This window comes from Mugil cephalus, chromosome 21, assembly GCF_022458985.1.
Source record: "Mugil cephalus isolate CIBA_MC_2020 chromosome 21, CIBA_Mcephalus_1.1, whole genome shotgun sequence".
NCBI classification, from domain to species: domain Eukaryota; kingdom Metazoa; phylum Chordata; class Actinopteri; order Mugiliformes; family Mugilidae; genus Mugil; species Mugil cephalus.
The window spans coordinates 12,635,348-12,752,404 of record NC_061790.1 but is presented as its reverse complement, the minus strand read 5'-3'; the positions used below and the strand labels follow the sequence as shown (position 1 = coordinate 12,752,404).

The window sequence follows — 117,057 nt, the reverse complement described above, 5'->3', positions numbered from 1 at the left end:
TTAGAGCAGTAATGGCCTGATGGAAGAAACAGTTTCTAAATCTGGACGTTTGAGACATGATAGACTGATCTGAGTGTCTGCCTGAGGGCAGCGGCTGAAACAGTTCATATCCAGGGTGTGTGGAGTCTTTTGAGATGGTGCAAATGATCTGCTGAAGATATTTCCTATCTGCAGATGCGCTGCCTATCTACCAAACTGTGATGTTATATGTTACGATGTTTTCAATGGCTGAGCAGCAAAAGGTCTTAGGCAGTTTCTCCTCCAGGTTGTTCCTTCCTGACAGCCTGAGGAAATGTAGATGCCCTTTTCATGATTTCTTTGGTGTTTATGGATCAGGAAATGTTATCTGATATGTGAAGCCCCAGGTACTTGAATGAATGAACCTGCTCCACACTTGCTCCATTAATCCAAAGCGGTGTTGGATTGCTCCTGTGAAAACCATGTGGTTCAATGGACCCTCACTGATAGAAAGATAAGATCGTTTCAGTACATGGACCTCAGTACCATCCAAATACTCAGAGACAGAGCTTAATATAATGTGCAACACAAACACTAATTAACTTAAGAAACAGACTTTGTTAATCAATCAACTGAAAAGTTATTAGCAAAATCCCATGAACTGTTGAAGACTGAGATTTCAGTTCAGTGGTTAAATACAACACATGATCAAACCCTCACGCTGCAATTGAAAACTCAAGACAGTGCAGCCACAACTAACTCACATTTGTCTATATTCTCTGTGAGTTTCATAATTACATGTTGTAGTTACATAACAAAAAGTCTTCGATCTAGGATAAGTTGATATGGTCCAGTCCTTTGAGGGTCTACATGAGCTGAGTGAGTTGAGGAGTTCTTTTGTCTTTGTTGCGTTTAATTTCATGTTATTTGTGCTGCAAATTATCGCACCACAAATATTGGACACATGTACATACAGACACCACAAAATATATATCATATATGATATATATTTTGTCTGTAGTGGTCACCCATCAAAAGTAATCCAAGGAATGAAAAGTGATGAACGGACAACAGTGGCCAAGGTTGAAAAGAGTCTGCATAGCCACAGACAAGTCAGGGTTGCCCTATCCACTGAACTTTTGCACAAATGTACATATTTAAATTGTTCTTTTAGGGGTATTTGGATAATGCAATATCATAATGTAGTTGTTTCATATTGAATCCTATGGGTATTGTTTTGTATCATAGTTGCATCGTATCGCATCGCATCGTATCTTATTGTGTCGTACTTACTATATTGTATTTTAATGATACTGTTTCGTAACATACTTGTTTCCTATGCATTGCAGTAGTACTGTTTCGTAACATATTGTATTGTAACGTATCGTTGTTGTATCACTTACTTTCTATGTCACTGGCCAACATTAAACTTACAAAGCAAATATTCTTAGAGGATAACTAATTTAACCTCTTTAGATGAAGGACATGTTCTGTACATTACTGTTTGAACCTGGACCTGGTTAGTCACTCTTCTAGTCATAACTCAGCCGTTAACGACTTGGTAGTGTCCACCAATCACCTCGTCCTCAGGGCGGCCGACATCATGTGACGGGGGAGTGGCAGAAAGTCAGGAAGCACATCGCCGCTGGTTCGAGTCACAAGACAGGTAAAGTCAAAACTTTTGCACAACTGAGATGAAATATTTTGCAGTGTTGACAGTACAGACTAATTATGACGCGAAGCGCGATGTTGCAGTGAAGGTTTGTCCATTGAAACTAGCGCCGCGACAGAATCTCTCTGAAAGCAAGCGAGACAGAAACATCCTGAAAACTGTGCTGCGGCTTTGGCTGTAACTTAATGACTTTTGTACCCGCTTCATGTTCGAGTCAGCAATGCTGTAAAGTTGACATGAAAACCGACTGAAACCACTCAGACACGAGTGGTTTGTGAGCTGATGTAGACCTTTCATGCGGTCATCTTGTTGCCACTACAAACTGTGATTTCCGCATTTTTCTCGCTGGCGAAGTGACAAATGCTCAAAGCACACAGGGGCGTTTAAAGCGAGAGGAACTAGGCTCTCTGCTACAGTGTAAAAAGTAGAAAACAATCCCTCAGTGTGAGGGTGTCTTAGCAGGTGGTTATTTGCATACCGGTCGTGGTTTCGGTCTTCCTGAATTAGGTACAGGAAGTCTGCACGACCGCCTTATAGTAACGATTACCGCTGACCCAACCCTTTTAGTCTGTGCCCTCCACTGAATGACAGCACCTCTAGGAAACGTGTAACACACTGAAAACCCGTGGACATGTGTGCTTCAAGTCTGCGTGGGGATGTTGTTAAGGGTTTGGGTTGGCATGCAGTCCTACTTTAGATCTAGTTTCAGATGAGCTGTTGGGAAGTTCCTCTTAACTGACCTCAAGTTTCATATGTCTTAACTTGTGAGGAGCTGGAACTTTTGAACTTTTGTCAATTAGCTACTTTTTATTCTAACAGTAGCCACATTTCCAGCAGTAACTGTTCCCAGTGACTGGGAACTTTGGGAGGTACTCGGTGTGTTTCCACGGCAAGGACAAGGGTCTAAATTAATCTCCAGGTAACCTTTGTAGTTCCCAAAAAGTTCCTCTTCGGGAAAAGCGCTTTCCAAAAGCACAAATTATTTGGGAATGAATGAATGTTTCTGATGGGTTCAGTACTTGTTTTATTTAACAGTATTCACAATAACTCAGAAGATTTGAGAACTTTAGGGCAAGCATTTTGAATCTGCCTTACCACTACTTCCTCTCTCTATGATTAGTGACCCTGTTTACGGAGCAGCATTCTTAAGTCATAATAACAGTAGCTTTAAATATTGTTATTGTTGCATAATCTTTCACATTACTGCCACCTACTGGACCACAGCAGGTCTCTATGTAGTCACGCATCAGTGGTATTAATTTACTTAAACTCCATGGACCTTTAGACTGCGGAGGAAGCCCAGTCAAAAAAAAAAAACAGTTTGAAGGATTATTTTAATCCCTTGAAAAAGTTCATAGCCCTGCCTTATTTATGACATTAAATGATTGTCTTATCTCAAATATCCACTTACTGGCTAACTACTTGCCCGTCGTTCACCTTACAAGTTGATGTGAGAATACATTTACCCAAAAATCTAGTGTTTGCAGCTTCTTTATATAAATCCTAATTTATATACATGTATATATTTCCACTAAGTGGACTTCCTTGTATTTTCACATGAGCTCCTGACACCTGCAGAAGTTCCTGGGTTCCCTTTCTTGGGATTCTGAATACTGGTAATCTGACAATGTCCCCGTATACAAAGGGCAGTCTAAAAATAAACCCTTTTTTTGTGTTTGTTGTAGCTCGACTAACCTCTGCTGCCATGAACTCAACTCCATGAGCTTCATTCAGCTTGTGGCTGAAGTGAAGCACAATTGTGTGTCAGACTTTTAATTCTCAGTGCATATTCTCTTAGAATAAAACACCTGGCAGCCATCAGATCATGAGTGTTTCAGGGGATCCAGTCTTATCTCAAATTTGCAGACAAGAAATGCAAAACATTGTAACACAGCTTATATTTAATGTTATAGAGTTTATTAAAGCCGCCACAAAAATCAGCGTACTGTACGGGCAATGTGCTTAATGAAAGAGTTTTAGCCTGTATGACAAAAGGTATTTTCATATCAGTCAGTCATGAGAACAGTGAGATAACCTCTGTAACTGTGGCAATTAGATCTCAGTGTGACTGATGAGTGTTGGAGATGACGGACTGTGTTGTTGTTGCGTGTCCTCACAGCTCTCACCATGGCCTACCATCCTGGGACTCAAGAGGAGCCCAGTGTTTTGGTTAACAACATCAGCTCCAATATCCAGAAGATCACGCTACTGAGTAATACACACACACACACACACACACACACATACATTAAGATAACACCCACTTTCATGATAGACAGGTGGGGATATTCACAACAAATAAATCATGTTTTTCTCACTCCATCTTCCTTTCCAGCCTCTGATCTGCAAAGGGGAGTGTCTCTGCTGGGTACTGAGCAAGACACCAACCAGCTACGACAGAACCTGTGAGTTATAGGAGATTGGTTTGTGTGTGTATATATGATATAAGTATTTAAGTAAAAATGCAAGGGAAGAACATATATTAAACCTTATGCCTTATGTTCTCCTCCCTTCTTAGTGTTGTCCTGTTTGTAATATCTATCTAATTTAACTAAATAAAAGTATGTTTCTCTCGTGCCGCCAGTCAACAGAAACGTCAGGAAGGCAGCCAGTTAGCGAAGGACACAGATCGACTGGTGAAGGCGTTCAGTGCGCTCCCCGTTGGTCCCGATCAGGTACTGAGTTCTACAGTTCTTCCTCAGATGTAGTTCAAGGGTTGTTTTTCTCGTTCCTCACCAGAATGATTAAATGACACGGACCGTACTTGTGCGCTGTACGTCCGTGGACTCTCCGGTAATACTATTTTTCTGTGTGCGTTTCAGCGGCAAAGAAAGCTACAGAAGGAGCGTCTGCTGAATGAGTTCTCCGCCGCTTTAAACAGTTTCCAGAAGACACAACGGGAGGCAGCCAACAAAGAGAGGGAGTTTGTGGCCAGAGTCAGAGCGGGATCCAGGTTGTCGGTGAGTAACTGGCTGCTTCACCTCTCGGCGAGCTGCTAATGAGGTCACCAGGTCAGCTGTTGGAGCACTAAAATGATAAGACAGTTATAAAATGAGATGCCTCTGAGTACTGAGTGTGATAGCGAGGTGATAAACCAATGGCCGAACAAGACATGTGTGAGTGTCATAAAAGTGAGTACATACAGTGAATTGAAGGATGTTTTCAAAACACCTTGCCTGAAGTCATTACGTAGGTTAAGGGAATCCAAGCCTTTAAAGATCTGAGAATGTGCTTGTGTTGAGTTCCACAGTCCAAAGTTAGATCATCAGTTTCTGGACAGATGAGACACTGATAAATGTAATAGAATACATTTAAAACAGACATAAAAAAAGTGTTATTCATTTGCATTTCACTATGCACTGTAAGAAGCTCTTTGCTTTGGTCGCATACTATAGCCAGAAGTAATGTAAGTGATCTTGTGAAGAAGTGGTTGAAAGTCCTGGTCAACACGAAGGGAACCCGAAGCAAAACCTGAGGAAATTTACCATGATCAGAAACATGATAGTGGGGGCAAAGTGTTAAATGAGTACAAGAGTGTGTACTTGACAGTCCAGCAAAACAAGTATGTGCTGTAAATCAAGGCTCACTCACTTTCTCCTTGGAGCGATATTTTGCGCAGCACGGTACATTTGTTTTTCTCTCTGTCATGTCTGTGCCTTCCTCTTGTGTGTGTCTTATTGTGATTTGTACTGTAATGCTGCTTTTTTGGCCAGGCCTTGCATGTAAACGATATATATTTCCACGAGAGGAAATCTGCCTTTTAGACTAAAGGTAAAATAAAAAAATAACAAACAGAGAACTGTGACTTAATCACAGCTTGATCAACATCTGGATTCTTACTGTCAAACGGGAAAAGGAAGTGCTGCGATTTTTTTTCTTATAAGAATTTTAAACTAACTTTAGTTGTTTTCAAAAATAAATATCTAGTTTGTCTCCTCTTGGATTTAAGATCAGTCTTAAATCTGCGGTAGATTTTGACTGTTGATTCTTCAAAAATGTGAAAAAATACTGTACTTTGCTGTGCTTCTGCGTTTATTATAGAAATGCACTTGTTTCAGTTTCGCTCCTCGTTTATATTTATAACAACAGATGTGAGTTTACAAGTTCCACAAAACACTGCGGCATTAGTTTGCCGCTCACACGGTACCTTTCAAATGTGACCGTTTTAGACACAGATTCCCATGGGAGAGCCTGCCTGCTTGGCAACTCTGTTTCCTCACAGCTTATCTCACAGCAGAGAAAAGCATCTGTATCTCCTGTGCTCTCAGTGATCAGCAGGAACACGTACTGCTTTAAAATCATCAGTGAGGAACAAATCTTGCCTGGCAAAAAGCTATAGGCGTTATTTGTTCTTTGTGATCATGCAGTTTTTATTAGGAATTGTTCTTCATATGCTTAATTAAATTGTATTTAACGAGAAGCTATCTTCTTGTAGCCTGGTATAGCCAGACTCAATACTTAATTCATACTACCTGCTATGTTTTTTACAGGGAGGTCAGCCTGAAGACGGCTTTGACAATGTGCTCTATGGGTAGGTCCACTTTCTGTTCTCAGTTTTATAATAATTATTCTTTGAGTTCATCTTATTACATCTACCTATGTTTCCACAGGGATTCCCATTTCCAGGACCAGGCTCAGGCTGAGGTTATTACTGAAGATGACCTGAGGCTGATCCAGGAGAGGGAGTCGGCCATCAGAGAGTTGGAGGTATGAATAAGAATCAAACGTTCACCTCTAGAACCGGTCCACAACAGATCCACTGTCACAAACATGACTGACCATCTCTCTTTGCGTTCGCCGATCTAGTCTGACATCACAGACATCAATGACATCTTCAAAGACCTGGGAATGATGGTCCATGAGCAGGGAGACATGATAGGTGAGTCTCCTACACGTAGTGAACATTATCCGTCTGTTTCTCCATCAGTGTCCTTCAGCCGTTGATGAAAATGAAGCGTCTTCTGACAAGAACAGTCAGCTCCTCCTTTATTCAATATATTTGTGACCTAATACCCCTCCAGAGAAAAGTGCTGATTATAGCTTGGCATTGTCTCTTCAGTATGATGGACGCACTTTTGGGAAAGTCAGTATTTTTCAGTCCAAGTACATTTTGCAGTTTTTGCCGCGGGGTATTCTCCCAGTAGTGATGCACTACAGTTAACTCATGGTCAAGTTCATAAAAATGCTATTATTAAAATATCATTCTTGTGGCCGGTGGGTGAAATAAGGACCCGCAACCTTAATGAGGACAATGTTAGCTTATTACACTCTCTCTTTCTTCAGGCAGGAATTAGCAGACCTATTTTTTATGATGAAGGGGCTGCAATTTTTATTTTACCAAAGAACAAGAACAGAACATATATATGTGTGTGTGTGTGTGTGTGTGTGTGTGTGTGTATATATATATATATATATAAATATATAAGCCCACACACATACACACACACTACAGGTCAAAAGTTTGGAAGCAGGATCAAATTTGTGCATAAAAGATCATAATTTCATTGGTATACATTGCATCAAAAAAATAAACATGATTAAGAAGAGTAACTTATCAGGAGACATTTGTTACTATAATTATCAGGTATTTGAGTTTTTCTTTCTTCAAAGTAACCTCCTCTGGCTTTTAACATCAGCATGGGATATACGAGACATTCGTTCCACAAGGGATGTTTGTATGCAGACTCGCAAAAGCCAAAGAGTTAAAGTAAAGAATGTAAACTGTGATTTGCAAATCTTCTCGACCCTAAAACTAAGCGTCCTTCTTTTCTTTTGCTGACATTTATTCAGCAACGGTCTGATGACATCAGTGTACACCTATAATTGTAAACTGTAATCGAGGAAAATGGTGCTTATCAATAAAAGCAAAGTCTGACCGTGCAGTAAGTACATCCCAAAATACGTATAACTCATGCTGGTTTTTAAGAAGTTTTAGAAGGGCATCATGAACAGAAACCTTTGCCCTATAGTGTGCATATATGGGTGTGTGTGTTTTTCCAGTACTACAAGTGGTGGTAAGGTGCAGCATCCCTTGTTTTTCAGTCTGTGTCAACAATGCACCTCGCAACGCTCATGTTATTTTATACTGGGCAAATACGAGTTTTGTTGTAAAATGTGATGTTAAACGTCCGCTCCCCTGCTCTTTGTGTGCTCTCCAGACAGTATAGAAGCCAATGTGGAGAGTGCAGATGTCAATGTCCAGAATGCCACACAGCAGCTGCAACGTGCTGCAGAATACCAGGTAAGATAGGGTGTGAAAGGTTGTGAGGAGGTATTGATATACAAGGAAAGAAAATGAGCACAAGGTGGTTCTGGTGAAACAGTAAAGAAGTCTTGGGAAGAATCTCCAGGCGTCTTTTACAAAGCAGAATGTTTGCATGACACACGTAAACACCTTATTAGTCAGTTTGCTTCATCAAATAATGATCTGAATCATAAGGTGATCTGACTCATGCTGCAACTGTGAGTCACTTTGAAACGTCAAAACGTTTGAGTAAAACAATGCCATTCCTTCACTAAAAATTCACATGATATCTTCTATTTTTATTTATTCACGCAACTTTTTTGGCCGTTTTTGTTCCTCCCTCTAGCGGAGCTCCCGGAAGAAGATATGCATCCTGATGATAATTTTGGCTGTAGCTATGGTTGTAATAGGACTAATCATCTGGGGTGCCACGAAAAATTGAGAGCTTCTTCCTCCTCCCCGTCCTCGTCCTCCTCCTCTCCTGTTTGGTCATCAGCCTGGACAAAGGATGAAACGCCATCCTTCTTTTCCTCTGTCATCTTCTTTTCCGGCCCTCCTCATGAAACTGGGCAGGGCGGGGGGGCCATCCGGACTGTCTGTCTTTTTTGATACAGTATATTATAAAGATATTGCAGTCCCCTGTGACAGGACTGCAGACTCTGTCACTGTGAAGCAAATCTAGTGCTGGTAGCTTTATTGTTATCGTCAGCTTTAATTGAATTATCCTTGATTTGGTTTACTTTGACAGGAAGTGTTTTATTGCTCACCTGTTCGTCAGATGAAGGAGTAAATGATACAGGGGGAGTCTTGTTGTGTTCAGTGGCAGTCGTTGCTGCTGAATAACTACTGCCAATCTCGAGAGTCTCTAGCTGAATGTTGAATAATATAAACGTATAGTTCAGACTTTTGGGTGCAATGAAGCTGCATGTTGGTGGTGGCAGCACATAAGAGGTGATTATCCTTCATTTTGCAGCTGCTGTTCCTTTTGAGGTTTAATATGCAAAGTCTTACGCTATAAGTTTATCCACAGTTAAAGTACAAATCAAGTGCCGTATGTAAATTGGCTGCAAATTAATAACTTGGCCAGCTTGTGAAAATGCAGTACTTTGAGTGACAATACAGACGTTTTAATTTGTTCTATTTTAAGTTCCCATTTATTTTCACTGTAATTAATCAAAAATATTGATAAATTTCTAATCAAATGCATGTATTATGATGCCAAATCAAGTACTCACCCTTCCTAACTCTTAGGTTACTAAATGAAATTACACTCCACGAGCAGGCCTTCATTCGAGAGAGATGCTTATTATGGGTGATGTTTTTTTTGTTTGTTTGTTTTGTTTTGTTTTTTTGTCATTTGGTATTTTAAGGAAAATTTGTTTTATTGAATGGTGTTGCTTGTCAAACAAAGAATGGAAGTGCAACATGTACAGTGACAACAGGGATGAGGGCCATTTCATTCTTGGAAGCTGTGTTTCGTTTTAACTTTCTCATATACACTTTATTTAAACCCATGAACAGAGATGTCTTTAATCATTCTTTCAAATTACAGCTTGTTGATGATGGCTATAGTCAGTATGTCATTCATGGGGCGCTCTCATGTGAGGTTTATATGTCAAGTTAAATATGAGCTGGACTGTGTGGATTTATCATTCTTCATCATTTTTCGGTGGCTGCCTACTTAACTGCTTGTAGTGTCACAAATGACGATGAATCCATAATTTAAACCAACACGCATTAATACAAAGCACAATTGCAGTAAGTGAAGACAAACATTGTAAGTTAAAGCAAACACTAATACTAGTGCTATTGGACCCAAATGTAAAATTATGATCATGTGTATGTTTTTATTATCGAAATTTAACTGCCTTTTGCTGAATAAATGACTTGAATGTTACTGAAACTGAAGTGAGACACAGATTTTTACTAAACACTAGAATTGTGTGATTCATGCCACAAGTTTTAGATTTGAATTTACTGAATCAATCTGACATGTTGCTTCTTTTGATTTTAGGATTTTAGGCTATTTTAGAACAATATTCTGCTCTGTATTTAAAGATAAATGATAGACACACTTGTAGTTTGCAATGTGGAGATTACAATCGAGTGTGATGCAAAATTACCATATCATAACATTAGTCTTATTAGCAAAGGTAATTACCGCTCATTCCATGTTGGCTATAAATGTACTGGATCTAGTGACCTCTGCACGTCCAGAGCTAGCTGAAGTGTAAACACCGGAGATTAAACAGTTTAAATAGTTTTGTAGAGGCAGCATACAGATTAGTAGAAAGTGACTGCAAGTTCAACAGTATAGAAGAGTAAATGTTTGGACAATGTAAGCTAGGACAGATAGTAGCCCAAGTGAACTTTGCAACACTGAAGGGAATGTCAACTCACAAGTGTGCTAGTTAGAGCTGTCATGAGTGCACCTTTTAAGTGATGAAAACCATCACTCTTATCTGATTTTAATGCAAGAGCTTGTTCCTTTTTCTTGGTAACAGCATTAACTCAGCATTTTCCACTGACACGGTTCAGTCTAAGTTCCTAAATAAGACTAAACCTAGTCAATGCATCATTAATTGTTGGGGTCAAGTTGAATGCAACAGTGTCATCTGCATAAGTGAAAACAACATTTTCATGAAATGATCATTTTTAATAATAGGGAAAACATCATATGAATCAAAGAGGACCCATACTAGATCCCTGTGGTACACCTCGGGTGAGCTACTTTGAAGTCTGACCTAAAAAAATAGTACAATTTGTCATCTTCATTTTATAGACGGAAATTACATTCATGAGAGGATGAGATCAGGGAGCAGATGGAAGTTAGTTTGAATATGTCAGTACAGGCAGTGTTAGAGTTGGACTGGGATGTGGAGGTAACAGACTGCTGTGACGCAGAAGGCAAAACTTTCCTTGGCAGAGTGAGGGATGAGGAATATTTGGACACTGTGTTGTAAATACATCACTTGGGCACAGAATGAGCTGAAGTGAGCGTCAGTAGGACAGGGAGTATTTTGGGCTGGTAACACACAGAAAGTGGCGGGTGGGTGCAAAGAGCTGACCAGGATTTTCCTTCTTAACAGAGGTGTCACAGCTGGGGAGGATGAGGACAGTATGACTGGGTACAAATTAAATGCAATAGTATAATTTATGCTTAGACATAGATGGAATATTAGGTCATCTTTCAGTTGACACAGAAATTAAATTTACTTTGACTATTTTTTTTGCCACATTTAAGGGAAAGGCCAAACGGCCATCCCTGAGAACAGAGGCTGAGCTTGTAGGTGGAAATAAGTGCACGTTTCTCCTTTGTAACAACTCCTTTTTTTAACAACGTTTGTCTGAGGAAGCTGTTTTGTCAATGGAACTTTAGAGGAGCTGCGCCAACCGATGCTGAATGAAAGTTTTACTCCTTCATACAGCGGTTTAAAGGGGCCTGTTGTGATGGAGAAAAATTTGAGAAATTACTCATCTGTGCAAACACTGAGCTCACAGAATTCAATATTGTGTGTGCGTCACTAGAAAATGAGGATAACAAGTTGTTATTATTTTTCCTTTCCATTTGTGAGCTGAAAGCAGCTCTTCTAAAGATGTGGTTTTAATAGAAGGAGGCACTTTTCAGTATTTGCTTTTTTTTTTCCCAAGAAACAGAAGGCAGGAGATATTTTCATCACAGCAACTCAAATATTGGATGACATTGCTTAGTAACAGTATTTCACAGAGCTGAATAACGGTTTATATCCACACAGTTCTACAAGATCGACTCCAGATCTTGAAGAGACAGTCCAATGTCTTAGTATTGTACTTGGATAAAGAGCATGGATAAAGTTGAATGACTTACAAGAGAAACACTGGATTCTACAAGTCCTGTAATATCACTTGATCAAATCTTTTTCAAGACCTGCCTGGTTAACTGCAATCACTTTTAAACTTCTTTGACTTTTACATACAGGCAATCTCGGGGTTATTTTCTTATTTTACTACAGGAGCTTGTTTTCACACAATCAGGACTGTAACGACAAAACCGCCCCTTTTTACACTGCATTGTTCTCAACTGACCCCTTTTGAAATATACAGTGCCTTAATTGTGTAATTTGTATTGTTAAAGGCCTTTTTGGAATCAGATCAATGTAGGTAATCGTTGCTTCCAACAGGGGGCAATGTTTTATTACTTACCATAACCATGGAGCCTATTATATACCAAAGCCATTATTGTTGGCTATTGGGTATTGGCTGTTAAGGCAATATAATGTGCATAAGACGTTTTCAGGGACTCTACCTATGTACAATTTGTGCTTTTGCTAAAATATTTCATCTCATATTATGAAGTAACAGAATAAAATCTGAACCAAGCCCTTATTACAGTCAGTCCTTTGATCGCTACTTGAATGAGATTTTTGTACAGTCTGATCCATGTTAATGAGCTTAGATCAAAGTCCAGATTGTCCTTTAAAGTGGCTGCTCAGTTTCAAGCCTCTCAGCATGTATTCAGTGCATGAAGTGTCCTTGATTCAGGCCATGAGTCCCTGTTTGCACTGGGGTGCAGGGCAACTAACAATAATGATCATCGTGGAGAGTATCACATAATTTCTCCTGCTGAAAACATGTTGGTGGTAACCTTGTCCTCATCATAAGTGTATCTTATTTTTAGCCATTCCTCTCCTCCCCTCTTCCTTACAGCATAACGGCTATGTTGTTTCTATGGCTGCACATGCCCGTCCAATTTTAGGGCTAGATAAAGCCCATTCTGCAAGTATTAGTGTGAGGGTAGTGGCATAATTTCAGTGCTGTAGAACACGATATCCTGATTATGGAACTGTGATGGTCATAATTAAACAGCTTCATGAGGTTCAAAAGTCATTTATTGGTTTCATAAATAGTAAATAAGACATTTTATCACGCATCAATTCCACGCCACCATATAAACGTTATCAATCCTACACACTGCATCAATGCACACACGATTAAAAGTATAAAAGTCTGGGTAATTAACTTACCTGTTATGGAGCATCCCAGCCTCCATCCACTTGTAGGGAGGCTCCAGAGCTGCAGAGGGCAGCATTCCTCCCAGCAGCCCAGGAATGTAAACTTTACTTTGGAGTCCAGCAGGAGGAATGTAGAGTGTTTGCCACTAAAATGTCTTCTCTGTGGTGCAGGAATATTAAGTGAAAAGTCATAAATAAAGATGAGGTGCAGCTGGCACTGACGGGATGACAACTGGCACTAGAACAGAAAAACTTGCTAGCGGGTTTGGGGTTTTCAGATTTAGAGGCTTCTGTGTATTCTGGTAAATATTGATGTTGTTCTGAGGAGGAAGCAGCTCTCAGGTATGTGACAGGATGTTCCACGCGAAAAGGAAACCGCTGCACTCACCTGCTGTTTCAAAGTTGAAATGCTTAGCTGATGAAAAGCCTCAGGGCACCTGTGCAGAACAGTTTGTGCCTGCTGCAATGAAAAACAAACATATAACTGACATCAAGTAAATGCGCATAGCATATTTCTGAGGCCTCGGAGCTTGTGGTAAATACTTAAAGAACTGCAATAACCAGAGGGCATATGATGTGAAGCCAGTAAACACCACACTGCGTGCTCTTATTTGCCAAAGGTCCTAATCTATTCATACCAGTGGATATCAAAGGGACAAGAATGTTAAAGGATGTACATTTTCACTGTCTATATGTAGGTATGTCATTTACAGAACATAGCACAATTATATTTTATGTTATATATTAAATGTAATACATAATAAATAAATAAAAAATACAAATAAGAACTAACAACCCAAATAATGTTGTGTGTAATGTAGAGCTGAGGGATGAAAGTAATGGAATACATTTACTCGTGTTATACCAACATATTTGTGGGGATTCTTTTTACTTGTCGAGTACTATAAATTTATCTGACCTATTTGTAGTGTTTATCTGAATGTTGGATATATCTATTGCTCTAAAACTGAAATTACTTTTAAAAGTTCTTTCAGTTTTAGTGCAATAACTTGTAAAGGTGGGAGTTCCATCCCACTTTCCATCCCCAGTTCACCACTTTCAATCTGAGTTTGTCAGCTTTGATGAATTACACTTAAAGATGCAGCAATAAATATTTTACATTAAGAACAGTTAAAAAGACCGATTGACTATTTGACATGGGTTGCTCATAGGAGACACCCACATCTTTTTGGGAGCTTTTTTGACTTTTTTTTACTCATTATTTAGATTTTACATTCTGCTACTTCCCTGTTTTGGTTCAACATCAGCTTTGTTTTCACCTGTTTTCATTAAGAGAGCGCTGATGAATTCCAGCGTACCCTTTCCACACAACGACAAACAGCGACTAGCTGGTGAACACAAAAGATCATTTGCGTAAAATGTTATACACTGACGGGAGAAGTAAATAACACTGACCATCTTTGGATAATCCAATATTCTGCTTTGAAACTTTTGTAACTGGCATTCATGTAGATGTTCCTTAAACATGTCACCACTCACTCAGCCCCATAACAATGACGCTCCTTGATGGCAACAGCCATTTCCATCAGGATGCAGCCTGACCCATAATCGAGGAGTTGACCTGGCCTCCAGTATCTTATATGTTGGTTGGAGTGAATACTGAACTTATTCTCCAGCTGGTCAGAAACAGGACTTGAAATGAGTGCTAATGCTGATCCATTTCATGTAGACATGCCTACAAAATATCAACTTTATAGTGGTAATGTGTCAGTTTTATATGCACAGCTTGGTTTGCTGCCCTGATAATGAACTCTGTGCATATTTAAGTATTTATTAAACATGCTGATGACTACACAAACAGTATTCCTTCTTTCCATTAATCAATAGATGGCCCATGACTGTGACTTATAATTTTCCAGTGTAAGGCTGTTTTTATTACTCCTGTTGTAATGCAGTGGAGCTGCTTTATAGCTTAACACTCTTGCTTCTATATCCTAGGATGAAACTTTTTGGAGCTGCAAAATAACTCAGGCCTGTGTTCCACATCTCTGCATAACAGGGATACCATTATATTTTAATGATTATGGGTGGGTTCCAGAGTGAAAAACTGTTCCCAGTTTGCACTCAACAACAAGTCCTAAGCTTTCTCTGATCTCAGTTCTCCTGCACTATGCAGTCAGCTACAGCCATTTCATCCTTAGCCTTTCGGCTTAAATGTTGACCTTTAAACATGAGCTGTATCTTATCTTGGGCCATAACGTTGCATACGGTGCTTATCCCGTAGACACCTCTGATTTAGTGAGTTTACAGGTCAAGTTGACAACACATTCATTCATTTGTAACAAAGGGAAAGTGGAGGAGTCTTTCACCAGCTTCCCCGTTAAACATTTTTTACATCTTGCGTGAGCAAGTTAAATGCCATTCTGGTTTGCTCAGCGCAGATCATCTTCTATATATGTCAGAGACCGTTTGGACAAAGGAATGTATCCAGGAGAAAGAATGCAAGAAGACAAACTACGGTGAACTGGTGTCACACAACAGACGTCATAACCTCCAGCTGCCTCGGCGTTGGTGGGAATGAAAGATGGGCGATGGAAGAGGGAGGAAGGCAGGGCTGCAATTGAGGAATGGATGTGCATCTCCTAGGTGGCCATGTTGTTGCCCTGGAAGGATGTGGGCACTGGTCAGGCCACACGCACATACACACAAACACAGATGCACACTGGCAGCAAGGCCTCCCAAACTCCAGCTCTTGTCATTATTATGCAGCGGTAAGGTTTAACTCCACGGTGGACCATAGGAATTAGAGTCTGGATCAGGACTCTGGTAGGTATTTGACTCTCGGTTTCTATAATGGTGGGTAATAAATTGTGGGTGTATGTCATGGTGGGACTGGAAGAATTTGGCTCTGGGTTAGAAGTTCCTGTTGAACCACAGTTAGAGAATCTGGATGAAGTAGGAAAAACATAGCAGCGGGGCAAGCGAGACTGTCTCCCATCCAAAGTGCATAATTTTAGGTAATAAGGAAACCAAATCCACATCATTTTCTGTTTGTTGTCTTTTCCAGCTGCAAGCTACGTGCACGAACGAGCTCATTTGGCTGTTTAGATTGAGAGCGGACCAGAAAATGTTATTGGAGCATTATGTAACATTTATGGCTAAATATGACAGTTTAAGTCCGGGAAGATTAGCACTCCAAAGCTGTTTACATGCTAGTATCGATGTAAGACTAATCCTATGTTTGCATACACTTTTTTTTTCATCTATCTCATTGCAGTTATCTGACTGGAAATTGTCCAGTCCTGGTCCTGAGCCCTGAGGGAATTATACCTGTTAATCAGCTGCACTGAAAGGTGTTTGACGTCAGCGGAGGGCAAAACTAACAGCACAGGAGTGTGTGCATGGGTGTGTTGGAGCAGGCGGGTTGGGCTGTTTAGGTCAAAGGTTAAGAGGGGGCTGGTGGGTGGGGCACTGGTGGCGGTCGGGTGAAAGGTGCTCGGCAAACACAGCTTGCCGTCACAAACACACCGGATTTGCGAACAGCCACCAGTCTGTGGGAGAGACAGAGGGAGGATGAGTGTCGGAGGGGGGCAGAGGAAGGCAGGGAAGGTAGATGGAAAGCTCAGGAGAGGGGAAGCGCAAAGGAGGGAGGCCCTCGGTTTACTCACAGTGTTGTGATATGTTCGTCATGTTTCCACACCGGGGGGATTCTCAGACTATTTCCGATTCTCTGTCTGGCATTTGCCCCTTGACTGTCAAGATGTAGCTGCAGCTGATTTTAATAGAGCTCAGATGGGATGAACTCTGTATACTAACGATGAGAAGTGAGATTACGCTCAGAAGTGGACTTTGTTGACAAAATTAGTGAGAATTTCTAAGGTAACCTTTGTTCACAGGTTTAATAGAAAATGACTACAGAACGTGTTTATTTTAAAAAAAATCATCATAGTTCATTCATGCAGTTTTGTGCACCTTTTATTAATCTTACTTTAGAGTTCAAGCAGCAGTTCAGCTCAGACAAAGCGACGCAACAAGCAGAACAGGATCAAGAAAGTCTGAGAGCTAAATCCATCCCCATGTTTCTCTTCTGACTGGTTCAATCCGACCCTCAAAGGCACCAAATCTGCCTCCACATCAAACGTTTTCCTTTTAGATCTCAGTATAGACATTTGCTTTTTGCCTCAATTTATCCCAGGAATATTTGCCAAGAACACATGCTTTCTTTCATCAACACCCTACTTCACACGTACAGAGTTACACACATTCATACCTGGCAGCTAACCAGCGCAACCACAGTCTTCTACTGTTGGTCTAGTGGGCAGCTCCACTGGAGCAATTTGGACGTCCAGAAAATTGCTCAAGGGCAATTCTATGGCATTAGCTGGAGGAGAGGGGAGCAGGTCACATTCGCTGCATTTTTCTTGGCAAATCCAAGATCCATCTCAATCTTCTCATCAGCCTGCTTGTCTAAACTTACGGTCTGTACATACTGGAACTGGACCCTTTGTGTAATGACAGACATTAATGAAAAAAATCAGCATTCAGTGAAAGGACTTTTGGAAAGCTTTGGCAGCTAATCCATATAAATATTAATATAGTGGATATAAATATTTAATCTCCGAGAAAAATCTGGATGTTTCTACAGCAGTAGTAAGAACATATGCTACCAGTCATCGGTGACAGTGCTTGTTAAAGTCAGAATTAATTGATCAGTAATTAACAGTCAAGTTTAATTTCCCTCTATGAGGAAGAAAGAAGACCAGGAGGTCACAGCTATGCTTGCCATGCTAAATGCTAATGCCAACATGATTAGCAGTTAAAATGCTTACTATGTTTGCTGTCTTAGTTTAGCATGCTAACATTTGCTGCTAATTAGCATCATACACAAATCAGAGCTGAAGCTGATGGGAATGTCATTAGTTTTGTAGGTATTTTACAAACATTTTACTTAATGCTGTGCTGTATCACATTTATATAGTTCATCTTGAGCATTTTTAAAAGAGAAAAAGTCAGTGTATCAAAAGTCATTAGGATGCATAGTTTGGATGATGAATACTGGCTTTCAACTATAGTTGCTGAGAGTGTTTGGACCAGACTGAGGCTTCTATACCCAAACAGATGTAAGATATCTTAACTGGTTTTCTGTTTGTCATTTCCTCTGATTAAGTTCTGAAGTGACACTTTGACATTACAATTCCAAAACCTTGGCCCAGACGGCATGGGTCGTCATCCTCAGCGGTTTGACTGGGACTCAGTGTTCCAGTCAAGCAGCTCAGAGCTCACCTTCTCATAAGAGCCCTCCCTTCATGCGGATACATGTTGCTCTGCTCAGACCAGTCTGAACTGCCCTTCTCTAGGACACGGCCGCTACAGCATCAAACGATATTTTTAATCAAGTGGTCAAAAGCTATTGCACAAACATTCTAAAGTAGCTTAGGTCAACAGTGTCCCACAGCCTGTTCTGTTAGCTGGAATGCTCCTGTATGCTGCGAACAGGCCTCTCTTTGTGTTTCGGTCCAGCAGCCTCACGCCACAGCGCACCGCTCTGGAATCCTGTTTGTTTTCTTTCAAATTTCTCAACCTAGTTCACTGCGATGTGGAAGCGCAGTGTACCGCGTGTATATGTGCTTACTGTGTTCTAAGGTGTGCATCTGTGTTTGTACCGGTGCTGCAACAGTATGGCTCATTGAGCATGTGCTCATTTTAAGCCAGTGCCAAAGTTCACATGCTTCAAAGTGGAACATACTGCAGAGAGAAAATATATAAACTCTGAGCCTGAGTGTAAATCCAGCCAGACCTGGTGTAGGTTGTTCATGTGAAGAGTAACAGATAAATGCCTACTGGACTGAAATCCGCTTTCCGTGGCCAGCAGGCCTGGTTTTTAATTTCGATTTCAGTCAATGAAGTGCATTTTTTTCCAACAAAAATTTGTTCTCGTAATTTTCTGCGTCTGATTGAAATACCAGTTTTCCTGAAGAAAAGAAAAATGAAGAAACTGAGCTTTACTTTGTTGTTTTGCATTTCTGTACTCCCACGCATCCATTTCCAGCCAATCTACTTATCTGCCCAATAATCTGCAATTATCCACAATACAGAGAGCTCGTTAACACCTTCTCTGCTGACTGGACAAGCGCCTCAGGTCTCCCGTCTCCCATTTTAAGTCCTCCTCCCACTTTATCCTCATTTTCACTGTTGGCTGACCAAACCAGAGGAATTCATTATCCCGGAAACCTTGCAAAACTGCGTGAGCCAAGCGAATCAAGGCTATTCTTCTTTCCTGCAGCTTCCTGACAATGAAACCATTGCAAAACAATTAGCCCCTTACTTATGGCTTACTGATGTTCTCTTGCTACATGAACTGTAACGCCCGTTATCAGGAAACCATGGTATTATCCTGACCAGCTTGGTTGTGACTGCAAAGGGGTCCTTGCTGTAATTATACTATCAGACACATCGCCAACCTGCCTCTAACACTAAATACACTCTCTAATCCTTATTTAGATAACTTTACAAAAGATGAGAGAGCTTGTATTGGCGTGTTTCATTATGAATAATGATATTCTTCTGCATTAATTGTAAATAAGGCAGTCATTTCACCACTTGACTGGTCAGCTCAGTCGTAATTAGATAAACATTATTTCTATATATACTTAAAGAGGTATTTATCCAATATACGGGCTAAAGTCTATACATGCTGAGCAAGCAGGTGTGGTTCAACTTGGACAGGTCACCAGCCTGTCACAGGGTTCGCACATAATTTGTAGACGGACAATCGTTTACATTCACACCAACCAGTCAATTTAGAGTTGGCAATTTACTTCAAGTGCTGAGCGGAGGAAACGTGTGCAGAAAAGGGGAGAGCGCCGCCCAGAAAAAACTCAAGCATAGGCAGTGGTGGCTTGGGTAGTAGAGCCGTGTTTTCTACTAACTGCAAGGTTGGCAGTTCAATACCTAGTCCCTCCACTTGCTTAAGTGTCCATGGGAAGACACTGGACCTGAAGTTGCTGGTAGGTGAGCAGCTTGTATTGGTGTGTGATTTCATTTATGAATGAGAAAGAATGTTGAATACCGCTAAGGCAGATAAGTACAGGCATTTACTTTAGACATACCAACTGGTATTTGTGGATATGTTTTACATGATAATATAAATATAATCTTCAAATGAATGTACTGAAAATGGGGTATTAACGAATGGGTAAAAATACATTGTACATTTTTAATTCTTGTAAGAGGCCTACTGCTCAACCTGGCTGAGTGTTTGTCAAGGTGCTGGAAACGTCAAGTCATCTGACCGCACATGTGAATTTGTGCAGTTGTGTCACACTACTATTTCAAGCTTTCGGCCATAAGACCTTCATCAGAGCATTCACAATACAATGAGCAGGCAGGTTTTTAAAACAGTCAATCCCACTCTGGTCATTAACAGAATGCAATACATCTGTGCACCCTCTGCTGAAAGAAGCCGCACCTTCTGGGAAGTGTAGCTTTAAAGTTCTTGAGGCGCAGGCTACAGTGGCTTGGTGGTTAGCGCTGATGCATCACAGCGAGAAGGTCCGGGTTTGAGTCCAGGTGTGAGAGTGAGTGTCTGTCTATGTGATAGGCTGGCGACCTGTCCAGGGTGTACCCCGCCTTCGCCCGATGCCAGCTGGAATAGGCTCCAGCAACCCCCGTGACCCTAGTGAAGGATTAAGCGGTATAGAAGATGAGATGAGGTCAGGTGCAGGCTATTGGGGTCTACACATGGCCTACAACACAAACAGAAACATTTGAAATGTCAACGTCTCTAATTATCTGTAACTACCGATATATTTTTGTTTGCTTACATATCCATATCAAAAAAATGTCCCTCTTCCATGCAGCCTGACATGTTGAACCACTATGTTTCTGCATTAGACCCAAAACACACAAACCAGTCCCTATCCCTTTTTACACCGAAGTGTCAGCTTGGAGTTGGTGGCATTGTCGTACCTTAGGCCCCATGTAAGTCTTCTTAGACATTGGGATTGGGAGGAATAAAGTACCACTACTTAAAGTAGCAATCTGTTGCTGAGGTTGTTCATTGTTTATATTTCAACTAATTCAAGGAACATAGCAACACATTTGTTCCATATATATGATGGGTGATGCAATGGGCTCATCAGCTCTCTTGTAGCTGATGAGCCCATTATATCGCATTGTGTATCCAAGTGTCCATTTCCCCCCCTGTCATTTAAATATTTCTCACTCACTGATGTGTTTGACTCTGTCTCAAACGTTTTACAACTCTGTTTCCAGTAACCTGAGGAAATGCCTTTTCTGGGCTGTCCCACTAAATGCCACATATAGGCGGCCCCTTCTAATACTGCAGGGTAAGCTGCTCTGAAAAGCACCTTCAAAATACTCTGCAGGGCGGTGTGTCCTCAATGTCCTGCACCTGCATAAACACACCGAGCCAGGAGAGTGGCCCACCGCCCTGCCAGGCACACCAAACCACATGTCCAAAAGGCAGGAGAATAACATACCTGGGAACAGTTACCGTGAGAAGCAAAGGTAACACAGAATACAGTCCACCCCAAAAGTTCGCCTTCGAAAGGCAGGGTAAGTAAGGTACAACCTTCAGTTTACACATGCTTAATGAAAGTCAGTGGGCCACATAAGGTTTAGATTTTTCCAAGCATAGACAAAACATACCCGGTAACACAATACAGAACACTGCTTATGTGTGATATAAAACAAAGAACTAGTAAGAGATTTGTGGCTATCGGTGGAAATAAGGGAAATCAGGAAGGTGGAGAAGACGCAGAGAGGGGAAAAAATGTTAAAAAGTGAAATCAGACTGGGTGAGAACAACAGCTCGGAAACTCCAGGGACAATTAAGCACGGTTAGCGTGTAAAGTGTAAAAGGAAAAATGTGTCGGGACCGGTGAAGGTGAGAAAGTAGCTCCTGAGACAGGCGGTGCATTGACACGGCGCGACAGAACACCTACATGTCAGACGTGCCCTATAAAGACTCTCCTCACCGGGACAAGGCTTCATATTCACACAGCATCACGCGACACCTCGCAGTTGCGTAACTGTCACACCCTTCAATCATTACACTGGAAGTGAGACTTCACAAGGGACCCCAGCCTCAAATTCTGCTTTGCCCTATTGCACGAGAGGCTCAGCTTTAGCCAGCGGGCCTCCAGGTTTATTCACGAAAGACTCTGAATTGTGCAATTTTCAATTAGGAAGTGATTAAGATTTAAGTTTTAGTATTATTTCCTGGGTTTAGAAATATTAATAAATCTGGATAGCAAATACTTGTTGGGACTGAAAAGAAATGATGTCAGAAAGAGAAACATGTGAACAAGCTGTACTCCTGTTACAGACTTCCTATAAATATAAATGATGATGAGTCTCTCCGTAGTCTAAAAAATGCATTACATCAGTTGTTAAAATTTTTTTTGGCTTCCATTGATTTGACAGATACCTGACTTATAGTTCCTCGCGGTGTCATTGCCTCCTTTGGTTCTGCTGCTGATGGATTTATACCTTACCCATGACTGGAAACAGCTGGAGAAATAGCTATGAGCTTACAACTAGTGATGCATGAGACACATTTGGGGGTAACACATATGGACAATGGTGTAGCATTTAAGTAGATTGCGACTTGTAAATATGACAAGTTATAATCCTTAAAGCAGACATTGCAGAAAGATGCTGTCATTGACCTGTCGTTTTGTCAAAAAAGGGAGCTTCATTTATTCTCAAATTATATTTAATTTATTAGCAGACTTGTTTGAAAAGCTTTTTACTAATGTTTACTTTACCCCCGAAGCGCTAGGTCATTTGTTTTAAATTACCACATGACAAAAAAAGAAGAAAAATTGTCACCAGCTGCAAACCAAAAAAAGTATCATCTTAACTCTAGGGCTAAGAGACACTCACGGGATGTTTGAAATACAGAAATGTTCTCTGACCTCATCAACAGGCTGTAGTCTTAATAGGTGCAGCAAAGAAATGCCATTTTCCCTTCCACCCAATAGAAAGCCACAAATTTTGGATTATGTAATTGAACAATGAATTACTAAACACCTTTGAAACGTCTCAACACCAATGCTTCCAAATGTTATGCAACAGAAACGAAACACAACCAATGCTACGTCTATTTCAGACACTGTAATACTAGACAGCCTCTTGGTTATCACATACATACACAGTTCAGGAACTTCCAGGGTGAAGGTGGTGAAGGAGGTGGTGAAAGGCTAATGAATCTATCTCAGGTAGAGGGTTAACTTGGCATAAACACTGGAAAAAGTGAAACAGGCAGACCATGTAAACTCCACACAGAATATACATGAATATTATATCTGCTCTTGGGAAATACAGTGGCTAAATCAGCTGATGATTAGCTAAGCCAACAGCTGTTGGCTGTCGCTTCATATTTTGCATACACACGTTAAAAGAGCAGTAACTATGTCAATTAATTTTCAGCAAGAAGGGCAAATAAATATAATATAATTTCTTCAGACACGCACGCAAAGCACCATCCAGGCTCACAGTCCCCGGGCAGATTTTACTCAGCCCTTATTCACCACCACACTATTTTATAACTTTTGCGTCGGTGCCCTGATTCACTCGTGGGGAGTGGAAAACATGTGTCGAGCTGTCTGTGCTGAGGTAGGAGAAACATGTGAAACCTGGGTTTGTCTGCTGCCGGCCTGACAGCTAGCTGAGTGATAACTCCATCCTGCGTCATCACTTCCTCCTCACTTTACTGAGGAATCCACCTTCCTCTGTTCCAGCTGAGGAATAGTCCGTGTTGTTGTGAAGGGGATGGTGGCCGGGTAATATTTTCCACTGCCAGCTTTCAGTGGGCAGGCACGCTGCAAAGCAAAGAGCACACAGTCAGCACAGAAGTCGGATGGGTTTTTTTTTTCCTTGTTTATCTGCCTTTTTCCTGTGTCACGCTGCCTGCATAATTTGTGCATGAACTCATCACCTGAACTTCCTTCCTGTTTTTTAAATAGCATCTCTGACGAGAAAGCGTCGTTGTCATTTTTGTGAATTGTAGGATTCAGTGAATGCTCTCAGCTCTGACTGAAAAACCATAACAGGCTGCCACAGAAGCTGCTTTTAGCAAAAGGAAGAGAAACAGTGAATAACAACAGACCAGCTGTGACCTTCCAGCTTGTATCCACATAGAGTATCACAGAGGATCTGATTGCCAACAGACCGACAGACAAACAGACAGACACAGGGCGAGGGTGTAGGCTGCAGTCTGACCTTGCAGCTCGCAGACATATGGGGAGAGGCCTTTTCGTTCCAGGCGCACAGACAGACAGGGAGGGGTCCCGTTAGCCACTGTGCAGAAACTGCATATCTGGAAACAATTAGCGCAGATGGGAACCCTGGCCAGACCGTTTCTATAAGGCACGGCACAATCCTGACGAGAGGTTACTGGGAACAGTTTGCTCTCTTTTGTTCACCAAAAACAGCCGGTTCATTAGCCCGACACTACATCACCATTTTATATTCCTTAATTTCGGCGAGAGCACATTTGTGTTTGCACCGACAGCTTAGCAAAAGGGAAAGGCCTTGAAAAGCAATATTTTCACAGCCTTTCATGAAATGCAGCTAGCGTTTCACCTTTTGTCCATTTACACTGGTCATGTGCAAACTGTGTTCCCTACTGCAGCATTCAGCGCTAATAACTCCGGCAAAGGACAAATCTATTGTTGACTTTGAATGTTCTTTCACTCTAGACACCTCACAGACGAATTCATTTTTTTTCCATCAGTGCCAGAGGGCTTGACCAGGTTTCACTGGTGAAGCCAAAAGCGCAGCAGTGATGAGAGGCACTCATCACACGCTTCCCTAATAAAAATGTTTGTGGCTGAAAGATTGTTGAAAGAGTTTTTTTTTAGTGCCAGGATAGGAAGCAGAATCTCTGGGTTGGTTTCATATTTAAACCACACTAAATGCTCTGTACTTTCTGAATTTGACTCATACAGTGTTACTACTATGCTACGTTACGTAAGGACTTGGGACAGTGTGCAAAGAAACACAGGATAAAGCATCTAGAGGCCAGTGCCCTGACAGCTTCTTATTCAACACCTTAACCTGGCAGATAAATGTCTCCTCAACGGGGTCCTCTGCCAATTTTGCAGACAAGGTCAGCTTTCATGGTCACTTCCTTCCAGCTTTAGAAAAGTCATTATTCGATGATTCTCCGTTTAGGATGTGTCAGTATAACCAGAGTGATGATGTCAGGGTTTTCTCAGAGTCTGCAAACTGATAACAGAAACCTGCCCACGACACAAGCCGGGGCAGTGAAGTCACACAGGCGTGGCCGCTGACTAGGCAAGGAGGGTCTAACAAAAATATATATTTTGTATTATGGGAAACATAGGATCAGCACTTTTGAAGCTTGAACCAAAATCTGCTGTATGCAAGGAGTGCAAAAGTAATTTGATTGTGCACCGTACGTCTTTACCATGAAGAGGTGTACACACACAGAAAGAGACAACCAGCGATGTTACGTCATTGGGCGCCAAGGGTCAACGTAATTGAAGCAACACCCAATAATACAGAGGGAACCAGTGATACAGTTGGTCGACAAATGACACAAACAAATGATTTTAGCGCAGGGAAACACTTTGGTTCCTTTCGGGCGAACTGATTGCACTGATTGTCGGTTTGGAACCGAGATGGAGCAGAGGAATTACTGACGATACATTATTTTAAAAACAGAGCATTGATGGCAAGAAGAACAACCTCTGTCCATTCACTAGCAACATTATCATGTTGTGCTTGTTTCACTTGGAAACATTTTGGTTGGGAAGTTACCTAGGCGACTAAGTGTCAGCCATAAAGTGATCTATGCGTACGTTGATGAAATGTCCATCTGCTAGCCGTGCTGGAGCCGCTTGGTCTGATTCGCAGTTTGTTTCTGCAATCTCTGTAGAAGAGGGGATTTGAGGGAAAAATACTGGACAAATGACTGGATGAGGTCAATGTGATAAGATCCAAACTGGGAACTGCAACAATTAGTCAGTTAATCAAAACAAGAACAGAGTGGCGACGTCTATATTTTTGTAATCGTCATTCAGTTTCCTTGTCTGAATGAGTAATTGAATACTTAGATTTGGGACTATTTCAACGGCGAATGGGTACACTGCCCCGACATGTAGATGCACACTTCAGTGTTTTAATGCTAAATGATGAAGTGATTCACTGAGGACATAATCAGCAAATTAACAGTGGTTGGTTGCAACAGCTTCTGAATGAATCTTTTTATGAAGAGGCAACTTGGGACCTCACATTTATCTGTGTTGACTACAGTTGGAGGTAAAGCTTTGAGGGAATAACCTCTAAATGAGTAACGTTTTATAAGAAGTTTCCGATCTATTCGTGTATTAGATAAATACGCAGTTGCAAACAGGTAACCTTGTAAAAAAAAAAAAAAAAAAAATGGTGTGTTTGATTGAGTTGCAGTAAATGGAGTTTTGTGTTACTGGCAGTGCTGCGCTAAATAATCTGAAACTAGTCAACAAGCTCTATAGCACGCACACTCTTTTTCTAACAGTAAACAAACAAACTGTAAAAGCAACCACTAACCTTCATATGAATCTGTATGCCAGCACAGCTCCCCCCACTGACAGCCAGTAAATAACCATCCAGTAAAACAGACACTAAGCACACACACACTCTGAAAACCAGTTTGACATCTCGGGCGCTCCCACTCGCATGAATTTAAATGAAAGTCTAATGAGAGAAAAACACGCCGCTCGTTTGATGTTGAGGAATGTTAAGGTAACATCTTGACCTGCATTGCTGCACATCACCGGGCGAAACACCTGTCGGGGGAAGCAGAAAGCCACAAAGCTAAATGTCTGCTTTTTTCTCTGCTTGAAGGAACATTTACATTGGCAGCGAATGAGACAAAGCAGCAGCGTGTGATTAAAGCCAATGTTTTTATTCAAGGCTTTTACAGGAAGCTAATTAGCTGAGGTATGCAGTCGTGTGCCAAGCTAATAGGGGGAAACTGACGCTCCTGCAGGGAAGGGCCTCAGAAAGCTACACAGAATATGTATTTACATTCACAGCTGCATCTGTGAGAGACGTTCAATTTAAGCTATTCACAGCAGATGTATTTATGTGTTTTCAAACTGACAGGTTGAAAAAAAAAGCTAGGATGTGGTCAAGATGAATACGTTCACGAACACTGAGAGTCCTTTTGTCAGTGCATAATAAAAGTCACTTTGAATTTAAATAAACTGAAGAAGCCACTTGAAAGGTGAAATGTCTTCTAGAAAATTCTTCTATCTTCCTATGTTTTTGGATAGGCCGTACCCTGAATGACTCGCAGACATGTGGCCAACATCCTTGCGCACTTCCACTCAATGCATCACCTCCTGCTGTTGGTGAACAATACTGAACGTGTTACGTTCGCACAGTCCAAACCACAGGAATGCAACCAAAAATAAAAACGTCTCTTGACCGTAGTTGCTGCTGCTGTGCAGACGGCTGGCCTCGTCAAAAACTCACCCATCACCTTGCACAGCAGCTTCAACTCTAAATGCTGCAACGTGATTGGTTGTGGGTCATAGTTTTTCTATTATATGGAAAAATCAGTTGTTGTGTAATTTCCTTTTCGTCTTCCTTTTTAAATTTCCTTCTTGGTGGCGGCTGACAGGATTCTCGTACGTTCATTACGTAAGGGGATAGAGTAGCCAGTTAGCCTAGCTTAGCATAGACTGGAAGGCAGCTGGGGGAAACGGAAAATTATTTTTGTGGTGTAAAGAATGAGGCATGTGAAATATCAAAATGCTGTTTTACTTTTTATTTCCATCTCCTTCTGCGGTTGAACTCCTCACTGACCTCTGAGCAAGAAACAAACAAAAAAAGCCTTTAATTGGACCACTCCTTTAAATGAAGATCATCAACTTGAATGGGCTCCTGTTAAATGCACCTATTGTAGCCGGGGCGATGTGTGTGGCCGAACCTGCGCTATATTTAGGAACCATCTGTTAAGTGCAGACCATCTTTAGGGTCAAAGACACTTCATGACCCTGAGAGTTCACTGGGCTATTTGCTGCAGGGCATCTTCAGATTTGAAAAGATGCTCTTGATTGATGCCGATGACTTCACGGCGATCGGGAGGGGCTGAGGTTGGGCAGCCAAAACTCTGCTCGGTTTCATCTGACCATCACGGTTCAGCGTGAACAAAGCACTGAGCCGGACACGATGTCTAAGATTAGAAACCCCACCCCGACCTCCAACTGAGAGGTCACAGAGACGGAACAGAGGCCGTCCCGGACCCACATGTAAGTTGTGTTTAGATGAAGACCACCTGACTTCCAGATCCATGTGTGTGGCAGTAAATCTACAGTTGAGATGAGTTTCTGTTGTTTGTTGAAAGAGTCCCGGTCCAGAAATTCTCATCAGTGTCTCTAGTCTAAACAATATCTGCAACACAGGATTTAAATAGTCAGTTTCCACCTTCCCTCTCTCTGCCTTTAACATTTCAGCCATGCATCTGTTCCGCTCGTTATACCCGTACAAATATTCCCAGGCACCCAGTCTATTGCGACTTTCCACCTGTGAGCTTCTTTTACAGCCGGTCAAAAATGCTTTGTTCAGAGGAGATGAAAGTGATATACCTTCCTGTTTTCTTCTAACTCAGTGATTTATGAGAAAATTTGACCAAAAATGTAATCCACCTTTCAACTACGGCCCTCTGGCAGCGAACAGTGAGCTTATTATACCTCGGCCCATTACCCCGAGTAATCTTAAACCCAACTATTTTGTGCAGGCTGTGCCTGAAAAAGATTGGGTCTCATGCATGTTTCCAGGCTGAACATTTTCCACCACTCTGGGCTTTAAATAGACACAGTTTCCATCTTGACAGTTCATCTGCCCACCAACCCCATTGTTAAATCTGAACAAATCATCCCAGGCTCCAGATCCATTATTAGTTTCCACAGCTTGTCTCTTCATAGACAGGCTTCAAAAAGTTTCCATCAGTTTCCAACTCTTTCATCTGTCAGTAATTGACCCGTCCCTTCTCCATTGTTAAATGGCAACAGATCGCCATCCAATACATTTAAAAATGTTCCCCTTGAGTGTTTTTGCAGACGGGCTCCAAACTGTAGACGGAGGCAGCAATTTACTTTCCCAACACATCTCCATTAGCCTGATTGCTCTGTTGATGAAGCACTCATACAGCAGATGACACAGGAATGTTGAGCACTTATTCAACTGTCTTGGCAGTGTTGTTCCCTTCGTCCTGCATTCCTTATTAGTGGGCGTACGCGCAGAAAAATGTGCACTGCGCTTACTGGAAGACACTTCAGATGTCTGAGATCTTAATAAATGACAAAGTAAGAGTATTTTCTCTCCTGTTTGCAGCCATGTTGTGTTCAGCTTTTCCACTCTCGCTGCCTCTCAGCGGGCAGCCAAAAGAGTTCAAAGGGGCAGAAATATGCAGGCAGGAAAATCATTTTGAGATCCTGGTTTCGTGTTCAGTTTATACAGTGGTATATACGTAGATGGTCTGTTTGAAGGCAAAAGACATGGAACATTCCTCAAATAGTCTGCCAGCTACCACTAATGGAATTCAGTTTAACGGACAGCTGAGTGCAGGTAAGACAAGTGAAGCTTGAAATACGGACCCAGTTTGAGAAAAACACACTGGGTTTGCATTCAAATATACATATACATATATACATATATACATATATACATATACAAACCATAAAGTAGATTGACATCAATAGATTTAAACATTCCTTTATGTAGGATTTAATGCAGGACTGTCGTAGTGACTGCATTAGTATTTACTGGGTGTTCCTAATAAACTCTGAACAGCGTGCACAAATAAAGTCCACTAAGTACTTTTGCATGCCTTGGACAAATGCATCCACAAACCTCACACACTTTTTTCTTATGGAAAGTACACAAAAGTTAACGAAAGACAGACGATTTTAGAAGCACTGCGTGTACCAAAAACGTCCACAGCAAAATTATAGTCTGACCTAGTGTGGAACAAAAATGCAACCTCAGAACAGAATGTTTGGTGCGACTTTTAATTTCGCTGTTCCTCCAGAGCACTAGGAAGGTATGACTGCAGCCGCGCTGAATGCGGGCAGTGTGCGGGAACCACGGAAACTGTGAGAAGATGGCCGGCGGCGCACAGAGGCCTGCTCTGTGACGTCGGTGTCGGGTGTGACATCATCAGCCGTGGTGTGATGGAAACGCATGCACACATGAGGTGTTTAAGAAAACTGGCAATAATTTCTCCTTTCAGTGCCTGGAGCAGATGAGGGAAGCGTTGTCACCAGGAGCTGACGCAGGCCTATAAAAATGTGGCCTGGTCAGACACCGAGTCTGTCATCGCCCGCACGGCTGACACGATTTCTGCGGCCTTGTGATGTCACACAGTAGCTATTAAAGCGGGCGCTAACGTAACGAGGCTATAACTGGCAGACGGCAAGTTGCATAAATCTGGACCAGGATAGGAAGCAGACCTTGACCTGGAATTGCTGTTCAAATCACATGACCTTAGATGTGACCTAAGAACTAAATCAGGAACATCTGTTGGTGTGGCTATATTCGTTTAAATAACAGTAAAGTCCATCATTTCCACCTTTAAATATAGTGTTATCTGTGTGACTGAGGCTCTGTCAACAGTAGGACAACTCCTGACCCTGAAGGGGTTACAGTATGTGTCACTAAGTGTTGATAAAAGTTTGGAAAACGAATTCACTGACATTTGAATCACATACAGGAATCAAGGAGTGTCATTTTCCTATTTGTTTTTCCTCATTTTCCTCTTATGAAATGAAAGTGCCTAATCAAAGGACCCGCCCTCCCCCCACAGAAAAACCCAACAGGGTAGGTGCGTTGTAGCATCTTTCAGCTCAGTGTTTTGGTTTTCTGGCCTCTAAATGAACCGCTTTGGTTCAGTCTCTCCGCTCGCGTTCGGCTGCGCCAGAAAGATGCTTTCATCCCAGAAAGTTTGGAAAAACACACAACAATCCCAGCGCCATATGGCAGACAGACACAAAAGACAAAGCAAACAAGCTGGGGAACACAGCGGAGAGTTACATAACCAAAGAGCCGTTTATGTGTATACAGTATGTGGGATGCGTAAAGGCGCATGTTTGTTTCCTACAAAATCCTGTTTAAAGGTCACAACGTAGACTTAATACACCGAACAATACGTTTTCCAGTGTGTAAAAGCGGTTTAAGGTCAGACAGATATGTTTTACGGCACCACTGCCAAAAAGTACAAAGCTGCGCAGACTCCCCTGACATTGTATCACCACAGTTCCATTACTGATTTTAACCCACAGCAACTGTCTTAGACAAATATCTCGGTCTATACTTAGCCTTGACATATCTGAGCCTACCACACACAGAGCCATATGTTTCCTTTGGCCTCCACAGTCATCGCGTCCACACATCCAGATCTGCAAAACAGTGGGTACGCAGCCAGACAAGCCTGCTGATACTCGGCACAGGAAACCCTGAGGCTCACAGGCCAAGCTCAGCGAACATTCACTCAGCAGCAAAACAAACATTACCATAACAACAGCCAGACAAACATCTTAAATTACAGTAGGACATTTAAAATCTTTCAGTATTCACTTGCAGACTCCTTTGTCGCAGTCGATCAGATGCAAAGCACTGATAAACCGCCGAGGCTGTTTTGTGTGACTGATAACATTTGATGCATTGTGGTGGCTAAAAGATATCAAAATGTGTCATCGATGGCACATTGTGTTAAACTACTCAAAGCACGCCAACTCCCCCAGGGTTTGCCTTTATCTTTCCATGAAATTCGCCAGAACCACGCAAAAAATTTCCTGAGATGTAAAGAAAATGACTTTATAAACAGCCCGACTGAAATTAGACTGCTCTGCGTGTCAGATAACAATGTCTGAGGGTTGTTTTGCAGTGTGGCAGGAGCACGTTCCTCCATCAAGCTGTTTCCTTTAGATATCCTGGAACTCGCGTTTGGGTGCTGAGGCTGTAACGACTGACAACACACACACTCACACACTCTCCCTGGTCTGTTTTGACAGACACACGCTACACTTTCACTCACGTCTGTGGTCAGATGGTCTAGTGGGACTCCCTACTGTACTGACCCAGCATACAGAGAGAACATATCCTTATTAGGAAAAGAGTAGACGCCCTAATATGGGGAAGCTTCCTCTGTAGTAAGAGCCCAGTCTGCTGGCTTCTAACTCACATTCCTTCTGCTCCAGGTTTCTCTGGGAGTTTTTCATTTCCGATTCGCTGGCTGGAGAAGGAGCAGGGCCGCCTTTCATAAGAGTCTAGCCTGGTGTGTGATCCCTTTTTTTTTTTTCTTTTTTTCTGTTTTTGAAAAAATACACAAACCTCCGTCTAGCCTTTTTCCTGCAATCCTCCCCTTTGGGGTTTGATGTAGTAAAATAAGCCTGGCTTGGGACAGGGCACACCTGGCCTTTCAAGTTCGTCACAGACTAAACCTCATTAGGCAGGTGAGGAGTCAGAGAGCATGTAGGCTTTGTTCCTGTCATATCTGCACACCTTCATGGGTCGGCACCTTTCACTGAAGTCCGCCCAGGATTTTTAATCATTATTTATCCTGACTAAGATCCGGCAGGGTCAAAATGTCCAGTCAAATGTGAAATGAAAACCCCCCCGTCTACATTTTCAACAGAATCCTCTGAAAAATGTAAGAAAAGCTGCCCAGTGCTAAAAAATCGACAAACATCCATTTCGGGAAGTACCCCAGAGACGTGAACATTAGCCCTTGTTCCTTTAATAACTTGTCCTGCATTCCTTGGCTGGGCTGATTATCCAGCTCAGGTAACACAGGCTGACTGACTACCTGAATCATCTTTTAGTACTGAACAGCACATTTCTTCTGACACATGTATGCATTTTATACACAGTTTGTTGAACATTGACTGTCAGGGACTTTGATGATTAGTTTAAAATCTTAATTAAACTAGATTGTACTGATGCTAAAATTAGTCTGTAGTCTGACTGGATGTTAACCATAGTATAGTATTTATATTTTTTATTTTATAATTGCAACTTTGTACTTAAGTGTTTTGCATTTTTAGTAAAACAGACTTGTGCATCATTACTCATGTTTTTGTTGTTGTTGTTGTTGTTGTTGTTGTAGCATGTGAGGACCCCTCAGATTTATCTTGTGTCCCTTTGGAGGGGACTTGCACCCTAGGTTGGGGCACTATACACATTAATAATCTAATACAGTGATATGTTGATGAATATATCAGTCATTAAGGATAATTTACTTTAACAATTTCAAGTACATTTATATTTACTATAATGTGTTTTTTAACACTTGTGTTTTTTTTTTAATATAACAGTAATGCTACTGTTACTGTTTGTTTGCTAATCGAATCTGCATTTAAATTAAGTTCAAAGTCACAAAGGCAATAAATAATAATCGTGCCCTTAATGCGTTTGAATGAGCGACACACCAACCTGCGTTTCAGCCACTGATGTCAGAGCACAAAAATGCAAGTGCAGCGTGCAAGACGTAACCGTAGGAGTACAGAAGACAAAGTTACAAGACAGCAGCGCTAGATCGAGCACCTTGACAGATAACTTTCCTTTCCCAGATCACGGGCTGTTAATTTACTAAAGCGCAGGGTGTTTGTGCGGCTTTGAAGCCATCGCTGAGGCATGCTGTTGTGGGCTTAAAGTCTTAACCGCCAGTTACACATCAATCAGTTGATTTAATCGCGGCATGTTTTTGCATTTTTATGAGCTTCTGCCTGTTGTTTTTAGCTGCTCCTCATGTAAACGTCTGCGTGGGTTTGCTTTTGAACTGCGCCGACTTTTCCCTTTTCTTTTCTTCTTCTTCTTCTTCTTTTTTTTTAATTAATATTTATAGGTACGGCTGTCTGTTTGTGAAGTCAGTCTTCAGGAATTCCCAGTGTGGGGTCCCAGGCCTCTAACCAGACTTAACCTCCTATTCCAGATGAAAGCTGCTCTGAGAGGGATGGTGTTGTTTGGCCGAGCAGCAGAGCCTTGCCTTCAGACGGCAGGAATGTGGGATGTCTGGAGTGGGGGTCAGGAAGCGAGGAAAGAATGCCAAGTATGTCCATGTTTGTCCAGGGCTGGCTCTCCATTCAGCCCCCAGTGACGTGCTGCGAGGGCCAGCGAGTATAAAGGGAGCTCGAGTCTGCAGTCAGAACTCAGATCAACTCCTCTACCGAAGCTAAACTCTAGCTTTCACCAAGAAAGAAACACAACTGTGACCGGAGCGGCTGTTTGAAACTTCACAAGGCAAACGAGACAAGAGATCAACTTGATCAGAGAAGACTCTCGCCCTCGAACTCTGAGACTAAAGGAAGATTTTTCTCTGCAAAGCTTTTTGGAAGAAACTAAAGTTATAACTAAGAGGAAGAAAAGATGTCTGCTGGAATGAAGAAAACGATTGTGCTGCCTCTGCTGTGCATCATGCTCTCTTACATGGTAAGCAAACTTTACTTTTGTGTCGCTGAAGGTTTCAGTTCATCTGTAATTGTGTAAAGTTTTAACCTTAAAAGACGTGTTCTCAGTGTGCTGGATCTGCGGCTATGATGAACAATGTGGGCATGGTATTTACCGGAGCATGTGTCTGTGTTTCTCAGGCTGCTGGCCAGGAGTGCAGTGGCCAGTGTTCGTGCCCTGCCACCCCTCCTCAGTGCCCACCAGGAGATAGCCTGGTGCTGGACGGCTGTAACTGCTGCAGGGTCTGTGCCAAACAGATGGGAGAGCTCTGCACTGAGAAGGATGTCTGTGACCCACACAAAGGCCTGTACTGTGACTTCGGAGCCCCCAACAACAGACGCATAGGAGTGTGCACAGGTGAGTCCCCCCAGACAGCTTCTCTGACAGCTTGCCGCACATCCCTGCAGACTAAAATGCCCTCGCAGTGTGAATCAAATCGTGACCTCTCCCCTTGCAATTTTTGTCTCGCAGCTCGAGAGGGAGCCACCTGTGTGTTTAACGGCATGGTGTACAAGAGCGGGGAGACCTTCCAGAGCAGCTGCAAGTACCAGTGTACCTGTCTGGACGGAGCCGTGGGCTGCGTGCCCCTTTGCTCCATGGACATCCGGCTGCCCAGCCCAGACTGCCCCATGCCGAGACGCGTCAAGGTGCCAGGAAAGTGCTGCGAGGAGTGGGTGTGTGGATATCCAGAAAGAAACAGCTTCGTGGGCTCCGCTTTGGCCGGTAAGCGAATTTCATCGGTGTCATACGGTAGATTTAAAGCAGACCACAGTTTAACAGTTACATGCAGTAATCAGTCTTTCTAACCCAGTGTTTCCTCCCGTGTTTACAGCATACAGAGAGGAGGAGACCTATGGCCCAGATCCTTCTTTGATGAGGGAGAACTGCCTGGTTCAGACTACTGAATGGAGCGCCTGCTCTAAGACCTGCGGCCTTGGGATTTCCACCAGGGTCACCAACGATAACCGCGAATGCCGCCTAGAGAAACAGACCCGGTTGTGCATGGTGCGACCATGTGAGTCCCAGCTGGAGCAAAGCATCAGGGTGAGTTCTAGTTAAACAGCACTACTCTCATGATCTCTGCCGATACAATATGAGAACACGTTTGCTGAAGAATGCCTGCTGACGTTGCTCTTCTTGTGCTTTCCTGCAGAAAGGGAAAAAGTGCATCCGCACTCCCAGACTGTCCAAGCCCATGAAGTTTGAGATCTCCGGCTGCACCACCACCAAGTCCTACAGGCCCAAGTTCTGCGGCGTCTGCCTGGATGGCCGCTGCTGCACCCCCCACAGGACCACCACCCTGCCCATGGAGTTCAAATGCCCCGATGGACAATTCATGAAGAAGCACATGATGTTCATCAAGTCCTGCGCCTGCCACCACAACTGCCCCGGGGAGAACGACATCTTTGAGTCCATGTATTACAAGAAGATGATGGGAGACATGGCATGAGCCACTGAAAGACACTTAGAGCTTTTAACTTGAAAACAAACAGAACTCCATCTCATTTTGCAGCTCAGTATATATGTCCTTAACATTTTATCTCGTCATTTTCTCATTGTAAAAGTAGTCCAGACACTTATCTTAGTGTCTGTGTGTTTTGCATGGCTGGTGCACGTCAGCCACATAGACTCAGACAGAGGGTTGCTTAGCAGCTCCAAGACTCCTGCACTATAACTCCTTATTTTCTTTTTTAACTTTTATTTTTTTATGACGAACCTGCTGTCAGGTTTCCGCCCATATCCCTTGAAATCGTTTTAACAAAACCGTCCATTTTACTGTAACCATTTCTATACCTTATCTAGACCTTGACCTCCTCTTTAAGTGAGGTGTCTAATGAGTCCCCCAACCCCCCCGAGTCCAAGACCAGACCTGCAAACTCTAAGCAGCTGTATAGGGAGCACGCAGACCACAGCAAGCCAGTGTTCCCCTGTCCAAACAGGTCTGAATGTGTCCTTGTGTGTGCATGTGAGTGTGTGTGTTTGATAGTGCAGACCTAAATGTCAGCCTTATGTGTGTGTGTGTGTGCTAGGTCCACTCTGCTTACAGAGTGGAGGAAAGGTCAAAGTTTCCGCCCAACAACGAGCAGCATGCTGAGTTTAGGGTTAGATAAGGAACACAGTGGGCTTTGCCACGGCACTGAGAAAAGAAGAAAAAAAAAAAAAACAAGTGTTGACTATTACTGATTCAGGTCAGATGGAAGAAACCGAGCATCTATAGGTACAAAGTGTCTATTCTGTACAAAAATAGAAGACTGGAAGAATTGCAATTTCATTCCTTTTTTATTGTTGATGTGTAAATTGTGTATATTTTTGTACAGTTTAAGTTAATTTAAAAAAAGCCAAATTTGTTCTGTGCTTCAAAATGTATCAATAGTGTTTTGTTTTTTTCTTGTCAGCAGTATTTTGTACTATTTTATTGAGAAGTGTGACAAAAATGTTACATGTTTCACTTTGTAGCTGGAAATAAAATCTTATATTTTTATACAAAACTTGAGTTCTCCACTGGTCCTCTCTTCAGTTTTGACTCATACATGATGTTATCTAACTGAGATTTAGTTCCTCACATGACATTTGAAAGCACATTTAACAGAGACACGAATCACAAGCTAGCTCACTGTCCAATTTTAACTTTCAACATCTCAAATGGGGCAAATAGTACTTAATCATGAAATCAAATATCTCTGACAGTCACTATATCAGACCTGCAACTGAAGTGGATAAAAATGAGCTAATCATAAAGGACATGTCTCCATATTTATGCTATAAACTGTGATGACAAACACAGTGTGTTCCACAGGTTATTTATAACATACATGTTTGTGACTGTTGACTACACTCATCAGGACGCAGGTAACTGCTGCAATGCTCTGCAAGAAAACCACGTGTTCATATGCAACTAGAATAACAGAGAACTGGAGGCATTTTTCAAAACGATTGTAATTTGAAAGAAGATATTTGAAATGTAATAGTATACTGATAGCAAATCATTTTTACATGTTTTTTCTCTAATTATCAACTCAGGAAAAGGTGGTAAAAATGCAGTCTTAATGTCAAAGAACAGAATGGCTGCTCTGGCCTTTTCAAGTGTCCCTCTACAGCGCTCACCTTTGGAAAAGAGGCCTGATGCAGTCTGATGTCGCCATCTGGTGCCCTTTCCACTTCAACATAATTAATATTTTACAAGATGTGCAGCACTGGAGCAGATTTGTAAAGACAAACTATGTGAATAAGTGAAGGGGTGGGCCAACATGTCTTTGAACAGTCTGTTACAGCTATAATGTATAATAGCCGGCTGAACAGCATAGTTTATTAAATGCTAAATATAACAGATCCAGAAAGCACTGCAATCACTGTCTGAGAGATGTCTCATTAAAAAATAAAAATAAAAAGTAAAATGACTTTTATTTTTTTCCTCTTTTTTTCGGTGATGTACTTCAAACGGTGTGTGATGTTTGAACTGAATTCCTCCTCCTCGCTGTGTTCGCGTCTGCTGACGCGTGTTTGAACATGCAGACGCTTTCATTTTTAACCAGTATCGGTTTTACAGCTATATTGAGCTGAACTTTTCAATTTCATTTTCTCTGCCCACATTGTGTTCTTGACTCATTTCAGTCCGTGTTTGAAGAGCGCTCAACACAATGCCGTCCAAACACGCTCCGAATCTTTACGCGGCATGAGTCTACGAAAAAAACGTTCTGCCAAAAAGAGATCCCCTGTGGCATTATGATAGGAAACGCTCGCAAGATACAGATTTAGAATTGCAAAAAATTAGCTTATGAGTTTGCACAGAAAGTACAAAATTGCTGTAGATGTAAAAATAAAAACGGCCTCACACTGTGTCAGTGTTTAAACAGCAAGTCTGAAACTGAAGTCTATCATTAAGCGCTTTCTTTCATCCGTCAAAGGTTTAAATCCTGCCACAGCAGGATCAGTTTGATTACATATATTAGTGGTGAACTATGGCTGTTATTTACAGAAAACTTGGCATTACTTAGAGGTACCAAATGTATTTTTTCATCACTTTGGCGTCAATAGGCCGCCATATGATTCTACACTAGATCTTTCTTTTTTTGTAGTAACAGTGACGTTGATAATTAATGCTGATGCCATAATCAAGGGTTAAAATGCGTGCTGGAGCTGAATATACTGTGTCAACAGCCTGTGTGTCATGCCGATGATTCACATGGTCAGTTTCATCGCCCACAAACACAAGTGCAAACTGTGTCTACACTCCGAATCAATGTGTATTTGCTCTGAGGCCCCTGGTTCACTATGGATTATATGAGTAAATATGTACAGTAGAGGGAAATGTAAGTAAGTGTACTGAATGAGCTGATTTACCTGACTTTACACAAGTTTTATTCCTCAAGTTCTGTGACAAATTATTAAATTCAAAATTTGTTAGTATTCTGACATTACTACATTGATGCAAATATTACAGGCAATAAAATCCTTTAGACTTCCAGATAAACTATTCAATTTATTTATTTTCTTACATAAACTCAGAAGAACAGATTTAGATTACAACCCAGCCATTTATCTGCTAAAAATGTCCACTTATTGCCTTGGCTTGATTAGAGTCAGCTGTATCTATAACAATAGGTAAGCATCTACAGTATATCTTCTTTTACTTTATGTAAATAAGTGAGCATCCCAGAAATGGCTTTGTACACATATACATGCCGTGACTGTAGAACATCACCTTGGTGGTGTGCGTATACCTGGATTTATCCCTCTGCGTCGTTAACATAATCTGAAAAGCAGGCGATATACATGTGCAGATGTGGAGAGATGATTGTCAGAGAAAATGCAGGAAAAGCTGTCGTCCTTTAGAGACAGAAGTATTTCTTTAGGAATCTTTCCTAAAGTTTTCTCGTTTTCTACGCATGTAAGGATGCACAACACATGTGCATCTGCATGTTGTTAGTGTGCACGTCTAGCTGCAATGAGCACCTAATGTATGCTAGCCTATGTGAGGGACTGGGGGGGAGGGGGGCGGCTGCAGCGGTGTGGCATCCTCGAGAAGAATAGCAAAAGATAAAACCTTGACACACATTCACACGGTCTATCTGTGGAAAACCAGGCAGCTGGTAAAGCGCGGGAGGATGAGGAGGCAGAGGAGGTTGCGGTGTCAGGCTCGTAGCAGTCTCTCTCTCTCTCTCAGCCTCGTCGCATCTCGTGGAGTTTCTGGGCAACGTTTTCGAGCTCCGACTCGATGGCTGCGAGACTTTCAATCTCAGGTTCCTGCAGGTGTAATGAGAGGAAAGAGGGTGAGGAAAATCTCGCCGGCAGTGCAAATGGATGTGTACGCGCGGCCTCCATTTCTCGCTCTCCTAGTTATTAGCGAGAGCACTTTACGTCCAGAATAGTCTCACGTTTGCAACAAATGTGTAACAGTTTGAGCCCCTCTCAGCTGCCACGGTGTAAATAACTTCCTTTGAACGTGTTGCCAATGAACAGATGCAACGCTTTGTATTTCACAAGAGCTAAACAGTATGTTTTTTTTTTCACTTCACACAGTAAAACACAAAAACCTGACTCAGTTTTTAGCAAATATGATAATGATTAAAAATCTTTGCTATGAAAAGATACAAACAGGCATGACTTCATGGTCTTATAGGCACTTAAACAAGTGATGAGATACTACTTTTCCTTTTAGAAGAGCGTCTCTAAATTTGAGGCTATTCTAGCTAGCTTAGCTTAGCTTAGTTCAGCTTAGCTTAGTGGAAAGACCTGTGTAAATGTGTAAAATCATCCAACCCAGTTGTGTCCAAAATATGTCCTTTAGCATCTGTAAAGCTAAACAGTTAGCATGTTTTAGAGTGTTTTAGAGTGTTTAACCTAAATCTTACAGCAATTTCTTCTCTGTACGTAGCAACATACAAGATGTGACATGTTCAAAGATTCGTGTTTATAGGAATTAGTGGGATCTGTTAGCAGAAAGCATAGTGTTCTTAATTATTGATTATATTCAGTGTATAATAACGTGGAACAAAAATAAATTTGTTGTGCTATTGTTAGTTTGTTAGCAGAATGAGTCCTTCACATTTACATAGAAAATGGTCCTCTCTCTATGGTGCACCACCATGTTTCTAAAGTAACGGATAAACTAAACAGTGGATCTGGAGTGGGCTGCTTTGTGTGTGGTTGTATGTGGCAGCAGAGTAATTGCTCCTACATGAAAGGGAGAAGAAAGGGAGTGGTATTAATTGGCTGCTAGATGTCACTAAATTCTAGACGCTGGCCCTTTTATTTCTAAGCTTCAGAGGTGTTGGTAAATTGGCTTTTATCCTTTGCACAGAGTGAGGATAGCTGTTTCTCTCATTTCTAATCATTATGCAAAGCACAACTCAGCAACACGAGTGATTATTTACCCAACAGATAGGACAGCGGTATTGATTTTCTCATTTAATTCTTGGCAAAAAGTTTGCAAGTGTACTTCAAAAAAAAAAAGGGAGAAAATATTCCTTTTAGTGCTGTTGAGAATAATGTTAATACGTTAATGTAGCTTTTAAATGGAGTGGAAAGCACACCTCTGACTTCCTGCTGGCGCTTCCCTCTTCCTCCAACCCTCTCCTGTCCTCTGGCGTCCTTCGAGCAATCATCTGCAGCTCCCTCTCCTCTGGACTCCTGCCTCTTTTCTCCTTCTTCTCTTCCCCCTCCTCTTCCTCTGCGACCTCTTTCGAATGATGAGGCACGTCCTGCTCCTGCTCCTTTACGGCTGCTTTCTTCTTCAGCGGCACAGACTTGGTCCTCTCGGCCCAGTGCTTCGGCCTGCTCCCTCTCTTCATCTCCCCCTCCTCTTCCTCGTTGCCCCCGTGTTGGTGAGATGAGTCGTCGTGCCTCTTAGCCTTCTCCTCCTCGTCTTCGTCGTCAAACCTCTTCGCTTTTAATTTCTTTCTGGGTCTATTTTCTTCAGACTCGTCACCTGGTAATATGAAACATAGAGGTTTATTTTTAATACTGAACCACCTCCACCGCACCACCAACCGAGTCTCCTCCACCATCAGCAAGATTCCACTTTTCATAATGAAATATTTCTGCCAGCTGGCAACGTTGGCCCCCAGTAGTGCTAGCTCCGCTATATGGGAATTAACAGCGTGGCTGGAGAAATCAGATGACTTGGCTGGAGCTGCCTTTGTAGAATAGGTGTGCGTATTTCATTGTAGTCAGAACAATATAGCTGTTAATCTGCTGAGAGTCCCGGAGACAGAAAAAGCTGTGGCTTGATTGATCAGGGGATGATTTCTGACATTATTGCAGCTGTAACCGTGCACACCAGCTCATTTGAATTTTAGAACGTCGAGACACTAAATCATTTCTGTTGTTGTGCTGTCAGCGTGCCAGCCATATTAGCCTCGCTTCCCTGGGGGGAAATGAAATTCATCAACTAGATGGAAGTAGTTCCATCAGTCAGCCGGCCCTGAAGTGACGGGCGGTTTCATTTACAAGGCAGTTTTCCATTTTTATTATTTTGCACACTTCCTATCTTGAGATTCAGATACTTACTTTTAAACAACGTTATATTTCTTAAGACCCGTATGGTTCCTGTCATGTTTTTGTCATTATGTCATTCCTTTTTGCAATTTTAGTATCAAACAGATGAATTACTAACAGCAGTCGCGTGCTCGCCTGTCATACCCTTAGTCTCGTGCTCCTCCTCCGAATTCTCCTGCGAGTTTGCTCTCTTCTCATCATACTCCTTTTCCTCTTCCTGCCTCTTTTCAGCCTTGCCCGCCCTCCACTCATCCACAGGCGCCGAGACGTGACTTCCCGGGTTCTCATCATTTTCCCTCTTCACTTGCATCCCCTCGTCTTCACTGTCCCCGATGCTCTCGTCCTTTTCTTCTTTTTCACCCCCGTTTCCCGCTCTCTTCTTCTGCGACAAGATGGATCTTTCTCCGGGGCCTCCCAGGGCCTCTAGCATGGATCGATCTGGAAACAGGGAGGGGTAGGATTCAGTTCACTAGAAGCGATTGATTTTCCAATGACATTAAAAGAGGGTGCTTACACAAAAGCACTACAGTTTGTTACAGCAGTCAGTCTGTGTCCAAACTGTCAGATTTGTGCATTTTTGATTGATGGATTTGTTCGGCATGTTAGCTTTCCATATTTTTTATCCCTACTGCCGGTTTAATAAAATACCACTGCTGTACTTTTTCCTTTCACGACACTTTCCAACAGTGTGATATACCAGAAATCTGACACTGACTTAAAAAACAAACAAAACAGCGCTGTCAGGTGGAAGGCCTTCATGTATGTCCTGATTCAATCCACAGAAAACACTGGAGGATTAAAAATTCAGCTCAGCACTTTTCCCTCTGTTTCTCTGCGCTGCTTTGCTGAAATCTCAAATCTGAAATAATGGAGGTAATACATCATTTTGACACCTGGTGCGTTTTCAGATTTTGAAAAGATATTCCCCAGAATGGAACAAAAACAAATCCAAACAAGTGGAAAACAAATTCACCAGCAACACCGTCTGTAGTCTGTAGAGTAGTCATGGTTGGGGTGGGTGTACCAGCGTCTCCCTGCGGCTCCGCTCTCTCTTCATCACCTGAAATTAAAACAAAAGCATCACATGCTTTCTATCAACCCCATCTTTCGCGTCTTGGATATAAGAAAGCGTATTCATCACTGGGACAAACATTGGCTCTGAGTAATCTGGTGACTCACCTTGCACTGCGATCTGCTGCAGCTCCTTCAGAAAGTTGTGGTGACGAAGAATAGTAACAAGCCTGTCATCTGCACACACACACACACACACATACAGACACGCTTTAAAATGAGAGCACATACAGTAAGCATCCCACTACAGACGGAAAAAAAAAATAAAAAATAGATCCTGATCCCGCAGGGGGTAAAACACAGGTACACGTCTTTACCCTTCACTTTTTCATAGCATTCAGCGATTTGCTTTGTGGAGTCATCAGAGTTAATTGCCTTGAAATTTACTGCTTTCAAAGTGAGAGGACAATTAATCATTTGGCTCAACGGAGACTCCCCCAGTGATTTAACAGCACCAGTGAACACTGGACTTTCTGCTGACCCACAAACAGCACTGCAAACTGTATGCAGCAGCAGTAGTACGAGGCTGCACTGTGCTCTTGTATCATTATTTGGTCTTTCTTTTCCCGTTTCCTCCCTTTCACTCCCTCTCTCTTCTTTTTCTGTCCCTGTGGTGGTGTACAGTTTCCCACTCTCACTCCCCACTCAGTAACTCGATGAGTAATGCTCAGATTGATTTTTTTTTTTTTTTTTTTTTTTTTTTACAACAAGGACAGCATCAAGGTAAAACACTAGCTATGAAACTGAATACTGAATCTTCACTGATGACCCTGCTGCTCATAATCATCTGCATTTCTTTTTTCACCCGGCAGTCACCGGAAGAATCCATTAACATTATGATGAAGCCAACTGTGATGAAATGGCTGAGTGTGTAGTGGATCGATAGGTGAATGTGGTCAGAGTAAAACTTCTCGAACCGTACAGTTTAAACTTTACAAAAGTGGCCTTAGCTACATAACAATGTTACCAAAATTGTTTCAATTTGGAGAATGTGGGAAATAAAGCATTTTTATTAGATATTCCACATGAATATGTACAAACTGTGCTCCAAAGACAATCGAAGACAATAGTATCATCTTTTAGTCAAAACAATGTGTAGATAACTTTTTTAAAAATGCAAATACATAGAGTAGAAATCCTGGGTTTTATTAAGAAACTAAGTACAAGATATTTTTAAGCGTGCTATTAAATTTACTATTATTAAACTCATCCATAAATGTGTGCGTACCCAGGCTTTATGACATTCCCATGGTTTGAGTCTTGTTCTGTAGTATTTTCTTGCTGTGTGTATTTATGCAAAGGCAAAAGAAATCTAGTTTGGGCTATAAACACTATAAAATAAACATAAAAGGAATATCAATAAAATATTTTGTCTTTAAAATGCATCATCGGTTGTATTAATTATGTTAACATTATTATCTTTTTATGGGGCAAAGAACCATATTTGGTAACTTCAGCACAGATTATAAATTGCGTCCCTGAAAATTTCTCAAAAGGCCCTACAATAACACACTGGGGTTGAACTTTTGAATTTCCAAGGATTTCAGTGAGTGGGTTAAACTGAGGCTGTATCGTAGCCAGTTCATTTCACCAGTGTTGACCACCCGTCCCTTTTCCTCACCTGTTTTCAGCGTGACCAAACACTCCTGACTGACGGGCACGGGGCGTGGCCTTGAGAGCACATCCGCCAACGCCTCCACGATGCATTTCATGACCTGTGGACACAACACAACACCGCAGATGCAGAACCAGTCTCCAAAAAACTCAAGCACAATCCAAATTAATTAAGCGTGTGCTGCTTTTGGGATGTCACTCTTGTGCCTACTAATTGAAAGAAACTCTTTAGATTAAAGACCAAAATCCTTTCAACTGCCGTTGTCCCTTTGGTGTCAAACCAGTGACGACTTTGATTATGATGAGGATTTTTTTTTTTTTTTTTGCTCCTGGCTCACAGACCACTGGGTTATTCAGTGACTCACAAAATGCATCTTTTTCTTTTTCCCAAAGTCTACATTAACCCCTTCATATTATCTCCAAATAATTTTCTAGAAACTACTCTCCATCTCTCTCTCTCTCTTCATCTCACTCTCTGAAATAGATATCGCCAAATCTGGCAGGTCAAGGATTCTCAGTTGCTCACAAATTTTTATCTATTGATTTTACCGAAGTCAAACACAGCCCGACCCCAGTGGAGTAGGGTCTCAAATGAGTTAAATTGCCCGGACTGAGCATTTTTAAATCACTGCTTGACTTTGGAATATGACAAGCAGAAGGAGCAGGGACGCTCAAATTGGGAAATTTAGAAGGTTTACATTACAAATAGGCATCCTCATGTATCACTGCCGTTTCTAGTGGCAATGGCACAAAACAATAAGACGGTGCTTACCTTCACGTCGTCATTCTCCAGCTGACTTGAAGTCACCGGCAATGACTGAACTGTAAGAAAAGCAGGAAAAGAACGAGATGTATCATTATTTCTTTGTCTTATTATTATTTTTTTTTAAATATTTAAATAACCCCCGAGCTCTACGATTCTCCTCTCTATCTGTGTTACTATGCCAGTTTTAGAGACGAGACTAAATGTGCCAAAGGTGCAGGTGAATTCACTCCATCCTTCGCTGCAATTAAAGACGCGTTGGTCGCTGTCCTTGGTGCTGAACCCTGACAGTCACATCTCTACGTGCAGATTTATCTCAGCAGAAAACACTCTGCCAAGCAATCACTGAACTTCAGCAGCGTTTTTTTTTCTTTTCTTCTTTTTTCTTACCGCAGTTGGACAGTATTGTCAGAAGGAACAGTCCTTTCCCGATCATGTTTGGAAACGCATCCAAGCTCTCCGGGAACAAAAGAAAAAAAGCGAGGTTTATATCAGAAGATTAGATTTCTCCTCCTTTTAAAACGGACGTCAGTGCTTCACGGACGCATTCTGAGCAAAACTTCGCCGTCTTTTCGCTCTTTCCGGAGAGCTAAATTCACTGCTGCATCGGTGAACCGACTGCCTGATCTCTCCTCCAAGACCTCGCCGCAACAGCAACCTTTTATAGGACGAGGTGGAGGGAGGAAATGACATCATCCTGGGGCAAATGAGCGCTATTATACCTGATGAGCGGTTGTCAGGGTGTGTACAGGTCCAGGGAGGCTCAGGTATGGAAGTGGACTGGCTTCTGCTAAAGTGTGAGCTTTCATCCTACCACTGCACGAGTTACATCTCTCCCACGAGAAACCTTTCTTTAAAACACAAAACACAAACAAAAGATGAAACCAGAAATTCTGTATGCAAAATGGCTTTATAATACATATACATTATACGTATAATGAATTATGAGTAAATACGCAGGTGCTGTCTCCACAGTGCTCTGTTCCCATACAGGACAAAGCAGCAATCATACTGTATTCACCGTCTCTCAGCTTCCTGAATGTGTTGCTAGGTGACAGCTTATTAAAAATGACTGCTATCACTGTCAGTGGCCATTTTGATTATGTCAGCAGGTGGACTGAGTGTAATTAGTATTTAAAGTTTTCACATTTTACAATGCACAGTTTATTCTACACATCAATGAAAACATAAAGCACAGATCAAGACGTATCGTATGTGAAGCTACAAAATGTGTTAATATCGACAACAGCAAAGAACTACACTTATTACTTACTAAATAGCTGACATGATCATTTTGGAAAGGGTAGGGAAAATCCAGAAATTCATCTATTAAAGAATGTTCACTTTTTCTCAATTTAATCCACCATCAAATTAGACTGAACCCACTGACAATGGGTTTCATCGCCTTCCCTCACAATCCAACAGTAGCTTTTCTCATGCACTCGTACAATGCTTAAACATTAGGTCCTCTAGAGAAAACTAATGCATTCTAATATAACAGTCCAGCACTAGCACTACACCCCCCTTCATGACTCTCCTATGTTGAGTTCATATTGAAATATTGTATCGTACCTGGCAATTCAACTGTATGAACATTTAGGAGGACGGAGTTTGTTGTGCTGTTTAACTGATGGATCCTCTGACTTCTCACCAGCTGGTGAAAGAGCTAATTCAGTCTGAATATTTCAGCATCTACTGGAAGGACTGGCATAAATCTTGACATGACTTGATAGCTAGGATGGCTGCTTGCACAGCCATTGTGTTATCATTTTAATTTACCCCAAACTTAATTCGTAAACAAATGCTTAGCATCTGCCAGAGCTAGACTTTGTACTTTTACTGGCTACCATGTTAACATATATACAGCTCCGATTGTGAACATTATTCCTGTGTTAACATTTAGCTCAGACTCTTGTTTTCAAACTTGTGCCCAGTCATAAATATCTACATGACCCTTTTGTCTTTTATTTTATCACAGTTATGTCACATGTACAAACTGGACTGAGCGGCTGGATGTGCGCTCCGTGTCACATCTAACCAAATCAAACAAAGATACCACTGAATGATCTTTACAGTAGCATCACATGACTATTTATGAAGAGCAGATGTATACACTATGGGACATCTGAAAACTGTTTGCTCCCAGATGCACACGGGGCCATTTTCTCTTTTGTTAGTGACACATTCATTAAAACAAACCACAAAGAGGTTTCCAATGTGGGTACTGGTCTGTTTGCTGTTTCAAATTTCGTCCCGCACCGTCCACGGAGATCCCAGAGATCTCATTATGCTTTCAGGGGAGACAATAAGGGCTGATCTGCGTCAGAGATGGCTCCGTATTTGTCTTGCACAAACTGGCGTTGGCTTTGTTTAAACATGAAGAGGGTTTTCTTTGAATACGGGTCATTATGAAATCCGACTGACGGGGACTAATTGAAATTCATCCGGCTGAAACGACCCGTGTTGAGCACATACTATACGGTTTTCTTTTCCACTCAGGGTGGAAATTATGATTTCTGAGCAAACCCTGGTAACCTGAGATGAGCTTAATATAGCTTCCACTTATCTTTGTGATTGTATTATTAAACAGAGTCAGTATATTCTGCGCTGTATGCTCTGTTTTGCCATAAAGCAGCAATATATGAAAGTTATCTGCTGAGGGTGATTATATATGAGTGATGATGTGTAAGTGTATAACTATAGCTCATCATTCAGTAGCATGTATAGTCCGACATTTAGTGTTTTTATTCAGGGGGCTGGCTTACGTTCCCCCTTTTAGAGCTCAGTGCATCACACTGCAGGTAGTGGATGACAGAGAAGTCTAAGTGGGGCAGCAGCAGCCTGGAGATCTGAGACTTAATCCTCTCCAGTTTGAAAAGTCAAAGCTGTCTGGGGAAATCTACAGTGGATAATACGAATGACAAATTTCCATCTTTAAATCTTTTCACCGAGCAGATCAAGGCTCTCAAGCTGGGCCTGTCAGTGCGACTCCACATGTAATCTGCATTTAGTTGTGAATGTGAGCTAAGTCAACCTCGCTTTGCTGCAATCACAAAACTTTACCTGAATATGTTTCCAGGACTGACGCTTGTACGAGAGAGAGAGAGAGAGACACTCACTTAGATGTTAAATAGTTTAATACTTTATGTCCTGTATGAATGTAGAAATGTCACAACTTTATACATTCCTAATTACGACTCCTGCAAACCTTTCATTAAAAATACATGTAAGCTATCAGCCTAGAGTGTGGTCTACCTGGTGAATCATTGCAGCGTATGGATGACTAAAGAAATCTCTGAAGAACAATACAAAACTCCCTACTGAAGAGCAGCCGTCATGTTGCTGCTCACCAGCAACAACCTTCAACAGCCTCTGAATATCTGCGCGTGTCACTTTCCCCACGTGTGAAACCCGCGGCATTTTCCTCCCTCCTGCTGGAATTCGAGGCCGCGGGGATTTGAAGCTGCAGATCGGCTCAAGGGCTCCTCGTGGCCGTGGAACGACGGATGGCGAAAACTACACGAATCCGAGGTGTGATGACGCCGTAAGGAGCGAGAGCAGAAGGAGGATGGCTGCAAGTGAAGGGGCGTCAGGCCGAAGGGCGGGCTGGCCGGACCTGGCTCCGCTCGGCCGGGTGAAGATGTACGGGTGCTCCTACGCGTGGGACACAGAATCAACAGATGATGCTTGATTTCTATTCCATGCTATAATGTCTATTTTACTCAGTCTTACCATAGGTGGACAGATGAGACTGATGGGGTCGGAGAAGCTGCTCACCATCAACTTTCCTCCCTCTGGCTGGAACTGTGAGCACAGCAAGGAGATGCGGAGACATTCATTTGTTGCATCAATGAGTGTTTTCAACCTGGTCCCTGTTCCCAAACCCTTCTGGGTCTAAATAATTAATAACATGTTTGCAATCCGTCCCGGCTGCAACGACACACTCTAGTATTTTCTCTTCATCCCGAAGCTATGGCACGGCCAGAAACGCATGGATTCCTTAAAGGCAGTCCAATTAAATGAGTGTTTTGTTAAGCGGAAACAGCCGACCGCCGCTTATCAAATGTATCAACCTTTATCAACCTAACACCTAAACTGGCAACTGCGAAACAGGCGCAGTGTAATCAAAATCAAATGGGGCATTTGTGTTAAGTCCTCTAAAAGTGTGTTGTCTTTCAACAGTGGACCAATTTAAAACTTTTGTTCCATTTAATCATTTAGACCCAAATAGACGGAAAAGACCTGAGGTTTAAAAATACCACATTTATCTTTTAAGTTGTTATCTGATCCCTTCCAGCATGAAACAATACGTACTGTAGCTATAACTATGCTCACCTTTCCTTTATAAATACAATATAAATTACCCACCTACACCTTTCCCTCTTACATAAGTCATCATAATACATCCTTTTGTCACGCAGCATTACATTTCTCTACACAATAGTCACTATTCACCATGTTGTTCCAGAGTCCCTTGGCCAGCTCCTCGTGTCCCTTTATGGTGAAGTGGAAGCAGTCGTGAGTGAAGAAGGTCATATCAATCCTCCCGTTCTGCTCAAAAAGACGAGACACACGCTGAAGTGCATTACGTGACTGCTAAGGCCAGAAAAGCTGCGGCTGTCACACCAGGGATCAGTGATTCAAGCTCGCCGTGCAATTATTTCACACTGATTCATCTCCTGGAAGCAGACAGCGGAGCCACGACGGCGTGTGATGCGGCCCGCGGTGCGAGGTGGATTACCGAGAGGCGGGGAGGGTCGGCGTGTTTCAGGAAGGGCTGGAGAACAACGGCGAAGTCGCCCTTGAAGAAGCGGTTGCCGGACAGCAGCTCCTCGAGCCTTTTCTGTGGATGAAAGCAACGCGCAAATCCATTCATCTGCCCCTTTTTCCTTTCACAATAATGACACAATAAATGGACATAAACACGTTTTTAAGAGGCGACGGTAAGAGGTTTGTGGCACCTGGAACTCCAGATTGACCTCCACCAGCTCCCGCAGCTCAGGAGACCTGGCTTCTGGCTCTATCAGGCACGAGCAGAAAGATCTGATTCAGAGAAAGAAAGGAAAAAAAAATGAAAGAACTGTGCACATGAATAAAAACATTGTAAGACTCCTGCCTGTCATTTATTTATGAACTGAAGCGGATGACGAGCACAAAAGGGAACAGGACCACCAGCCAAGAACACGTTCAGTGCTGCATCTGCAGGCTTGTTCTACTTATTCTTTAAAGATCCTCTCCAGAACAGAGTTCTGCGTAGTTTGAGGTTTCTCCTTCGTATTATTATTTTATTGTTTACTTGGGTTTGGTTTCTCATTTTAGTTTTTATTCTTTTTTGGTTGTTTCTGTTTCTCTAAATTAAAATACGTGACTGGAGCAAGGTAATGTCCTAGTTTCGATAATCACACACAGAAATCCTTCCTTATTCGTGTGATTAGAGCTAAATCTCTCCTGTGCGTGTTTCTTTTATGTACACTGTATTTCTAGTTTTAATTTTCTGATTTAGACGGTCCCCACCTCTGGAGCAGGCACCCCGGCGTGGGCTTCTGCACCTCCCTCAGAGTCTCCATGGGCAGGATCTGCACCACGTTGACGATCATGCGGGGAACCTGAGGCACAGCGTGGAGTGAATTCAAGCGCCACGCGGTGAGCAAAGCACGCCCGGTTGTTTCCCGTCGTTTTACTTTACCTCATTGAAGAGCATCTCCAGTGAGACCGACATGTAGTGGATGAAGTTATCCACTGAGAAAAGAGCCTGGAAAGAACACGGTTCGTGATCTGTCAGAGGGCGAGACAAACCTTTCTGTTCTGAACTAAAGGAAAGGGAGGACAGACCTTATCCTTGCAGTAATCACAGATGTCATTCATGCCCATGAGGATGGTCAAAAGCTTCCAGTCCTCCTCAAAGTTCAGACCCTAAGGGAAGACGCAACACAGGGGGGTTCGGAAAGAAAAGGCGAGACTGCTTAATTCTATCGTCTCTCTGTTGTTGCACATCAGAGAAAGCGAGGCGTGACCGTACCTCATAACCCCTCAGTGTGTCGATCAAATGTCTCGTCTGGCTGGGGAGGTTGCTGGGAATGAAAGAATAACATGTTTCTAAATGTCAGTTTGAAATAAAAGAGGAAAAGCTTGAGAACTGTGATTTTGCATTAAGCTAAAACAACATCAAATCGAAAGCTTGTGACATTAAATGGAAATTATCCCACTGCATTAGACATGGCTGATCATTTCATTGTTTCTCAGTCATTACAAACGGTGCTGCACAAGCTCTCACAAGGTGTTGTGTCCCGTCACGGCCAGGTTGAAGCCTGTTTCGCTGATGTGAGCCTGCATCCCGTGGATTGTCTTTCCAGGAGCGGCACCGAGCACAGCGGGGTTGAACAGCTTGATAATGTCTAAAAGGCGCAGGGAGAAAAATGATGCAAAGCACGTGTGCTTTGGTTTAGTTTCTTTTGAGAATAACGACAGAGAAAAGCTCAAATATCCCCTGTGACACCTTACTTGCCAAAGTGATGACATCTTGAAATGTCCCATAGCCGCCAATACTGCAAAGAGAGAATTTAAATTTGTTATTTTGACGACAAAACCCAGGGCAACCTTTCACAGTGTCATCTACTGTATAGTTAGATCTATAGAGTGTGTAGGAGCCCACAGCACTGGTATTATCAGTGTGACAGATTCACGGCAAGTTTCACGCATGATTCCTGTCACCTCCATGACACGTGGCGGAACTCAATAGGAATCCCAAGGACAGTGGTGGCGTTAGCTCCTATGCCCGTCTGAAAAGGAAGGCAACAACATGAGATCTTTACGTTTAACCCATGTGGGACCAAATTTTAATCAAATAAAACATTTTAATGTAACTACATTAATATACGCTCACAGGCCACTTTATTAGGTACATCTTGCTTTTGCCTTCAGAGCTGCCTCATTCTTCGTGTCATACTTTCAACAAGGTGTTGGAAACATTCCTCTGTTATTTTGGTCCATATTGACATGATAACATCACACAGTTGCTGCAGATTTGTCGACTGCACATCTATGATGCGAATCTCCTGTTCCATCACATCCCAAAGGTGATGGTCTATTGGATTGAGATCTGGTGACTGTGGAGGTCATTGGAGTACAGTGAACTCATTGTCATGTTCAAGAAACCAGTTTGAGCTTTGTGACATGGTGCATTATCCTGCTGGAATAGAGACTCGTCAGACCAGGCAACGTTTTTCCAATGTTCTATTGTCCAGTGTCGGTGAGCCTGTGTGAACTGTAGTCTTAGTTTCCTGTTCTTAGCTGACCTGTTCTGCTGCTGTAGCCCATTTTCTTCAAGGTTCAATGTCTTGTGCGTTCAGAGATGGTATTCTGTATTCCTTGGTTGTAACAAGTGTCAGTCAGTTTGCCCAGTCTCCTCTGACCTCTCAGGTCAACAAGGCATTTTCGTCCACTGCTACTTGCTGGATATTTTCTCTCTTTTTTTTTTGTAAACCCTAGAGATGGTTGCGTGTGAAAATCCCAGTAGATCAGCAGTTTCTGAAATACTCAGACCAGCCCGTCTGGCACCAACAACCACACCACGTTCAAAGTCACTTAAATCCCCTTTCTTCTCCATTCTGATGCTCAGTTCGAACTTCAGCAAGTTGTCTTGATCACCTCAACATGCCTAAATGTATTGCATTCCAGCCATGTAATTGGCTGACTAACTATTCGTGTACAAGCAATTGAACAGGTGTACCTAATAAAGTGGCCAGTATTTGGATCATATATACAGCTTCAAACTTCTATTAGAGCAGCGACTGCTCTGTAGACACTGAGTAAATAAAGTTTTATGTACTGTAGCTGATAAACAGATCATTTTTGTGGCACATCAAATTAGTGTGATGATTATCAGGAGTCAAGTTAATCATGGCTTCACTAAATGATTTGTTCCCTTTTCATAAAGTGTAAGCTGATTATAACTGAGGTGAACGATGCACTTCCGATCCCATTAATTCATCCTTGTTTAACCTCACCGCACAAATGTACCGTGTGCAACGCAAAACAGACCATCAAACTATAGATATTTCTGCGAAATACACCACATTAAAAACAAAACAGTAAATAGACCTACTGTCAGAGAGTCCCCCAAGGCAGCGATCACTTTGATATCGGCCGCCTTCACAAATTCAACTTAACCAAAGGCAGAGAGGAAGGAAGGAAGGACAGAGAATGAGTCAGTTGAATCCAACAGCTGATTCGATGTTAATGGTTCTGTGTGACCTGGACAGACCTGAGGAGGGGACGGACGGTGAAGGGCTCATGTCAGGACACTGGAACGCGGGATGCTTGAAGCTCACCGGTCGGGTTTTCTCTGGAAACTCCTGAGCAGGGGAGAGGAGGCTGACAGATCATAACCAGTCTCTCATTCTCTGGTACTGACGATGTTTATATTAAGTGACCAATAAGAGGTAGATTTGTTTGTGTCTTCTTATTCAGTTTGACTGCATTTTTATCAACTCAGTGACCATTTACTTTGCCTTCAGCCTTTTAGCTTGTTCTGCTCACGTTGCCACTTCAATATAACACATCTCTAAAACTTAAATCTGTTTTAAACCATTACAAGATGTTATTTGTTTCATTTTCATTAAATCAGTCCACAACTTCACACACAAGTTCACTTCCCTGTAACAAAATGTGATCTAGTGGCGTTAGCGTTAGATTCTTGACCTTTTCCAGCATCTTAACATCAACGTTATCACGTTCAGTCATAAAACATACCTTGTTGAGGGCCTCCTTGCTGTAGTGTCGTATCCCCTCTTCATACTCCCACCACCAGTCGTTGCCTTTAAGAGAGCGGCCGTTTCCAAAGTAGTTGAAAAGTGTCAAATGAGTCTCTCTTTAATCCACTAAATAAGAACATTTCCAGTTCACTACGCTCCGCGTATATAGAGGTACGCCGCATGTTCTTCAATACACCCGCGTATCGTTTGCATAAACAACATAAAGGCCCTGTTTTAGAGGCTGTTGTAACAATAAATGTAGGCTCACTGGCTCACATGTGACCTGCCCCTCTGCTTGTTCTAGCACTTACCTTTGACAGAGCAGGACGCGAGCACACATGTTGCCACGGCGATGCAAAGCCACTCCATAGTGGTGCGTATGGGCCAGTCAATGGGTCGCCCATGCACACCGCACAATGTGATGCTCACTTTGCAGAGCGCTGTCACTTTGTCTCGCCCACGCTCAAAGAGCTGAGCGACAAACGGCGGGTCCAATGAGAGTCGGCCAATGTCAGCAACACAATGATGATAATAATACGAGAGGGTTTTAAAGAGAAGCAGTGTGTATTGAGGGAACTTGATTACACTTCTTCATTACACTGTGACGTAGAAATAACATTAAACATTAGAAATAACTTAAATATCCATATCATTTATTCATTTCCTTATAAATTTGTCTTTGCGATGGTAAAAATGCAATCTTCAACAATGTAGACCAGTGTTTCGTTTTAGACCAATTGTGATTTGTGTGGGCATCGGGGTGTGGGTGTAGGAAACCGTTACCGTCCTGCAAACAACACTTCGCTGTCCTTTTTGAGTTTGTTCATTTCATGCACATGTATTGGCGGATACATTCTCAATCATTCTTACAACAAGCACATATTGAGGAGCTGAAAAAAACAAACAAAAAACAAAAGCATCTTGGAGAATGTGGCAAAAAATAGAGGTTTCAAATCTAGATTAGATAAATACTGTATGGCCTCAGCATGGCTTCGTTTGTTTTCCTATAACAGGCTCAGATTTCTGGCCATCTGATCAGCAAAGTGAAGGCAGATCTCCAACGGAAGACTTTTGGTGAGGGGGTGGAAATTCTCACAACAGCTGAAGTTGTGTAATCATTAAAGAAAAAGAAAAAAAAGAAAAAGAAAAATGACCCGCTTCCTCGAATGTAGAAAGAATCCAGAGTTCGGGGTGTTGCTATCTTTAAGGCTGCTCCAGTTCCTGCTTCAGCTAACAGTTGGCTTAGTAAAATTAAACAGAAATGAGACAAACTACTGAGCTACCTTCCTAAACAACGACAACGAGAAGCCAATTGATGGAGAAATGCACACAACACTGCACAGTACAGTAGTTCTACGCTTTCTCTCCCTGGACCGTCTACTGTTCACCAGCCTTTCACTTGCTCTTTAAAATGAATTTTTAAAAGCATGTGCACTCTGCTTTCACTATTCTCGGAGAGTCAAAGATGTTTCTATATGAATTCTCAACCAGGATCTGCATCTGGGATTTTGGTGACAGCTCAGTTTTGACTGGCTTCAGTAGCTTCTCATACATCAGGAACAGTAACAAACATCAACCTATTGACAATGAAACCGTTAACAGGGAGTTTGTTCTCATACTAATGACATACCGTGGCTTCAGTATATTTTTAGCACTGTTACTGATGTTGAATGACCCGCAGGCTTGCAAATAACAAAGAACGTAAAATGTCTTCACTCATGAAGCATCGGAGAAAAGGTGCCTGAACTGAAAGTCCACAAAAAAGATGAGAAAAAACCTGCAGGATTGTGACTTTCTTTAGCAACTAGTTGAGAAAATAAAATTATTTTAGCTCACGTGTTCCCGTCTCTAAACGCTGTATGAAATTAGAATCGAAGCTTTTCGGATGATTTTGCGAAACAAAAGGGAGAACGACAAGAAACTAACGCACGTATTAGATTCCAGCTTTCAGATCAGTCACGTTCGAAATTCCTTTCATCTGGCAACCACAAGACTATTTCCACTGTGAGGACACTGGTGCTGCTTCTGGCAGTGTCCTGAGTCACAGACTAACGAGTCCCGAGCCCGTGTTATCCTTCCAACACTTTGTTGTGTAGCGTTGTCCACAGACAAGTCCAGTGTCCTGTTCTCAGCGGGGGTACCAGCATATTAAAATGGAGAAAGGGAGTTGTGAGACTGAACAGTTCAGCAGCCGCCGAGTCTTTGTTAGCATGAGGAGAGGAGCAGGCAGAGTGGGAGAGGTGCTTAAAGCAGCAGGTATTCAGCTTTCGAGCACCAGCCGCTCCGTGCGCTGGGACGCTGGAGCCGCTCGTCTGTCTCTTATGGTCCTCTTTACTCTGGCGTCCTCTCACTGCTGCTCCTCCTCCCCCTCCTCTTCCTCCAGGGCCGGTGTCTCTTCCTGAGCCTGAGGCTCAGCCTGGGCCGAGGGTTCTTCTTGAGGTGGAGTGGGAGGGGGCGCTGGCGCCGGGGCGGGAGCAGGGGCTGGGGCGGGGGCAGGTGGTCGAGGTGGCACTATGATTTGGTGTTGGCGCTGTCGGTAGGCGATGATGGTGCCCAGCAGCAGGGCGATGACAGTCATGAGGTAGAGGTCCCACTCCGGGCCCAGAAGTTGGTCCAGGTCCACCTGAGTAACCAACTCCTTCAACTGAAAGAAGATGCCAGGACGAAGGACAAACACGCATATAAGCACTTAAATCATTCTTTTTAACGAAATAGCTATGATTAAAATTAGGAAGTACTCACATTAAGATCTTGCAGGTACTGCAGAGTGTAAACTAGACCCAGCTTGCACAAGGCCAGGAAAACTGGGACCTGGGCGTCGGGGCTGGCTTCAGCAGCCATGTCGTAGAAACGTTTGGCTAAATGTATGTCCTGAAGAGAACACACGGAACAGTTCAGAGTATAAATCACTGGAACTACCGCATTAACTACACGTTCAGAAATGAATGCTAAATGAAGCTAAATGTAAGCAGGCTGGTTTTAGGACTCATGAATGATGGTCTGGTCTCACCTGTTTGATTCCCAGGCCTTTCTCATGCATGTAACCCAAGTTAAACATGGCCTGGGCGCTGTGCTGCTGCTCCGACGCCAGTCTGTAGTGAATGACCGCAGTCTCATAGTCCACATCAGTTCCGTAGCCGTAGAAGTGATAGTCTCCGAGCTTTATCCTTGCCACAGTGTAGCCTTGGAAGGATAACAACAGGTTTGGTTTTATATGTTAAGAGTCACTTCTGATTTCTTAACTAGTCTAGTGCTACCTCAAAATATTCTTTATTCCCTCTGATCCATAGAGAAAGACCGGGATAAATCACGTTACAGTATTTGATACCATACCTCTCTGTGAATACATGATTCCGATTGGCTCCAGGGTGCCGACTAAGCCTGTACCTAATGTGGGTAACCATAGCAACAGGGGCACGGCGAGCCTGCGTTTACAAGTCATTGCAACACGTTAAGAAGCTAACATCTAATCCCTCATTTGTTCATCCTCTGAACACCACATGATGGCAACTGTAACACACACACACACACACACACACACACACACACACACACACACACACACACACACACACACACACACACACACACACACACACACACACACACACACACACACACACACACACACACACACACACACACACACACTTATTCTGTATCGACTGAACAATCTCATCTGCTATTTAATGCTTTAAGTTCAGGCTGCAGCCGTCAGTACACATCATGTATTTGTAAAACACAGCATGACGTGGTTGGATAACTATCTAGTCTGGTTGTTAAATATACAAAATATTGTCAAATTCTAATTATATTTACCACTTGTCATGTGATTAGCTTACAACTGAGCGGACTATTTACTGGAGTCGTGACAATGTTTTCATTGCCTTAGAAACTTAGGGGACAGGAATTGTGGGGTTTAAGGCAAATCCTCAAAAGTTACTACAGCAACCGCGTCATGGCTTGTTAAAAAAAAAAAAAAAATTTAAAAAATGAATGTTATTTAGAGTGGGTGTAACTACCACTGGTTTGAATCCTGTGTAGAATAATAAAGCTTTCCTGAGTATATAAACAACAAATAGACGTGTCTACAACATCATGTATTCAAAACCAAGTGCAGCCAAAACACACAGTTCCACAGAGCAGAGGCTGACAGAGCAGCTGCAGCTCTGTCGACAGCTACTGGCTACGTACTGTCGAAAATCAGCCCATTGAGAGACTTAATACGCAATAAAAGTGTGACATCATCTCTCCTTCATGCAGTAGCTGCATTGCATCTCCTAAACTGACTCATGTAGGACAGGAAGACTGTGACAAAGTAAGAGAAGCTTTGAAGCCGCCTTAACATATAAATAGATAGACTTTAACAGTTAAGTGTCTGGACTCACCTTGCGCTGCAGCTCTTGTCCAGTGGAGCAAAGCACGAGGGTACGTCTCATTCTCACTGAAGATGTTTGCGCCTTCTGTTTAATCCACACAAACAACACACATTTAAGACGACCGTGTTAGTGCAATCAGTGCTCATTAGTTCCTTCTAAAGTCATGCAGCCTCCTGGTCCAGGCTCTAAACGTGTTGGTTTTTCTTACTCTGGTCCAGGATGAAGGCCACATTGCTCTGAGCCACCTCGTAGCCCTGCTCGGCCAGCAGCAGATACTGAACCAGTGCAGCGTCCGTCTCTCCCTCCTTGAAGCTGACGTAGGCCGTCATCAGACGCTCCGACCAGCGACCGCGCTCACACACGTTCTTGAAAAGCTGCAAATAAGACACAAACACAATGTGTGACCCACTTGAAACCCATTGAGCAGTGGGATACAGTCAATCTCAATCTTTGTTTACTCCAGCTCACCTCTACAGCAGTGTGGCAGGAGCGCATCACGCCAGTACCGGTAGCATGCATCTGAGCCAAGTTGTAGAAGGCCAGGATGTGGCCGGCTTGTGAGGCCAAGTTGAAGAATTTAAGGGCCTGTTTGTAATCACGCTTCACGCCGATGCCGTCTGGGGAACGACAGGAAGGAGAACGGCCATGTAATAACGTGAAGCAAATAGAGAAAAAATGAGACGACAAGAAGATGGAGGAGAGTGTGTGATTCAACAGGTGCGACCACACAATGAGCCCTCAACACTCACTGTAATACATGGTGCCCAGCTGGAGCTGTCCGTCCACCCAGCCCTGCTCTGCTGCCTTCTGGAAGTATTTCAGTGCCAGCTCATAGTTCTGAAAATGAAACGCACAAAACTTTCAAGTGGCTGCTCCGACTACAGTGTGAGCGATGCTCGGCTACCTTCCCATCAAAATAAAAGCTTCGTTATTTATTTAAACATCAATCCCAGACACTGAAATTGGTGAATTAGCATCTTATTATATACCATATGATATCAAACTTTCAAAAGGACTGTAACAAAAAGGTTGCTTACCACCGGGACACCTCTTCCATACAGGTAGGCCATGCCAAGACCACTTTGTCCCACTGGATTACCCTGGAGAAAATAACGAGTGGCTCAATCCATTAATGCCGGTTTAACAGACAGGACATTTGAAAAAGTGTTCTAGCAACACACTGATAGAATATATTTGTCTACAGTTTCATCCTTACTAAGTCAGAGGCCTTCTTGAAGTACTGCAGGGCAGTCTCGTTGTTCTGAGGGATGAACTCGCTGCCTTCTGAATACATCTGAGGGACAGAAATTTGCAACATGATGCAAAGCCTCAGACAGAAATGCACTGCGCTGCTCACTGTGGCGACAGCGACAATAAATCATTGGCTTCATTTATTCTGGATTCAATTTGGACCATCTCTTTGCTCTCCAACTAAAACGACTTTATCCCATTAAGTTCTCACAACACAGTGACTCAACTCAAAACCTGTGAATATTGAGTTTACCGTTAGAGGAAAAGACATACAACAAGCTGGTCGGTGGAATCATTATAATAATAATAATAATAATAATAATAATTTTCAAATACCAAAAAAAGTAAATAAGCGTCATCCTGCTCACCTTGCCAAGGAAAGCCATAGCATGTGTATTCCCTGCATTTGCAGCCTGGGTGAAGTAGTCATACGCCCTCTGTTGGACAGGAAGCAACACAAATGCATTTACCAGAGCAAAGCAACCTGAAAAATATCATCAATAAAGACATGAAGAAAATGGTACCTGGTGATTCTGTTCTACTCCACGTCCTCCGTGCAGGTGAAGCTGACCTAGTCCCACCTGGAAACAAATGATGAGATTAAACCTAGTAATGATGTTCTGAAATGACTAAATCTATATCTAACTATAACTACAAGATTAATACTTCACAATCAAATAATGATTTATTTTGGAAACGTAACAAAGCTTAAATTATCAAAAATGCTGGACATTTTCTACATAAGTAAACTGCTATCCATTCGATCTACTTTCTGTTTATGATCATGGACACATGGAAACGGATCTGTATGTGTACATGTTGTTACTGCACTGAATAAAGTGTGTTGATGACAGCTTTACCTGAGCTTGCACATCTCCTTTCTCAGCTAGAAACTGGTAGTACTGGATGAGGTCCTCCTCCAACATCCCACTGGTGGAGCCTGGGTTCTCCACCTCATCCAGCAGCCGGATCTTCTGCACCGCTGAGCCTCCCGTCAGGGACACGTCACTGGCGACTGGAGGTGATGAAGGAGAGCGGAGCGTGGAGAGAGAGAAACGTCAGAAGGAACTCCGATCAGGTTATTTGCCAGAGAAGATTTAGAAGCTTGATATTAGAAAATGCTTACCCTGATTTGCCACAAGCCTGTAATGTGTTAGTGCTGATTCACAGCTTTGGGGAACACCCACACCTCCCCAGTATCTGTATCCCTACGAAATACGTATGAGGAAAAGTCATTATTGTTACCGTAGGAAGAAAGTGTAGTATAACTGCTTCTCTGACAGACAAAACAACTCACCAGAATCATGTGAGCTACCAAGTTTCCACCGAGTGCACCAAAAGTGTAGTAAACCAAGGCCTGAGAAAACAGACAGCGTAGCTATTGTGTTAACATTACAAGTAACTTACACAAACACAATCACTGTACAACATAATTAAAAAGTAGTGAAATGCACCTTAGCTTGACTTGAGTTAACTCCAAGTCCTGCTGCGTACAGAAAACCAAGAGCCTATAGAAAAACAAACAAAGCAGAGTTTAACACAGCTGATTGTTGTGATCATCTGTTTAATAAGATATTAGGTCAACATGGGTTTTAACGCTTTTCCGGTGTTAAATGTTTGAGTGAGATCATTACCGTCTGAGCTTTAGGAGAGCCCTCTATGGCAAGCTTCTCAAACATTTCCTTGGCCCTGGTGACATTCTGGTTCATGTAGTCTCCAAACAGCATGGCATATGCCACCTTCTCTGTGGCTTTCTGGTGGCCTTTCTCTGCTACTTTCAGCAGCTTTTCATACAATCTGAGAGAGTGGTTGGACAGCACAGACGACACAGGTGAATACATAATTAGATTGATAAATGTGCAATAAAAGCAAGGCGTACAAACAATGGGTCATGTGATATCTAAAGTAAATAAGGATGTACTGAGGAGAGTCACATGAGCACTGGCCTGTATTAAAGCACACAATAAACAGACACAGCAACATATAAGACACAGTCTGAAAGTTAAGCAAGAGGAGTTAAGCTTTATGATAAGATGACTGATCCACAGAAAACTTTAGGAGGTCTAAGCATTTTTTATTTTAACAGAACAGATTTAATATTAAAGCAACATCTTCTCAGCTTGTCATTACTTGCATTTCTGAGATATTGTTTCACGCTCTCAGTTTCCAACATTTTAAACCATTTATTAACTGAGTGGACTAAGACTTGAGGATGTATTGTCAGATTCATAAAAGATAAACCAGTACAGGTGTATCAGGAAGTACAACAACAAGATTATGACTTCTTTAAGACATCAGGATACCAAAAGCACTTTGATAACAACCAAGCAAGAGAAACTCACTCTTTTTTCTGAGTCTTCCTGGTGGTGGCATTGAGCATGCGTAGGACAGTCTGATACTGCTCCTCTGCCTCCTCAGCCTGCAGCCTCTGCTGTGCCTGCTCCTCCGCTGAAGGAAACAGAAAAAAAAAAAAAAATGAAATTAAGGATTTCAAAACATTGGCAGCACTATGGGTAAACCTATAAATGGAAATGAAACCGTGACATGTCCTCAGGCTGGTTTCAGTTGCTGTTGAGTTTACTATCGTTTTTATTGAGAGGAACAAAGAAAAAACCCAAATTCTGAAACTACTTATTTGTTTGTGTTTGTTAAGCCAATGCGGTGGTCACATGTGTTTACTTTAATGAAATACCAGTTACAGAGTTGAAAACTTACTCTCACAGAAACCCCACTTCTTGTCCTGGTCATAATCATAGGTTGTAGCACACCATAGCCGTCCATCCCCCCGTCCATCTGTGGTACACTCCAAGTACTCCACACCCTGGAAGAGGAAGGGGAAGATGCAGGGCTCTCCATGGGCCGTACCTCCATTCACCACAGGAACTGTATTAAAAAAAAAAAAAAAAACACCCATATATTCATCCATATAACAAAAAAATAATAACAGAGTAAAATCTGTCAATAAATTATGATGTAAAATGTGATACTGGAAAATACTAATGGTTTTACAAGTTAATTTCAAAAACCTACATTTTCAGACAAGCTCACCACAAGCTGATTAGAAAATAATTCCCAAGTAAAATGATGTAACTGACTGCAAGAGGAGGCGCAGGTGCGAGGAGCTGTTCATTTCTCATGGGGTTTAACAGTTTCTACAATCTACAATCTGGCACTGCTGTGAAACCACATGCGTACGCCTGTGCTGAAAGTCAGCAAAACTGAAAACAGGTCAGGGTGTCAACACATAAAACAGCTTAAAAACAAAAAAAGAAAGTCTTCAGTCTTAGAGATGAGGTGAAAACCTGAGGCTCAGGAAACGCTAATAATAGATTATCACTACTACCTGTTAAAGAGGGTACACATTTTTGTAGTATCAGACCAGAAGTTGAAATGCATCATCAAAAGTCCCTACAATTTAACATACTATCATTAAGGTCCCTCCTATAAGAGCTTCAAATTTCACTTTTTACTGTGTCTCATTTTCTTGTATATAGATCCACTTTATTCCTTCAATCCACAGCCACAGCTAGACAGGAAAAATATTATATTCAGGTCTCCTTCTACGAAATTATACCAATGAATGATTTCTGTCTAATCCTGATCACTTGCCTCAATGCATAGCCAGTAATAGCAGAGCTAGCAGAGTCCCTGCTCTATTGCATGAAATACTAAATTGTGCTCTTTACCTTCTTTAGGTTTCTCCTCAATAGGGGGAGGCTGATTAGGTAGATCCTCTTTCTCCTCGCCCTCCAGTCCATCCCCAGGCGATTGCTTCTCCTCCTCTGGTTGGGAGACATCGTGACCTGAGGTCACAGTTCCTGATGTCATGCGAACATCTTCCTCTTCAGACTCGGGATCGTGGTAAGACTGGAGAAATAAACAAGAAGTTAAAGAAGTGCTGGAAGAGGGAACTAATTTAGTAGCGCTTCTTTTAAATGTATTCTTCACTGCATCAAGACTTCAAAAATAAAACAACAGAAATTTGTTGATTCTTCTCTACATGACAAATGCTACTGCGTCTGACATCATGATTGTTTAAACTCACTGAATACCTAGTTTTTCCCAAAACATACCAAAGCACCTGGTAAAACACCAAATTCATGTTTATTTAAAATGGACTTTGGGCTTGGACAGGCTTAAATGAAGTCATCTCTGGTGCAGTGTCAATATCATGTTGGTACAGGATGCAATAATGCTTATTTCAAATGACAGAAACAATCAATGAAATGAGTCAGTCTTCCTCGGGGTTAAATATTTTAATCTGATTATTAATTTCAGCTCATGCCGGCGCACCTTTAACTCTGCTCCGTCGTCCCCTGGTTGTTCTTCATCTGAAAAGTATGAATATTGCACCGGTGAAGACAGCGGTATCTTGAAATGGACAAAGCTGCTCACTAAACACACACAGCTGCTTGCAGCAGTTCAGCAGACGTCAACCTACCCCCATCTGAAACACAGCCACGAAGCGGTGACAAAACAACGCTGACATTTCATACTTACCAGCTGCTGATCCTTTGACGATGACGAGGATGAGAATTGCCAAAAAACAAAGCGTCCTTGTCGTCTTTAGATGCCTCTTATTGCCCATTGTTGATGTTGACAAGCTAACAACCTGCTAGCTGTAGCTACTGCTTTTTCTATCACCTAACATTCAGCTACAGTGGAGCCACACTATCCTAAGTAGCATAAATAAACTCTAACACGCAAACCTCAAGGAGCGAAACGTAAATGGCCCTAGACACCAACTTGGTTAATTTTAGCTACTGTAGTTATCAAACCAGCTAAGAAATTCCAATGCAAAGCTAAGCTAACAGAGTAGTACCTGCTCAAATGACGTATAGCCAACGAGCTAGTTTTACATAGCCATACAAAAGACCAATAAGACGAAGCAATATTTGCTCAAAAGGCAACGCCTTAGCCTGGAAATGTGTTGCAGGGTGTCTCCTGGTACCTAAAAAGATCCGACGTTTAAAACGAAACCCAAAACCTTTAGCCCTTTGCTGTCTATTATCAGATATTCCTTAACGCAGCTGCCCATGTTAAGCCCTTACTACTGAACGCCACTTCCGCCTCTCGACCGTCGACCAATCACAGCACGTTCAGTTTGACAGTAGCCAATGAGCAGCGGCCTAGGACCCGTCAGCCAATCAGGTGCGTACACAGTTACGCTCCCAGTTGATGGGCTTGTCCACGACACCAAAACACCTTATGAAAATAAAATGATGTGGGAGGCTGTCCAGTTTCACATGTGGATTCAAAACTTTGACGTATATAAAAAAGAACAAAAACAAACAAAAATGACGTATGTGAAATTATGTTTAAGTGTGCATGTAACTTGTGTCAAAAGATCTTGAATGATGCAATGAATGGTTTACATCGTAGATAATGTTCTCCATGACAACCATGTGCTCAGTATTCAAACACAACATGGGGCCTTAGTGAGATGAAAAAAAAAGAAGAAAAAAAAACGGATCTACTGGGATTTATACTCGAATTTATACTCAAAACTGAATGTAAATATATTTCTGCAGGTCAGTTTATGTCTTTAGCTCTTATTTTATCTCAGCACAGATATATAAGAGTAAGAAGGTTCTGTTTTGTTTCTGTCTACATTTCCTAGATTCACCAATGCATATCACTTTATGTAAAACATTGAATCCTGGCACAGCTCTTAACATATGCTACTTTTAAAATGGAGTCTGATCTCACTGATTTCACGAACAAATTTGCATGTTTCCTGGTGCATATCCTCCTCATCCAGTGTGTGATCTTGTAACTACTGATTTCACAAATAGACTGATGTCGTCTGGTGCATATCCTCCTCGCACATGCATCGTCGCTCTAGACAAGAAATTAAGTATTATTTAACTGCAGAGTAAAGAGCTGTTATTTCAAGGAAGTAGACAATAACTAGGTCAGGTGCACTGTTTAAAGCTAACAAAATTGCACCAATATGTTGGTTTATTTTTAATTGTTATACTACACAAATATCTATCAGTATCATAAATGGCTTAGAATCAGGTAACAAGTCAAAGATTGCATTATCTGTAATATTGCTGCTCCTTTGAATATAAAACAGTACATTACCACTCCTGGTTCTTACTGTAGACAGAACTGACTTTAACTAGACGAGTTATGTTGTGTTTGGTGTCTGCATCTAACCAGTACATACACCAGTCCAGCTCAAGCGCATTTTGACTAACTCTGGCCATGACAACATTTGTCAACGCGCCATATAATTATATAAGCTTAAATGCAATACAAGAGCATGGACTCAAGTGCAATTTTCACACATAAGCACTGGCACCAGCAGACGTGGTAATTAACAACTGCGTATTTATTTACAGGCAGTTTTAGTGGTCATTTCAGAGGCAGTTAGACAAAGATATCATTATCTGAAAGAAACAACATTCACAGTAAACAACATAATACAATACAGGAAGTGAAGGCTAAAAAAAAAAGAAAAAAAAGAAAGAAAAGAAATTGGACTGCGACACATTATCTTTTGTTAACTCTCCCAGGCTTTGCACAAGAGAAATATTTGTGATGTACTTAGCAGAGAAGATAGGCTTTTTCAAAATTTAAAACAGGCAATGTACCAAGAAGATTAAATAGCAGAATAGAACATTTGCCAATGTGCTACATCAGCTGATGTCCACATTGTAAAGGTTACAGAGCCAAAAATCAAGAAAATAAATTCCCACATTATTAATGTCCAGATACTTCTGGGACCCATCATGTGCAAATGTATTAATTCTTAAGGCAATATAGATAATGTAGAGTCAACAGTTTATTTCTCTCTAATGTGCACTCTAGAGTCCAAAGGATAGTTATAATGATCTTTGGTACAAAATTTTTATATATTTAATGTGAACTCCTATACGTATGAAAATGTATAACTGTGTTCACATTTGTTGACTGGAGTCTAGCAGTTCCTGAAGATGAAGTCACAAGTTAACACACTCAAACATCCATGTTTTAAAAGGTCTGACAGAAAATTGAAGTACCATAAAAACCATGATGTCATCATAGCGTGTCCTGTCTGTGATGATCACAAAAAAAAAAAAAAAACAGAAGCAGACATATTTTGATCGTTTTTTCCTGACATACGCCATTTACACTAAAAGAAAAAAGAAAAAAAAATGTAACCAAGAGTTCATCACCTTTTCATGTGATACGCTCTGATATACTGTCTGTGAAGGTTCTCAGACATCCAGGTCATGGTATGTCCAAAAAGCGTTTAAAAAAAGGCAACTGGACTTGTTGAGGCTTGAGAAGATGTATTGCCACTCATCCCAGTAGCTTCTTGAGTTGTAAGGGACTGGTGGGAAGTCTGAGGTTTAAATAGGGAACTCTGTCGGTGTAACCCATCAACAAGTCAAGTTGCTTCTTTTAAACGCACTGTTATTAAGCGATGTGGACATATACTTATGGATTTTAATAAAAAAAATATAAATAGATGAAAGGAAAATGCAGCTTAAATTATATATGAGACTGGCTGTGATTTAATGATTGTTATATGTTATTGCAACAAACTATATTTTAAATCTTATTACTTCGGATACAATAAGGTGATTAGTTGCAATAAATCACAGTATACAAATGGAGACTATTTTTCCAAGCTCTCCAAATGAGTGGTTTTCTATCACCTGGGTAAATGGATTGTACTACAGGCTGCTACTGATAGAGGCCAAAAACCGTATTAAGGAGGATTAGAAAATAAATCCAAGGTTGTTTTTGCAGATACTGTATAATTCTCCTCTAGGTATTGTGGTTATGCAATGAACTAGAAAAGCAATTTCATACATAGTTATTAAATTCCAACTAGACAATTTGCGTCTTCTGCAAAAACTAAATGCGTGTTTGCTACAAATGAACGATCAAAGTCCACCCAGAAGCAGCGGAAACCACAGGTGATATCTCTTCTCAGTAGTAGTGGTGATAGCTTGGTGCGTCCAGGGTCTATCGCTGTGTAGCTTTGATGACCCACTCCGCTGTCGGGTTCAGGTGGAAGAGGTCTTTCATGTAGGTTTCGCCATCTAAGCATCTCTCCTCTTAAAAGAGAAGGGCGAGGAGAAAGGCACGAAGAGAAATACATTTAACAGATGACATCATGCACTGTAGCTACTAAAACTAAGGATTGGATTTATGACAAAGCTTCAGGCCCGTTGGCTCACTTAGTTCGATTGCCAGCCAAGAATAAAAATCTCTTTAATGGGAGTAGCACTTACTGATGTTTCCACCAATCTCATAGAGACACAGCTCCTCTTTTTTCGCTGCCACTGAACTGGGAGGGTAAAGACAGAAAGAGAGAAAGGGAAAGACGTGAATACACACACACATACACACACTACAGCTGGCAACAAGTTATTTAACCCAACGGATGCAATGAGTAGCTTCTCATTTCTAAAACAACAGTGTCAACAAACACATGGAAAAGTTGTCAGTCTGTTTGAGAAGGGTCAAATCATTGGCATGCATCAAGCAGAGAAAACATCTCAGGAGATTGAAGCAGAAACTACTAAAATTGGGTTAAGAACTGTCCAATGCATTATTAAAAACTAGAAGGACGGTGGGGAAACATCGTAGAAGAAATGTGACCGGAATAAAACCCTGACAGATTGTGATCGGCGATCACTTAAATGTTTGTTGAAATCAAATCAAAGAAAAACAACAGCAGAACTCAGGGCTATGTTTAACAGTGACAGTAAGAGTGTTTCCACATGTACGATGTGGAGGGAACTCAAGGGAATGGGACTGAACAGCTGTGTAGCCTTAAGAAAACCACTGATCCATGAGGCTACCCAGGAAAAAAGGAGCATAAAGATTGGACTCTGGAGCAATGGGAGAAGGTCAGGTATCGACTTTGTTTTTGGCCAGGCGGTATATATGTACCTGAGAGAAGTGTTATATATTTGCTCATCTATAAGGCTTACACATTACCTGTCTTGGCTCAGGAAGCGTGCTAGCACATCAACAGCCTGCAGCTCTTCTGTAAGCTGAACTACCATAGAAACTTTGCTCAACTGGGGCGCGTGGACTCGAATAACCCCCGGCGAACTCTCCTGGACGTCAACATGCAGAGACAGAACGAGAGAGGAGAAAACGCCGTCAATCACACAGCCATGAACAATTTAGATAAATTATGTCATCATGAGGTGTTCATCATACACACAGACACTCACTCAAGACCTGGACTTTAGACAACGAAAGAATGTGGAATAACTCACTGCTCCTTTGTTTAATAAACTGAAGTCACCGTCTGGGCTCAAAGCACGAGGTCAAGTGTTACCATAGTTACTCATTCACCGAAAATGTGTAAGAAGGAACAGATCCAGACCCTCTCGTTAAATGTTTTTTCAAGTGTATAGAAATAAAGTGCAAGATTTACTAGTATTGAGAAGCAAGTGTAATGAGTCTACTGGCGATCAACCAATGGGGTCAGACTCTTGGCAGACGCCTTACATGTGGCTTCACATGTATGCATGTCTTTCATTACATTCTCATTCAGCACCACTAGATGTCGCCACATCTCAACAGACTGGACACAACACTGTATATTGTGGCCATCAGTTGCTACATGTAGGTGGACACTACACTATAGTAATGCCTGTTTGTCACATATGGGGTAAACATCAGGCGGCTTGGGAGGAAGAAAAACATGGTGGAAGCAAAGTGACTGATGAGCCGGTGAAAACATATTTCTGGATTCAATGCTCCAAAGGGGGAAAAACATCTCAAAGTTATATCTTAAGAAATGTCTGTAATATAACCTATAATCAGAATTTATTCAGTTGTGTTGAAGACACAGCAAACAAGAATTAAAGTGTAATGATGAGGTCAATAGTTATATGCGTAACGTCAGTGTCATATATAGTTTCAAGTTCTTCATTCTCAGTTCAGTTTTCTACTGTGTAGTTTTGTGTGTGTCCACAGATGTTGACAAAATCCAAGAAATAGTCCTTGTTCTTTTTTGTGTGTTTGTTTTACAGATGCAAACTTATTCTACACATGCACATAGATTTTTTTTTCACGCAGATATATTTTACAGCTCTAAAAAGGCTGGTTTACGACTGCACACTCTGCAGGAATTGAACATAACTTTGCAAGCAGAACATCTTCAACCTAATTTAAGTCCATGCAGAATTAGATTTGATTGTCACACTTTAAAACCAAATTTGCAGCAGATGTTTCTTTAAAATAATCCCATTTCTCGGTAGGCTTATTAACATTGATTCCTGAAAATAGATAACCGATGAAGAAATCGTACCTCAGGGAGAGCTTTATCAGGCGGTTTATCAGTGGTAATCTTCTTCAGCAGTTTCCGCACAGCTCTCTCTTTATTTTGTTTCCGCTGACTCTCCATGTTTTGCTGCCTGACTTGGTTCATAATAAACTTGGGGATCTACATGAGACAATGACAGAGACACAACACAGACACTGTAGCATCCTGAATGCTCCCTAGAGAAATAAATGATGGTTGAGAAAAGAGTTATATGTGTTTCTAAAGGGGTTTGAATGACCCTGTTTGATCTTACTGTCCACAAAAGATTCTGGTATCTGATCAATAGCCGAACGATGTTGGCTGTTCTGGCTGCCATGGAGATTTCCTGTTGCTCTGTAACCTTGAACCGAAGGCCTTTGAACATGAAGATGTTGGGTGCCATGACAACAGAGACGTTGTTCAGGGTCATTTTATTCTTGGCCTGATGGTCAATGACTCGCTGGAAAAACTCCACCAATGCCTAAAAACAGAATATAATTTAGAATAAAAAAAAGTTTCACAGGGCGGTGATTCACTGAAGTTAAAATGTTCTGCCGTTCAAACTGAATGTGCATCTACCTTCAGCGTATCTCGATTGGCGTCGGGCAACAAAAGGACCAGCAGGTTCAAAGCCTGCAGCTGTTGCTTTTTGGTGGGGAGCTCTGTCAAAACACAAACACACACGTACAACTGAGTGAATGTGTCAGCTAACCGTCTTTTATGTGTCTGCACAGCCCTTGTGATTGAACAGAACACTCCATGGAAAGGTGGGACACATACTGTTGACAGCAATAAATGCGTTGAGGTACTCCACAGTGAGCAGGGAATGGGGCAGCTCCCTGATGAACAGCTTCAAAAGGCTAGCAGCATCGTGCTGCTTCAACTGTTGCCATGGAAACATCCCGTCATAGAACGATGATTCGAGCTCCTGGCACAGTGACTGGATTTGGGACAGACACAGATACAAACAGCCAACCATGACTTCACCATCTTTCAAAGTGACAAATTAGCCTTGATGGCTTTTTTTAAATATAATTTTTATATTCGACAGTGTGTCTGTGGGCTTCTCAGTGCTCAAAACTTAAACCAACCTTGACTCTAGTGGCCGCTCCAGGGATTCGCAGCAACCCCTCTGTGTCTAGTCCTTCATCCTCGATATGAGCAATTAGCTAATCATAAGAGAACATGATCAAGTTCACGTCAAAGTGGAGAGTGTAAAGATTACAGCTGAAGCTGCAGTGCCAGTTCTATGGTTATACTGCACAGTAAGATGAGCTGCTTTATTGCTGTTGCTGCATTGCAAGATTTCCCCTTATCATTTGCTGTGATTAGAGACGGTGCGTGTCTGAAAATGACGCTGTGACTGTCTGGGCTTCTCACCCTCTGCAGTATGAATGGCACTTTGGTCCCAGGAGCCCGCTTCTGGTCCAGATCCAATAAAGTGGAAAGTGGAACTCCAAACAGGCCACTCTCTGCACAAAGAAACACAGAGTAAAACAGAAATATATTTACGTACACAGATGACTTATGTACTAAATTATTCTGTTTTTTTATTACTACGTTATTGTGGTTCTCGATACTGTGCAGATCTGTGCGTGTGACTGTACCTTTAGTCTTAACTTTGATAGCTTTGTGCGCTTTCAGGTCTATCCCGGCTGTGTCAAACAGTGCAGTCATCTCCACGAGCACCAGTCTGCGCACCTGACAGAACATCAATAGTGTAATGACAGACTGAAATACTGCATGTATGTTTTGGAAAAGCTAAGCTCTAATCTTTCAGAAGCTCATCACTGAACACACAGACATGTAAACACATGCACACCCTCAAAACAATTACCTTTTTCATATCCAGAGGAGACAGATCTCCCATTTTGGTCAGACCTGTTTTATCCCGGAGAACCTTAAAGTTCTAGAGAGGGAACAATGAAGAGAGAGAAAAACCAAAAGATAAACACTGTGCCAAACTAACTCATCTGTGCATTTATTGTACACTCAACTGTGGACAGTGTAACAGTGAATTCACTGCACATTTTGCAATTACAGCATGGAGCAGTGGTACTGATCCGTTTTCCCACTTTCAACCACCAGAGGTCGCTAAAGAACATCCATGTATATTTTCTGTCATATATTCCATATTTCTTATGTCATAAGACCATGTGCTAAGACTTACCGACTATTTCATAACTTAAAAACAAAGTTGCAGACACAGGCCCAATGAACCACTAACAAGACAACATTATATAAAAGATATATAAACCAAAGTATCCACAATGTAGAATCAGTTTTTAGTCACTGGCGTGCACGTGACCCTCATGTAGCTGTGAGTGTGGAGGCACGCGACTCACCGGCAGTTTGTCGTCAGGTGAGTTAAGGCTGGTGGTGACTCTCAGCCGTTGGTGGTTGTCCTTGTAAGAGAGCGCCTGCTCCGAAAACGCCACCTCAACGTTCAGCTCCGTCTCCGTTTCTGTGGAGACACCAAAGGATTGAAGGATACGGCCACACACGCGGTGAAACACAAATGTGTTTATTCTGGTAAAGTGCAAGTGTACAGTTTACACAAAGAGAGGGACGGTTAAATGTGTTTTAGTGAAGTTTACTCCTAAAGTCACTGGAGATGAAAGAGGAAGTAAGTGGAGGATTGTTGATTTTGCTGCCTCTTTGATTACTCTACTGCTGAACGTAGTCACTAATTTAGTCTTTACCTGACTCTCTATCTATTACAGAGTCTTGTACGAGTTAGAAGTTTGGAATAAATCAGAGCCACAAACAGCACTTCTTCTAAATATCTGCAGAAAGAAAAAGCACCATTACTTCCTGTTGAACGGCAACATGTCACATGAACCTTTCTGTTCTGTTAATTCCAAATTGTGTTTGAGTTGCTAGGGAGAGGGTTACTTGGGTCTTAGTTTGTTGACTCATACGGATTTTGTTATGAGTTGACTCATACGGATTTTCTGTAGCAGTACTATATGTTGCACACACCAGCTGAGGATGCATCCTTTTGTCCATTCTCACTTCCTCCTTTGAGTTTGTGAGGCTCCTCAACCTGCAACACAGACAAAAATGCTACAAGTTTAATGAGCCACAAATTCACAGAAACATGTTAAATATTATCTTGTCCATTAATTAGTAGACAAGCTCTGTGTCTACGAAAAAGGAATGTGGATCCCCCTGTTCACGCAGTTTGAATTAGTAGTAGCATTTAAATCTACTTGTAACATTCCTATATTTTTATGTACTGAATATAAATCCTCTGAACACAGTCGCGTGCTGAAAGGACTTGACTCTGCGGTAACACACATTTTATATCTTTTTACTGAAGCAAAACTGTGACCACTGACGCTGTGGTAAGTTAAAAAAAGGAAGTGTTGAATTTGTGTATTGTGATGCGACTTGTGATTCATGCCAACAAAGGAGGAAGAGATCATGAATGTCTGTATCAGCGTCCTTTTCATGGTGTCCCTCATCTGTGACAGACTGACAATTTTTAAAGGAACATACATTTTAGACTGAATAATTGATATCAGTCTGTCTAGTATGCATGAGGCAGCTACTAGGCTTAGCATGACAGTCCAGTTAAACAGGGGAAATAGCTAGCTTGACTCCTGCTTCCTGCCACTGTCCAAAAACAATAGTCTGACAAATGTCTGTGAACGTTCTCAGTCATCCAGGTCATGGTGATCCAAAAGGTGTATCAAGTAAAGGCAACTGGACTTGTAGAATTTCTTGAAGACGTTTCGTCACTCAACTGAAGAAGATACTTGGAAGCTACTTGGAAGTTCTAAGGAACTGAAGAAGCTACTCGGATGACGCCTTTTGGAGTCTGACTAATGATTTCTAGGCAGTCCCAGTCTGTAGTTAAGCAGAGTCTGTAAATGTTGAAAACAAAGCTTAAACAAAGGCGACTGGAATTCATCCAAGTAGCTTCTTCAGCTCTAAACGCCTGGTGGAGAGTTTACAGTAGGGTTTTAATTCAGGTTCTGTTGAAACTCACATGAATCCTTTCTAAACAGGGAAGGAGGGCTGAGACATCACAGTCATAAAACCTCTTTTCATGGGGCAATTACAGAATCACTTATAGTGAAAGAGAAGATACCACCAAGGTTCAGACTCCCACAGGTATTCATAATTCATCCCCATCACTCATTTAAAACTAAATAAGCTACTTGGATGAAGAAAAAACTCCAGGGAGGTTTGTTTTGACGTTATTTCAAATGACCTGGATGATTGTCGCGGTGGGGCTGGTGCCTATCACAGCTGTCATGAGCTGAAAGGGGGTACACCCTGGACAGGTTGCCAGTTTATCGCAGGGCTAACACAGAGAGACAACCCACACTTATGTCAATTAACCTAATCTTTAGATGATGTAACAAGGAAGCCAGGGTACCGGAGAGAACCCACGCAGACTGAGGGACAACATGCATGCCCCTCCCACAAAGTCCCAAGTCGGCCAATGGATTTGAACCCAGAACCTTCTTGCTGCCATACCAAGGTGTCGCCCGCCCGATGTGTTGATACCATGTGCACATGCATTGCATTCATTTGTGTGCGCCCCCACCTTGTCTGGAGGTCTGAATATATCCCGAACATCAGGAAGGTGTTGCCGGTTGCGCCGCCGTTGCAACGTCTGTTGCACCGTCGCCACGCGCCGTTCCACGGCCGCCGCCTGAGTTCTGGTGAGCGTGGACAGGAACACTGCACTGTCCTCTTCCTGCCAACCAACCAGGGGGTCACACGTGAGTCAGTAGGCAGGTAATATATTTAGATCTAACAATGTTTTCTATCAGTAATTCTATAACTCGCTCAAAGATCTGAACACATAAATTGATAAACTATGACTCAACCTGGACTCAGGTCTCACTAATTAAGTAGGTGATAAATCATTGACACCTGGTCCTGGTCAGCAGCCAATGAATCATCAAAGAGCCTTGCAAGCCCCGCCTGTGTAAGCCACGCCTCCTCCTGCTCTCCTTCTGAAAGACACAAAGAGAGGGGGAAAGGGAAGAGGATGACAATAAAAACTGAGAAATGCAGGAAATTACTTTATAAAAAGCAAGAAAAAAAACAAACAAACAAAACAACGAGGGACAATTTAAACTTCTATATGTCCACAAGTAAGGCACCTAAAACAATTCTACAGGTGCAGGAAGGGGAAAAGGAGTGACTACAGACAGAAGTGGGCACACACACACATTATACAGGAAGAGAGTCTTTACTCCAGAGAACAATAGCCGTCACAAACAGGGTAAATACCACTGAGAGAGAGAGAGAAAAAAATCATGCACACATAGGAGTCCCATTCCTCCTGTGCAACACCACATGGAGCCAGTCTGCGCAGGTCTGGAGCTGGCAGGGATTTTTGATAAACATCTGCTATTTATGTGTCAAAAGAATCGCTGCAGATTGCTCAAGAATTCAAAACGTGCGACATTTAACGTCTTTCAGTGTCTATGAAAAGATCCAGACAATGTTCAAAACTATCTCCTCTCTAAGTAGAGTGCTCTGAGTCGGTGGTTCTCACACTGGGAAGCAGGTCTAGAGGACCTGTAGAATGAATGACTGGTGGCGTGTTGAATTTTACTGCTAAAAATCGGCTCGGATCCGTCTTATTAGAAGGTGCTTCCCCTTTCGGTCTTAATGACTGATATTTAAAAATGCAGATCTGACAGGTACGAAGTGTACGAAGGAAAGAGGGTCATTTATGTGTCCTACCTTCAGGAACTTTTTGCTGCTCCTCCTCTGGGACTTCTCCTTCTCCTCCACCTTCTCCCCTCCCTGCACCTTGTCCTCCTGAGCTGGTGATGTTCTCCACCTCCTTCCAGTAGTCGTCCATTTCTAGCTCCTCCAGGGAGTCCTTGCATGAAGCCCAAAGCGCACAAAAATGAGGATTTCGTCGTTTGCAGTTTGGTGCTTTCGTTCTGGTTTCATATCTAGTTTCTGTCCTGTTGTTGTTTTATATCCGTTGATGTGAGGCACAGAGATACCGAATAACTGAAGCAACAGGTTTAAACATGCCTCCAAGGTGAACCACAACTGGTTGCGGAGCTGCTCTCGGGTAACAAACACATCTACACATGTTTTTTTTTTTTTTATGAATCATCTAGGATTTAAAAACAGCACAGAGCTTGTTTCTATATTTTGCTGTGATTTTCTGAAAATCACCTATCACATTTAATTCCCAGCGTGAACACAGGAGAGAACTCAAAACACACTCTCACAGAGAGACACAGCAACAGCTAGAACAAGTAGTTTAACAAGAATCTGTCCTTGACCTACCTGAGAGTTGTGGCGCTGACATTGGGGCTGGGGTCTGGACCTGGAGTTGAGACTGTGCCTGGGGCTGGAGCCAGACTTGGGGCTGGAGCCAGGCTTAGGGCTGGAGCCAGGCTTGGGACTGGAGGCAGGCAGCGACCTGGAGCCAGATATGTAGCTTGGTTTGGGGAGTGGTGACGAGTCAACGCTTCCAGCTTTCGTACCGTCGGCGGTGGATCTGTGTCTGTCTCCATGAGGCGCGCTCTGGTTCTGCTCGAGACTGTAATGACCTGTTCTGCGGCTACAAGAGAGACACACACATGTAAACAGGAAACATCAGACAAGTATAAATATACAAAATCCGGTGATCGGCTCGATACTTGCTTATGAATGAAAAACATGTTGTTAAAGTGATACTGCGGGCTGTGCACTTTGGACCTTTTCTACCAGTGATATTATGACTAATACCTCATGCCAGCACCCATCATAAAATTATCCCTAGATTATAAACGACTGTTTCTCAGAGAGCTGTTGTGTGCTTGGAGTGAGGTTTCCTTTTCCTTAAATGGCATGACAATCAGAGATAGCTTTTGTGCGTGCGTGTAGGTGAGTCAGACAGACAGAAGTCACCTAAAGGCTCTAACTAAAAACAAGTCAGCAGCATGAATTTCCACCCTGTCAACTAATGAGGTTAACATCTGCCTTGTATTTATATTGACACGTATTTTTAGCTTAGGCTGGCTGAGAAAATGCGAAAGCGCTAATCATAGGCTGGCGTGACTTCATGCAATAGCGGTACTGCTCTCATTAAAAAGTTTATCTGTCCCTATGACAGTAAGCAACAATAAACAGCTTCATGAAGACATGCAGAGCCAGGGTTTACTGCTGCAGAACAAAAATGTATCAGAGCGGACAGATTAGATCAGAGTCTAACCCTAACCCTAACCCTAACCCCAAGGCGGTAGATACACTATCATTATCAAGCCCACATATATAATGCACACCAGTCTTCAACTAGTGATGATAAACATAGACTTCATTCATGTGTTTACTAGCAGTACTAGTACCACTGTAAATACACGCGAAGTGTTTCATATTGTTTAATTACCTGAAAGACATAAAAAAGCAAAGCTTTTACACCATCTCACACAAATGCCCCGGGCTATTTGGAGGAGTTATAAAAACAATGATGTCTATAAATCAAAAAATATCTCGCAGTCCGTCTCTTCCAAAGCTACTATAGATGTAGAGGCCTGCAACGTCTGTGGTTTCCACGTCAACCAATCTGAACGGTTGCTTCCAACAGTCGTATCATGCATCCGTCTTTTAAGAAATCACCAGGCTAATCTCACCTGCCCCAACGCATTATCAAGACAAAATACAGAGTGAGCCTTCCTATAACCATATGAGTTCGCACAATTGTGACTGTGCCCAGTTAATGACACATGTTCACTCAGCCTGTGCGTAATATGCAGCATTTAACGCCAACTGGGAAAACAGATCACCATATCTTCCCGTGGGAAAGAAAAAAGAAAAGAAATCACCACCATGAGTCAGATTTCTCAGGTAGGGGTTCTCACCCACACAGGATAAGGATAAGGATGCCCCTTTGAGTTCAGATTTCCATCTTAGCCACATGAATGTAACGTTATCTTTCTACAGGAGAACTCACACAACAGACTCCCTATTCAAATCACTTAAAAAAAAAATAAATAAATAAAGACTGGAAATGATGAAAAACCAAGGAAAAGACGCTCAGAAAAGGACTGCGTTCCAAAAAAAATGAAAAACATTGTGAACATCAGCAAGGAAGAATGAGGAACACAATCCACATTTTCCACGGAGGAAGGTCTGACACAGCTGTGGTTCTCTTTCTCTTGGACTACAAGGTGCTAACACAAACGTTTATATGCCAACTACTCTACTTAAACTGTGAACCATTGTTTAACCAGTTACTTGAATTGTACTACATGCGTAAAAGATGATACACGGCTGTAAATTTTGAAAAATGTGTTGTTACAAGACTTTCCCCTGACTAGGAAGTGGCAGTAATCCAGGCAAATATAAAACGTTTAATAATATTAAATGGAGAAACAGAATGAACTAAAGTCAGGGTGAGCAGCGTTGCTCTGTATTAATTAATTTGGAATTATCAGAGGAGTATTACTCTTGAGGCTTCACACTGAGCCAAGGCCACATGCCACAGCAGACTTCCTGCCGCACATACGCATACCGAGTACATACTAACAAAGCAATAAAACACACACACACACTTTGATCTGATATTTTACCAGCAGCTCTTCTCCTTTTCCTTCCACACATCATTTCTTTCAGACTTGCCTGCTCCTACCTCACCCAAAATACTTCAGATGAGCACTATTTTCCTGTTTTCTTTTTCCGTGCGGTGTCATCTGCTCTCCTTGCTCCCTGCTCCCAGTGGGGTTTAGTCTAAGCCCTGTTCAATAACAATAACCGCATATCAGGTCATTCACCTCACGTAGGCTCGTCACCTTGAAAACCTCACCATCTGTAATGTTGTTTTTGTAATGAGCGGCAAAAACGTCTCCCTCTCTACCATCCACTGGAGCGGATTTGTTTAACTTGGAAGCACATTTAAAGCACACACGCACACACACACACACACACACACACAAATTCTTGCATGGCCATCTTTGTGAGGACACTCATTGGCATAATGCATTCCTAACCCTAATCCCTAACCCTAACCATCTCAACTAAATGCCTAACCCTAACCCTAACACTAACACTAACACTAACACTAACCTAATTGTAACCTTGACTGAGTTTTAACCTCCAAAACAGCCAAAAAGTGAGGCCAAAAAAGTGAGGACCGGCCAAAATGTCCTCACTTTACACGAATGTCCTCAATCTGATGGTAAGAAACTTAAACTGGTTCTCAGAAAGATAGCTGTACAAGAACACACACACAAACACACACACACACAAACGCACTGCGTGAGTTAATTATTCACATCCAGAGCTTCAGTACGAACAATAGTTGGACTGAACCATAAATCAGAGATTAGCAAATAAACACAAACGTACATATTACCACACACATACAGGGTTGTCAGGGTCGGTAATTCAAATTACTGGAGACATGAAGCAGAGTTTGTTTTTCATTCACAGTGAACTCGATTTAGCTCAAGCCAGTGTCTTCACAGTGATCCTATGTTTGTGCTATTCTCTAAAGATGTCTATTTGGTAGAGACTGACTTATCTAAACAAGAATCAGATTCCTCAAGATGTTGGCAATTATGGCCATCAGAAGTTTTAAAAGCCTGCTCAATTTACAAATCAGGTTTCATCCCACTTTAAGGAGAAACTGCATAGAGGCTCAACACACACCACAGGATATTATTTAGATGATGGCGTCAGATCAGAGAGCATTAAATACAGCCAACACGATTTTACAGGGAAGTTAGAGTAAACAATACTGCGATGAAACCAAATGCTCTGTTCCACATTTCAGTCCAGCAGGTGGAGGTAATGCATCCACCTACGCCTGCCAATAAAACCAAATGAGCAAAAATTTGAATGTCAAGTTCAGCTCCAAAGTTAAGCTGAGTTCCAGTCAGATCAAACAAAGCCGAGACGAGAAAACGCTCTGCTCAGTGAATCTGTAACCGGTCACTTTAGCAGATAATCTCGCCCAAAACTTGGAGATAATCGACCTAAAACTTCTGTAGTCTGAGTCCAGTTCAAGTAGGGTGACCAGATGTCCCCTTTTTCCAGGACCTGTCCTCTTTTTGAGGCCTAAAAAACTCAAACGTTTAAACTATTTCAAACTTGCCTGGGATTTTGTTCTACTGGAGAAACATTTACACTGAATTTGCATTGTGTTTCTCATAGTGTCCCCCACCCCCCCCCCTCCTCCTGAAGGGTCCTCTTTTTCACAAACTCAAATCTGGTTGCCCTAGTTTAAGGCGGCAGACTTGCAACATCACAGGTTATGGTTATCAGTATGAAGATGGCACAGGTTTATGAATGATTCTTAGTTTTTCCACTTAGGCGGGGTCCCACTTATCTCCTTTGTGGTTCAACGTCACGGCTTACATAATGAAACTGAGACATTATTACTACACCTGTGCTTTCCTGACTGTGAGAAACATCTACTGTGAAACACTCCGAATCTGTCTCACACACAAAAACAAAATACAGTAAGGCCTCGGGGCAACTGTTTTGCGTTATCTGGACGTCTCAGACGCTCCAGCCTCATTTAACCTATAGTCCTAAGGTGCATGAAAACATATTTACAACATTGTTAAAAATTAACCTTTGCAGCTTCAATGATTTCTGTTAACCAGAAAAGTAAGGAAAGCGATAATCAGCAAAAGAAGAAAAAAAAAAAAGGCGTTCCCCTGGTGTGTTTCTGCATGACTATTCCAGTTCATAAAATGTAATAGTCAAGGCCTTCATAATGCAAACATGCGAACAATCAGAGGTCAGGTGGGCTGCCCTCGTGACCAAAACAAACACATTCTCCCTTTGGAAGCCTTTCTTATACGCAGCACAAATAACCTTCAAAAGGGCCCAGTGCTGCAGCTGTGTGTGCAATTGTTCTACTCTTTACCTTTATCCGCACACCTTTTATCAGCTGCTCAGAGCTGCCGACAAAGACGTGAGGAGTGTGTGAGGAGGCGTGTGTGTGTGTGTGTGTGTTCATGCGTGCATGTGTGCATGCTCGGACAGAAAAAGGGCAGCCTGTAAAAATAAAACCGACTGTGAGGTGCAAACAGGAGTAGAAGGAAACAGTCGGGGAAGAGCGGCCTCAGCACGCATGAGCTGAGCCTGAGGAAGTGAACTCAGCTGACTATTTCAGCAAACATGGCTTGTGTGTGTGTGTGTGTGTGTGTTTATAGTGTCAGTCTGGTGCTAAAAAGGTACTTGCACACCACAACTAAATAAATCAGAACCGTTTTTTGTTGTTGTGAGATTTGTGCTCATTACGTTAGCTGCAGTACACAAGCAGCTAACATTAGTTTTGTCTCAGCTAGTTGTGACATTAACATGCTGTTAATATACCAAAGTGCTGACATGCAGCATAAAGCAGACACCAAGAAGCCATTTGAAAACAGGGGGAAACTGTTAGCATAACTCTTGTCCGCCGCGACCTCTGCAGCTAACAAATAATTAATTCAACAGGTACCAAAAAAAGAAGAAACGTCATGGTTTTGTTTTCAGACACGTGGTTTCTGTTTTTGATATATTCCAAACATTCATGCAGCGTGGCCAATTTATCAATGACTCTATCAAACAAAGAGACTAACTGTATGCTCTGAATGGCAGAAAAAGGATCTTTTAAAGAGCTCTTGGCCGCGTGAGGCCATCACATTCGCTTTTATGGTTTAGTCGCTTCAAACAAAACGAGACAAATGGACAGCTGAAGACGTCCGCAAGCCAGCGCGAGGAAAGGGGGACGAGGAGGACGAGGGTGCGTGCGTGAATGGTATTTCCATTCAGATCAACAGATGTCAGCTGTGTCCTGTGTGGATACAGAAGCCGCCTCTGTTCCCCCGTATATCACAGGCCACAGCAGTCACTCGCTGGTTGAATAAATCATCTGCCTTTTAGTTTGGGTGAATCTACACACATCCATGTGTCCCTCACTCATCTCAGCTCTGGAAATTTGAGCCTGTCTGTTTTCAGTTTCTGCTTTTCTTGAATAAACAGCCTGATACAAAAAATGGTTTCGGCCTCTATAGCTAATTTCCTCGCCCATGTCGGTGGTACTGGGTGAACTTTTACATAACTCCCCCATATTAAGTGTAATAAGGCTTAAAGGTATGCATAATTAAAGACGGGGTTGCTTCACAGGTCACTATCTGTCTGCCTTGCCGTCACCTTCCCACCTCTTTCATTTTTTAATCAACCAGGAGTTGGGATGAGTCAAGCAAGATGGGGGCAACTAGAGCCAGCGCACTGAGCCTCAAAGAGTCTATTGAGGAAACCAGTGGGTGATGTCCATGTTTATATGCATTCAATCATTATTTAACTTCCTGTGAAGTAGGTTGTTCTGACTGTACACTACTATATTTATTTGAACCATGTGACTCCCGACCGCTACATGCTACCACACAATGGAAAACACACCTAAACAGAACACCTAAACCTCCTTTCCTTTCAAATTTACCAAATAAAGTCATCAACACGCAACACGTGACTCCTGAGGTCGGATGTCCAGTGCTGCTACGAGGCCAGGACCTTTCTTTCTGTCCGTCTCTGTCTCTCATTTCCTGACCAGGGGAAACTATGAGCACAAAACTAAGCCTGCACAAGTCAACCTAGACAGGACGCGCAGACTCAGCTGTGGGAGGTGAGACAAAGGCAGGCTGTAACGTGATGCTGTTTTCTTTTTTTTCTTTCTTTTTTTTTTCTTTTTTTTTAAGCTAGCTGGACAAGCCATCTGGAACACACACAAACAAACACACACACACACATATGGGGGCAAGTGTGTCCGTCTGAATGTCACCGGGATTGCATTGTTTGCCTCTACCACAGCACGGTTGTTGACAGGAGTTGTTTGTTAATGTGAGCACGCACAGGCCTCACCGTCTGGACGAGTAAACGGGTCCGTTCCGTTAGAAGAAGAAGAGGAACTGCACCGTTGTGTCCATATGAAGCTAGTTTCCATTCATTCACAGCAGCTCTTCAATAACTGCTCTCGGCTCAAAACGGCCTTTTCCTCATTTCATATTATATTGTTTCGGAAATGGATTTAAAACATGACATATAATTGAGGATTAAAGCCTAATTGTGGGAGATTTGTTTTTAGTTCTTCTTCAATCTGCAACCGCCGACTCTCTCCTGGCTGTCCTGGCTCTTGACAGCTCTGAATAATCCCTATAAACAATGACTCTGACCGTTCCTGGAGTGTCTCAACAAATAAACCTCTAGGAAACCACTATGTTTACTTTTACAGGATGAGCAGTCTCATCTTCTACTATCGCTTAGCCTCACTAGGGCCGCGGGTGCTGCTGGAGTCTAACCCAGCTGTCATCGGCTGAGAGGTGGGGTACACCCTGGACCCAGTCTATCGCAGGGCTAACACAGAGACAAACAACCACTGGCACACCTATGGGCAATTTAGAATCACCACTTAACCTAACAAGCCTGTCTTTGGAGGTGGGAGGAAACTGAAGCACCCGGGGAAAACCCACGCAGACACAGGGAGAACATGCAAACTACAACCAGAAAGGCCCGAGCTGGACTTGAATCCAGATCTGCTCGCTGAGAGGCATTAGTGCTAACCACAGAAGTAGCAGAGTATTACATCAATTTTTAACTTGAAAGCTGTTTTGTTCCAGATTTAATGCTGCAACCAGATGTTATTTTGTTTTTTCTTCATCTGTTATTCGGACCCTTAACTGCTTTGTCTATAAACTGTCAGAAAATAGTAAAAGTAGATTCTAATTTGAGACAAAGTTGACTTACTGACAATCAAAATCTGTACACAGATTATAAATATTCTTTCTCATCAGTGGTATTTAACTGTCAGGATAGGGGAAGTGAGTTCAGGGAAAGGGGGACAGTCCGTTGATCAACCTGACGGAAGCAGCTTTTCAGTTCAGTTCTACAAAACTAGAAAAGGGGGAATATATAGTGGTGGCTACTTTGAATATCTGACAGTAAACAATCAGAGCTATGTTTTGTTATGTAACAAAGATTATTCTTGGAAGAGACTGAAGGTCCTGCTGTAAAATCTGGACCAACGTAACAGAGTCAAGGTGAGCCTGCTGATTAGGAATGCAGTAAAGGAAAGACATAACCCAAGGAGAAGGGCGGAGTCTAGTCATAATAATAATAATAGTTATAATAATCACATATAATAGTCATGAAACAGCCAACACAAAGTGGAGACAGCCTGTTTTGTGCAAGTTCAGAAAGGAAAGGAAGGAAGAAGTTACTATAAATGTGACCTTTGCTCTCTTACATCCACACACACACACATACAGTCACACACACAGGCACACATACACTGCGTCCTTTAATACAGTGGCCTGTTCCCACCTTACACACCCATTCACATGTCCCACCTGGCCACGGAGGGCTCGGGGTCCTGCGGACAGCTGGAGGCGCACGGTCCCGTTTGCGGCAACAGTTCCGCGTTGCTGTGGTAACCCGTTAAAACCACTCCCTGAGACTCCTGCTGCTGCCGACTCATGTTTCTCCTCCTTTTCTTCTTCTTTCTTCTGTTTTCCGCACGGCTGTCATCCAATCGCTGGCCGATAGCTAGCCCTATCAGTCTACTTTTATATCTTTGACTTTCTGTCTGTCTATCTGCGGATGTTTTCCATCGCCGGGCGGTAATGTTGCCGACTCATTCTGACATCTCCTCGTTTCCCTCCGTCTCCCTCTTGTTCTCGTCTTTCTCTCCAACTTGTGCGTGTGCTTTCCGACCCAGGACAGGGGCTGGATTACACATACACACACACACACACACACACACACACACACACACAGCAGCAGCAGCGGCAGCAGCAGCTCAAGGATTGGCCGAAAACGCAGGTCAAAGTTTCAAAGGTGACAGCGCCCCCAGCTGCTCTGGGAGGGTACTGACTACTTCCTACTGCAAACCGTCCAATGAGAGAGCGCTTCTATTAATCATCAACGTGCACATTATTTATTTAATATTCATATTCACGCCAGCACCACGAGACTCGGGATCAGAAAACTACATTTAAAATGAAGCAATGGCTATGTTTTTCTTTTGTTTGTTTGTTTTTTGAGAGTTGTTCTTAATGCATTTTTGTATGTGTGTGTCTGTGTCAGGATGCATCCTGCTGGGGATGGCTGCTGCCATCAAGGAGTGTCATTGCTATGGGGGGAACAATGTGGTCAGTGCCATTTACTTCACCTGTCAGTGGTCCTAATGTTATGTCTGATCAGTGTATATTAATATGTGGAATTATATATTTGTCATAGTTTCACATGCAGGTAACCAGGAATGTGAAGTACACAAAGCAGCACTTCGGAGGCGCACCTGCATCCTTACATAAATGTGTAGTCAAAGCTCCAGCAACACTTGGAGCATATAGAACATCTCTGTTAAGTAGGTGAAGTTGCAACAAAACAAATGGCCTTGTTGCATAAATATATCATGTACACCTCTGGATATTTTACGTAATATTGTTTAAACAGAAAACAAAGCTGTGGAAAGCGTTGAGCACAAATGATCACAGCCGACTTACAGCAGGTAACGTGCAGCCATGAAACTTTAACAATTAAACACATCAAGGCTACATTTATTACACGGGTTAAGAATATATGTCTGTTTTTTTTATAAAGAATGAAAGGGTCGCAATTCAAGAGGAGGTTCTCCTAATTCCTTACCTGATAAGAAGGTAGCGTGCTATTTTAGAGACCATCTTATCTGTGCGTGTTTGTGTCCAGTCCAACCAGTCTCTCACGGAGCATGATCTACTGGTCATGTGCTGGGACATGATGTTAAAACACTCACTGTGAGGAGTGGATTAGCCAGAGAGGTCAATGAGATTGTTCTGCTCCTCCCCACCACTGATCACCCTATCAGTCCATCTTCTTTCTTCCCACTACTCTTGTTAAAACCTTTGTATCTATCCTTTATGTATCCCTCACTTTCGTGCCTTCGAGGGTCTCCTCCGTACGGCCTCGTTCTGCTGACCTGTGAGTTCCCGCTGTATGGAAGCATGTTGTGTTGATGTGGTGAGTAACAGCAGAGCTGATGAGGTTGAAGGCTACTTACAGATCTGGAAGAATCTAAATGAAAATGAGACAATTCACTCAACTCTCCTCTTTCAATAATTATTTAAACTGCCTGCAGTGGAGTTCTTCCACTGTGGCTTACCTTTTTGTCTTCAAATGGCCTCCAAACGCACCGCCTAGGGTCACTACAGCTTCAATCTGGGGTAATTAAGCCAAGTGAAACTCGCACTTAGCGCAGCTCATCTCTGCCCCTCCAAGCCGCCCACCCCATCTGCTGAGCTCAGATTAAATCAATGTCTACGCAGTTCTGAACAGAAACACTGAGCCAGTCAGTCAGCAGTTCAAGTATTATTGCATGTATTTCGATCCGCTGTCCAGATCACACTTCTCCTGATATTTGCCTACACGTCCATGTCACCAACTTTGCATCTTCAACCACAACCATCAAACCGAAACATATCTGTTACACTTGAAACAAACTTCATGTGTGAAGTCTAAGTGACGCAGTTTAATTTTAACAAATTTAAGAGAATAGTGGACACATTTTAAAACAAAACTAGGTTTTAATATTTTTCTCTGCACACACCGGCGTGACTGAAGGCCTTTCTGTGCAGAGCTTGTGTGTCTTCTCTGCACCTGTGTGGGTGCTCCAGCTACTGTCTGCGTAATCGGTGAATATGAATCGGCCGAAGGCATGCATGTGAGCGTGAATGCTCGTTTGTCTCTTCGTGTTGGCCCTGTGATAGACTGGCAACCTGCCAAGGATGTACACTATGTCTCGCCCAGTGCTAGGGATTAGCTCTAGCTCCCTGGCGCCCTCTAGAGGACAAGCGGTTAGAGATAGTGAATGAATGAATGAATGAATGAATGAACTAGTGTGACCAGTCGGCAATTGGTCAACTGATCATTTACACAGGAAGACTAATACTTACTGTATCTTTTAATCAAGCACTAGCCATGTGCCACTACTACTGTTCAAGCCAATGTTGTATCTGCTATATATCTGTTATCGTGTATATACTGTATTTGTTCCTGACCTTTATTTTTCCATTTTTTATTCTGAAAGTCTAATTTATGTTGAACAGTTTTCTATTTTTTATGCTCTTATTCTTACGCTTACTTAAGTGCTTTGTTTTGCACCAGTGAGCAAAAAGACCAGAGTCAATTTCTATGCATGTGCACACGTACTTGGCCAATAAAGTTGATTCTGATTGAGATACTGTAGCACAACGAAGCCAACCTTAAATTCAAGATCATGAATGTTTGCAGGTTCCAAACGATCAAAAACAAAGACAGGATGTTAGATGTGAAAACGCTTTTATTTTTTTTTTTAATTTCCATTATTCTCAACTCAGGAGTGATTACATCCCATCAAACACTCAAATGTGACATTTACAAAGAGAATATAGGGGACGGAAGAGAACTATATTAACAAACTTTTGAACTAAATACCTTTTTTAATTAATAAAATAAACGTGTCAAATTAGACATCAATATGATATTATTCCCTTCGTAGTGTTAGCCAAACTCAAACACAACTTTCAAAAGAAATGGCAGCACTGGAAAGACAGCATGCTGTTGAGTCTTGAAACCTGCAACACAAACATTTGATTATTGAGGTCAGTAAAATGCTTCAGCGATGCTGAGGGTTCATGTCCACATCCAAGTTTTGAACAGATGTTACATGCACAATTATTACAGCTTTGACCTTTTTCTCAGAGAGAGACCACATTCCCAATAAGCTGTTTTCATTGCTAGTAAAAAAAATAAATACATCCAGTAATAAACTCATTTATGTGAAGCAGGATTTTTTTCTACTGGTTACAGACGTGCTGGACGGTGTCTTTCTGCCCAGAAATGTGGGGTTTTTTGGCCATGCATCTCTACCACAGCCATAAACTGCTAGCTAGGTGTTTGTGTGTGGTTGGTGTGTCGCAAACTGCAGTAAACGTCCCAACTGGGACACACAATCCAGAAACTGTTCAGAAATCCCAAGAAATGCTCCTACAACCTGACCTAAACCGACATGTCTAACATGCCAAAATCAGAAAAAGCACGACAAGCATTTCCTCTTGATAAACAGTGAAGTTCTTGAACTTTCGTATTCACTACAGACGCAGTATTGTCACTCACAATAGAAAGAGTTATTTCCCAGGGCCAAACGACCCACAAAAGATCCTGAGGGAAAGGGAGAAAATGGCCCACTGTTCAGAGCTTATTTTAAATTAATAGTCTTCCCAGACAAGCCGAGAGAGAGAAGCACATATTAAACCAGGCAGACTTCAGGAAAATAGTCCCTCACCTTGTTTCTTCTGATCTTTACATTTACGTTGAGGACTTTCAGGTCTCAGAACATCTTTGAGTACAAGTCTTTCTCTTTGTCCAAGCTGTCCTTGTAGCATCTGGAAAATAAAAAGGACTAAGCACTGTTTGATATGTGATGAAAAAATGACAAATATGCCAAACACGTTCTTCCTGTTCTTCCCAGCTAGTCTTAACTCTTCTGGGAAATACCGCCACAAAATGTTGGCTGTAGTCTTAGCAGTGCGTTTAAATGCAACTTTCTGTCAGAGGCAACGGTGACATGAGGTGACATCACAGCCGGCCTTCAGACGTCCAATGCGTCTGTATCTTAATGTAAACCTGAGGCCGAGGGCACAGAAACAGCAACTTATTGAATCCTCTTACATTGTCACTCTCCTCAGAAGATTATTGATGTCACTGTCAAAGGGCTTCCTCGCTTGAGCGCTTAAGAGGCAACCCTGGGCGCTCTCATATTCATGCAGCTCCATGTAAGCCTAAGAGAGACCGTATCAGTTTATATAAAACAGACTATAGTCATCAAAACGCATCCTGAGCTGCTTGAGAGTTCGTTGAATTGTCGCTCAAATGGAGCCAAATCACTGCATGGAACTTGACAAATGACGAAGGGCAGAGATATATTTTTTACATCAACGTCTGACTGCGCACATCATCCCTGTTTTTGTCCTTAAACAATAAATCTCTTCAGACTGAGGAATTTTATCTAACAGGCTGAAAAACAAACAAAAGCCCCGTCTGACCTGTCCACAGCGGAAAAGAGCCTTTGTGTTGTCAGAGTCTATCTCCAAGGCTTTGTTGGCATATTTCAGGGCTTTGCGAGGGCTGTCCAGACGCAGCTCAGTGAGAGAGAGGTTCAGATAGAGAGGAAGCAGAGCTGTCTTGATCCTCTCCGTCTCTGAATCACCCTGCGTGTCTCTGCTTCCCAGGAGCTGCATAGCCTGTTGGCGAAGCAGAGAATCCACAACAAAATTCACAGCGTATTAATACGACACCACGCGCAAAATGTAATGATACGTAAAAGCAATACGTTCTTTAATAATCTCTATCATGTCTATGGGTTCACCTGTTTATAATGATCCTTGGCATGGTAGTAACGGCAACGCCTGAAGCAACGGTTGCCGAAGCTGCGTAGTGTGCTGACAACTTCAAAGAGTGTGGACAGAGGAGAAGTGTTCTGGCCGTCCTGAAGACAAACAAAATACAGAAACACAAAGAAAATCCAGCAAATTTATAAATTATCAGTAATATCATTAAAATTGTATTACAAAGAAAACGAGCAGTGGGACATTTCAGGAGAGAAAAACAAGGAGTACCTATTCTCTGTAAGGATTTAAAGGGAAAGGCATGTATGGATACGTCCAGTTTGGATTCGTAGCACAGTATTAGGTTCATTTCTGACTGTTGGAAAACCACAGTCACAATTTAAGGACTCTTAGTCCTGACACCAGCAGCAGCTCCCCTACCGAACTCATGGTAATAAAGTCATCCACTTGTTTGGAGTCGAGGTAGTCGAGGATATGGACCTCAAACAGGACCACGGCAGCAGACGGGATGAATGGAGGACAGCCCAGATCTCCGTAAGCGTACTTAGGCTGGAAGAGGAAGCGAGAGAACTCTCCTCTCTTCATGGTCATCAGGCCCAACTCCAGCCCAGCCAGCGTCAAGTCTGTTTGAACAGCCACGTTAAAAACTGATCCTTCCATCAACAAGAACACATCAGTCGTACACACTGAACCAAGAATCTCTTACCTCTTCCTATCTTCATCATTGGGGGATACTTAAAGTGAGTGGTGGTTTCGAAAGGCTGGTCTGAATATTCCAGGAAACCAGAGTAATGCACTGAGAGAGATGGGGCATGCTGAAGGAAATGATTTGATTGATTGTGACTGATGGTTCAGAAATACATTTTACCTACATATCACGGAAGCGTCTTTGGGCACAGGTGAACCTTCTCCAGGTTGGACCACCTCTTTCAGGATCCCTCCATCCCCCAAGATGTCATTCATCTGCTGGCGTAGGTGCTCAAAAGGACTCTACCAAGGCGAGAAATAAAATGATGCCACTCATCAGCTCAATCTGTCAATTAAAGCACCTTAGTTACAGTTATTCTTGTCTCTTTCCCAAAATATACACCCAATCCACCAATCAACCGTAACAATATGACCACTTCAACACTGATTATCGCATTATTATGGTGGGGTCAGGTGGAAGGATCTGGGTGACTTGGAAAAGGATCAAACTGCCATGACTAGACAACTGGGTTCTGTTACTGGCTGAACTAAACCTGCAGCTCTTGTGGGGTGTTTCTGATCTGGTGACAGTTACTGGTGTCTATAAAATGGTGATGCTTTTGCTAATGTTCTGCTGCAAGACCTTGGTTCCTGTCGTGCATGTGAATCTGTGAACCTACTCAACAGAAATGGTATTCCCCAATGGCAGTGGTCTATTTCAGCAGGATACTGTCTCAAACCAAAAATGGTTCAGGAAACACAACAATGACTTCAATGTGTGAACTTGGCTCCAGACCTTGATCTAGTCGTAGATCTGTGCTATGTTCTGAATAAAATCTGATCCATGAAGGTCCCACCTCACACGAACAACAGAAAGAATCTGCCACTAACGTCTTAGTGCCACATACCACAGCACACCTTCAGAGGTCTACTGTACCCGTCCATGCCTCAATGAGGTCATGAGGCTGCTTAGGTGGCAAAGGGGGGAACAACACACTACTGAAGAAATGAGAACAATCCTTCAATACAGCGTCTATACGAACTACGGAAAAAATAATTGTTCAGGAGCTTAACTATTAACTCCCTTAGACTGACTTAGTGCACATATGCTGTGTATACGATAACACATTTCTCAGGCATTCTCTTAACAGTCTTCAAGTTTGTATGTGAGCGATTTCAGCTCCATAATGAGATGTGAAGACATGACTGAACTGATATTAATATTCACACCAAATCTTTATGACTTCCCCGAGTCCCCGTTTTGGATGGCCTGTCCCCCGGCTAAAGCTGTGCCCAAAAATGTCCCGATTTTAGCGTTTTATGAATGAGAGAAATAATCTTGCGCGTAGACTACAGCGACGGTTATTACGGTAGTCGCATAGGAAGCGCCAGTGAGCATGTTACGCGCAGACTACAACTATTACGGTAGGTCGCCCTACTATTGACATTACAGACATAGCGCAGTTTTAATATCTTGAAATATGAATAAACACGTCAAAAAGAACGAAACCGCAATTGCCCCCGTTTCTTCGTTTCATCTTCATAACATTTAATTCTTTTTTCATCTCCGAGCTGTAAATGTGCCCGGATTTCATTTCAGAAATCTGTTCACATTACTTAAAATGTGCAGCGACTGCACTACCAAGCTAATGTGGACGGATCTAAGTGTAAACTTTTGTCCTGTATTTTGAAGGTACCATATATGTCTACACATATTTTACTGTATATAATAAAAGGTTTACTCAATAAAAAGAATCCGTCTTCTCTTTACCGTGGGGCCTCACTCTATCAATGTAGCTTGCCAGCTGCTAGCCGCGCTAACATGATGTTGACTTACCGGAACTCTGGTGGACAGCTGCTCGGCGGGGCTTCTCCTCCACACACTCGATATTAACCCGTTCCCTGACATATTTAGTTGGTGATATAAGTTGCACGCAAGCCTCTTGGAGCGGTTTTTAAGAGGTAAATCAGAATAAAAGTAGGTTCCAACTTTGTTTAGGAGCGCAGTTTTCGCGTACCTGAGTCAGGTGACCTACACAAGAAAACGGGGCTCCGAGGACCACTTCACTGGCTACCAGTAAAAGTAGCGCTCCCCCCAAATAATCCCAGGAATTGGTCGGAAATGTCTAAATAGCTACTTCTTGGTCTAAAACTTGTTGTTTGTGCCAGATTCTTAACTACACAGCCAACGATAGCCACACACTCCAATAGCCACATATATGAATGGAAACACAGAGTAGACACACCAAGCAATCCTTCAAATATCATCAAATATTTAATGAAATCTCCCAACAGATTTGAACTAATACACAGAGGCAACAAAACAAGGATTACATGAAGCGTCGACATGAGCATTAGATAGCATCCACTCATATTTTAAGAATGAAATGGGGAACAAATGTGGATTTTTTTCTGATAACCCAACTGTCTGAGCACATCAGAACTTTGCTTGCATTCTGAGTAGTTTTTATTTTTATTTATTAGCCAATTAAACTATATGCAGATGTTGTAATGTGACTTATTTTAATTTTTACATTATGGTAAAAAAATAAATAAATAGATAACTGACTAAACTCACCATGGCAGAAATATCCATCAGTAAAATAATAGTTAGTATTTTACGGTTTTCAGCTTACAGTGTGAATTGTGTAAAGAAACAATACAAAATAATATTTAAACTGTACAGAATATCTTTTTTAAAAAACTGTTTGTACAAGGTGGGATTTGACTTTTAGCTAGTGAACTAAGTTAAAGACGAACAATATATATCATAAATATCCAATATTAACATGAACGTAGACGTAAAATGTAAAGTGAACCCATGGCTCTCATCCGGACCGGAGATCAGTCAATAAGCCTGTTAAAAGCTTTCCTTGTGTACTTTAGAAGTTCTGTAGTTCAGCTGGATACACAAAGTTGCTCCGGAAGAGTTTGTAGGCCAGGAGCTGTCCTCCAAATATCATCATCACCAGGCCCAAACCTGCAGAGAGAGGATCAGCTGAATCTGGAGGCGAGTAGGAAATGAGTTACAGTAAATCTTGTAACAGGAGAAAATGATATCTGTTGGTCACAGAGGGATTAAATTTATTCTGCAAATGGGACTGGAGACAGATAACAATCCAATACAGGTACAACCAGAAAGATGAGCAAGAAGTAAGATCAAGTCTTACCCAGAGCTATCCACCAGTGCTCAGCTGAAGGGAAATCTGACATCACTGCAGTGATACATCAAGATATTGTGTTTAAAATGAGACAAACATTTAATTTAATGTATATATAAAAAAAATAGAAATATACATATAAACCTTATGTGGGTTTCCAATGGATAGTGCCGGTGTTTGTTTATACATTTCTGAACTACAGACACTATATCCAATTACATAACCAGGACTCCAATCCTATCAACTGTTCCGCTCTATTGATCCACTTGTGTGTGTTTACCTGCTACAGTCATTGCGACGTGCAGCAGTGTCACAGTTATGGCGTAATCCCAGACCCACTCCTCCACGATCCAGGCGAACACCAGCCCTCCCAAAATGTAGGTGACTTCTGTGGAGATTACTCCGACTGGAAGTAGGACGAGAGAAAGTGACACACATGAAGCTGCACTTCACCACAGAGTATTATCATTATGTCTGGAACTTAAAGGTGTCTCTCGGTCTTTCTGTTTATTGTGCAGATATCTAGCCCTGAGAAATCAACTGTGACAAATTGTTAGCACTTTGTCTCCTACCAAATACGTATCATTAGTTATATGGTTGTATTATTTTAAAATCAGCTGATTGAGGCTAGTTGTAGATGCTGCCGCTCACCCAGGTATTTGGGGTTCTGCCATGATGGTTGTGTTGTGTAGTCGAACGGAGTCAACAAGCTGTTGATATCATGAACCCTGGAAAAAAAGCAGGCTAAACTTCAGTTCTAAGCTGTTCAGTTTGACGTGAAACTCCACATGTGTTATCACAGCGTGTGTCAGAGTGTACCTGAGCAGCCCAATGCAGAGACTGACCACCATGTAGTAGAGAGAGTAGAAGCTCACCATGCACATCAGCAGATTCTGCAGAACAACCTAAGGAGGGAAGAACGCTAAAATGTTAAAATAATGAAGTCATGTTGTTTATTGACTTATCTTAGTTAAAGTTTCCTTGAAATTTTCTTCAGAGGAAGGAGAAGGAACAAACTGTTTCTTATGTATAATTTCAGATACTGACTGAATAACAGCGGATTTTATTATGTAGCTCTGTATACCGTGTCTCGCATTTGATTTTTCCTTCATCTGATTGCTGTAAAAAGGTAAAATGGCCACCCACAGCAGACTAAAATACCAAAATCAATACCGCATATGAGAGCCATTAATCGGATGAGTGAATGCAAGTTTGCTTCAGATAAACAAGGTGATAACAGAGAAACAGGCCAGTTAAGTATGAAGTGAAAACAAGCCTTTATGGCAGTGATTTTAATCTGAGAACTCATTAGGAGATATATCCTGGAAAAAGGCATCATCATTATTTGAAGTGTTGTGTGCGTCCCAAAGCTAACAGAGCATCCCGCTCCTGTCCTCCATGTTCTCTTTCACTTCATGACCCAGAAAAAAAACAACCTTCCAGACAGCAGACCGTCAGGACTTGCTTGCTTCCATAGATGACTGACTGCAGCCTTTACAGGAAATTAGTTACAAGACACCCGACATAAGACATAAACAGCTGTTATTTTAGCTCGTCAAACACTGGTGTAACTAATCACATTAATAATGAGCTCCATTCTGCTCAGGTGTTCAAGTGCCAAGGCTCTTGCTGCTGGCTCACACCTTAATGGAACCGAGTCATCGTCAATCTCGTTAGTTACGACCGTGTTTTTCCTCCTGCGTCGAGTCGAATTGAAAACTTACACTTACGCGGCCTTATGAACAGATTTTATGGCTGATTGATTCATGATAAGCCTGCTGTGATGTCTGTCTAAAACTAAAATATAAACAGCAACATAATGACATGATAACATTAACGCCATGTTAAATGCTAATTAGCTATATTAGCATGCAAACACGGTAAAGTTAGCTGGCAAATACCACAGACATTCTATCAGTAGCAGCATGTTAGCACTGTCATTAGCACAAGAAAAGCTACCATTAGCTCACTAATAAGCGCAGAAAATAACACTGAATTTACATTGAGTGCTCTTACTGAGATGAATTAACTAATTTCTAGTTTAAGCTTAAAATGTTTTTACTTATGTACAGCTTTAATGCAACTGAGATTCTATGCTAATCTTTGTGTTGAATAAAGTTAAGTGGAATCTATAAGGCATTGGGGTGTCATTGGGTCAGGAAGGTAGTTGACCTCATGCTAATGCCATCATAGACGGCTAAAAACCTTGGCTAACTCCCTGGTAGCACAGCAACTTGCTCTGGTTTGGTGCTAGGCTATAATGCTACCGAATTCAACCAAAATGGTGAACGTGATAAACATTACACTAGCTAAACAGGAGATTGTTTGTCTGTTGTTAGCATGCTGACGTTAGCAGTTAGCTGAGAATACAGCAGTTCACAAAGGACTTGCCTGTCACAACAAAAGCATGAGATTCATGTTACCTTATATCTACTAAAATACATTCAGTCTTTTAAAAAGGTAAATTTTTGGTTTTATTTTTTTTAGATGCAGAGTAATGAACTAAAAATAAATAAATAAAAGTAGGTATTGGGATTAGACCTGCATCTGTAGGCTGATATGTTGAATTGCGTCCTATGTTTAATGTAGTGGCCACTTCAGCGGATGGGGAGTCGTGTTTAACCTATTAGCCACGAGTGTCGTGAAAGTAGATGAGCTCATGCTAATACCTCCAGAGGCAGTTAAACACTTTGGCTGGCTCCCCAGTTTGTTTGTCATCTCCAAACCAGACTGGCTGAGTTTCAAAAACTTGTCCTGAAAACCAGCTTTCAGGCTTTAAATGTTCCTCTCCAACCACGTGCTGAGCCACGCATAGGAACATTTCCTCATATCGCGCTATTGATTAATGATATACTAAAGACAATAACAGCTAGACTAAGACAATAAAGACATTACAGAAAAAAACTAATTCAGCTTAATGTTTGTGAGTGTAATGAAGTCCAACAATTCAAATGAGTCAACAAAACTGAGTGGGTTGTAAGTGGTTAAATGAATAATGTTGATAATGATGAACTATTACAACTGCATTGGCTTTCTTACTAAGATCACTTAAGTGTAGGAAATATCTCTATCCAACCCCAGTCGGTTATGGACACTTTCTGTCCTTACGATTTCTGCCTTAACAGCAGCTGGAATAAGAATCTATTTCATACACAGACATTTGTATTTGAACATCAATTAGCCATGTTAATTTTCATGAACATTTCCAGGCCCAGACTTTCTGCTACGCTAGAGAGTTTAGCTCTATTCTAGCAAGCTCCGCATATCCAAGAGAGTTCTTACCAAGGTCTCACTGGGCGTAGACTTGAGCGAGAGGGGTCCATGGCGTTTTATGAGTGCGACTCCACAGCAACGACAGCAGTAGTCCAACAACATGAATGGTTGCTGGTCTAAATGAGAGAACGCAGGCTACATGTGCAGATTTCAGTGTGCCAGAGTGTGCCAGAGTGTGTCGGAAGGAGGCGAGGAGGGTTGGATTAGAAGAAATGGGATTACTACTAAGTAGTCTGAGTAAATCCCAAAAGGGATAAAGGTGAACATGCTGTAGTACGGATGCGCACACATTCACATACCCTAGAAGAAGGAAGTAGGTTTTGAAGCTTATTACTTGAGGAAGTGCTACAGACGCAGATTTAAGTCTGGATTTGTAGTGAGGACGCATACAATGTACCATTTTTTTGTTTCTTTTTTAATTTCCTCTCTTAATTTTCACCTTTCTTTTTTTCCATTAGATTTTATTGACTAAAAAACTCACAATTTATTGAAGCTGTTTATTAAAATAATTGCTATTTTCCACCCTAGCATGATGTCTTTCACATTAAATTCAACAGATTACTATCAACTTTGCTAATAGTTAAACGTGGCCTTTACAGGCAGTCAAAATGTGTGTTTTTTTTAATTTAGTCTTCTATTTGTGAATCATCTTTGAAGGTCCAGCTTTTGAAAAACATCAAGACAGGCACGATTACAATCTTGTCAGGCAGTTCGTAGTATGACCACTAGGTGGTAATATAGCCTCAGAGAGAGTTTAATCCACCAACAAAGCCAGGACAAGAGATAACACCAGCCACATGCACAAGACTGGCAGCACCAGATAAGATACTGTCCATTCATATGTATGAATGATGTGTGTGTGTGTGTGTGTGTGCGTGTGTGTGTGTCACAAACATTTTCACTTCATCCTTATTTTGAACTGCCAGCTTCGGATCCTCCATCATCTATTCAGGAAAACAAAGAGATGAACAAGAAAGAATTTAAGTAGTATGACACATCCTGTCCCGTCTTCTACAGAAATAGACTAAAAAACTCTAAATTCAAGCACTCAGCGTCACAAACCGTGTGTGTGTGCGTGAGCAAACGCACGTGCAGCCTTTGTGGGGCGTGTGAGGGTTTACTTGGCTGCCACGGTAACCTGCATCATTGTAACCATGGTGACGGAGAGAAGAAGAGTAAGGGGAGGGGCCATGAAGAGTAGGATAGGCGTCATAACCATCCGTCCACCCCCTTGTGTGTCTGTGTTCTGGTACATTTTATTACTCTCACACAGGAATCTAATCACACTACTCTCTGCTTTTATGGCACAAAAACAGGAAACTGCCTTTTACCTTGGTGTTCAGGTGTGGACATTATATATGTTTTTGTTTTGTGTCTTGCTTTTTGTGGCTGCAGTAGTGATGATGTACATGCAAAATTTAGCCCGCACACACTCAACAGATGGGAGCAGAAGACCAGTTTAACATTTTGGGAAATACACCTGATAAATTTTCTTGCAGTGTCGATTTTGTTAACTCTTAAAGAATCAGATTAGCTCTCACATAATGCTCAATAGAAAGGCGATTTAGGGTATTTACTGAAATGCTTTACTATTTCTTTGCATAGTCGGAATTTGCTCCTAGATGTCTGCGAAAGACAAAAGCATCAGCACGGCGCAAGGAATTTTTGTCCTTCATAAATCCTTAATACCGGGCTAAAAACACATTACTATCAAGGTGTCCCTAAATCCTCGTTTGAGACCAACACAGCTGTGGCTGAGCAGCTCAAAAGAACAATAAAACCTTTTGAAGCTTAAGGGGATTTTAGAGGCATTTCAAGGCTATTATTAAGCTTGCATTAATACTCAAACTAAACCTCAAATATCAAACAAGGACGTGTTTTTTCGTCCCATTTTTATTTCCGCCTCGCTGCGGCACATTTCGATATCAGCTGTTACCAGCTCCAGACCTGATATGACTTAAGAATAGAAAACAGGACTGACAGAGACAACTGCTGTATCCGGGGGGAGTGTTTACGCCACACGTGTATCGCCTCTGTTGTCCCGATCTGCTTATAAGTTCTTTAAAAATCATTTCAAAACGCAGTGAGGGGGAGAGGCACTCATGGGCGCACGGGGGCTCATTGACCTACATGTCAACGTGCTGTGTAGTAGGAGCGGAGAGGCTTTAATTACCATTCAGAGAGTGTGTGTGTGTGTGTGTGTGTGTGTGTGTTTTTGACGTCACACAAACACTGAGTGATACATCATCGTTTGTTCCGAGATAAACAGGCAGTAGCAGCAGTAACTAGGTGGAAAGAAAGAGAGGGGCTGCATTACAATTAAGAGAACGAAAGTCGGAGGGAAAGGACACATGATTGGACTAATGAAAATGATCATTAGTTGCAGCTCCGAGCTGTGCTCCGGCATGGCCCATCCTCGTCCGGCCAATTGTCCAATCGCCGTGCGTGAAATGATCCTCGTAAATCTCCCGCCACTCCTGCTGCATCCCGGCCACGCCATAAACCGGCACTGTGAGAGATTTTAATTTCAAATGACAACACTTAAAGCGAGGAGATTCTCTGCTCCCCCCGTTTCTCCTCTGCCTCTTCCTGTTCCCCGTCACCCACATTCTCTCTCCACCCCCACTCTCCAAATCTCTTCTCAATTACACTCTCCCGTTAATTATTCAGCTTGCAGACTGCCGTCCACAGCTGCTTGCAATAAGTATAACAAGAAAAGTCAACACATTTTGAAAATCCCATAATCCTTTGTGGGCTTGTAAACAAGTAATGCAACGGTAAACAATGTAAGGCTTTGTTTTTCCTCTGCCTTTCCTCCCGCTCTCCCTCCATGTCTTCTTCCTGGTGTGTCTCCCGTTGCCCCTCTACAGTGTGTTTTCATTTCGATCCTTTATGGAATGTAAATACGGCAGCCGACTGACCACTGCGCTGGAGATATGGCTCGGGTCTCAAAAACCCGCTGGTGGTGTTTTAGAGCACGCTAGTTTGTGCGAGCAAACGAGGGGCTTTATCTTAAAAGCTCCAGATGTCTAGAGCAAATTAGAAAAAGCTGCAAACATGAAGCACTACAGTGGGTTACATTTATCACGAGGCCAGGGCATATACGCTATATTGCCAAAAGTATTCGCTCACCCATCCAAATAACTGAATTCAGGTCTTGCGATCACTTGGCCACTTCACCGTGGCCACAGGTGTATAAAATCAAGCACCTAGACATGCGGACTGCTTCTATGTTAAAGAATGGGTCGCTCTAAGGAGTTCAGTGAATTCCAGCGTGGCACTGCAATAGGATGCTACCTGTGCAACAAGTCCAGTTGTGAAAGTTCCTCACTACTAAATATTCCACAGTCAACTGGATTTATAACAAAGTGGAAGTGATTGGGAACGACAGCAACTCAGCCACGTAGCGGCAGGTCACACAAACAGAGCGGGGTCAGTGGATGCTGAGGCGTATAATGCGCAGAGGTCAGCAACTTTCTGCAGAGTCACCCACTACAGACCTCCAAACTTCACGTGTCCTTCAGATTAGCTCAAGAGCAGTGTGCAGAGAGCTTCATGGAATGGGTTTCCATGGCCGAGCAGCTGAATCCGAACCGAACATCGCCAAGTGCAAAGCAAAGCGTTGGATTCAGTCATGTACAGCACACCACCACTGGACTCTAGGGGAGCAGGGGAGACGTTCTCTGGAGTGACGAATCACGCATCTCCATCTGGCAATCTGATGGACCAGTCTGGGTTTGGCTTGGAGAACGTTAACGGTGCCAAGAGTGCATAGAAAGGTCCACAAAGACATGGATGAGTGAGTTTGGTGTGGAAGAACTTGACTGCTCGGCGCAGTCTTAACCTCAACCTTTGAAATGAATTAGATGAGTCAGGCCTTCTCATCCAACATCAGTGCTTGACCTTACTATTGAACCTCTGGAACAGTGGTCAAACATTCCCATAAACCCACTCATAAACCTTATAAAGATATAAAAAATACCGAAGCTGTTATAGCTGCAAAGGGTGGTCCGACGTCATATTAAATCCTTTGGATTAAGGATGCGATGTCACTTAAATTCATATGCATGTAAAGGCAGATGAATTATACTTTTGTCAATGTGTGTGTGTGTGTGGTGGTAAAATTAGACATGTCACGTTTACACTTGAGGACTATTTACAGACCAAAAGAAAGTCCTAATAATTGTGTCCAAGTGCACGTTCCTTGTGTTTGTGTGTGTGTGTGTGTGTGTGTGTGTGTGTGTGTGTGTGTGTGTGTGTGTGTGTGTGTACGCTGAGCTGCCCTCCGGGGTGTTTCATTTCTCACCAACTTAATCTCAGCCATCTGAACAAATAATGGGCTCCCTGTCTCCCCCGCACTCCGTCTCTCTCACAGCTTATTGTTCAAAATATCTGCCCAAATGTCTGCCTTACATTCCCTTCACCTCGGCCCAGCTGGTGTATTTTCATTGAACCACTTCCAGCATGTAAACACAGGAAATGACAGGCATGCCAGCGACTGCAGCGTTGTTGTTTTTTGCCAGTTTCTTTCTGCGTGGAGAAACAGAAAAGCCGAAGGAGAGCAGGACGCCAACCTCTGGACATCCGCAGTCTGCATGACGGGATCACACGTGGACAATATTAGTCTGACATAAAACAGCCTCCCCGCTCCCTCACTTTTATATAATACAGTCTTCACAACCCTGCTGCTCCTTGCCCCCACAGAGACGCGCGTTAACTTCACGAGCTGATCCATTTGTGTCTTGCTGTGCATCACCGAAACTTCTCCTTCTGCATTTCCTCAAAGCTCTCATAATCCGCGCCCTGCACATTGGAAGGAAAGCATGGCACGGGGCCTTGTTTCCCCCATAAATACGCGCACACACACACACACACGCACACACAACTACAAGCTTCCCCGCGCCGCGCATACAAATCATCCCCCCTCCATCTCTTTCTCTCCCTCTCATTTTCTCACTCACACACACCTCAGTGGAAGCCTCTCGCATTCCCACGAGCGTACACGACGAGCGCTTTGGAAGAAGTGGATGTATCTCTCCGGCTCAGAGGAATAAAGCACGCCGATTTTTTTTGTAATGCTCAGCGATCTCCTTAAAACGCAACAGCTTGCTACTGATTTCTGAAACCATTTTTTTTTTCTTCTTTTTGTAACGTGAAATCAAGTTTTTGGACGCGAACGGGAGTTTTACGCATAACACAGAGCCAGCCAGGAGGGATATCAAGCGCTTCTGTGGTCTTTTACCGCGATAAAACAAGGATTAGTTCTCAGCTGGGGAATTACTACCGGATCGTTTATGACTTTAAATACGCAGAATGTGTTAAAGGGTTTTCCTCCAGGCGTGCTTAGCGAGTCTCACCGCCCTCATTGTGTTGGGCGCGCACACTCTCCATATGGCGAGAAACGTGTTCCGCGCTGAATAAAGTCATCAACTGACACGCTGAAACCTTTGAAAACGCAGTTTAATCCCGGCTAACTGCCCAAATAATTCCCCCAACCCCTTAAACTGCTTGGATGTCGGTAAAGACTGTTGCTGTTTCCAAACCCCGCACGGGAGCTGAACTGACTCCTGTCATCCTGGTTTTCTCCGTCATGGCATTTCCCTGGAAGTAGCGCTCAAAGTGGAAGATGACTCGTTACTTTCCTCCAGGTTGCAGCCGAATCTCTCTGCGTGCCTGATGGCACAGTGACAGTGAACACTCGGCTTTGGTTAAGGTAAGCACCGAGCTGTGTTTGACCTCCCCAATGTCCCTGAAACGAGCCAAGTTGACAGCTCTACAGTCGACCTTTTTTTTTTTATTTGGGTTTAATTTTTAAAGAATGAGGGAGTTTTACATCAGCCGGTGCTGACAGACTGATCAGTGGGGGATTTATTTGTCGTCTTTGTGCTGTCATTTTATTGGACAGGGTAAGGATGAACTGTGCTGTGTTTTATTGATTGGATTATCTTGGAGGGAATACTGCAATCCATTTATTCGGGTGAGATGGGCACTTCTTTATGCCAGCCTGTTACCTTTTATTGTAAGTGGCTACTTGTTTGTCAAAGGTGGGTCGAAGGTCATTACTGAAGGGTGGCTCCTTTTACAGGACAGATTGCATGTGAAATGCTTTTTTTGTCCACATTAGTTAATGAAATGTAATAAGAAATTATTAATGTTCATCTACAACTTCTATCTAGCCCAGTGCACCTGTGATTATGTGTTTTTTTTTCAATTTCAAAGGTCAAAGGTCAGGACACAACCCCACACTGTAGCAACATACCTAAGTATGCGTAGCATAGGCTGCTTGTTTTCTGCTTAATACTGTGACTGGCTCCCATTTGTGATGTCACAAAATGATGTCATACATATATACATTCACATGCTCCTTGGATTGTGTCATTTCCTGGAATGGGAAGTTCCAACTTTGGTGTGTTCATGTGCTTTTAAGCCAGAATGTGGAGACTACACAGATGCCGCTGTACCAACAAGAGCATGTTTTTTACATGCTCTTGCTGGTACAGCGGCATCTGTAACAAAAAAAAAAACATCTGTAATCTGTAAGAATTTTCAGTATTTGCGTGCCTACAAAGAGCGAAGGAAACATTTGGGTAGAGCCATGACATTGACTGATTCCTGAGATAATTCCTAACATATGCACCTTATTCATGTCAACGTTTTTGCTCAAACGTGTTGTTCGGCGCTTGTGTGAAACGGACGTTCGTCGTTCACTGAAGTGACAAAACTGTAACATTTCCAGTTGTTATCTGTATTTGCCATGTTTCTCAAGACAAGTGTGAGAGTTTTCCAGTTCTGGAGCTATTTTTCCAGTTATTCCAACATCGCGCGAACGTACGAATAGTCTTGGCTTGATCACAGAGTTGATGAAGGGGAAACAGCTTCATATGTAAACACTCCACACGTCACTCTTTACACGGGGAAGGTCAAACGTCTAATTAAAGCAACATAAGCCGAGGAGAGGCACTTAAACAACAAACGCTCTGTCTCTGGGTTTATTGTATAGTGCGATGCTGAATCAAGAGTAACGTTCACCTTGAGAGCTGTTTGTACAACTAGAGTAACACACGGAGCCAAATGGCTCGTACGAATTTATCTTCAGCTGCCAAATATTTTTACTGAGAACTGGATGCGTGTTTAATTTGAGCATCATTAGGAAGTCAAGAGACATGTTTGGCTAATCCTCCTTCACAAATATCACAGTAACTGGATAATCCTGTCTAAATACCTCTCTGGTCGGTTAACAACTCCTTCACTGTATCACTCCGAAGACCCCCAAAGAGAAGGCTGCTCGGATGGAAGAACAAATTATGGTTTTATCTAATTTAGGTTGGAAACGTGATGAAATTAAATAAGAGCAAGATATCTAAATGTAATTACTGCTCGAAGTTTTGGGAGGGGGTCCCCCGCAAAAGTCCCAGGAGTCCAGTTTGGGCGGCACTCACGTTGGGGGTGGGGGGGTAGGGATAGCTCGTTCCTCAGTACAAGTGTGGGTGACTGACTGACAACCAGAACTGTGAGGAAGACAAAATGAGTCATTTTACTGGAATCAACAGGGGGGGTCACTCCTTCACACACACACACACACACACGCCTGGCACGAGCATCCGATGATTTAATCCCTTCCCAACTTAATTCAATTGAGTAGGGCTTAATTTATCACAAGAGGAAATGACAGTGATTCAGCGCGAAGGATGCGAGACGTTTTTAAAGCGGCGCGCATCATCAAAATAATGAGGAGGGAAAACAAAACCAAGATGGTGCACGGAGGGTGCATGATTTGACACTCGAGCGCTTGCATCAGAAAATGTGCTGCTGAAAGGTCAGCGGGAAAACTCAAAGTGACATATTCTCCAGACAGATGAGTCACCCCTGACCATGAGTGTGTAGGAGTTAACCGTGCAAACACACACTCGCTATCTGCTTCCCTTTGCTTGCTCTTTTTTTCTCCCCCTACTGATACTATCTGTTCCTCTGGGAGGAAAACAGACATGAAATCCCTATTTGTTAAATCTGATAAAACAAACAAAAAACTAAAATATATATATATTGAAAACAGGATGCTGAACACTGTGAGTCAACACTGGAAGATGTGAAGACGTACAAGGTTAAATTTAAAAAGCCTCTGATCAGACCTGTGTGCAGGCCGACGTCTTCCTCTCTTTCCAGGACGCTCCGTTGCGCCTGTGTGAGTCGGAAACCGACACCTTAATCACTTCTAACGGTGACCTCCTGTAACTTTCAGACTTGTGCTCACATCTACATCCAACATTACATCTGGGAAAACTTGCATTCTTCTCAAATGATATCCAATATAGGATATCGTTTATATAGATGTATAGAATATATTACCATGAGCGCAGGTACAATGCAGTACATAATACAGTTTTCATTGGGAGAAATGCTACCTTTTTCTTTATTTCTCGTTCGCATTCATTTGTCAATACTGAATCGGTATTGTCTCAATATGTCTAAGATGAGATCTTTTGTAGACAGCTGATTCAAAATAAAAAATACCACAACAGACGACACCGACTTGGTCCGCAGGTGTCAGGGTTCACGTTCCTGTCGGCGCTCTCGTCAGAGTGCCTGGATGTAGGGACTCCGCTGGAACAGCGTGAGCCTTTCAAGAGTATGCAGGTGGAAGGAAGCAGCTAGCGATGCCCCGTGTAATGGGATCTGACCTCACAGCAAGCTGAAGGGAAAATAAATATCCTCCGGTAAACAGACCTGGTCTGGAGGAATAAAATGGCGACAGATATAGCAACCGCGGGGAGAGTCTCTGCTGCTGATTCTGACCTCTGCTCTTTATAGAAAAGCCACTGCAGAATTCAGCCTCGGGAACAAACTCAGTCAATCAGTGAAACGTCTGTCTGTGAGAAGCTGGTCAGTCCCCTCTGCAGGGCATGTCACCAGTACTCCATGTCATAGCTTTGTGTCATTCCATCTCTTCCACCATCTCTGCCTCAGACTGCCTGATGAAACAAATGTCGTCTTTGACAGAACACACCAATAACTGTTGTACTGTGATATAGACCGTACTAGTCTATAGGATACTCTACTGTAATGCACTGCACTATACCACACTACACTATGTTATGCAACAACAATAATACTGCGCAGCGTATATTGTTTTGTACAGTATCCTTCATGATACGATACGATACGATACGTTACCATACGATATATCATTGGAGGGAGTCTTTAGTTCCTATGTTTTGAGGGGAGGGGCCTCTGTGGATCATCCCACAGATGCTTGAACAGTTTAGGACCTAGTGAATTCAGAGGCCAGGTCCACACTTTATTAAGTTTTTCATGTTTTTTTTTGTTTTTTAACTGTTCCTAAAGTGGTTTTTGTGTGTGTTTGTCAGACTGCATCCCCTGCCGGGGATGGGTGCTGGCATCCCCGGCAGTGTCATTTCTGTGGGGCGTGGGTGGCTGCTCTGGTGTAGGCGGGTGGCACATGTCTGAGTAACAACCACGTGAATGTCAGGTGTAAATGTTTCCCAGCAGAACGCTGAATTATCACAAGATGGTCGATTTGCTGCGCCTGTCGGTGGTCATAATGTTGTGGATGATCACTGTATTATTGAGAGTACCCCTGCATGTGAGTGTATATGGTTTGTCTCTTTGTGTGTCGTACTATACTATATTATACTGCAAAAGACTGCCCAGAGTACTGTAAGTTAGTACAAACTAGTATATTATACTATACTGCAATGTACTTCATTGCACTATAATAAACTACACACTGATGAGTGCTCCTGTTCAGTGTTAGTCCAGCTGAACCACTTAAAGAAGCACATAGTGTATATTCAAGAGATTTTACTTGACTTGTAGGAAAATAATGCGAAACACTAAATGGATTCCTATAAATGTCCAGCCGATGAACAGAGCGTCTTCTACCTGAAGTGCTCCGCTTTGACCTGAGCATTTAAAAAGTCGGACTTTATCTTCGTTTCAGTATTTCAGCTTAAAAGCAGCTTCAAGAACAGATTGTACAAAGATCAGATGTTGTTCTGCTGCAAGCTAATATCCATCCGGTCTTGTGGGAGAGCACAGACTAACCTGGCTTTTACTATTCCAAACTCTGGTCATAAATTTCAATTTTAGCCACAATACTCACAGAGGAAAGCAAAACAGGCCCGAGAGACTGAAATAGTGCTGTACTGAGAGCAGTCTATTTGCGTCTGCTGAGACTGGATTTCCAGCTTCATGATATTATAGCAACTGACCTTAACTTTAGCAGCAGGGGGCTTATCTGTCTGTCTCTCCATTTAAATCCAGTTCAGGTAGAAAGAAGGGCCACTGATAGCGTTTTCGTTGGCCTCAGTTAACCCCACCAGTAAAGGATAGTGGCAGAAACAAAAACAAATGGCCCATTGTAACTATATTAAGAGGCTCGCTATATTGAAAGCCAATTTTTCTCTCCCTGGCAAGATCCATTTTTATCTTCTTGTTCAGTCCACTCTCATTGTCTTCCCTTCATACTCCATCCGTGTCCGTGTCTTTCTCTGAGACGTGCTAGCATGCAGTTCACTGAAGTGAGTCATTGGAGACAAACTTCTTTTAGGATGCTTCCAGCCTCTGGACTTTATAACAAGTATTTCAAAGCACCTTCTACATTCTCTTTCTTCGCGTCTCTCCACTCTGATTCCACATCTTTTTTTTCTCTCTGCATCTTCTATTTTACTCCAGCTTTCCCACGTACCTCATTGTCTTTCCTCTTCCAAATCTCCTCTAAAGAGTTGGAGTTAGAGGCTGCGTAGCTCTAAAGCTTTAGCCAGAATTGCACAAACAAGATGCTGTTAACACCTTGAAGGCAAGTGCAAAAAAAAAAAACAAAAAAAAACAACAATAAACCAGGTCTTTTGTTCGTCCCTGACGTTTCTCTTTCACCATCTCCTCCTCCTCTCATGTCACTTGCCTCTACCCACCCCCCACCAATTCTACTTCTGCCGCCTTCCCCGTCCCCTTCCTCCCTCCCACTCTCAATCACACCTCTTAGTAAAGAGATGGAGAGTTGGAATGAAATCTATCCAAACCATATGTGCTTTGCTTTTTGCTCTGTAACTGCAAATAAAGAAAAAAAAAATACAATGTAAAGTTATACGCAGGAATTGCCCCTTTTGTTGATAGGATACAGTATTAATGTACCTGTCATTCCTGCGCACACAGCTGGCAGTTGCTATAGAAACGTGTCACCTAGCAGCAGCGCATCGCTATAGGGACATCAGATGACACGACGGCTCCTATAGATTAGGCAACTTGGCGTCATAGCGCCTCAGAAGGCATCATCTCCTTGGCAAAGGTGCAACGCATGCAGAGGAAGCGTCTCTGCCCATGATGCAGACGCGATGTATTGGAAACGAACGTGTCCCCAGATGTGTAAATAGCTCCAGTAACAAGATTGTTATTCATGCGGAGTTTAATGAAATTTCTTTAATGGATCTCTTGCCTTAGTCTGATTACGCGCAGATAAACAACAACTGCAATTTAGTCATTAGTGAGGCGATCAGACGACGACTAATTCATTATTCATTAAACAATTTAGAAAACTGACTGGAAAATGGAGCACTTTGCGTTACGCCTAAGCTTCAGTAGTAACATTAACAGCCTTTCTAAATACTAGAACGTAACATACAGGATTGATTTCAATTTTTCCATACGTGCTATGATGTGCCCGCGGAAATGAGACTTCCGCGCAGCGTGACCACCAGACGAACTGATTATGTGTATTAATTCGGCATTTCATTTGGTCACTGCTCGCTCTCCATAGCATAAAGGAGCCTGAGTGGTTTCTCATTAGGCTGCTGGTGTGTTTCTCTTTTTCTGCTCCACTTGCTCCTTATTGCAGCTCTGCTAAATGTGCGGCCGCTCTCGGCTTGTTTTCCCTCCATCACCGACGGGGAAAGCGTTTCGCTCTTGTTTAACGCGAGGCCTCTCCATCCTCTCTCCATCACCTCCACTTTGTCTCAGTTTTTGCCATGTGCTTTTGTCCACAAGCTTTCAATATCCAGTCATGACTCAGTGTTGAACCTCAGTAGGTGCACTGATGTAGGTAAGTGCCTCTACATGCCCCCCCCCTTATGTTTCTGCTCCTACATTCCCGTTGTAATACACCCTCTAATTTCTTTTGTTGCTCGTACCTTCCTTCCTCATTCGCCTTCTTCTTCTACCATCCGTCCCTTTCTCCTGTTTGCGCTACACGAAGGAAATCTCTCCCATCGCTCTTGAAACATTGTGTGGGTTCCTGTTTGACGCACACTAAGCAGCGAAAAGGAGAGACAGAGTGAGAGGGAGCACAGAAGACCCGAGAAAAGTGTCTGGCTGCGTTTGTCCTTGTGTGATTCACCATCTGTGGTGGAGCACTTTCCTGCGGCAGTATTACCGATAAGATGATTGACAAGAAAAATACATTTAAATGTGAGAAGGAGGAAAAAAAAGGGGTAGGAGGAGAGAACGTCTGGTCGTTTGTGTGATTCACACTTAACGTTGAATGCTAAAAGCTTTGTCTGATTCGGAGACTTCGCTGCTTTGGGATACGCGGACGTAAAGAAAGACAAGGAGGGAGCCAGAGAGTGACAGGAAAGAGACCAAGTAAAATGAAATTAAAATCAGAGACAGATTAAAAATAGATGGGGGAGGGTGGGATGGGAGGTGGATGACGACCAACAAAGAGAAATAAGATGATGAAAGTGAGCGGGGCTTTAGAAAAGGGAAGTAGGGGAAGGGAAAAATTATTCAGGAGCACAACCAGAGCGCATTAGCACACAGACGGAGATTGAGAGTTGAAGAGAGAGGGAGAGATTTATCGATAAGAGGAAAGGAAGATAAGAGGGAGCTACGGAAGTGGAAAAAAGAGAGAGAAATACAAAAAAAAAAGGCAGCCAAGGGTCACATGTGTTCTCATTCCCATGCTAAATCTGTTTGATCCTTTGCATAAACACAGACGTGCACACAAACCGTCACGCTGTGATGAACAGTGGGAACCACGTGTACGTCTTACTGGGGCAGTGGTCATTCAGAGCAGCTTTCTACTTCTTTATTAAACTCTACTTAATGATCTACACTTTTAAAGGTGTAACGTGTCGATTTTAAGGGGATCCATGGGCAGAAATGGTAGCTCACGCTTCATGTCCACAGAGGAAGCTGTTCCCCCTCCACAAAGTCCTCATGCTTCTACAGTAGCCTAGAACTTCAGAGTTTGACTCTGAAGTTCAGGACTGTAGAGGATGGGAGGATGGATTGTGGTCATTCTGGGATACCTGTCTGTCACCTATCAGTGCGTCCTGGACAAAAATAAACAGACATTTTAGACTGTACTTGGTGAGATGTGTACTTGGAACTTAGAAACAGAACTTAGGCTATGACTGACGCAGTTTCACAAATTGTCTGTGAAGGTTCTCAGTCATCCAGGTCATGGTAATCCTAAGGGGGTTTAAAGAAAGGCAACTGGACTTGTAGAGTTTCTTGGCGACGTTTTGTCGCTTCTTCAGTTCTGAGGGACTGGTGGGAAGTTGAGGTTTAAATAGAGAAACCCTCTCATAACAGAGGAGGTGGACTGAGATATAATCTGCCATCAGTTTACAATACAGTCTTGACTTCTGTCCCCAAGACGTTTCAACACCATTCACAATTTGAGACTAGAGGCTGATACTGACAATGGCTTCATTTGGGCACCATTGATCGGGAAAGTGGTTTAGATACCCCTTAACGACAGGTAAGTACCCAGCCATTACTGGAAATTAGTAACTGAAGAAGCCACTCGGATGAGCGGCGAAATGTCTTCACGAAATTCTACAAGTCCAGTTGCCTTTCTTTAACGCCTTTTGGAGTTTTTTCACAAGTAGAAGCAAGAACACATATTGATTGGTTGCAACCTTCAACCTCAGAGTTTTAGCCGAGACGTTCTTCTTAGAAAATAACCTTGGTGGTTAATAGAACTGTATCTTTCTGTGGTGATTTAGGAAGGCTAACGAACAGCGCAGTGCAGGTTGTCCTGGGACAACCTCAGGATGTTTTTGCTTCCATGTCACAGCAAGGACGTTATGTGATAACATTTTTTAAAAAATTTTCATTGCTGACTCAAAGGAGAGGCTGTCATTCAACAATTTTGCAGCTTTAAAGCTTTCTTCCGCTGTTTACTGCTTTTATTGGGGCTCCTAGAGCAGCTGGCCTTCAACAGCTGGGGACATTATCTTCCATATTTTCATCCAAAAAAAAAAGTCTTGAAACAGAGGTGTCAACATGGCAGCTGACAGAAAACAGCTGTTATCATTTGTAGCAGTGAAATGACTTAGCCAGATACTTGACACATCCGTTGAATTCTGCACCTAGTTCTTTTTTTTTTTCTCATAGAAAACACACAGTCAGTTGAATCCTCTTTGTGGACAACAGGACAAAGCCAATGTTCACGTGAACCCAGATTAACAGGCAGTTAAACCCAAATGGAGGCTCTCGAAATAAGCCTGTTTGTTTTAAGCCCTCTTCCTTTAATCACTATTAATAGACAGCGGTGCAGCTGGTGAGCACAGAGACCATGATTCATTTCAATATTACGGCAGAATTGCTGCACGGCGCTTCCTAAAACCGGCGTGAAAAATGTAAATAATGGCAGCAACAGAAACAATAAAAATGCAAATGTAGTAAACACAGGATGTGAATCCTGGTGAACTGACAACCTGAGACTAAAATTCGTAAGCTGTGAGTGGCTCCGTTTCTTTCTATATCTATATCTCTATGATCACCCTGTTTCCTTAGTATCTCAGTTTGTACACACAGGAAGAACGCGATAAACGAGAACTGGACCATGCATCACCATGTACAGTACGCACGCACACACACACACACACACTCACATACATTTGTGGACACGTTGTCCTGAAGGCTTGACAACCAACAACAAAGCATTTTGAGCAAACAGGGAGTGTACAGGGAGTGTAGTAACATTTATATCACAGCTAGACTGTAAACAACATTTTTCTAGAGCACACTTTCACCACGACACACTTTCTCTTTAAAAAGAAAAACCGCAGCTTTGCAACAGTCGCTGCTGTACGTGAGGTGACATGCCTGCTTCAAATTAGACAAACAGAGCCGTGGTCCCAACGGGTTCAATCTGCATGACTGTGACTGACACAGCACTCTGAATATTAAGCGTCTTGCACCTAGTGCTCCACCAGACGCGTATTTAAATATAGTTGTTGGTAATGTTCTGGATGTGAATTTGCGTGGCGGTGCCAAATGTTTGCCATAGTTTTTATCGTTCATTTTGTTTGTGTGTGTGTCAACGACCAGATCAGCTGTCAATTAAACTGTCTTACAGTGGTTGCCAGTCGCTGGATGTGCAGTAGAAGATTAAATTTGTTACCGCCCAATGTGTCTCTGCAGGTAAAGTATGACGGCAGCGGCAGGTGTGTTAACGGGCTTGGCCAAGCTAAAGCGCCAGGACTCCGCCCGCTCTCAGCATCGGCCCATACCACCAACATCGCCGGGCCTGGGAAACCCCGCCCCCGAGGCTGCCCCAAGGTGATAGAAAATACTGTCAAGGGTTTTGCTTTTGCAGTCCGAACATTTCTGCTGCACTGAATGTCATTAAATATACAGAATGCCTCCAAAACGTATTCTCTTTCCATGCTCACTTCATTTAGAAAGCGGAAGCGCCGCACAGATGTTGTGGTGGTGCGTGGCAGGCTCCGCCTCTACTCGGCCTCGGGCTTTTTCCTCCTCTTGGGACTTGTCATCTTGGCCATAGGGATCGGCATGGCGACACTGGGTTACTGGCCTCACGGCAAAAACGTAGCCACTGGGGGAGGAAATGGAGCCAGTAAAGAGAAGGACGTGGCCAACACCAGCCACGATGTGCAAGGTAAGGACAGAGTAGTGCACGGCGGTTGGAACGGACCGATTCAAGCTGGAGTTGGACCAAACAAAAGTTGTACATCTATCTTGTAGGATACAGAGCTACCTTTGGCCACTTTCCAATGTAAGAGCATGAATCGGTCTTTACTTCTATGACTCACCCTTCCTTCTTTTATTTCTTTAGGTACCCCTTCTAAGCAGACTGCGAGTGCTCTCATGCGGTTCCTGGAACAACATCTTCACTCTGAGAGGATGAAGATGCTCGGGCCCTTCACCATGGGCATCGGGATTTTTATCTTCATCTGTGCTAATGCAATACTTCATGAAAACAGAGACAGGGAAACGAAGGTAGGCCCGAAGTCAATCGGATCCACATGCCGAGTCAAATTCTGCAACATACCGTATGTCAGCGTCTTGCTGGCACCGGGAAAGTTCATTACACATTAGAGTAGCGTCCAGGAAAACAGATATTTTAGTTCTAAAAGTCAGTAGCAGTTAATTTCCTTCTCTGTTCAGCGTTCTCATTTCCGTTCTACCGCCACAATCTACAAAGTCAGGAGGAATGCCTGCTGCAGCCATCCATATTCATCCTTTCCTCGTAACGTACATGCCGATCAGACTTCTTTCAACCTCCCTCCACCTTTATCTCTGCATTTTTCCCCTGATCATATTTTCTCTCTTCTTATCCCGTCATCTTCCCTTCATTGATTTGATTAAACCTCTCCTCCTCCCCCCTTCGTCCTTTACCGTCAAGGTAATGCATGTGCGAGAGATGTGTACTCCACAGGCATCCAGCATACATAAACCTTAAAACTGCAGAAAGATAATGAATTCAAACGCTGCGAATATAAAGATGAATGTTCTTGCTGATAGAATTATCTTCCTCTCTAGATAATCCATATGAGGGACATGTACTCCACCGTCATCGACATCCATCGACTCAGACAGAAGGAGCAAAAACTACAGCATCACCGCAGCAGCACCTGCGCAAGAGAGGGCGTAGACCTTCGGGCCTTCGGAGCGGATGCCGCGGCGCGCTTAGCCAGCAACTCCCTACTGGGGTTTTCGGGGCGCGGCGTGGCTGGAGGAGGGTCTACAGAAGAGGAGGAGGTGCTGCTGGGGGACGAGGAGTTCCGGAGACACAGGGAGCAGGCTAAACTGGATTGTAGCTTCGCAGGGCTGCTGGCGCCGCTCTATAGGGATCGCTCGTTTTGCGGCCCTGGGCTCGGGCTGGCTCACTCGGACTCGATGCGTCACCAGTGGTCAGTGGATGGGGCAATGGACGGGGAGAAGGGGGGACACCATGCGCGCTCCATCGTCTCCTCCTCCATCTCCGCGTTCACCCTCCCTGTTATAAAACTCAACAACTGTGTGATCGACGAGCCGGAGATGGAGGCGATAACCGAGGAGGACAGAGGAGGAGAGAGGAGGGACGGAGAAAGGTCGCAGCCCCTGAGCTCCATGGAGTCTCTGGTGGTGCCCGTAGCATCTGTTGCCAAGGCCACCAAGCCGCCCGGCTTACACCGGAGCAACTCGGCCTCTTCCTCCTCCCGCTGCTCCTCCTTCTCCTCTTCCTCCCTCTCCCCGGCTCCCTCCTCTACCTCAGGCTGCTGGCTTTCCCCGGGAGCGGCAAGGAGCGACTTCGGCTCCAACTCCTCCCTGCACATGCTCAACAGCCACTCCAAGTCCCTGGACCTGGAGCGCGGGCCGAGCATGCTCAGCGTGCGCCCGGAGCAGCGGAAGCACCCCAGCTGGCCCCGGCTCGACCGTAGCAACAGCAGCCGCAGCAACAGCGGCCATCGGGGCAGCAGCAAAGGTTACACGAGGCTGGAGGACAGGGAGGAGCAAGGGGAGCGTCTCCTGGACGCCTCGCAGGCCGCGGCGGCGAGGCGCGACTACAGCAAGCGCGAGAAGCTGCTCATGATTTCGAGGTCGCACAACAATCTGAGCTTCGAGCATGATGACTTTAACAGCAGCACACTGAAGAGAGGCAGCTCTGAGACGCGATTCTGAAGGCACTGAACTGAAGCTGTCCTGTTCTGTAAATTGCTCTCACGCACACGGTATGAGTGTACAGTCTGTATCAGAAGAAGCTGAGAAGCTTAACAGCTACACCCCTGGAGAGAGGAAGCTCGGGAAAAAAAAAGGGTTTCAAAGACAATTTTGAGCAGCAGGTTGTAGTAGCAGTGAGTAATGGACCAACGTGCACAGTGAAAGGTGTGCAGGCTGTGACGCCGCACGTCTCGCCCTTTGTACCCGGTCAGAGGTGCTGCTCTACAGCCGTACCTGACCTACGTGAAAGAAGAGGATCCCTCCAGGGATCGGTGCCACACGTCACAGTTTTGTACAAAAAAAAGTAGTTTTAATTCAGTTTTAACCAGGTCCTGACTATATGTCTTTATGATCGACACTGCAAGAGGTTTCAGGAATGCCTTTTTGTATGTGTTTGATTCCAGCAGCTGTGGTTGGAGTCAAGGACATGCTGGAAGCTCTTCGAGCAAATTTCTGCCTCAGTGACAGCACATGAGGCAAACACAGTAGTAAATAAAGGTCCAATAAAAGTAATAATAGTACATTTACAAATTGCTTTATATGGCTGTACAGAAGACACGGAGACTGAGACGCACTTGATACAGAGCAGACATCAAAACTAACCTGATTCAGAACCAGCCTGTAGTGTATTGCCTGGTACAGAAAATGAATAGTGGCAAAGTGGCGTGACGTGGCTTTGAGGTTTTAAAGGATATAGATTTTAGGGGTGAAGTAGCTGTTTTAATGTTGATTACTGTATGGCTGTGTCAGTCTGATCAGAGAGACACACTGTAGGTCCTCACGAATGGATAAATGAAGATAAAACCGGTTACTGCCCTTCCCCAAGATCCATGGTCAGAACGTATGGGGACACAGACCAGTGGATCAACAACCTTCAGTATCTGCGGAACAACGCGTGGCTCCTGGTATGAACTAAAAAGAACAATATCTAGTTATAGCTCTGCTGCAGGCACTTTAAGGTTCTTTCATATTAGATTAGATTCTAATTAGATTTCACTCAGGATATGTAATCTCTTATTCATAGGGTTAACGCCTGGTTCATTAACCCCCACTCATCTTATCGATCGATGAATTCTTTTGCTTCAACCGATCAGTTATTAACTGCTAAAAATGTGCCGCGATTTCTTTCTGCCAATACTCAACGTGTAACAATGGGTCTTTTGCTGTGTTCAGAAACATCACTTAATCATTTTAAGTTTTAACGACAAATGTTTAGCTCTACAGGAGTGAATGAACCCAAGCCCATAATGAACCACCATGTCCTTTGCTGTGTTTATGAATCCAGGGAGCTGTAACAATGAAATGTGAGCCATGTTGTTTACTACATTTAACATGTGATGATGGTTTCAGGACTGAATTCAGGAATTTGTGCGACAGGTGCAAGTGAGCTGATATGCTGCCTCCATATTGCTCAGTATGTCTGTTCTTTTTGGTTTTAAAAAGCGTCCTCAACAGTTTTTTAAATGTCATTAGGAACATGTTACCATGTGAATGGTAGCACACTTTGTTATCCTGGGGTCTAACATTATGTGTGTGTGCGTGTCCACTCAACACCACACACATGTTGAAGAACTCCTCTCATGAGTGCAGGAATCTGGCTGGAGACAAATGTCATCCTCCCAAAAATAAACAGTATTTCCACTGAAATGTGTTTGGCTTTTATGAATGTATCCACCATTAAGTGATTGCACATGGATTTGCGTTAAAGAACCCCTTCCTTATGCGTCGTGGCACACAGACACACGCATGTTCCTACACAAGACACGGCCCGCACACTTTCGCGCAACTTCCCGAAATGCGTCCCCCTCAGTCCCTCTTCTCCTTCTCTTTTCATCTCCCGCACATAAAATAATAAATAAAGGCCTGAGTGAGTCATCACCAATTATCTTAGGACCACACACACACACACACACACACACACATACACAAGGAACAAAGATTGTTTACATGAGAGGATGCATACATATTCCTGCTTAACATAAAAGCGCACATGCAAATACACACAATCCAATTCAAAAGCAGAAGACTGATGATGTGGTCTCATCTCTGTCTGTGTTACTGAGGGAACAGATGATAATTCAATCCCTTTCTGAAGGCAGGAAACATATTAAGGCAGCAGATACGGATGATGTTGTGTCCTGTGAACACTTGGCACATAAACTACAATTACCTCATCCCGTTGAGGCTTTCTTTCACTGATTTTAGCCTGAAATTTACATTAATTGATTGCTTGTTTGATTTTTTTTTTTCTCGTTACCAGGAAACATAGAGACAGGACACTGACTTTTTTTTTTTTTTGTCTCTTCGTGTCTATTCATAGACTCACACATTCACATGAGAAAAGCAAGATAATCATAACCTTAAAGACCTCTTGCTTCTCTGAAAGTTGCATCATAGTTAAACTAGCCGTTGTAGAAAGGCACATCTGGAAGCATGACTTCCTCTAAGAAGATCGCTCAGCTCGCCCTCTGAAGACAGATGGCCGACTGATGAAAGCTTTCACATAAATAATTCCAGAAAAAGTGCCTTTTCTCAGTTATCCTTAGTGCTGGCTGGTGTGGCCTAATCTCAGCTTCACTCTCTCCGCGTGGGTCACTGTGACCGACCTGAGCAGGGCCCACTCATGTAGTGTCGCTCTGCATCATCGGGGTGTGTGTGCGGTCGCGAGCTGATGTGTTACGGGGAGACAAATCATGCCTTCGCACCTCCTTGGCTGTGTCACACACTTTGGCTAGCTGGGGAGCAGACAGAGCGAGAGACAGCCTCTCAGTGTTTCAATAAATCTTGTGTGATGTGCAAG

At 42.6% G+C, this 117,057-nt stretch overlaps 9 protein-coding genes across 14 annotated transcripts; 3 read left to right on the top strand and 6 right to left on the bottom strand.

Moving 5' to 3' along the window:
* Positions 1-1,545: 1,545 nt before the first annotated feature.
* LOC124999405 (syntaxin-7-like) lies at positions 1,546-9,771 on the top strand. The gene is made up of 10 exons (XM_047574309.1): positions 1,546-1,624; positions 3,750-3,842; positions 3,966-4,035; positions 4,215-4,305; positions 4,453-4,590; positions 6,121-6,161; positions 6,241-6,337; positions 6,437-6,509; positions 7,789-7,871; positions 8,221-9,771. The coding sequence occupies exons 2-10, from the start codon at positions 3,758-3,760 to the stop codon at positions 8,314-8,316; spliced, it is 774 nt and encodes a 257-aa protein (XP_047430265.1). The 5' UTR covers positions 1,546-1,624; positions 3,750-3,757; the 3' UTR covers positions 8,317-9,771.
* Positions 9,772-34,007: 24,236 nt separating this feature from the next.
* On the top strand, positions 34,008-36,801 carry ccn2a (cellular communication network factor 2a). The gene is made up of 5 exons (XM_047573628.1): positions 34,008-34,294; positions 34,453-34,669; positions 34,784-35,035; positions 35,145-35,356; positions 35,466-36,801. The coding sequence occupies exons 1-5, from the start codon at positions 34,232-34,234 to the stop codon at positions 35,760-35,762; spliced, it is 1,041 nt and encodes a 346-aa protein (XP_047429584.1). The 5' UTR covers positions 34,008-34,231; the 3' UTR covers positions 35,763-36,801.
* A 1,978-nt stretch (positions 36,802-38,779) lies between these two features.
* Positions 38,780-45,911, bottom strand: chga (chromogranin A). The gene is made up of 8 exons (XM_047573627.1): positions 45,648-45,911; positions 45,267-45,316; positions 44,502-44,595; positions 42,989-43,057; positions 42,783-42,869; positions 41,954-42,247; positions 40,846-41,240; positions 38,780-39,556 (listed from the first exon to the last, which is right to left on the bottom strand). The coding sequence occupies exons 1-8, from the start codon at positions 45,691-45,693 to the stop codon at positions 39,473-39,475; spliced, it is 1,119 nt and encodes a 372-aa protein (XP_047429583.1). The 5' UTR covers positions 45,694-45,911; the 3' UTR covers positions 38,780-39,472.
* A 2,465-nt stretch (positions 45,912-48,376) lies between these two features.
* Positions 48,377-54,526, bottom strand: LOC124999095 (phospholipase B1, membrane-associated-like). The gene is made up of 16 exons (XM_047573854.1): positions 54,322-54,526; positions 54,009-54,073; positions 53,521-53,611; positions 53,362-53,420; positions 51,969-52,036; positions 51,759-51,802; positions 51,532-51,652; positions 51,277-51,328; positions 51,090-51,170; positions 50,944-51,009; positions 50,772-50,863; positions 50,219-50,300; positions 49,999-50,100; positions 49,713-49,808; positions 48,990-49,061; positions 48,377-48,911 (listed from the first exon to the last, which is right to left on the bottom strand). Exons 1-16 carry the CDS (start codon positions 54,377-54,379, stop codon positions 48,774-48,776), a joined length of 1,287 nt encoding a protein of 428 aa, XP_047429810.1. The 5' UTR covers positions 54,380-54,526; the 3' UTR covers positions 48,377-48,773.
* A 116-nt stretch (positions 54,527-54,642) lies between these two features.
* sel1l (SEL1L adaptor subunit of ERAD E3 ubiquitin ligase) lies at positions 54,643-64,711 on the bottom strand. The gene is made up of 21 exons (XM_047573853.1): positions 64,141-64,711; positions 63,934-63,971; positions 63,327-63,507; positions 62,356-62,523; positions 61,983-62,088; positions 61,275-61,437; positions 61,095-61,148; positions 60,938-60,997; positions 60,767-60,848; positions 60,501-60,655; positions 60,165-60,221; positions 60,009-60,077; positions 59,606-59,683; positions 59,427-59,489; positions 59,139-59,226; positions 58,858-59,006; positions 58,598-58,763; positions 58,399-58,473; positions 57,021-57,193; positions 56,753-56,881; positions 54,643-56,654 (listed from the first exon to the last, which is right to left on the bottom strand). Exons 1-21 carry the CDS (start codon positions 64,226-64,228, stop codon positions 56,358-56,360), a joined length of 2,439 nt encoding a protein of 812 aa, XP_047429809.1. The 5' UTR covers positions 64,229-64,711; the 3' UTR covers positions 54,643-56,357.
* A 2,743-nt stretch (positions 64,712-67,454) lies between these two features.
* On the bottom strand, positions 67,455-84,597 carry arhgap18 (Rho GTPase activating protein 18). 2 transcript variants are annotated; one of them, XM_047574263.1, is made up of 18 exons: positions 84,214-84,597; positions 76,181-76,457; positions 75,617-75,758; positions 74,795-74,877; positions 74,463-74,615; positions 72,887-72,950; positions 72,250-72,368; positions 71,742-71,813; positions 71,512-71,605; positions 71,285-71,376; positions 70,996-71,073; positions 70,685-70,844; positions 70,484-70,566; positions 70,179-70,385; positions 69,911-70,045; positions 68,584-68,705; positions 67,872-67,927; positions 67,455-67,694 (listed from the first exon to the last, which is right to left on the bottom strand). In XM_047574263.1, the coding sequence occupies exons 1-18, from the start codon at positions 84,339-84,341 to the stop codon at positions 67,603-67,605; spliced, it is 2,157 nt and encodes a 718-aa protein (XP_047430219.1). In that variant the 5' UTR covers positions 84,342-84,597; the 3' UTR covers positions 67,455-67,602. The 2 variants fall into 2 exon arrangements, with proteins under 2 accessions (XP_047430219.1, XP_047430220.1); XM_047574264.1 differs by lacking the exon at positions 84,214-84,597 and adding an exon at positions 78,512-78,582.
* A 2,564-nt stretch (positions 84,598-87,161) lies between these two features.
* Positions 87,162-91,941, bottom strand: fkbp6 (FKBP prolyl isomerase 6). 4 transcript variants are annotated; one of them, XM_047574002.1, is made up of 9 exons: positions 91,751-91,941; positions 90,099-90,216; positions 89,933-89,992; positions 89,647-89,849; positions 89,247-89,366; positions 88,924-89,121; positions 88,550-88,659; positions 88,164-88,280; positions 87,162-87,453 (listed from the first exon to the last, which is right to left on the bottom strand). In XM_047574002.1, exons 1-8 carry the CDS (start codon positions 91,820-91,822, stop codon positions 88,202-88,204), a joined length of 960 nt encoding a protein of 319 aa, XP_047429958.1. In that variant the 5' UTR covers positions 91,823-91,941; the 3' UTR covers positions 87,162-87,453; positions 88,164-88,201. The 4 variants fall into 4 exon arrangements, with proteins under 4 accessions (XP_047429958.1, XP_047429955.1, XP_047429957.1 ...); XM_047573999.1 differs by having other exon boundaries at positions 89,933-90,022; positions 91,751-91,938; XM_047574001.1 differs by having other exon boundaries at positions 88,164-88,263; positions 89,933-90,022; positions 91,751-91,938.
* Positions 91,942-92,168: 227 nt separating this feature from the next.
* Positions 92,169-96,529, bottom strand: tmem244 (transmembrane protein 244). The gene is made up of 6 exons (XM_047573958.1): positions 96,357-96,529; positions 93,894-93,979; positions 93,726-93,802; positions 93,355-93,480; positions 93,084-93,128; positions 92,169-92,893 (listed from the first exon to the last, which is right to left on the bottom strand). The coding sequence occupies exons 1-6, from the start codon at positions 96,447-96,449 to the stop codon at positions 92,796-92,798; spliced, it is 525 nt and encodes a 174-aa protein (XP_047429914.1). The 5' UTR covers positions 96,450-96,529; the 3' UTR covers positions 92,169-92,795.
* A 4,614-nt stretch (positions 96,530-101,143) lies between these two features.
* tmem200a (transmembrane protein 200A) lies at positions 101,144-115,904 on the top strand. Of its 2 annotated transcripts, none has more exons than XM_047573030.1 (5): positions 101,144-102,060; positions 111,670-111,872; positions 111,995-112,212; positions 112,390-112,553; positions 113,097-115,904. In XM_047573030.1, the coding sequence occupies exons 2-5, from the start codon at positions 111,742-111,744 to the stop codon at positions 114,216-114,218; spliced, it is 1,635 nt and encodes a 544-aa protein (XP_047428986.1). In that variant the 5' UTR covers positions 101,144-102,060; positions 111,670-111,741; the 3' UTR covers positions 114,219-115,904. The 2 variants fall into 2 exon arrangements, with proteins under 2 accessions (XP_047428986.1, XP_047428985.1); XM_047573029.1 differs by having other exon boundaries at positions 101,146-102,060; positions 111,735-111,872.
* The last annotated feature ends 1,153 nt before the right edge of the window (positions 115,905-117,057 follow it).

Excerpts from the sequence above, each read along its gene's own strand:
- tmem200a (XM_047573030.1), top strand. The coding sequence starts at position 111,742 with ATGACGGCAGCGGCAGGTGTGTTAACGGGCTTGGCCAAGCTAAAGCGC. Across the intron at positions 111,873-111,994 it reads GCCCCCGAGGCTGCCCCAAG|AAAGCGGAAGCGCCGCACAG; the intron begins GTGATAGAAAAT and ends CACTTCATTTAG. Across the intron at positions 112,554-113,096 it reads ACAGAGACAGGGAAACGAAG|ATAATCCATATGAGGGACAT; the intron begins GTAGGCCCGAAG and ends CTTCCTCTCTAG.
- LOC124999095 (XM_047573854.1), bottom strand. The coding sequence starts at position 54,379 with ATGGAGTGGCTTTGCATCGCCGTGGCAACATGTGTGCTCGCGTCCTGC. Across the intron at positions 51,171-51,276 it reads ACACACTGAGGGGTTATGAG|GGTCTGAACTTTGAGGAGGA; the intron begins GTACGGTCACGC and ends GTCTTCCCTTAG. Across the intron at positions 50,864-50,943 it reads TGGAGATGCTCTTCAATGAG|GTTCCCCGCATGATCGTCAA; the intron begins GTAAAGTAAAAC and ends GCTGTGCCTCAG.
- fkbp6 (XM_047573999.1), bottom strand. The coding sequence starts at position 91,822 with ATGTCAGGGAACGGGTTAATATCGAGTGTGTGGAGGAGAAGCCCCGCC. Across the intron at positions 90,023-90,098 it reads CAAAGACGCTTCCGTGATAT|TGCATTACTCTGGTTTCCTG; the intron begins GTAGGTAAAATG and ends CATCTCTCTCAG. Across the intron at positions 89,850-89,932 it reads AATGATGAAGATAGGAAGAG|ACTTGACGCTGGCTGGGCTG; the intron begins GTAAGAGATTCT and ends CTGTTCAAACAG.
- sel1l (XM_047573853.1), bottom strand. The coding sequence starts at position 64,228 with ATGGGCAATAAGAGGCATCTAAAGACGACAAGGACGCTTTGTTTTTTG. Across the intron at positions 62,089-62,355 it reads GAAGTGGGGTTTCTGTGAGA|CGGAGGAGCAGGCACAGCAG; the intron begins GTAAGTTTTCAA and ends TGTTTCCTTCAG. Across the intron at positions 59,227-59,426 it reads ATGGAAGAGGTGTCCCGGTG|AACTATGAGCTGGCACTGAA; the intron begins GTAAGCAACCTT and ends TTTCATTTTCAG.
- chga (XM_047573627.1), bottom strand. The coding sequence starts at position 45,693 with ATGATCGGGAAAGGACTGTTCCTTCTGACAATACTGTCCAACTGCG. Across the intron at positions 45,317-45,647 it reads GACAATACTGTCCAACTGCG|TTCAGTCATTGCCGGTGACT; the intron begins GTAAGAAAAAAG and ends CTTTTCTTACAG. Across the intron at positions 44,596-45,266 it reads TGGAGAATGACGACGTGAAG|GTCATGAAATGCATCGTGGA; the intron begins GTAAGCACCGTC and ends TTGTGTCCACAG.
- arhgap18 (XM_047574263.1), bottom strand. The coding sequence starts at position 84,341 with ATGAGTCGGCAGCAGCAGGAGTCTCAGGGAGTGGTTTTAACGGGTTAC. Across the intron at positions 70,567-70,684 it reads CGCATTTATTGCTGTCAACA|AGCTCCCCACCAAAAAGCAA; the intron begins GTATGTGTCCCA and ends GTGTTTTGACAG. Across the intron at positions 67,928-68,583 it reads CGCTTCCTGAGCCAAGACAG|TTCAGTGGCAGCGAAAAAAG; the intron begins GTAATGTGTAAG and ends TTACCCTCCCAG.
- ccn2a (XM_047573628.1), top strand. The coding sequence starts at position 34,232 with ATGTCTGCTGGAATGAAGAAAACGATTGTGCTGCCTCTGCTGTGCATC. Across the intron at positions 34,670-34,783 it reads ACGCATAGGAGTGTGCACAG|CTCGAGAGGGAGCCACCTGT; the intron begins GTGAGTCCCCCC and ends TTTGTCTCGCAG. Across the intron at positions 35,357-35,465 it reads AGCTGGAGCAAAGCATCAGG|AAAGGGAAAAAGTGCATCCG; the intron begins GTGAGTTCTAGT and ends GCTTTCCTGCAG.
- tmem244 (XM_047573958.1), bottom strand. The coding sequence starts at position 96,449 with ATGTTGTTGGACTACTGCTGTCGTTGCTGTGGAGTCGCACTCATAAAA. Across the intron at positions 93,129-93,354 it reads CGTCGCAATGACTGTAGCAG|TGATGTCAGATTTCCCTTCA; the intron begins GTAAACACACAC and ends GTATCACTGCAG. Across the intron at positions 92,894-93,083 it reads GCACTGGTGGATAGCTCTGG|GTTTGGGCCTGGTGATGATG; the intron begins GTAAGACTTGAT and ends CTCTCTCTGCAG.
- LOC124999405 (XM_047574309.1), top strand. The coding sequence starts at position 3,758 with ATGGCCTACCATCCTGGGACTCAAGAGGAGCCCAGTGTTTTGGTTAAC. Across the intron at positions 4,036-4,214 it reads AACCAGCTACGACAGAACCT|TCAACAGAAACGTCAGGAAG; the intron begins GTGAGTTATAGG and ends TCGTGCCGCCAG. Across the intron at positions 6,510-7,788 it reads TGAGCAGGGAGACATGATAG|ACAGTATAGAAGCCAATGTG; the intron begins GTGAGTCTCCTA and ends TGTGCTCTCCAG.